We start from the raw sequence: 109,964 nt of genomic DNA on the forward strand, positions 1-109,964 counted from the left end.
AGATGTAAATGTCTTTGTTTTATTTGTTTGTTTTTAAATTTTATTTATTTATTTATTTTTGGCTGCATTGGGTCTTCGTTGCTGCGCGCGGGTTTTCTCTAGTTGCGGCGAGCGGAGGCTACTCTTCATTGCGGTGCGCGGTGTCTTCTCTTGTTGTGGAACACGGGCTCTAGGCACACGGGCTTCAGTAGCTGTGGCTCGCGGGCTCAGTAGTTGTGGAGCACGAGCTTAGTTGCTCCGCGGCATGTGAGATCTTCCCGGACCAGGGATCGAACACTTGTCCCCTGCATTGGCAGGCGGATTCTTAACCACCGGACCACTGGGGAAGTCCAAGATGCAAATGTTTGATAATAAACAAGCATATGGCAGATTTGTTTCAGTTCCCCTCCCCACTGTTTCCCCTGGATCTGTAATCCTTCCACTCCCATGAAAAAGAAAAACAAACAAACCAGGTTTCTCCTGAGAGGTTTGCACAGATTAGTTCTTACAGTGGGTTGAAGCCCACAGAAGTACAGCTTGTAGTTACTAAGAACTGTGATAACCAGAGCCATGTTCATGGTAATTGATCAGAAACATAGGAAATCTATGGCATAGGAATCCCTGATGAAACAGAGTAATCGGAAAAGATGATACTGACATAAATCTAGTTATGGAATTTTATGAGGAAAAGAATTATACCTGCAGAGAGAAGGAAGTGGTACACATATCAACATAACATCCATCTGCGTCAGAACAAATAACTAAACCTTGATTCCAAGGGAATTGTCCTTTTCTCTGAAAAAGTCCAGGGATCTGAGACTCAAAAGCTGTGTGTTGATTGGTACGGTGGGGTAGGGGAGCAGAGAACAAGGGAAAACTTGTGTATTTCTCTGGGGGGAGGGGAAAGATATAGCCACATTTTCCTGACTCATTCCATGGGCATTCAATAAATCTACTGCAGATTCACAGATTGACACTTCATATTAAAAGGCTACTTTAAGAAAGCATTAAGTCCAGGACTTCCCTGGCAGTCCAGTGGTTAAGACTCCATGCTTCCATTGCAGGGGGCATGAGTTCAATCCCTGGTCGGGGAACTAAGATCCCACATGCCATGCGGCGTGGCCAAAAAATTTAATTTAATTTAATTTAATTTAATTTAAAAAAGAAAAAAATAAAGCACTAAGTCCTATGGGTGGGAAATCTTCTGGCCAGGTCTCTGAAGCAAAAAGGTTCAAGGACCTTGTTGTTTAACCATTCTATACATACTAGTTTGCATCTGCTAATCCCAAGCTCCCAACAAGGTCCTACTGTATAGCAAAGGGAATTATATTCAATATCTTGTGATAAACCAGAATGGAAAAGAATAGGAAAAAGTATATATGTATAACTGAATCACTTTTCTGTACGGCAGAAATTAACACAACATTGTAAGTCAACTATACTTCAATAAAATTTTTTTTTAAAGCAAAAAAAAGAAAAAAAAGGTCGAAGGAAATTTGCTCTAAACTTTGGAGAAGGACCTTAGCTTAATGCTCAGAGAGAAATAATTATAGACCATCCCTTCCCTGCCTCATTGGGACCTCACTAACATACAAGATGTGCCATTAACTTCTGAAAGAAATAGCACTGGATAAATCATAAAGACTGAAATTTAATTTTTATATTACAACAGAGAAAAGCAAGCCTAAGAAGAGGGCCCTAAGGTCAGCTGAAGGGAACAGAAATTGATTTCTTCATGAAGTCATCATGCCACAAACCCCTGGCCAGATGTGACCTGGCCAGTGTCCACATCTGTATCAGAGAATCCAAACTGCCCTCCTTTCGTACTTAGAAAATAGATTAATAACACTGCAAGCCGTGATTGCATTAACGGTGTCACAGCTGCCTGTCTGATGAATTGCAACGGGCAGTAGTATATACGGAAGTTACATTTTCGGAGTCAATGAGTTTTGATAATTGAGTTTATCCCTCTCAATGAGTACAGTTCTAGGAAATCTAGATAAAAGCGTTACAGGCTTTGTTCGCTTAAGTATGTCCTGAGCAAGGACCACTAGCTTCCTATGACTTTTTTGGACATTTTGTTGTCATTACATCCTGAATAGGATTTTCAGCAGAGCTCTCCAGCATCGTTTCCACCCCACAGAACGGTTTTTGAATAATATATGGAAAAACAAACAAATCACACAGGAAGAAGTCAGCCAGCTCTGTTCAGTGGATGCCAAGGAGGGCCTGGCCTTTATCCCTTTGTCATCCCCCCTGACACACAGAGTAGCCCCTGAGAGAGGGTCCTGGGGGGCACAATTTGAAAACCACTGCACGATCCACGATAAACCTCCATGTCTCTTTCTTAGTTAATAGAACGTCACTGAAGCTTCGGGGAAGGGTTGGACTTGGGTTGGCCTTGGCTTGGGTCTTCATAGCTGGAGGAGGTGAGCACTGCCCAGGAAGAGAATGCGCTTAGGCAAGGGGCAGGGATGGGAGGGAATCTGGGATGGGAGGAGCCTGGGAGTCGACCAGATGGGGGGACAGGAGGCTAGGGACAGGACAGGAAGAAGACAGACTGGGAAATGGGATGGGACAAGGACACAGAGGGTCTCAAATATCAAGAAATTTGGCCTTTGTCTTGTGACTAGTCGACTGTATTGCTTTGCTTGGGCCGCCATAACAAAGACCACAGACTGGGTGGCTTAAACCACAGAAATTTATTTTGCCACATTTCTGGAAGCTGGAAGTCCAAGATCAAGATGTTGGCAGGTTGATTTCTTCTGAGGCTTCTCTCCTTGGCTTATAGATGGCCGTCTTCTCCCTATGTCTCCACATGGTCTTCCCTGTGTGTGTGTGTGAGACTCTGTGTGTGTGTGTGTGTGTGTGTGTGTGTGTGTGCGTGTGTGTGTCCTAATCTCCTCTTCTTAAGGACACCAATCATATTGGATTAGGGCCCACCCCACTGACCTCTTTTTAGATGAATTACCTCTTTAAAGACCCCATCTTAAATACAGTCACATTCTTAGGTACAAGGGGTTACGACTTCAACATACGAATTTGGAAGGGACACATTTCAGCCCATAACAATGAGATTTATATTTGTATTATGTATGTATAAATACATATTTGGGGGGCTTTTAAAAAAATCATCTGGCAATAGGGCACAATAAATTGGTTGGCTCCAGGTATAGTGCAGAAGTGGAGAGAGTGAGACAGACCTCTGCAGAGCTGCAAAATAGTGCACATGCAATAAGTAGGGAATAAAAGGCAGTTGTAATTAAATGCTGCCTGGGATGGTGCAGTCCAATCCATAAGTACCACAGGAGTTCAGGGGAGGGCAGAAAGTGTGGCAGGGGGCTTATGGAGGGCTCACACCTCTAGCGGTGGGTGGGTTTCGGAGAGAACTGAGGGAGGGTCTGCCTTAAAAAGGAGGTGAAGGCAGAACCACAAGTACGGCCTTTGCAGCTGGAACCAGCTTGTAGACCTCCATCTGTAAGGTCTGGACAAGACTGCATTGCTGGGGGCTTCTCAGCCAAATTTATTACATTAGGAAGCTGCTGCTCAGAGCATGGTATTTAAATACGAAGGACTTTGCGCTTGCATCTTAACTGATCCCGAAGAGATGCCCGGAGTTAATGCTGAAAGAGAACTTGCTTCCTTCAGTGATTTGGGTTTTTGCCTTTTTTTTTTTCCTGTTGGAATATAGTTGGCGACCTCTCAGGGCCTCCAAATCCCAGCTAGGCACGAACAGCAACCCCCAACGGAGGATGGGGGAGAGGCACCTCCCATCTGAGCAAGTCACACAGAACCTAACATCCCCCATCATGGGTGTGTTTCAATGGGACTGATTTTTATAAAAGAATTTTTAGACAAGCTCAAATAACAATCTCAAAAATCCAGACTCTAGAGAACAATGAGAAAATGTAGAGAAGCCAAATATAAAAACACCGGCACACGTAGAAGAAAAGAAAAGAAAAATCAATTCACTTCCACAGATTACAACTGGTAATTCCCAGAGGGACAGGTAGATTTTTTTGGAAGGGAAAAAGAGATTACATTTTATGGGAAGAGATACAATAACCATTCTCTTCCCATAAAGCAAATGATGGAAGATTGTCTCTGCTGTATAGATACACAGTGCACATTTTCGGGATAATACTAACAGGAAATCAATAGGATCTTTTATATGTGAAAAGACATTATCTCTCTGGAATCCCAGCCTGGTTAATCGGGCTACAGAAGATCTTCACAAAAGCTTGCCATTCACCATTAATCTCGGTCCTGGGATAGTAAGTAGCCTTTAAATCCAGACCTTTGTTTATTTAAAAATTATCCCCATTTTTTTTTTTTTTTTAGAAATAATCATATCCAAAGCCTTACCCTTCCTTAGAGCCAAAGAGCCTTTAGGTCACGCTCCATAAGTGTCTCCACGGTGCGCCAGATGCTCTCCAGAAAGCCCCCTCCCGCCCACGTCCATGCCAGGTGAAGAGCCGTAAAGTTAGCCACTAGAAGTTTTATCAGGGTGTAATGTGGCAGCTATGCCCCAAGCACAGTGGGATTTATGGGATCTCCTGGTTTTTACCTCCATGGATCTGAAAGAGAACCAAAGTTAATATTAACAAAAAACACTTTGTGCTGGGGTAATTTTCCCAGGAAAGGTTTTGGTGGCTGGTGGGTTTGAACACGTATTATACACGCCCTTGGTCAGGCGTCTCATAATACCCAAGAGACTGGACATCCTTGTCTCTCCTCCCTCAGGAGGATGTAACCCCCATCCTGGCAAAGACTCTCATTTTTCCAAAAACTAATTTGATTGTCACAGGGTATAGACCCCACTCACGTCAAGTTTGGATTTAGCATTGGGTCTGCCCTTGTAGTAGTTTCCTAGGGCTGCCCTAACAAAGTGCCAAAAACTGGATATTTTATTTTATTTTTTTTTAAAATTTATTTATTTATTTATTTATTTTTGGCTGTGTTGGGTCTTCGTTTCTGTGCGAGGGCCTTCTCCAGCTGCGGCGAGCAGGGGCCACTCTTCATTGCGGTGCCCGGGCCTCTCACTGTCGCGGCCTCTCTTGTTGCGGAGCACAGGCTCCAGACGCGCAGGCTCAGTAGTTGTGGCTCACGGGCTTAGTTGCTCCGTGGCATGTGGGATCTTCCCAGACCAGGGCTCGAACCCGTGTCCCCTGCATTGGCAGGCAGATTCTCAACCACTGCGCCAGCAGGGAAGCCCATAACTGGATATTTTAAAACAACAGAAATTTGGGTGGAGGCTAGGACTCCAAAATCAAGGTGTCAGCAGGGCCATGACCTCCCTGTGGGAGGATCCTTCCTGGCCTCTTCCACCTTGGGAGGCTGCGACAATCCCTGGCATTCCTTGACTTGTAGCTGCATCACATTTCCAAAGAAGGTCACCTTGTGAGATACTAGGGTTTAGGACTTTAACATATCTTTTTTGGAGCACACGATTCAAGCTGTAACAGCTCTCAAGGAACTTACCTCTTAATAAATGCAGACTAGATAACTCCTAACATGGTTAGGTTAAATCAGGGTTTCTCAACCTTGGCGTAAATGACATTTTGTCAGGATAAGTCTTCACTGTGGGGAGGACGTTTAGCAAGCTCTCTGGCCTCTACTAACTAGGGATGCCAGAACACCCCTCCTCCCCCTTGTGTCTCTAGATATTGCCAAAAGTCCCCTGATTGGGCAAAATTGCCCCTGGTTGAGAATCACTGGCTTAAATGAAATGAAAGCCAAACTCATAAAGGCGCTTCAAGTAGACGGAACACGTGTAAAGAGGTTGGGTTGGTTATGCATCAATCAAAGAAGGTTTCCTAAAAGAGATGGACCCTGAGTTACTCCCTTAACGTCTGGATTCTTTCATTAAGTTAACAAATATTTATTGGGTGCCAACTATATATTGGGTGCTGATCTGAGCACTGTGAGAAAAGCAGAGAACCACATTGATTTGAAACCTCTGCCTTAAACATCATGTATTTCAGGGAATTCCCTGGCGGTCCAGTGGTTAGGACTCTGTGCTTCCACTGCAGGGGGCACGGGTTTGATTCCTGGTAGGAGAACTAAGATCTCACAAGCTATCGGTCTATTTCCGTGGGGAAGACCAAAAATAAACAAGGTAAATAAAATATACACAGTTGACCCTCGAGCAACACAGGTTTGAACTGCATCCAACTACATGCAGATTTTTTCAATAGTAAATACTACAGTACTACATGAGTCCCAGTCGGTTGAATCTGTGGATGCCCAAGCGGGGATACAGAGGGACCGTGTGTACCAGAGGGCCAACCATAAGTTACATGTGGAATTTGCGAGGAGGGTTGGCACCCCCCAACCCCTACACTTTTCAAGGGTCAAATGTAGTATCATAGATAGTGATTCATGTGAGTGCAAAAAAAACTAAAACTGGCGAGGAAAATAGGAAGTGTTGGGAGGATGCTGAAATTTCCAGAGTGGCCTGGGAAGGGCTCACTGAGACATGGATGCAAGCCTTAGAAATGGGGGACCAGCCATGCAGATCTGCGTGAGGATCATTGCAGGCAGAGGGAACAGCAGGGGCAAAGGCCCTGAGGCAGGGACATTCCTGAGGTGTCTGGACAACAGGAGGTCTGTGGACAACAGAGAGAACAGTGGGAGATAACTTCAGGTAGGTAACGGCGGGGGGACAGATGATGCAGTGTTTGCGGTTCATAGTAAAGACATGCTGTCACTCCGAGTGATGTGAAAAGTCAATGGAGGGCTTCCCTGGTGGCGCAGAGGTTGAGAGTTTGCCTGCCAATGCAGGGGACACAGGTTCGAGCCCTGGTCCAGGAAGATCCCACAGGCCACGGAGCAACCAAGCCCATGTACCACAACTACTGAGCCTGTGCTCTAGAGCCCGCGAGCCACAACTACCGAGCCCGTGCACCACAACTACTGAAGCCCACGCACCTAGAGCCCATGCTCTGCAACAAGAGAAGCCACCGCAATGAGAAGCCCGCGCACCGCAGTGAAGAGTAGCCCCCACTCACTGCAACTAGAGAAAGCCCACTCGCAGCAACGAAGACCCAATGCAGCCAAAAATAAATAAATAAATAATTAAATAAATTCATTAAAAAAAAAAAAAAAGTCAGTGGCGATGTGTGTGGAGGGATGATCCACGGACCAGCATGTTGGGTGATGTGAGATGTGGTGAGATTCCAAATGCATGTGTTTGAAGGTAGAGCCGAGTAGACTTACCGATGTGGTGAACAGGGGCTGAGATAGAATCTGTCTTTGGCTTCAACAAATGGAAAAACAGAGTTGGTATTAATTGAGATGGGAAGAAGTCTGCAGAAGGAGAAGGTTAGGAGGGAGTATCAGAGGATTAGGGTCTTTTAATGTGGTAAATATACGTAACAAAATTTACCATTTTAACCATTTTAAAGTATACAGTTTGGTAGCCTTTCATTCATTCATTGTTGTACAACCATCACCACCATCCATTTCTGGAACTTTTATATCTTCCCCAACTGATACTTTCTACCCAATAACCCCCCTTCTCCCCAGCCCCTAGCAATCACCATTCTACTTTGTCTCTATGAATTTGACTAGTCTAGGAATCTCACATAAGAGGAATCATACAGTATTTGTCCTTTTGTGACCAGCTTATTTCACTTAGCACAATGTCTTCAAGGTTCAGCCACGTTGTAGCATGTCAACATTTCCTTCTGTTTCAAGGTTGAATGATGCTCCACTGTGGGTAAGTACCGCATTTTGTTTATGCGCTCATTCATCTGTGGACACTTGGGTTGCTTCCACCTTTTGGATATTGTGAATCACGCTGCTATGAACTTGGGCGTACAAACATGTTTGATTCCCTGTTTTCAGGTCTTTTGGATATACATCTCGGAGTAGAATTACTGAATCATATGGTAATTCTTTTTAAGTTTTCAAAGAACGGTCCTGCTATTTACCACGGCAGCTGCACCATTTTACATTCCTCTAAGCAATGCACAAGGGTTCCAATTTCTCCGCATCCTCAGTCTGGATTTTAGCAGAGTGGTTGGGCCCGCTAGACCAATTTGGGAATCAGGGCCTACAGATGGTTGTAAAGCTATGACACTGGAACTTCCCTGGTGGCCCAGTGGGTAAGACTCTGCACTCCCAATGCAGGGGGCCAGGGTTCGATCCCTGGTCGGGGAACTAGATCCCACACGCCGCAACGAAGGGTCCGCATGTCACAACAAAGAGCTCATATGCCGCAACGAAGACCTCTTGTGCCACAACTAAGACTCAACACAGCCACCATAAATAAGTATTAAAATGTTTTTAAAAAGAATAAAGAGGGAAAACTTAAAAAAACAAAACAAAACTGTGACACTGGGTGAAATCATCTAGTCCGTGTCATGCAGTACAGGAGCCTCTAGCCACATATGGTCATTTACCTTTCTACTAGTTAAAATTAAATAAAATTTTAATTTTAATTCCTTAGCCACACTAGCCACATTTCAAGTACTCAGTAGCCACATGTGAGTAGTGGCTATTGTATTGAACAGCACAGATACAGAACATTTCCATCATCGCAGAAAATTCCACTGGACAGCACTGGTGCAGGAATATGGAAGATATAAAAAAGAAACATCCAAGCCCGGAGTCCCAAGGGTACTTCAACACTGAGATCTGTAGTGGAGCTGAATACACGTCAGCCTAAAGCTGGTCACCCTCTTCCCCAGGGACAGTCTAAGCTGTGCTCATGGTCCTAGTATAATTAATAGCGGCTCCTTTCACTGTGAAAAGTGCTCCAGTGTGGGTGAGAATATGGTCACCCCACCTACTCTGAAGTAAGAATTACCAGGAAGTGTCTCCTGTACAGGAAGGATGCAGAGCTGCAGTGACTCAGAATACCCACCTGGGCTGCCCCACCAGGTGCTCATCTCATTACTGGGAGCTATTTAGAGGATTGGTTAAGGTCTGCTTCTCCCTATGACTAAACCATCTTGGAGAAATCGGTGCACGTCAAAGGCTGTGCCTTGGACTTCCCTGCTGGTGCAGTGGTTAAGAATCCGCCTGCCAATGCAGGGGACACAGGTTCGAGCCCTGGTCTGGGAAGATCTCACATGCCGCAGAGCAACTAAGTCTGTGCGCAACAACTACTGAGCCTGCGCTCTAGAGCCCGCGAGCCACAACTACTGAAGCCCGCACGCCTAGAGCCTGTGCTCCACAACAAAAAAAGCCAGCACAGTGAGAAGCCCGTGCACCACAACAAAGAGTAGCCCCCCACTCGCCGCAACTAGAGAAAGCCCGTGCGCAGCAACGAAGACCCAATGCGGCCAAAAGTAAATAAATAAAATAAATTTATAAAAAGAAAAAAAGGCTGTGCCTTTGGTGCTGCAAGAAGCAGGTGTGAACTCTGGGCCCCTGTCCTCAGGGTTACGAGGGCAAGCGCATAGCCTTGGGTCCACTCCTCTTCTGCTCACTGGTTCTGATGCACTGACACAGGATGAGTTTAGACTGGTAAAGGCTTTGCCTCTGATATCTCCTGCTAGAATTTTCATCTCACCCACAGCCTATCCTGGGGGACCATCTGCTTATTCACAGCAAATCTCACCTCACCTGTTGACATTTACACGCACATGCCGAAACTAAAAGAAAGCCTGAAGAATGAGGGCCATGAAGATCTGGGGTGTTTCCATGCCACTCCATGCTTCCTTAGCTAGATGGGCTGGAATATGGTAGAAAAGCAGGAAGTTAGGGGTATGCATTCCAAAACCCCCTATGACATCTTCAGAATGAATGAAACTCCATGGTAGGCAAAAACAATAGCCCTTGTTTAATTCTGAAGTTTACATGCACATTGGCACCATTCTATCTCAACCTTTCATTTCCATGGAAACCATTTATGATGCTACAAAAAGAGGATTCTGACCAGAGTGAGAAAGGAGCAGTAGCAATGAAACTAGCTTTCAGATCAGCTTCTGGTAAAGGGAAGGACAGGAAAAAACCAAGGAGCTGTACCTAAAGCTATTGTTAGGGAGAATGATGGTCTCAAGACACCCAGGATGAGAAGTTGTAGCCCAAGCAGAGCCCGCGGACCCCAGAATTGATTCTGATGATCTAGGTGGTTTGGTGGTTCATCCAAAACTGCTTTATATTTTTGTTTTCTTTTCTTAAGAAAAAAGTATGTTTTTCAGTCAATGGCAAGGAGCTCTCTGCTATAACTCAAGCATGGAAAGTCATAGGATAGAAGAACAGAAGTCACCCACGGTATTAGTTTCCTGTGACTGACGTACAGAGTGTCACAAACTGGGTGGCTTAAAAAGCAGACATTTATTCTCTCACAGTTCTGGAAGCCAGAAGTCTGAAATCTGAGTGTCAGCAGAACCACACTCCCTCTGAAGGTCTAGGGAAGGATCCTCCCTGGCCTCTGCCAACTTCTGGTGTCTCCTGGCATCCATTGGCTTATGGCAGCATCACTCCAACCTCTGCCTCTGTGTTCACATGGACGCCTTCCCTCTGTGTCTGTGTCTCGAATCTCAAATCTCAAATCTCCCTCTGCCGTCTTCTCATTAGAGTTAGGCCCCAACCAAAATCCAGGATAATATCATCTTGAGATCCTTAATTATATATGCAAAGACCCTTTTCCCAGATAAGGTCACATTCACATGTTCCAGAGATTAGGACTTGAACATATCTTTTTGGGGGACCACTATTCTACCCACTACACCCACATCCCAGGAAACTTTGCCCGGGGTGCTGCAAAAATTCATTCTCTGCACCAGCTGGGTGACTCTGTGAGTCTTGAGGCTTCGGCCAGGTTCAAAGGAATGGCAAGACCAGTTCCTATCATTCTGAGACCGGGGCACGGCAGGGAATCTGAAGTGTTGCCATGGTGATTCCAAACCTTGAAACTTTGGTCCTTTTGTATTGTTTGCAAGGAACTAATTGCTCTAACATCACACGGCACTCATGAATCAAATAAGTGGGCTGTTTCTGGAGGAAAATCGTTGCTCAGAGTGGGAAATTTCGTCTTCATCGAACAAACAGAATCAGTGACATTCTTCGGATTTTTTCCCAAAGGACCATTGTCCTAGACTTAGCAACAACCTTAAACTCAAAACGTAATCAGACACATTTGGTAGAAGGGGAAAGAAGTGTTTCCAATACTCACCTCCCTCCACCACTCCAATTCAGAAGAGATTTTGAAAATGCTGGTCCCTACAGAAATGCTGGTGGTAACACAGACAGGAAAGGAAAAGCCTCTGTATAAATAGCTTATCATGATGGATATGGCTCTGCCAGGCACACAACTCATTACAAGGAGCTGGCAGAGGGGCCAGGCAGCAGGTGAAAGCCTAGTTCTCCAGGATACTTAACAAACTTGGAGAAACCCTGGCTTTCGTTCACCTTCCTGGGATTTTCATGCAGATAAGCATGTAAAAGGGAAGATTTTAGTAAATGCATCAGAGTTTCAGCCTGGACAGAATTTTGGCTAAAGGTTCTGTGGGTGATTTCCTGCTCCATGAATAAAGACAGCTGTGACTGCTCTCTTTCGATACATCCATCACCTTGTGGATTCAGCACCCTGCCTTGGTAGCGTGCTGGGGCCTGAACACATGGCCTTACATGGCAGTCATGGCACAGAGCCCCCGAGAACCCACCCAAAAGGAAGATGAAGAGGAAACCCCCTCCTTCTTAATAGCATTTCACAGCAGAAACAGTTTTTGCTCCTATCACCTTACAGACTGAGATCAGCTTTAAAATGAAACGTCAGGAATAGGAAAACAAAGCTAAGGTGGTCTTCAAACTTCAGGTTCTCTTTATGGAAGGAGGTTGTGCATTTTTAAAAGAATAGGACAATTAAATATATTATCTACAAAAATATAAAAAAGACCCCACCTCTGGACAAGGAAGTGATGCAGGTACCATTTTCCTGAAGCCTTTCCCCCTCTCTGTTCCAAACCTTCAAGAACAATTTGCTTTGCCCACTTCTGTCGATTGGGACCACAGGTCTGCCCTCTGCTGGCTAAGGGACATTTGAGCATTATTACAACCGGGAAGGGGATGGATGTTGGGTCCCTTCACCAGCTGCCTTGCCACAGATGCAGAAATGTACTTAATGTCCTAATTCATAGAGACTTTTTAAAATATAATTTTTATTGCAGAATAGTTGATTTACAGTGTTGTGTTAGTTTCAGGTGTACAGCAAAGTGAATCAGTTATATATACACATATATCCACTCTTTTTTAGATTCTTTTCCCATATAGGCCATTATAGAGTATTGAGTGGAGTCCCCTGTGCTTTACGGCAGGTTCTTAATAGTTATTTATTTTATATATAGTAGTGTGTTTATGTCAATCCCAATCTCCCAATTTACCCCTCCCCCTCTAATTCGTCCAGACTTTATCTCGGAGTCAGAGCTATTGAGCGGGCAATAGAATATTCCCTGCCTTTGTGGGTGACTGATAACATCTTTACACACCACATATCTGAAACATCATTACATAAATTAATCTGAAAGAGAAACAAACAAACAAACATAAAGGCAGTCATAAAAGGAGTCAGACCTTCGTTGGAACCCTGGTTTCGCTATTTACTTGCTCCATGAGTTGGGAAAAAGCACCTAACTTCTCTAGACCCAGTTTCCTTATCTGTAAAGTGAGGTTACTAATACTTACATCAGAGAGTTTTCCGAAAGATTCAATGAGGTAATGAATTGGTTGCCATAGCGTCTGGAACACAGTCAATATTCCATAAATGGTAACGTAAATATTTTTCTTTTCTCTGCAGTAGAAGCCAATGTCGGAGAAGAAAAGTGGGCATTGAGATCCTTGTGGTTTGTGAATAACATCGTCACCTCCAGCCTAACAGTCCTCGACCTGGGCGATCGTGTTCCCCAGGGGATTGTCGGCAATGCCTGGAGATGTTTTTGGTTGTCCCAACTGGGGAATGGTACCACTGGCATCTGGTGGGTGGAGGCCAGGATGCTGCTAAGCCTCCCACAGTGCACAGGACAGACCCACAGCAAACACTCAGCCAGAACCAAGTGTTATTAGCACTGAGGCTGGAAGCTGCTCCAGCCTTTCTAGAAGTGTCTTTAGCTTTAACACTGAAGAACTAAGGCCTCAGCCAGCCACTGTCTACAACGGAAGCTCAAGTTGAAAACTCATTCACAGATGTAAGCTACAAGCCCTCACTATGTGTCAGGTGTGGCCTCAAGCAGAGGTGACTCTCTGCTGAGTTCTGAAACTTTCAATACCTAACGGATGGGTAGCATTTCTGCTTACCGCTCAGCTTCCTACATGACACTGAGATCAGGAGCAAGGCCTCTGGATTCAAAAGCCACCCAAAGTCAAGAGGTCAAGACTCCCAATATGTATATATTCTTTTACCTTTAAAAATTGTGATAAATATACACAACATACAATTACCACCTTAACCACGTTTAAGTGTATTGTTCTGTAGTGTTAAGTACATTCACATTGTGTGCGACCCATCTTGAGAACCCTATCCGTCTAGTGACCCTGAAACTCTCTCTTCAACAAACAACAATTCCTCATTCCCCTCCCTCCAAGGACTTCCAGTATTTTTGTAAGATAAAATACTCATTTTTTTAAACTGACCTTTGGCAGCCATCTGGGTACCATAAGAGCATCCAGTCTAAGCAGACACGATTCCCAAGACCGGAAAGAGGCAACGTGGAAAGAACCTCCCTCCTTGATGACGTAGTGGAGTGGCTAACCCAACTACTTCCTGAACTGCCTGGCTTTGGGCTGCCTGCCATGTAGGATAATAAACTTCTTACCACTTGGAGGGGGGGAACTGTAAAAACAAATTAAAACAAAACAAAAAACCCCAGAGGTTTTTCCTTGAAGTTGGCACTTCATTTAAAAGGAGCCATTTCTTCAATCCTGGCCTGACTCTGTGGTCAAGGCCGGTGCCCACTCAACCACCCTTGGTGACAAAGCCCCCCTGGCCTGCCTCTTCTTAGGATTCCCACTGGATGGGAAGGGAGATGGATAGCGACCGAATTGCAGAGCCATGCACTTCCTGAGATCAGGGATGCTGGGGAGAGAGCTGGTCTACCCCAATTCGGAGGGACTGAGGGCTTTCCTTGGCATTGTTCAGCTCCCGGGGGTCCTTGACACTCCCACCTGAACTCTGTTCCTCTGCCTCTCAGTGGATGAAAACATCGCTCTGCTTCTCCATCTCCATCACCTTTTGCTTCCAGCTCCTCCACTCCTCCTAGTTTTAGCAAAGCTTAAATACATGCGTGTGCCTGAAGCACTTCTTATATGCCAAGTACACAATACTGTTGGAGATGTCGACACAAAATACACTTGCCTCGAGGAGCTTAGAGTCTGTAGAGGAAATAAATGTGTAAATGATGGAAATTTGTCAGTGGAATATAAGTGGTACACATGGGGAAGTACCATAACATTTTTTCGTACAAGGGGACTTAGATGAAAACTGAGAGAACACATATAGAAGTCTGTCTTTGTTCCCTCCAGAAATCCCAGTAAAATGATAATAAATGAATTAAACAGGTCCAAATGCATATGGACAAAATGAATGGGAGAGGAGGTGACATCAGACAAAAGGTGTCAACAAAATTTTGGAAAATGGAACCTGGAGGGACCCTTGGAAATGACTTAGGCTACAGCTGTCTCCACTCTGCTAAATGCCCATGGGGTACGCGAAGACAACTGGAAAGTGGGCTGGTTTGTGCTGGAAAGGATCCAGAAGTGGTTCATGAATTGGAGACTGGACAGGGCTGTTGATAGTGTATATAAAGAATAGTTAATAACCCCAGATCCCACTCCCCAATCTACCCAGCCAGGCAACAATAGCACCCCTACCCCTACTGGAGGTTTATCATCTGGTAAGAAAAGGCTTTGGGGTCTAGATACCGGAGCACAAGTAGACACCAGATGTTGTACTAAAAAAATGGAAATTTTGTGAATGTCTAGGTACTGAAATGCTATTCCTGGCCCCTTCCTCTGCAGGGCTTTTACCTATCCCAGGCAGGAGAAAGGAGGACTCCTCTCTGGGAAAACCAATCCACCTAAGAGAGGAAGCCTACAGATCTGACATCTGGGGGACCTTACCTGCCAACTCTCCAATAGGCCCACCAGAAGATTAGCCTTGAACATGTAAATGGAGCTCCCATCAACAGACAGGCAAGGATCATCAGAGTTATGAGGGAAGCACCCCTTCTCCGCCCCCCCCCAAAAAAACAGGAAAAAAATAACTGGGAGGAGATAGAAACAGTGAGGGAATTGAATAAAACTAGGTACATCCTCAGAGATATGAGGAGACAACTATTGCATCCATGAAACTATTATAAAGAAAAAAATCAGAGAACAAGAAAGAACTCTAGAAAATCAAAAAATGTTATTACAGACATTTAAAAAAATCAATGAAAGTAATGGTATTATTGAGATCTCCAATAAAGACTAGAAAGGGAAAGAATGGAGATTAAAAAAAGAAAAATACATTAGGAAATCAGTCCAAGAGGTTCAACATCACAATAAACTGAGTTCCAGTAAGAACAAACCAAGAAAATCAATGGAATTACGTTATCAAACAATCAAATAAAAATTTCCAGAAGTGATGGATAGAAGTTTCCTGGTTAAGAGAGCCCACTGAGTGTGTGGCACAATAATTTTTTTTTTTTTTAATTCTTGGTTTTTTTCGGCATGTACTTCAAATTTATTTATTTATTTATTTATTTTTGGCTGTGTTGGATTTTCGTTTCTGTGCGAGGGCTTTCTCTAGTTGCGGCAAGCAGGGGCCACTCTTCATCGTGGTGCACGGGCCTCTCATTATCGTGGCCTCTCTTGTTGCGGACCACAGGCTCCAGACACACAGGCTCAGTAGTTGTGGCTCATGGGCCTAGTTGCTCCGCGGCATGTGGGATCTTCCCAGACCAGGGCTCGAACCCGTGTCCCCTGCACTGGCAGGCAGATTCTCAACCACTGCGCCACCAGGGAAGCCCCACAATAATTTTTTAAAGACCCAGACAAGGTATATCATCATGGAATTTCAGAACACCAGGAATAAAAACAATATATCCAAAGGAAAAAAAAGAGAGTTACAAAGCCTCAGGAATGAAAAAGAATCAGTCCCATTGCTAGCGATACTGGGAACTGAAGATGGTAAAACAATGCCTTCAAAATTCTGAGGAAACATTTTTACAACATAGACTTTTATACCCAGCCAGACTATCTACCTATCAAACTAGCCATCAAATATAAAGGTAGGATAAGGACATCCACGTTCTCAAAAAAAAAAAACTGTGGGAGCAAGATTTGCTGCATCAAACCAATGGAATAAAACAAAAACAGGAAACAGGGCATTGGGAAACAGGGGTACCAACACTGAAGAGAGGAAAAGGGTCTTCCTGCAGTGATAGTATAGGGAAGATACAGGATGATAGCTTCGGAGCAGATTGTATGATTCCACATATAAAATTCTAGAAAATGCAAACTAATCTATAATGATAGATAGTGGATTTGTGTTTGCCGGGAGATAGGAGTAAAGAGAGGAATAGATTATAACAGGGTATGAGGAAACTTTTGGAGGTGATGAAAATATTCAGTATTTTAATTATAGTAATGGATTTATCTATGTATATATGTGTCAAAACTCATTAAATTGTTCACTTTAAATATATGCATTACATTTGCAACAACATGGATGAACCTAGAGATTATCATACTAAGTGAAGTAAGCCAGACAAAGAAAGACAAATATCATATGATATTGCTTATATGTGGAATCTAAAAACAAAAAACAAAAAGTGATACAAATGAACTTATATACGAAACAGAAGTAGACCCAGAGACATAGAAAACAAACTTATGGTTACCAAAGGGGAAAGGAGGGGAAGGGATAAATTAGGAGTTTTGGATTAACAGATACACACTATTATACATAAAATACATAACCAACAAGGACCTACTGTATAGCACAAGGAACTGTACTCAATATTTTGTAATAACCTATAAGGGAAAAGAATCTGAAAAAGAATAGATATATAACTGAATCACTTTGCTGAACACCTGAAACTAACACAACATTGTAAATCAACTATACTTTAATTAAAAAAGAAAAAGTATATACATTATACTGGACCTAAACTATACTCAATAAAGTAGTTTTAAAAATTTAGGGAAAAAAATTTAAGAAAATGAGAGAATTAGTGAAGTGGAAGATTGGTCAGAGGGAGCAATCCACAAAGAAGCCATAGTGATAAAAAGAAGGAAGACAGAAAAGAGAGAATACACTGAGACGGTGTGATTGGAGTCCCCAAAAGAGAAAAGAGAAACACTTCACAACAGCAATAGCAAAAGCCTAAAGGAAGTGAAATGATATTGCCAAAGTGCTGGAAATCAAAATAACTGCCAAACTAAGCTTCTCTACCCTGAGAAAACATCCTTCAATATTAATGACTTCAGATAGAGAGATTTTCAGAAGAACAAACGCCAAGAGAGTTCTCAACAACAAACCCACACTCAAAGCAATTCCACAGGGACTTCCCTGGTGGCGCAGTGGTTAAGCATCCACCTGCCAATGCAGGAGACACAGGTTCGAGCCCTGGTCTGGGAAGATCCCACATGCCGCGGAGCAACTAAGCCTGTGTGCCACAACTACTGAGCCTGTGCTCTAGAGCCCATGAGCCACAACTACTGAGCCCATGTGCCACAACTACTGAAGCCCGCACGCCTAGAGCCCATGCTCCACAACAAGAGAAGCCACCGCAATGAGAAGCCAGCGCACCGCAGCAAAGAGTAAACTCCGCTCACCGCAACTAGAGAATGCCCGCACGCAGCAACGAAGACCCAACACAGCCAAAAATAAATTTAAAATAAATAAATAAATTTTAAAATTTAAAAAAAGAAAGCAATTCCACAGGGTGTTTTTTAGACTGAGGTTCATTGACCCTACATGGAAGCTCAGAGATGCAGCAAAGGCAAAGAGCAAAGAAGTTCAATATTTTTTTTTCTGGCTAGAACCAAGGATCCATGAAGGAAAGTCAGGAGGTGGAAGGCTGAAAGATCCATGAACCCAGAACACAAAGGTCCTGAATCCCAGGCGAGAGGAAGAAGAAAGGGAGATCAACACAGAAATATGGAAGTTAAGCGAGAGGAAAAGTCAAGCCTTCAAGGACGGACGGAAAAGTTACAACGAAGAAGGTGAGTAACATTGAAATACTGGCTAGAGTCCAGACAGACGGTGATTCAACGAAAGCCATTGGGTTTGGGGTTCAAGAAGCCATAGGAATCTCTGAGAAGAGAATTTTAAGGAAATGATGGGGATGAGAGCCTGATTGCATAAATGAAAGAGTGAGCAGTAAAGGAAGCAGAAACAGCAGGTGCCATTTCCACGGGGAGACCTAACAAAGACCTACTTCCCCAAAATAGAACTCTTGGTTACTCCCCTTCCAAGCCTGCCTCTTCCATAGTCTTCCATACATGGCCTTACTACCCAGTAGCTCAAGCCAAAATGCAGGCATAACCATTTATTCCTCTCTTTCCCCCATACCCCAGCCCCAACCAATCAGCAATTCCTGCTGACTGAGGTCCAACTTGCATTCTACACCTGACCATCCCATTGCTTAGTCCAAGTCCGAGTCTACCATCTTCTCTTCCCGGAATAACCTTGAACAGGATAGGGGTGAGGGGATGCTTTCATTCCTACCCCCTCTAACCCAGTCTCCCTAAAGTGATCCTTTGGGGGGGAAAATCAGACCATGTCTCTTCCCTGCTTAAAATCCTTCAATGCTCCCCATTGTGGTCAGAATAAAGCTTAAATTCCTGACCACCCCCCTCCCCTCCATGAGCCCCCCCCAACCCCGCCCAACTGAGCCTCTCCATCTCTTCCGACTGTCCTCCCCCACCTGCACCAGCTTCGTGCTCGCTGGCTCTCTCTCCCCATCCCTGGAGCACACCAAACTTGTTCTTGTCTCCAAGCCTTTGCACTGGAAGTTTCTTCCTCTGGATCTTGCAAAGCCAGATCCTCCTCGTCATTTGGTTCAAAATTACCTCCCCAGATAAATCTTCCATAACCAGCCCACTTCACATGACCTACCTCCACCTGAGACGTTCCAGTATCACATCACTGTGTTTTATTTTACTCATAGTACTTATCTGTAGTCATCTTGCTGATCAACTAACTTGTTTATTGTCTGCGCCCCTCCCCCACACATTGGAGTGTTAATTCCACTAGAACAGAAATCGCTTCCCTCTTGCAAATTGCAGAAAGGCCAATGCCCATTCCTGCATATTGTCTCAAAATTAAAGATAAGCTGAATAGACACTGTGGGGGAAGGTACAGGGTATTATAAGAGATGAGCATAATAGGACTGCCAAGTAACACTGGGGGCCAGTTAAAGTCAGATAATGAAACCGAGCAGGACCCCGTGGGGCTCCTGGGCACGGGAGCCTTTCTGTTCAGCCTCGATGACCTTCCCTGAGTTCCAAAAGGCAGATTCAAACAATTGCTCATCAGGAAAGGGAGGGGATGCAGAGACAAGGGAGGAGCAGCCTTGGGGCAGGGTCCTGGGTCCCCCTCAAGGGATGCACAAGACAATATCTTTGAACCCTTTATAGAACTAAAACCCCCAACAAATGGAAGATGTCTGCAATTCTTCGTTCCAGAGAAGACCACCTGAGGCCAGATTAAAGAAACCAGAGAAGTTTATCAAGAGATTACCTGAAAAATAAATAAATAAAATAAAAGAGATTACCTGAGACCAGATTAAAGGAGTACAGGTCCTGCACACACCCTAACCCTTATCAGTAACCCCACCCTTGAACCGTTGCTATAAAACTCCACACCAAGAATGCTTTGAGGTCGTTTAGATTGTTTTTAAAACTGCTTGGTCCTTACATGAAAAAAAAAAACGTGTTATGACTTTGTGGTGCTAAGGATTGATGTTGAAGGTTTATTCAGTCTACAGTCAGGTGATACTAAATTTTATTTTGGGATGTTGGCATTTTAGGAAGATTTAAAGTTGAGGTAAAAATCTTTAGCAGACAAGATAGCAAACCCTCCTTATTCATGTAAAATTTTGAATACTTGTATCCTCTACTATTTTCTTTAATTATTGGTCAGAGTTAGGCCAGATTATTCCATTCTAAATGAAAGTTAAGCACTTTGGCCATTTGTTTTCTTAACAAATGCTAATCAAGTGAAAGAATAAGTATGACTAATACTAGTGTATCTATCGAATGTTTATGCTGTTTTATACATTTTGTGAGAAATTTTTGTTAATACCACAATTAGGGAAATAAAGATTTAGTAAATTCTTAAAAAAAAAAAACTCCTCAACAAATCCTGCCAGGTTGGGACACACAGTTTTGAGAGGCACGAGCCCGCCGTGTCCCCCTTTGCTTGGCAAGTCAATAAAGCTGTTCTTTGCTACTTCACCCAAAACTCTGTCTCCAAGATTTGATTCGACACCGTTGCACAAAGGTCGAGCTTTCAGCATCAATAAGCATCAACTTTGCATCTTCCAAGACTTTCCTCAGCTACTCTCGACAGCCTGGGAGGAATGTGGAAAGGTAGATAAGAGAGACAAACTAAACTGGGAATGGATGTGATGGACAGAGCCAAAGGCCAAAGGATTATGACATCACTGAACAGCCGAGAAAGCAGATTGGAATGGGACCCCAGCTGGGAGCTGACGGATTAGGATAGGTGAACACATAGGGACCACGGACGTGAAGTTGCAAACAGCCGGGAAAACCAGTAAGTACCACGGGCACAACAAATGGATGACATCGTAGGTGGAATGTTGAGTTGCAAAGGCAGAAGGTCTGAATTGGAGATTTTGGAGACGCATACTTTGACAGGAATGGCAAGGTCTAAAACGGGTGAGTCCCGAGGCCTCCAGTCTATCCCTGAACTGCTGCCTGCGCCTCCTGCCACGCTGCCGAGGCTGCCCTATCTCACTCAAGCAGGTGTGGATCTTCCTCTGGGTGACTCGACCCTCCTGCAATTATCATCTTGGCTAAAGAGGAAGATGACGAGTCACTGAAATGCTGAGGGAAGAGATAACATCAAGAAAATTTAATTCTTCAGTGCCTGCAGCCTTCTTTTCTTTAGCTAAGGTTTTTTTCTTTTCTTCTTAACTCCTCTTAACAGGGTTATCAGAGCTCACGAGGGGAGAGGGAGAGCAAGGCTATGAATGGCTGGCAAGGAAGCATGACAGTCCAATCCGGGCTCAGTGACAAGAGAGTAAGCAACAGATTATAGGTGACTTTTCCTCCTGAATTACAGAGACGGGGGTGCAGATTCAGGCTGCTTCACCTCATCTCTCCGTAGCATCACTCAAGAAAAGGGGAAGGATTGTAGGGTTTCTAGTTGAGGCTGCCAGATGCAGGACATATAAAAATACAGGACACTCAGTTAAACTTGAACTTCAGATAAACAATGAATTTTTTTTAGTATATGTGTATGCCCCATGCAATATTACTAGCAATTACTCATTGTTTATCTGGAATTCAAATTTAATGGGCATCCTGTATTTACTCTGGGAACTCTAACCCTACATGCTAGATGGGAGGGCCCAGGGTCGAGCCCTTAAACAGAGGAAACTTCCTGAGTGGCTGTGCTGAGAGGCCAAATGTTCTGGGGTCGTTCTGAACATGATGATGGTAGAGGTGAACGTCCTTATATTTACTGTTTAACAATGAGAGAATTCAATAACAATTATGAAACCGCACAACTCAGGTTGGGACTTGAACCCAGGCAAAACTCGGATCTGGGACTTGAACCCACTGACTTTTAAGTAAGATCACACACCTGGTGTCAGGACTTAATGAAGTTCAGGTTCTTTATGTCTCAGCAGAAGGAATTCAGTGCAAGGCAAAGTGGTAGGTAAGAAGTGGATTTATTTAGAGACATACACATTCCAGAAACAGAATGCAGTCCATCTCAAAAGGCAAGAGCGGCCCTGGGAGAAACACGCTCTACAGAGTTTGAGCCATCTCAGAAGTCGAGAGGCCCCCAAATATGGGGTAGTTAGTTTTTATGAGCTGGGTAATTTCAGAGGCTAATGAATGGAAGGATTATTCCAACTCTTTTGGGGAAGGGGTGGGGATTTCCAGGAATTGGGCATCGCCCACTCTTGGCCTTTTATGGTTGGCCTCAGAACTGTCATGGCACCTGTGGGTGTGTCATTTAGCATATGCTAAGGTATTATAATGAGCAGATAATGAGGATCAAGGTCCACTGGAAGTTGGATCTTCCGCCATCTTGGACCTAATCAGTTCCAAGCAATTTTTGTGATATCCTCAACGACTATGTTATTCTTTTAAAGGTTGTGCCCTGCCCCCTTCCCTCCTGTTTCAATTATATATACATGTATAATACATACACACATACATATACTTATATGAATGTATTACATATTAGGCTTTGCAGCTAAGTGACAAATTGCTTTGCGGCTTTACCCAATAAAAAGAAAACAAAAGTGCAAGGAAGTGAGTTAACGTGGCTGAGTTTTGTCACTTGCTCTGGTGTGAGTAGTTTGTTGGACGTGTGTGTTAACTTAGAAATTTGTACTGCTCCTGGTTTTCATTATCTTGCCCACCATAGATTAGGGTTTTGGAGGGGAGAAACAAGAGAGCCAACCTCCAAAGTAAATATATTCTCAAGCCTGTGAGGTATCTAAGTTTATTTCCCATTTTTCACAACCACTTTCCAAGTAACCATAATACAAAATACTGTGGGCCCAAGAGAGGACAAAAACGCAGAGCATCCCTGAGTCACTATTTATTTTGTTAGAGTGGTGATAAAAACCAGGTCATTCTCAATCATAGCAACACAGACCTGGGCGTTCTGAGACATATGTTACGTTACCTTACGTTCACGTAATTCCTAGAGGCAGTGTTTTCCAAAGCAGAGGGAAGATGGCAAAGGACTTCTCTACCCAGCTGAGCATTATGGCCCAATTAATGTCTACAAACCGGAGGAAAAAAGGAATACCATAACGTTGTAGTTTTCCCCCCAGCCTCTCGGTAAGAAATTCTTAAAAACCAGCAAATGTCAGCGTGCAGTTTAGCCTTCATCACTGCTCTGCAACGGAGAAAAAAGGAAAAACCATAAAAAAAAAATTGCTGGAATAGCTGATGGAATATGAGTGTCTGTGAAAGAAAGCTGTTGTGAGGAAACCTCACGCAGATAAAGAAAAAGCTCTTAATTTACAACCTGGGCTGACAGTCTGTTCCACACTGACTCAACACTCTTGAATAACCAGTCTCAGCACACCTAAGTGTCTCATGTCAGAAGATCCTTAAGAGGGCTGGGCAACTTGGAAGGGACCATACACAGGCCCAGGTGGTGCACATCTGGTCAAAAATTAGCAAGAGAAAGAAATCAACTTCTCAAATCCACAGACAGGTGTTTGGGGCTTCCCAGGAGACCTGCTTAGGAAGGGCAGCAGGGATGGTTCTAAATCGATGGTTTACAAACCTTACTGAGAATTAATGAAGAATTGGTACAGGGCAGCAGGAACCAAACCGGTGACAAGACCATGGGAGCTCTCCTGTCCACCTCCTCTTGATAACTGCATCATGTAACCGAGACATCTTTAACAACCCACCAAGCAGCAGGCACCAGAGTGAAATCAATCAGGCTCCAACGCTAAATTATAAGATAGAAATTTACAAGAGAACAGCTCTGTGATAGGGTCTGTAGGTATATAAGCCGGCCAGAGACAATTATAGTGGGAACCCAATGGCTACTGCCTCCTCATTTAAGCAGCAGAAAAATGGCCAGGTGCCCCTAAATACAGTGCAATAATAAAAAGTTAAAATGAGGAGGCCCGTCCTCTGGGCAGGGTTCCGGGTGGTCAAGAGAAAAGGCGAAGACCACTGAGGCAGGAACACATGACATTCTGGAAGCTTCCTGTGACAAGTCAGCAAGTGGGGCCTGGAGTAGCCTCCCGCGGGGGTTTGGGGGGCGGTGCTGGCGAAGCGGCCCAGGTGGGGCTATATTTGGGATCCGGATGCGCCCCGCCCTGGGGGCCGGCGGGGGAGACAGGGGGTGTAGCAGGGGCCTATCTCCCCGGCGCCCAGACGGTGACGACCCCCGGGTGTGACCGCAAAGTCGTCCTCTCTAGCCCGGGCACAGCCCCAGGGCACCCTGGCTGGGCTTTAGATCCGCGCGTAGCACATGGAAGGGCCCGAAGCGCCGCGTCCCGCCCCCGGCCGCGCGGGGGCGCAGGGCGCAGGCGCGCTTCTTCCGGGCTGGGCGGTGGCGGCGCGACTCCGGGCCGCCAGGGGCCGCTGTGGAGCGGCCTCACGGGCCCACGCTGTCTGGACAGCGAACGGCCGGTCCCTCTTGAGCACGGCCTTGCCGGTTTGGCGGGGTGAAAGGTTGCGAAGATGGCGACGGCCTTGAGCGAGGAGGAGCTGGACAATGAAGACTATTACTCGTTGCTGAACGTGCGCAGGGAGGTGAGAACTGCGGTGGGCCGCCGTCGGCGCTGAGGCTGGGCCGGGTTGCTCAGGGGGGGCCGGGCTGGCGGCGACCGCCCCGTTCCCGCCTCGGGCGGCCGGAGCCTGGCGGGGAGGCCGCGTGACCCCGGCTGACGTCCGCGATCGCCGGCCGGCTGGACTGTCCCCACCGCCCTGATCCTTGCGCCGGGGTTGCTCTGGCCGGCCTCTGCCCCAGCTCTCCGCGGCCGGTGCGCCGCGTGCGCTGTGTCAGGGCAAGGCCAGAGGCCCCCGCGCCCCCAGGAGGGAACAGGGTTCCCGAGGTGGAGGTGGAGTGGGGGTCCAGGTTCTCCGGGACCCGGTGCCACGCTCGGCTCACACACCCGCCCAGGCCCAGGGGCTGTGTCATCGCCCCCAGCCCGCAGGGTGGGAAACCGAGTCTCAGGCACCAAGGTCAAGGCTACCCGGGAACCTCCCCAGGACTCTGTCCGGTCCCTGAGTCTTCCATGGGGACATCCCGCCTCTGAAGTGAGTCCAGGTTCAGAGGCAGGTGTCTTGTGTCCTCCTTTTGTGCAGCTGTCCAGAAATTCAAGGAAGAGGCTCCCGGACAAATAGTCTCATTTCGGAGGCCCAGGTTAGGAATAAACTCAGGAATAAGCTAGGAAACAAGTGATGCCCCAAGCACGTCCTCGGCATGTGCGCCCGTTTCCTCACCGGATAAAAGATAACACGAGAGAGTCTCACACTGTGTCTGGCACTTAGTAGGGGCCCAGTAAGTTTCCTTTCTTGTTGATTCTACATTTGAGGTCAGCGTGAAGGGCAGGGAGGCTTCCAAGGTCAGGTCATGAGGTGGATTATTTCTCTCTAAACTGCTGGGTTGGGTCTTCCCAGCCCTGCCAGAGAACCTCTAATTTGGGCTTAGGTTTTCCAGTGATCCGAAGTAGCCAAGTCTGGTCTATTCAAGCTTGCGTTGACTGGACTAGAGCTGGTCAAGTCTGTGTTGTCAGTATGACTGCGTGATGTTAATAATAGCTAACATTTTGTGAGGGCTTACTTTGTGCAGGGGCAGGGTGCTGAATGGACACTTGATGTTTTTGCACTTAATTCTCACATCAGACCTTAAAGTAGGCATTCAGATAATTCTTGATTTAAAGCTGAGGAAATGAAGCATAGAGGGATTAAGTAACTTGCCCAAAGCCACACCACTAGAAATCAAGAGAGTCTGGATTCAGCCCTGGGCAGTCTGACTCTGGAATCCCAGTTCTTGACTTCTATGCTGTACTGTCACCCTAGCTTACCAGTCCTCAGACTACAGAGCTGCCGGACTCCTTGGGCACCCCTCATAAGAATCCCTTAAGTGTGTTAGTCACTACTTACTATGGAAACGCCCAAAGAAATATTTTTGGGAATTGTAGATCTTGTTAGGCTGCCATAGGGCCATCTGGAGATTCTTGTAACTAATCAACGGTAAGCCTTTGGCCGTCATTTTTTTCCCTTTGAATGGAGCTATCGGGCTGGTTATTCTTTTTGTTTTGTGTTTTGTTTTGTTTGGCCATGCTGCGCGGCTTGTGGGATCTTAGTTCCCGGACCAGGGATCAAACTCTTGCCCCCTGCAGTGGAAGCACAGAGTCCCGACCACTGGACTGCCAGGGAATTCCCTGGGCTAGTTATTCTTTTTCTCCAGTTCTTAGAAGCAAAGCGGTAAATGAAACCGGCTTTTCTGAAATCAGCCTTTTTTTCCACTCATTTATAGTTAGTCTGGTTATCAGTAATTGAGCAGCCATTTACCTGTTTACCAGGCTTACTGAATCTTAGGCCGCTGCACATGATCAAAAAGATCTAAAATAATAGGCTTGGCCAGAGTCCTAGGTAAACATTTGTCAGAGCTATAAAACTACCAGAGTGTTAGGACCCGTCATTGTTATTGGACTGATGGGTGGAAGCCAAAGAAATATTTCTTAAAAAAAAAAAATTTTTTACCTCTCGGGATGAGTGAAGGCACCTCCACATTTATGGCTGTAGGTGAAATCCCTATGAAACATGTACTCTTGCTTAATCATCTTGTGTTGCCGTTGTCAACAAACGCAGTGTAAAACACCATCCCCTCTGGTGTGGAGATTTTTCTCTCTCAGGGTTCCACTAGAAGAGAAGCTCTGAAGGTGATCTCTGGACTTGATATTTACTAGGATTTTTTGTGAAATTAGAAATCAGCCTGAAGTTGAAATACCATGATTTAGCTGAAGAATGAGAGAAGAAATAGAAGTAATCTTTATTCTTACCTGTGTGGTCAAAAGAAGGTAATAACCCCTGTTGATGTGTTCGCATTCGGGTCTACGGCTTGATGACACTGAAGTGTAACTAGGAGGCGAGGTCCCCTTCCCACCAGCGCTCCAGAGCACCTTCAGAACTCTCGTGTTCAGGAAGTTCAGAGACTTTCCGCCAGGAATCTCAGATGGAAGCAAGCTGACACAAAACCAGGGAACTCTGTTTAAAAGTTTCAGTTTTACAGGCATAATACATGATAATAACAAATGGAGTAATATAGAAATGTCAAAAATCAGCTTAAGAATCTCCCATGCCCATGTTTTAAACTTTAAAATATCCCCTTAAATTGTATCCCTGAGAGTGAAGCAGGCAGCTAGACAGGACTTCCATGACCTTTAATAATTCCCTTTCTCTTAAAAAAGAAAAGAAAACACTCCCTTTCTCTAGTGTTCTGGATTTCCTCTTTGCGGAGTGGAGCCGTTGTCTGCCTGCCACACATTGAGGGGAAGGAGTAGTTTATCATTAACTGGGCACATTGAAACCAGATTGGCATCTCTGGTTTAGGTAGTCAGATGCATCGTCAGCGGCCTGAAATCTAACTGATTTGAGATTTCTGAGATGATTTGCCAAAATTTATTTGGAGAAAGGATTCCTGAAGAGTAAGAGTGAAATTTTCTTGATCTCTATGCTTTTTATAGACATTATAATTGACACATTTTAAACCTGATTTATTCTTAAGCACTTGAGTTTAATTCCTACTTAACCAATGTTGTAGTTGAAAGAGTTTCATTTTTATGCATGTCTGCAACGTTTATAACCTGTTTTAAGATCTCCAGTCCCAGTGGATTGAGCCTTAAAGGAGCCAATCTCCTTTTCAACTTTTAAACACTTTTGAAAAAAAACACAGTCGTTAAATAAAAAATGAACTTAAGTAAAAATGTATTTTCTTGTAGTCCACATATGGAGGTCAGTCTTCTGGGATCTTTATCCTTCCATGACAGCCGTGAAACTAGAAGCATAAAATCAAAACCTAAATAAAAAATGCACTTTCATTCCTTCCCTGGTATAGGGTCTATTGTTCTTTCCACAGTTTTTGGTTGTCTGGGTTTCTCTGGCTGCAGGTTACAGTCACAGAGTGGGGCTAAAACTTCGAGTTTGGACTGCAGATGGGAGGAAAAGGCTAGAGCACTAGAGGAAGGTCTGCTGGTCACAGCCAGGATTGACCTGGGGGACAGAGTCACCCAGCCCCCCAACCAGGATGGCAGGGCCATCCGCAGAAACTGAATGTAAAAGCGTTGGCTAAGCCAGGTGCACACTTCGGTGCCTAAAGCAGTGAGGTGCTGTGTGTTTGTTCTTTCCTTGCTTATCTAACCTGATGGGCAGATAATTTAGTCTTAATGAGGGATGCAAAGGTGGGTCTAAGAAGGTCATTCCTTCAATGAGTTTCCCATCTGCTGCATTAGGTTGGATGTTCACAACAGTGACCCTGCTTAAAGCGAGTGTGCTGGGCAAGTAGCGTGAGCCTTGGGTGTCCAAAAACCTACCTTCCCCGGATGGTAAGGCGTCCTGTCAGTGAGCATGGTCCTGAGGAGCCGGACTCGCAGGCCGCCCTGCCGCCCAGGTAGGCTTGAGCGCGTCATTCAGCCTCGGCGTCTCCTGTCCTGGCCTGCAGCGCACCTCATGGAGGCGGCTCACCGTGGGGCTCTGCGGCCAGACGGCCCGTATTCAAAGCCCAGTTTTACCCCTGGGAGGTTTGTGCCTCTAGGCTAGGAGTTGAACCTTGTTGCTCCCTGTTTTCCTGCATGTTGAAATGTAGGTAATGGGTGAAAATGTATTAAGCACTCACTCTGAGCCAGGCTGTTGTGTATTGGAGCATGAGGGTATGTATAAAGTACCTGGCGAAAGTAGGTATTCAGTTAATAATATTTATTGTTGCTACTTCTTGGATTTTGATAAACGTGAGGTTTCACTAATTTTAAAAAGACATACATGTACATAGAAGGCTTTGGTATGCCTCATCCTGGCTAAATCTGCTACTGTAATAATAAAAAAAATAGTGCCAGAATTTATGAATTAGGTTATGAATTCCCAAAGCTTTCTTCATTCTTTCTGTTCAAAATACTGAGTTTATTCTCTTCAAAAGACGGTTTTCTCTCTGAACTCTTCCTGCAAGGTCATGAGTGTGACTTGGGTGGCGGGCGCAGTGGTTCCCGGAAGCTGGGGTTAAGCATGGGAGTGGAGAGCAGAGCCAAGGGATGATCCCGAAAGACGGTGTCTGGAGTAGAGGCAGAGTGGGACCCACAGATAAACTTGTTGTGAGCTATCAGCTTCGAAGAGGCCAGGCAGAGAGGGGAGGACCTGGCAGAGGCAGGGGTTCTGCTATAGTGACAGCAAGACAACACTGGCGGCCAGGAGGGTTCCCAGGTGGAGCTCAGAGAGGCTTCTGGGGGTCTCCCTGGGGGTGGGGAGGGGACCGTCAGGGTGTCCCGCTAGTTCCAGTGTCATCTCATAATGGGATTAGCAAACACCAGGAGGTTGAATTTTCAAGTTGTTTTCTTCAGTAAACCATAAGCTAGTTACTACCTTTCTGCTTTGGACATTTCAAACAATTGCATCTTGAAATTTTAATACTCCAGTTCTGCATTATCTACCAAAATACCTTTCTTCTTTTTTTTCTTTTTTTCTTAAAGATAATTCAATTGAAAGCTTTTATATTTGCTGTGAGTTCAGTAATAAAACCATGGAGAAGAGAATATGGGACACGCAAGCCGCACGTTTTGCTTGGCTATGGAATTTTAGTATTTACTTCTATTAAACTTACATTTTAATTTTACTTATGTGTTTTATTTATACCCTACTTTGTTCAAGAGAGGATTTAAGACAGCTAACAGAGATGAAAAAATAAAATAGCATAAATGTTTAAAAGGGGGCACCAAAAACAAACAAACGAAAAGGCCATTGGGAATATTGCTGCTTTATTGCCACCGTCATGGCCCATGGGTTATACAGGTCGCACTCCCTTGGAGAAGCTCGTGGCCTGATGGCTGCATCCTGCTTGGCTCTTGGACATTTGGAACCAATTCTGCTTGCAGTGAGTGCACAGTGTTCCCTCCCGGGTTTGCTGGAGCCAGAACATTCTTCAGTAGTAAAATGCCAACAGACATCAAACCACACGAATCCTGCACGAGTGGGCAGGATGTAACAGATGCACTCGGACGAGAAGGAAAAAATAAGCCAAACTCTGGATGTAAAGAGAGGATCCGAACCATCATTTTTGACCCAGAAAGGAACTTGAGTTCGTTTCACTCAGATGCTGGCCTTTTTATTTACTGTCATGTCTCAAAGGCCCCAAATAAACATGGACATGACTAGGAAGAGAAATGAAAACAAAGTTGTACAATGGTAGGAAAGTCTTTTCTAAGCCCTTGGAATGACCTCTAATCAGGAATCAGGATTTCTGCTCCTTTGGCCCATTTGTTCTCGTGTGCTGTTGTCAGCAAGGGGTGTGCCCTGGAGGACGGGACTCCCCATCGGCCCCGCAAACCTTAAAGGTGATGTGGGCCCTGCCTTTTTTCTTTTTTTAGTATTTATAGAGTTCTGTCCTTACCGATTGCCTAGTCCTTTTTTTTTTTTTTTTTTTTTTTTTTTTTTTTTTTTTTTAGTATTTATTTATTTATTTGGCTGTGCCTGGTCTTAGCTGTGGCGTGCGGTATCTTTAGTTGCGGCGTGCAGGATCCAGCACCCTGACCAGGGATGGAACCCAGGCCCCCTGCATGGGGAGCGCAGAGTCTTAACCACTGGACCACCAAGGAAGTCCCACCTAGTCCTTTCTTGAACTTATAATGCCATCTTGGGGATAATGTGTTCTATAAATTTTGTAAGTTTTTTTCCTTCTATGTTAAGTAGAACTTAAGTTTTCTAAGGTTATTCCTAGCTGTAGAAACTTGGAATTGTTTGATCAATCTCCTGTTTAGCTTTTCTGACATATTCACAATTTGATTGTTTCTCTCTTAAGCCCACCTTTTCAAAATGAAGAGTCCTAAAGTGGTGGTAGAAGGCCGACCTCCAAAATCATGAGAAATATAGTGTGTACGTCTGACCCCTATACTCAACACAGGCGGGTTTTAGGGAAGGACAGCTGAGATCACTTAGCCCAGTACCTGGCATTTTGGGCACCTGTGAGCGTGTTGATGATGGTGTGAAAAGGCCAAAGCTGGAGGTGGAGCTACGGAAGAGGTCAGTGGCTTAAAGAGCACAGCCTTTGAAGTCAAGTCCAAGTTTGACTCTCTAGCCCCCTGATATGGGGCAAGTTACTTAACCTCTCTGAGCCTGTTTCTTCATCCATAAAATCCAGACAATAATTTTACTGTCATAGGGCTGTTGGGAGAATGAAGCGAGAATGCACGTTAAGTGCTTAGCATAGTAATGGGCATATTATTATGTAAAGTAAATGCCAGTATATTTTTATTAGTATCATGAGCATAAAAGTTAATAAATGCTCTTACTGATTTGTAGGAATTCTTTATAGAATTTGAGTGAGTCCTTTGTCTGATAGATTAGTATAAATATCTGTCCCCTCTCTGTAGTTTGCCTTTCACTCTCGTAAATGTTCATGAACCGAAGATCGGTTTGAGCCAGGCCACACAAGTTATAATTTCTAGCCAGCTTTTGGGTCAGGGGTACATAATCAGATAAACTTCTCCAACTCAGACAAGTCATTTAGTTAACCTTTTTGATCTTCACTGTTTTTATCTCTAAAATGGGGGTTCCAATACCAATCTCAAGACATTTTATGAGTCTTCAAGTGTTAAATGAGGAAATATCGGTGAAAGTACTTTATTAGCTTTAAGTCTGTGCAAATGCGTTTGTGACACCACTGACAGCCTCGAAATCCCCTTCAGCTTTTGCGATGCTCTCCTTGCCCTCCTTTCTCACGTTGCCAGTTGCTCATTTCCTGTCTTCCTTAGAATTTCCCCAGGTTCAGTCCTCACCAGCTCGGCTGGTTTAAAGTGCTCTGCTTGGGCCCCGCATCTCTGCCTTCTGGCCATTATTGCTTACGTGTTAGAGTCACCTGCCTTTCAAGCCTGGCTGCCTCCCAGGTTCTCCCTAACCCATGCATCCCAGTCAAAACCCCGGATGCTCTTTGGCTTTTCTTCTCCATATAGTATTGAGCCCCTTCTCGACTGTCCTGTAAGCCACTCGGTCTGTGAACCCCCTCGACTCCAGCCGACTTTGACGCCTTCATTTCTGTTTCAACTTCTAGGCTGCCAGCCAGCCCTCATAACCTCAGCCCTGCACTTCTGCTGTAGTTTTCTTCAGGTCTCTCTGGTTTGCCTTCTGTCAGCTTTAGTCAAGCTGTACAAGTTAATATTAACGCACAGTATTGATCACATTTCTCTAGCCAGGAAGCTTTTGTGGCTTCCTGTTGTTTATTGGGTAAGGGTCAAACTCTTGGCTCCATTTTTAAAGCCCCTTACAAATTAGATGTTTTCTATATTTTCTGCCTACTCTGTAGTGATGTTCTGCTTTCTTCCACTGCAAAGCAGGCTCCGTGTGGTCAGGGACCATAGTGGTCTGGTTCGCCATCAGGTCCCTAACAGTGTGCGCACATGACACGTACTTACCAGATGTTTGCCTCATGAATGAGCAGGTGGGTGGATGTCCACATTAATTTGTTACCTACTTCCTGCCTTCTTCTGCGCCTCTACTCTGACCAGTTTGTCAGTGTTCTGTCTCTCCTGGTTCCTCGGGGCATTCTCTTCCTCTGAAATGCCCCAGCCTGTTGTTGGTACCAAAGCAAATTGAATCCACCTTTTGCATTCCCATTCAGACCCCACTGCCTCCACGAAGTTTTCTCTGCATTCTGACAGCACTGAACTTACGTCTTTATCGTTAATATTAGCATTTTTGTTATATATTGTTTAGTTAAATCCATGTGTCTGGGGTTTTAGGGAACACGCACACACACACCTCCCGCTAGTTTATAATCTCCTTGAGGGCAGGGATGACATATTTCTTTTGTACCTCCTGTGGTACTTAGAGTAGGGTTGACATTCAGTAAATATGCTGGCTTGAAATGATGAATATTTGCTAACACCATACTCACCTTGTCCGGGTGCATTTTACTTTGTGGAAAACCTGTATTGAGGAACACATTGCACTTTTGGCAATAAATCATTCTAGAGGAATTTACTGGAAGGAGTTTATCAACTATCAGTTTGGTAAATCTAAACTGTCACTTATGAAAATTGTTTAAAGTCAGGTACCAGAGGATGAGAGCAAATTCAAACACATGCCTTTATGCTCGGGCCCCAGTGTAAGCCAAGGACCGTGCAGACTAAGTTCGAGGTTGAATACCATGTGAGAAGAGGAAAGAACGCCTTTCCCTTGTCCTTTCTCGTCTGGCAGATATTATCTTCCTCTTATGTTTTTTTTTTGCAGTGAGAAAAGGTTACTTGTTTATCATGTTTTGTACTAGCACCAATAATATTTGTAAAAGTAAATAGCTTCAGATGGATTAGATTTATTTTTGTACAGTTCTTCTTCCTTTTGTCAGTTAAGTGGAGCTGAGTTTTTACAGTCGGCACAGGTTAGTTTCTGTTGAAATTCTGTTCTATTTGTGATGCTCCTTACAAAGATGAGTCAGGCAGAATGACTTGGTACCGTCTGCGTCATACTTGACGTTGAGGGTGAGTCCGCATACATTGTTGGGGTCTGTTATGTTTGTGCATGAACCCCATGTGCAGGAACTTATTTCCACATCCTCCAAAGATGTTTCCACATGTAAATGAAAAGGGTAGAAGACTGTGTTGAGCAGGGAAAATGGCATCAGAAGAGGGTAGGGCTGTGTATGAGAGCAGCTCTATTGTCTGAAGCTTCAGACTGTGTAGCGGGAACCTTTACAAAAACTGGTCTCTTAGTATAATCAGTATCTGCTCAGTGACACCAAATAATCTGTGACACCCTTTCTCTTCATGAAGCAGCTCTTGCTCAGCAGAAAATACCCATGCTGTCTTGGTGTTAATTAGCTCTGAAATCTGCTTTTTCCTTTAAATCATATGAGCACCAAGTATCATAAAAAATTACAGCCTTTTATTAGCTGATGCAGTTTATTTCAGTCAGATTGTCTTGGAACATATGGACAGTCATGAATCTTCAATTGTGGTAATTAGGCAAACCCCCCAAAATCCAGTAGAATATAGTTTGTTGAGACTTTGTTGCTGAGATGCACTAATATAGATACAGCCTGGAAGTTTGAACTTGAAACTTTTAGGCTTCAGCAACAAAAAGCCTGGTGGCTTTACTTTTCTTAAAGTGAAGGTATGAGGTATAATTTAGTTGTCACTTGCATACCCTTATTAGGTCTTCAAAGTATTGAATTAAATATCATTGTAGGGACTTCCCTGGTGGTCCAGTGGCTAAGACTCTGTGCTCCCAATGCAGGGGACCCAGGTTCGATCCCTGGTCAGGGAACTAGATCTCGCATGCCACAACTAAGACCCGGTGCAGCCAAATAAATAAATAAATAAATTTTAAATAAATAAATAAATAAATATCATTGTAGTAGTTAGATGTTCTCTACACCAAACATTATTGGCTCTTAACTAGCGAGGGGGCTGCACTTCCTAGTCCCCTAGCGGTTGGGTGGGGTCACGTGACCCTTTCTAACCAGTGGTGTGAGTGGAAATAATGTGTGTCCTGCTCAGGTTGAGGTACTTCAAGGCCAGGCCAGCCGGAGAGTCTCATGCTCTTCCCTCTGCCTCCATGACTGGCAGGGTTCCAAAGGGTGTCTGTCTTGTCTACCTGGGACCTGAGGACATTGCCAAGCAGAGAACTAGCTGACCTGAGATGGACATGTAATGTGAGGGAGAAATAAACCTTTGGAATTTTTGGATGGTTTGTTAACCATGGTATCACCAACCCAGCAGTTCTCAAACTTTTTGCTGTCAGGGCCTCTTTACATTCTTAAATTATTGAGGTTCCCAAAGAGCTTTTGTTTATATGGGTTATAACTATCAATATTTAATAATAAGACACAGAGTGTACTTACTTCTTGTATTTCAGTACAGGCACAAGGAAGACTTGAGGATTTCAAAATAACTACGTATTCCACAACAATGAGGTTACAGATACACAGATAGCATAGCAGATATAAGGAAAGATAGCAAGTATGCAGCAAAAGAACTTAGAATCAGTTGAGTTAATCTCTGAAAACTCACGTGTTTATACCATAAAGTTACCACCTTAGAAATTTCTAGAAAACAGGAAACTATACAAGTACACAATTCATTAACCATCAGAACAATGATATCATACATCATGTAGCCTCAAGAAAATCCCACTATACTCTCATGAGAGAATGAGAAAAAGGCAAATAAAATCTTAGTATTATTATGAAAATAGTTTTGACCTGTGGACCCCCTGAAAGGGTCTCAGGGACTCCCAGGGGACCCCACACCACACTTAAGAACCATTGACCCAGCCCATCCTGATGGATACAGTCATGGTTCAGACATACTGATGTTCCTCACGTGCTGTAGCTTACTTAGCTAAATGAAGGTAGAAAATAAAAGCAGAGTGGCCGTATACTCTGAATATGTGCACATTGATTGCAGAGATGGTCTCCATCAACTAGAAATTAAATAAGTGAAAATGTAGCAGTGTCTTCAATTGCCTAATTATCTAAGGGAAGCAAATACAATGAAATTGTCGTCAGGAGACTTTTCTAAGCGTGATACCACAGCAGAAATCAGAAAAGAGAGAATTGATAGGTTTGATTTTGTAAAAATGAGAAATATCTGTGTTTATTAAAGGAAAATAACTAAAGCCTAAAAAAAAAATTATAAACACAGTTAACAGACTCAAAAGGAATCTAATATATTTGATAAAAATTCATATTTTTAATATATATAAGGAACTCTTGGAATCAAAAAGAAAAAGATGAATACCATAATAGGAAAACAGTACAAAGGAAACAAATAGAAGAAATCTAAAATGCAAATAAGGGACTTCCCTGGCCGTCCTGTGGTTAAGACTTCGCCTCAGGGAGCTAAGATCCCACATGCCTCGCGGCCAAAAAACCAAAGCAGAAGCAATATTGTAACAAATTCAATAAAGACTTTAAAAATGGTGCACATCAAAAAAAAAATCTAAAAAAATGAAATAAAATGCAAATACGTGTATGGAAAAAATGTCACCCTCACTAGTAAAAAAAGAAATGCAAGTTAAAACAAGGCTTTTTTTTGTTAGTTTTGTTTTTTCTCTACCAGATTGACAAAGATTTTTTTTTTCTTTTTAATGATAGTATTGAGCTCTGATAAGATGGAAATCCGTTAGCCCACCCAGCCAGGAGGCAGGAGGATTCTCCTTTGGAGGAGTTGAGCCAGAGAGACTCTGGAGCCTGGACATAGACAGTAAAGGGTGAGAGTGGCCCCCTAACAAAGGCAGGGGGGTGCATTAGTGTTTGCATGGTGAGACTTCTGGCTTTTCTTCCTATATTCTCTCGTCTCTCCCCTGAAGGAACTAGCCCATCAAAAAGAAAAGACTGCCAAATGAAACTTCTAGGTTCCCTCCCAGGCATTTCACAGAGAAGCTCATCACATGACAAGACCTGTTCACACATACAGAGCTTCCAGATAGCTTCTTAGTATCTTACTATGAAGTGTAAGTCAATTGCCAAAGAATGTCAAATGTTTGAGGGAAGGCTCCAGCGTGAAATTCTGAGATCATGCAGACAGCAAGGAGAAACTAGAAGGAAGCAGACAATGCAGGGAGTTTGGAAACTAGATCATCTTCAGATAGATAAGATACTACACGTAAGAAATAAGAACAAGGTGATATATCAAAGAGCAATACTGTATAAAAAGAGAGGGAGCTCTTGGAAATTAAAAATAAGATAACAAAAAATTCTATGGAAGGGTTGGAAGATAAAGATGAGGAAATATGCACAAAAGTAAAACTTAAAAACTAGAAGATCAGTTCTTAGCCATGAAGTAAAGTAAAATGAGGGGGAAGACATTATGAAACAATTAATATGAGAATATTTCTCAAAAGATAGGAGACTATAGGTTAAAAAAGGCCATTCAGATAACTAGCATAGTGGATGGGGGAGAAAAGGACCCCCATACTAAAGGAAATCATAGGTTAAAGAGAGAGTCCTAAAAGTTTCCAAACAGGTCGCAAACAAAGGACTGGAATTGGAAAGACATTAGGTATCTCACCAGTAGTACTGTAAACTAGAAGACAGTGGAGCAATGTAATAAAAATCCTGAGGGAAAGTTATTTCCAAGCTAGAGTTCTATACCCAGCCAACTATTCGTTAAGTATAAAGACAGATTATAGGAACATTCTGAGATATACAAAGCCTAAAAAATTTTTCCTCCCAACCAATCTTTTATTTCTGTTATCTAATTTTTAATTTCCAAGAGCTCCTTCTTCTTTTGAGAATATCTGTAAAGGAAACTACTGGAGATTGAGCTCCACCAAAATGAAGAAGAAAACTAAGAAAGAGAAAGGCACAGGATACAGAAAAGAGATACCAACACAGGAAAGATACCCAGGAAGATGGTGACAGGAAGTCCTAAGATGAAGTTTGTTTAGCAAGCCTAACAACCAGAACAGGGCAGAGAGCTCTTGGAGGAATGCCTCTTAGAGGGAAAAAAAAAAAATCAAAGTGATGTGCTATTTGATATTTTCATATTGAGAGGAATATTAGAAGTCTTTAAGAAGTATACTGTGAAGAGTTGGAGAAGAATCGTAACAGAGCCATAGAAAGCTAAAGCAAATGAAAAAGATGAGGCAATTGTTAACTCCAGGAAAAATAAAAAGTAGTTCAAGAAAAGAAATGTAATCATAGTATACTGTTTGATTCAGCTTTGAACTATATTTACAGTCATAATTAAAACTAAACTAATTAAAAAGAAAAACTGTGCATTGATTTGATCCAAAGTTGTGATAATTACATAGAAGGGAGGGGAAAGATAAGCACAAGGAAGTGGAAGAGAACTAAATTCTCTTAAATTAAGTCTAAAATTTTAAAATTAAGGATATGAGTATATTTAGAAATAAAATGAGAAAAATGCTAAAAGATTTAAAAGTGCTTGCATCTGAGGAGTGGGAGTGAATGCTGTTTTGGGTTATAAGTCTAGTAGTTTTATTTATAAACTGTTTACATAGTCCTTGGATAAAATTAAATTTTTTAATTTAAAATAATTAAATGGTAAATACTTTCTGGAGATCAGTTCAGAAGACTAAAATGGAAGTCTTATACCCTTTTATCCAACAATTTTAGAAACTTATTTTCAAAAAGATAATCATGCATACACACAAAGTTTTAGCTATAGGGATGTCCACTGCAGCCTTTTTAAAACAAATGAAAATTGTTAATAGAAGATTGTTATATAAGCTGTAATAACGGCATTTAAAATGGTGTAGAAAACATTTAATGACCAATAAAACCCGAAAAACCAAAACTCCACAAGACCTTTAACTGAAAAAACAGGTTATACAATTATATTGTAGAAGAAATACAATTTTATTTTTAAATATATTTTTCTTACCTGTATTTTCAATTTTATCTATGATGAATATATTTTTCTAATAAGAAAAAAATATTTTTAAGGTAATTCAGTTAGGAAAAAACTAGCATTTGACTCATTTCTTTAACCTCTTTAACCAAAGGAATTGATGCCATTTTTATAATCTATGCTTCTGACAAAGTTGCTCTTCATATTTTTGAAAATGAAGTTTATTTTTGCTCCACATCCTCACCAACACTTAATATTCTCAGTCTTTTTCATTTTAGTCATTCTAGTGGTTGTTAATAGTATCTCGTGTTTTTAATTTGCATTTCCCTAATGACTAACAGTGTTGAATGTCTTTTCATGTACTTGTTCACCATTCCTATATCATCTTTTGTTGACGTTTCTGTTTACATCTTTTACTCATTATCGTATCAGGTTGTTTATCTTCTTCAGTTGTGAGAGATCATTGTATATTCCAAATACAAATCTATGAGACAGATATTTTACAAATATTTTTCTTTTATTATCCTATATAGGAAATCTTTAACTCGAAGTTACAAAGATTATCTCCTATGTTGTCTTTTAGAAGCTTTACGGTTTTAGCTTTCACATTTGTGTCCTTTTTTCAATTCTCAGGTTTTGTTGGGTTTTTGGTTTTTTCAATTTTTTAACTTGTAAGATACATATAACATAAAATTTACCATCTTAGCCATTTTTAAGTATACAGTTCAGTGATATTAAATGCTTACATATTGTTGTGCATCTGCCACCACCATTTATATCTCCTGAACTCGTTTCATCTTGTAAAACTCAAACTCTATACCTGTTAAACAGTATATACCTGTTAAACAGTAAGTAAAATTATACAGTATTTCTCTTTTTGTGACTGGCTTATTTCACTTAATATAATGTTCTCAAGGTTCATCCATGTTGCAGCACATGTCAGAATTCCCTGCCTTTTTAAGGCTGAATAATATTCAATTGTATTTATATACCATATTTTGCTTATCCATTCATCTGTTGATGGGTACTTGGGCTGCTTCCACATTTTAGCTGTTGTGAATAATGCTGCTCTGAATATGAGTGTACAAATATCTGTTCAAAACCCTGCTTTCAGTTCTTTCGGGTATTTACCCAGAAGTGGAATTGCTGGATTGTATGGTAAATCTGTTTTTAATTTTTTTAAGGAACTGCCATACTATTTCCCATAAAAGCTCTACCATTTTACATTCCTACCAACAATGCACATGAGTTCCAATTTCTCCACATCTTTGCCAACACTTGTTTGTTTTTTTGTTTATAGTAGCCAGCCTAATGGGTGTGGAGTGGTATCTCACTGTGGCTTTGACTTGTATTTCCCTAATGTTAGTGATGTGGAGCATCTTTCCATGCGCTTTTGGCCATTCATATATGTTCTTTGATATATGAATGTCTGTCTAAGTCCTTTGCCATATTTGAATCAGATTGTTTTTGTTGAGTTTTAGGAATTCTTTATATATTCTAGATATTAATCTCTTATCAGATATACTATTTGCAAATATTTTCTCCCATTCTGTAGGTTGTTTTTTCACTTTCTTGATGGTATCCTTTGATTCATAAAAGTTCTTGATTTTGGTGAAGTCCAATTTGTCCATTTTTTCTTTTGTTGTATGTGCCTTTGGTGTTGTATCCAAGAAATCATTGCCAAATCCGATGTCATGAAGCTTTTGCTCTATATTTTCTTCTAAGAGTTTTATAGTTTCAGCTCTTATGTTTAGGTCTTTGATCCATTTTGGGTGGATAAACTAATAAACGGATTCAGCAAAAGTTGCAGGATACAAAGTCAACACACAAAAATCAGTCACATTAGTTTTTGTACATGGTGTTAGGTAAGGGTCTTCATTCTTTTCATGGGGATATTCAGTTATCCCAGTACCATTTGTTGAAAAGACTATCCTTTCCCTATTGAATAGTCTTGGCATGCTTGTCAAAAATAATTTGACAGTTTGTGTGAGGGTTTAGTTCTGGGCTCTCTATTCTATTCCATTGGTCTATATGTCTGTCTTTATGCCGATATCAATCTGTTTTGATTACTGTAGCTTTGTTGTAAATTTTAAAATACAGAAGTGTGAGTCCCCCATCTTTGTCCTTTTTCAAGATTGTTTTGGCTTTTGGGATCCCTTGAGATTCCATGTGAATTTTAGAAGGGACTTTTCTATTTCTGTGAAAAATGTCATTGGGATTTTAATAGGGATTGAATTGATTCTGTTAGTTGCTTTGCATAGTAGTGACATTTTAATAATATTAAGTCTTCCAATCCATTAATATAAAGTATCTTTCTGTTTATTTATATCATCTTAATTTCTTTATATAAGTCTTTTAAGTTTAAGTTAATTCTTAAGTTTTTTGTTTCTTTGTTTTTGATGCTATTGGAAATGGAACTGTTTTCTTCATTTCCTTTTCAGATTGTTTATTGTTCATGTATAGAAATGCAGCTAATTTTTGTGTGTTGACTTTGTATCTTGCAACTTTGCTGAACTCATTTGTTAGTCCTAACAAGGTTTTGTGTATGTGTGGAATTTTTATAGAGTTTTCTACATATAAGATAATATCATCTGCAAAAAGAGATAATTTTATTTCTTTTCCAATTTGGATACCTTTTATTTCTTTTTTTACCTAATTGCTCTGGCTAGGACTTCCAGTGCAGTGTTGAATAGAAGTGGTGAGAACAGACATTCATACCTTGTTCCTGATCTTAGAGGAGAAGCTTTCAGTCTTTCACCACTGAGTATGATGTTTGCTTTGAATTTGTCTTCTTCAGCTGTAAGAGCTCTTCATGGCTTTTAGTTTCTTTTAGTCTCCTTCTGTTGCTAGTTTGCTGAGTGTTTTTATGATGAAGATGTGTTGAACTTTGTCAGTGCTTTTTCTGCAACAGTTGAGATGATCATGGTTTCTATGAATATGGTATATTATATTGATCAATTTTCATACATGGAACTATCGTTGCATTCCAAGAATAAATCCCACTTGGTCGTAATGTATATCCTTTTAATATGCTGCTGAACTCTGCTGATATTTTGTTGAGGATTTCTGCATCTATGTTCATAAGGGATATTGGTCTATAGTTTTCTTTTTTGTGTGGTGTCTTTGTCTGGCTTGGGCATCAGGGTAATAGTGGCCTCATAGGATGAGTTTGAAAGTGTTCCCTCTTCAATATTTTGGAAAAGTTTGAGAATTGATATTAGTTCTTCTTTAAATGTCTGGAAGAATTCACCAGTGAATCCATCAGGTCCAAGGCATTTCTTTGTCAAGAGGTTTTTGATTACTAATTCAATCTCTTTACTAGTTATAGGTCTATTCAGATTTCCTATTAGATCATGATTCAGTCTTGGTAGATTTTGTATTTCTAGTCATTTGTCCATTTCATCTAAGTTTTCCAATTTTTCTATTTCTGTAGAATCAGTAGTAATATCTCCACTTTGATTTCTGATTTTAGTAATTTGAGTCTTCTTTCTTTTTTTCCTTAGTCTAGCCAAAGGTTTGTCGATTGTGTTGTCTTTTTGAAGAACCAACGTTTTTTCACTAATTCTTTCTATTGTTTATCTGTTCTCTATTTATCTCTGCTCTAATCTTTATGATTTCCTTCTCCTGCCAGCTTCAAGTTTAGTTTTTCTTCTTTTTCTAGTTTCTTTTTTTTTTCTTTTATTTATTTTTTAATTAATTTTTATTAGAGTATAGTTGATTTACAAAGTTGGATTAGTTTCTGCTGTACAGCAAAGTGAATCAGTCATATATATACAGATATCCACACTTTTGTAGATTCTATTCCCATATAAGTCATTACAGAATATTGAATAGAGTTCCCTGTGATACACAGTAGGTTCTTATTGGCTATCTATTTTATATATAGTAGTGTGTATATGTCAATCCCAATCTCCCAATTTATCCCTCCCCCTCACCCCTTTGCCTCTTGGTAATCATAATTTTGTTCTCTACCTCCGTGGCTCTATTTCTGTTTTGTAAGTAGGTTCATTTGTACCATTTTTTTTAGATTCCACATATAAGCAAAATATATTTGTCTTTCTCTGTCTGACTTACTTCACTCGGTATGACAGTCTCTAGGTCCGTCCATGTCGCTGCAAATGACATTATTTCGTTCTTTTCTAGTTTCTTAAAAGTTGTAAAGTTAGGGACTTCCCTGGTGGTGCAGTGGTTAAGAATCCACCTGCCAGTTCAGGGGATACGGGTTCGAGCCCTGGTGCAGGAAGATCCCACATGCCGCGGAGCAGCTAAGCCCGTGCACCACAACTACTGAGCCTGTGCTCTAGAGCCCGCGAGCCACAACTGCTGAGCCCACGTGCCACAACTACTGAAGCCCGTGCACCTAGAGCCCATGCTTCGCAACAAGAAAAGCCACCACAATGAAGAGTAGCCCCCGCTCGCCACAACTAGCGAAAGCCCACACGCAGCAACAAAGACCCAACGCAGCCAAAAAAAAAAAAAAGTTGGAAAGTTAGTTGTTGATTTGATATTTCCTTTTTCCATGCTGCGCAGCTTGAGTGATTTTAGTTCCCTGACCAGGGATTGAAACCGGGCCCTTGGCAGTGAGCGTGTAGAGTCCTAACCACTGGACTGCCAGGGAATTGAGATTTCTTGTTTTTTAATGTAAACGTTTATAGCTATAAACTTCCCCCTTAGCACTGCATCCCATATGTTTTGGTATGTTGTGTTTCGTTTTCATTCATCGCTAAGTATTTTCTAATTTCCCTTGTGATTTTTTTTCTTTGATCTATTGGTCGTTTAAGAGTGTATTGTTTGTTACAAATTTGTGTCTTTTCCAGTTTTCCTTATGTAATTGATTTCTAATTTCATCCCATTGTGGTTGGAGAGGATACTTTGTATGATATCTTTTTTTTTTAATAAATTTATTTATTTTATTTATTTATTTTTGGCTGCGTTGGGTCTTCGTTGCTGCACGCGGGCTTTCTCTAGTTGCGGTAAGCGGGGGCTACTCTTCGTTGCGGTGCACGGGCTTCTCATTGCGGTGGCTTCTCTTTGTTGAGGAGCACGGGCTCTTCGCATGTGGGCTTCAGTAGTTGTGGCACGCGGGCTCAGTAGTTGTGGCTCGTGGGCTCCAGAGTGCAGGCTCAGTAGTTGTGGTGCACGGGCTTAGTTGCTCTGCAGCATGTGGGATCTTCCTGGACCAGGGCTCAAACCCATGTCCCTTGCATTGGCAGGCAGATTCTTAACCACTGCGCCACCAGGGAAGTCCCTTATAACCTTTTTTGATTTAATGTCTGTTCTGTCTGATATTAGTATAGCCACCCGTGCTCTATTTTGGTTACTATTTGCAAGGCATGTCTCTTTCCATCCTTTCACTTTCAACCTGTTTGTGTCTTTAAATCTCAATTGAGTCTTTTGTTGATAACGTATAGTGTGGTCATGTGTTTTCATCCATTCTGCCAGTCTCTGTCATTTGATTAAGGAATTTAATCTATTGACATTTAAAGTAATTACTGATAAGAGGGACTATTTCTGTCACTTTGCTATTTGTTTCCTTTTTTTTTAATTTATTTATTTATTTATTTTTGGCTGTGTTGGGTCTTCGTTTCTGTGTGAGGGCTTTCTCTAGCTGTGGCAAGCAGGGGCCACTCTTAATCGCGGTGCTCGGGCCTCTCACTGTCGCAGCCTCTCTTGTTGCGGAGCACAGGCTCCAGACGCGCAGGCTCAGTAATTGTGGCTCACGGGCCCAGCTGCTCCGCGGCGTGTGGGATCTTCCCAGACCAGGGCTCGAACCCGTGTCCCCTGCATTGGCAGGCGGATTCTCAACCACTGCACCACCAGGGAAGCCCTGCTGCTATTTGTTTTCTGTGGGCCGTTTTGTTTGTCCCTCATGTCCCACATAACTGTCTTTTGTGTTTAGCTGATTTTTTGTAGTGAAATGTTTTAATTCACCTCTCGTTTCCTTTTATGTATATTCTATAACTATTTCCTTTGTGGTTGCATTTAACACCTCAAATTGCATTTAACATCCTAAAGTTATAACAGTCTAATCTGAATTTATACCAGCTTAACTTCAATAATGTACCAAAACTCTGTTCTTTTACAGCTCTGTCCCACCTCTTTCAGTTATTGATGTCATAAAATTGCATTTTTATATATTGTATGTCTAAAAAATAAGCTAATGATCTTTTTTTTTTTAATTTATTTATTTATTTATTTATTTTTGGCTGTGTTGGGTCTTCGTTTCTGTGCGAGGGCTTTCTCTAGCTGTGGCAAGCGGGGGCCACTCTTCATCGCGGTGTGCGGGCCTCTCACTGTTGCGGCCTCTCCCGTTGCGGAGCACAGGCTCCAGACACGCAGGCTCAGTGGTTGTGGCTCATGGACTTAGTTGCTCCGTGGCATGTGGGATCTTCCCAGACCAGGGCTCGAACCCGTGTCCCCTGCATTGGCAGGCAGATTCTTAACCACTGCGCCACCAGGGAAGCCCAATCATTTTTTATAATACGTTAGTCTCTTAAATTATGTAGAAACAAAATGTGAAATTACAAGCCAGAGTTATAAGACGAGCTCTTAGATTAATCTTTTTTTTTTAAATGTGTTAGTCTCTTAAATCATTGAGAAAACAAGATGTGGAGTTATAAACCATTTTTATAATAACTCTAGCTTTTATAATTGCCCATGTATTTGCCTTTACTGAGATCTTTATTTCTTCATGTGGCTTTGAGTTACTGTCTGGTGTCCTTTCATTTCACCTGGCAGGACTCCCTTGAGCATTTCTTGCAGGCAGGTCTAGTATCTCACAGTAAGGGTCAAGGTTCACATTTTTGCGTATGAATATTCCCTTCTTCTAGCATCATTCATTGAAGAACTATCTTTTCCCCATTGCACTACCTTATATTGCACACCTTTGTCAAAAATCAACTGACTATATATATAGGGGTCTATTTGTAGACTCACTTCTGTTCCACTGATTTGTGTATCTGTTCTTTTACTGGTACCACCCTGTCTTGATTACCATAGCCATATAATAAATCTTTTCTCTTTTTATTTTTTATAAATTTATTTATTTTATTATTTATTTTTATTTTTGGCTGCGTTGGGTCTTCAGTGCTCTGTGTGGACTTTAGTTACGGCGAGCGGGGGCTACTCTTCATTGCGGTACGCGGGCTTCTCATTGCGGTTGCTTCTCTTGTTGGGAGCACAGGCTCTAGGCTTGCGGGCTTCAGTAGTTGTGGCATGTGGGCTCAGTAGTTGTGGCTTGTGGACTCTAGAGCGCAGGCTCAGTAGTTGTGGTGCACGGGCTTAGTTGCTCTGCAGCATGTGGGATCTTCCCGGGTCAGGGCTCGAACCCGTGTCCCTTGCATTGACAGGCGGATTCTTAACCACTGCGCCACCAGGGAGGCCCCCATATGATAAATCTTAAAGTCCAGTAATGTGAGTCCTCCAGTTCTTCTTCAAAGTTATTTTGGTTAGTAAAATAACTAGGAAAGTAAATTTCTTTTTGCTCCATATCATTTTTCCATATAAATTTTAGAATTGGCTTGTCAGTTTCTACCAAAAAAAGCTGGGATTTTCACTGGATTGCATTGAATCTATAGGTTGCTTTGGGGAAATCTGACATCTGAACAATACTGAATCTGCTGATGCATGAAGGCAGCTTATCTCTCCATTATTTTTGGTCTTCTTTAATTTCTTTCAGCAGTGCATTGTAGTTTTCAGTGTATGGGTCTTGCAGTTGTTAAATTTATCTCTAAGTAGTTCATGTTTGTTAATGATACTTTAAATGGTATTGTCCTTTTAAGTTTCAATTTTTAGTATATAGAAATAAATTGTATGGGAAGGGGGAGGGGTGAGATGTGACAGGGTGAGAGAGTGTCATGGACATATATACACTGCCAAATGTAAAATAGATAGCTAGTGGGAAGCAGCCGCATAGCACAGGGACGGTGCTTTGTGACCACCAAGAGGGGTGGGATAGGGAGGGAGATGCAAGAGGGAAGAGATATGGGAACATATGTATATGTATAACTGATTCACTTTGTTATAAAGCAGAAACTAACACACCATTGTAAAGCAATTATACTTCAGTAAAGATGTTTTAAAAAAAATTAAATTAAATTAAATTTTTTAAAAAAAGAAATAAATTGATGTTTGCCTGTTGATCCTGTATCCCATGACCTTGCTAAAATCACTTAGTAGGTTTTTTTTGTAGATTCTTTATGATTTTCTACATAGACAACATCTGCATATACAGATATTTTTATTTTTTAATATGTTTGCCTTGAATTTCTTTTTTGTGCTTTATTGCATTTTTGTATTGTATAGCATCTAATCCAACAGCTTTAACAGACCACTAAACTCTACAGGTCTCTAGGGACCTTTTCACTATGAATCTTATGGTACATAAAGGTTGAATTTATAATAGATTTACTTTCCATTGAAATTATAACCAGATGATTGAGATGATGAAACTTTTCACACTTAAAGCACAATACATCTCTTAATTTTATAATGAATTTTAGAAACAAGTACGTAACTTTAGGCATCGTTTTTAATGATATCACATATTTTGAAATGATATCAGTGTTTTTACGATAGTGAAAGAGTTTATCATTTACGAAATATCGAACCAGTGACCTTAGCTATTCAGTTATGATAAAAGGCCCAATCTAACCTTTCATTGAATGTGGTATTTATTAAAAATGAAACTTCTTGTTTCTGTTACTTAATCAGTAGCACGTTAAGCCATTTATTAATATGATTAAAGAAGGTATTGCGGACTAGACACTCTACTCCCTTATCATCTGATTTAGTTTTAACAACCAGGAAATAGCAGTCTAACCTAAAGTCAGTCAAGTCTATCTAATCCTGCACTTGTAATTTTTACGAGATGCTGGACAGAGCAATTAAAATTTGCAGAAAGAGAATAATTTGTAATGGCTACTCAGGAAGGAACAAGCCCCTTTTACATCGTTACATAAGTAAACCTATCTGGAGAAGACACATTTAATTTGCCATTAGTTAACTATTCTTTATTTGCTTAAAACAATGGGATTTGGCACGGGTGACATATTGGTAAGTGTGGCAGGGAATGCGTTGCATAATTGACGTGAGCGTGGAAAGAAGCCTACGGTAGGAGAAAGAAAAGGGAACCACAGAGATCCCAGAGATGGGAACGTTTAGTCTTGTGTTTTTATTGAAATAGAATACATGTATAGAAAAGTGCACGTCATAAGCATGCAGGTCAGTGAATTTTCACAAACGTGGGCCCCTTCATGAATGAATGTTCCTATCCTCACACCAGGGCTGTGCCTTCTCTCTGAATTGTCCCAGTTTCAGTATTCATGCTGCCAAAAGGATATCAAAGTTGAATTGTGACAGTAATGATAGCTACAGTGATTAAATTCCTCACGTGTGCAAGGCATTGTTAAGAGCTTGTATGCGTATTAGCTCATTTACTCCTCAAAGGAATTGTGAGGGGGTACTGTTGTCTTCAGTTTCAAGATGAGAAAACAAAGAAAAGGTTCTAGAAGAGCGACAGTGAGTAGGTGTCTGCTGTGTGCTGGGCGCTGTGGGGAGCGCTGTGTGGTCACCGTCTCATCTCACTTCCACGCCGCCCCCAGCACACTTGTCAGCCCCGTCAGCAGGTGAGAAAGCCGGTGAGAAAGCCGAGGGTCGGAACGCTCATTAGCCTGAAGCCTGCGTTCTTAACCACCACCGGAAGGCTGGCGTGTGACACCAGAGGAAATCCTACAGACGGCCAGATGCAGAGAAAGGGGGAGGACGGCCATCTACAAATTGTTCAGGAGTGTGATTCCCAAAGGCTACACCAAAGAGGAGATGGAGAAAGAGATTAGTGCTGGCACGGGGCAGACGTCTGCCTAATCCTTGGAGGCAAAAGGATGCTCAGTCAACAAGGTCCTTGACCATTTTCCAGTGAAGTAGTTAATGGAAACTGTCAAGAAGCTGCTGATTAAAAACACTGATGTGCGCCTGTGCCTATAGTCGAACCGCGAGGGTCCTGTCTGCGTTAAAGGACAGCTGAGTGGCCTGGGTCTAGCAGAGCTTTTCTCATGACAGAGCCACGTCCAGTTAGAGCTGGGAAGGCCCGCAGAGGTCATCCACCCAACCACCCACTCCTCGGACGGAGAAAAGTGGCCCGAGAGTGGCACCTGGGTCCTCACAGCCTCTCCTCCCGGGCACGTGGGACTGACACACGTAACGTTCCAGTAACGGTTATTGTCTTCCTGTTGGGAGTTCTGCAGAATTCCTTGTTTAAGATCTCTGGTAAACTTGCACAGATTTCCTGGCATCAGAATCACTTGGCCCTATAGAAAATATCTAAATTTCAGGCCAAAAATTATCACTGAAGTAAGGTTTTGCCTTTTTTCATTGGTAAAAAATCATTCATTACTCCTGGAATTGGAAGATATTGAAAAATTGTGGACATTAAAGAAAAATACAGTTTAACGTCTTCCCTCGTAACCTTGATGCCTTGAGTAATCGTGTCCCTGTGACCGCTCTCCTGTGTACCCGTGTTCCCGGACCTGATCCCAGAACACCGTTCATCCTCAGCTTCCTCAGTGGGGACCTGGTCCCATTCCTCTACCCAGGGAGCTGGCTTCTCAGGCCCCTCTGGCATGTTGTCAGTGACCCAGAATTTGCTTCTGTTGTCAAAACGGTGGGGTTGCCTCGCAGAATAAAATGTTATTTACTTGAGAAATCATCTGGACAGAGCTGTCCGTTTGGCATCACCTCTGACAGACCAGAATGGTCCCTGGGGTTGGTATAATATCAGACATAGTACTTCCCCAAAACACACCTGAGGGCCCTGCCAGAGAGATGGCACAGTGTTCCTAGAGCCTCTGACGAAGTCTGTTTCTGAGAACTTGGCGGCTGAGAGGCAGGCGAAGTAGAAAGTGGATTTGTCATCCCTCTTCCTTCCTCCCTTCTGTGAGTTAAAACACACCCAGAGCCCATTTCACCCTTTGTGTCATCTGTGCTCTTCTTATGGTGCATTTTCCCCTCAAATTGATTACTTACAAGAATTGGAGAGGTGTATGTTTTGGGTAGTGACCCTTTGGGTGCTGGGGGTGGGAAGGCTTTTTACTGTAGGATAGTAAAGCATTCTTGCCTGCTTTATGTGCTACCTTTTAGAATTAGAGGTTGAATAGAAATGTGTGTTGATTTGACAATTCTATGTCTTTGATTTTTTAAGGGTGAATATTCATTGAGTTTCCTTTGTCAGAAAACGGATTAAACGCATGGCATTTCTGTCTAATGGTATATAGCTTTTTTCCTTTCTGAACAAATTCTTTGTTGAGAGTACCTTGGCAGGATTGACTTTAAATAACTCAGGTTAAAGAGCAAGCAGGTCTCTGTGACGTTTCTCATTTCCGCTCAGAGCACAGAGAACCAGGGTAGGGACACAAGCTTTCATTTCATCTGATAGCAGCATTTCCCAGCAAAACACAGTTGCTATCGATGTACATAATTGATCACTTTATTAACTGTGGAAAAAAGGGGCCTTATTGAAGTAATAAAGCATAACTTCATTATGTCCTATATGTAGAGAGCAAACATGTTGGAAAGTGGTTGACAGCTTCCCATTTCAAGGCTGATTCTGACCATGATAATATTTAAGTAGCGTTGATTGTTCTCTAATTGGATTTTTCCTTCTGTAGGCCACTTCTGAAGAGCTGAAAGCGGCCTACCGCAGGCTGTGTATGCTTTACCATCCTGACAAACACAGAGACCCGGAGCTCAAATTGCAGGCGGAGCGACTGTTTAACCTTGTTCACCAGGCTTATGAAGGTCAGTGCGGGGCTTGGCTCTATAGAAACACCCTGGTAGCAGACACTCAATTTTTAAGAGGCTTGATTTGTAGAGGATAGAAAAAGAGAGTCCTTAGAGGTGTATAAAAGAGGTGGTTAGTTTAGTGCTTTTTACTGACAGGGACCTTTGAAAGAGTAGTATTTTGCTTTGGAAATCAATACGTGTCCAGTAAGTAGAAAATGAGGCTGCAGGTGAAGTAATAGTCCAGCGTCTGAATTGCAAGGGAATACTCCAGCTTTAAATCATTTACTAGTTTTCTTCTAAAGGGAACTCTTAGAGGTAAAAGGCTGATCACTACAGACAAGCTCTCTTTGTTCTCTTTTTTTTGTGAGAAGATACAAAGAACATTTTTTCCATCTGAAAGTGATTTTATTGGTTCTGTAGCATTCAGTTAAGGAAAGGTACTAACAAAAGGAAGAAAATGGTGTTAAGCCTAACAGGAAATGAAATCAAGTAATTCAGATTTTTATATTTATATCTTATGTATTTCAGAAAAAGTTTTGTAATATATTTGTTTATGAAATATTAAAATCACTAATAGGTACAGTTTCTGTTTGAGATGATGAAAAAGTTCTAGAAATAGATTGTGGTGATGGTTACACAACATTGCGAATTTATTTAACACCACTGAATTGTACACTTAAACATGGTTAAAATGATCAATTTTATGTTATGTGTATTATACCACTATTTTTAAAATTAAAATTAAAAAAATATGAAATCACTCTTAGGATCTATGCCAAGTAAAGTAAGTTATTCATTCCAGAGCCATTTGGTGATTTACTCCTTAATTAGGTAGACCGAAAATTAGATTTTCTTTACAAAATAAAGACTTCTCATTGTGGACATAAAGGCGTATTGCTGTATTCACTATAATTTTACCAGAAAGTTAGATTTCAATGAACAGTAAAACTGAGACTGTGACACATATGTGTGTACAGTCAGCCTGTGTCTTCACCAAATGTAACTTTTCAGGCTACTTATCTGGTCTGAATAAAGCTTGACCAAAAACTCGTTCCTTTTATTGTATTTGGTTGTCTGAATTACCCACATACTGGATTGTATTGTTTTGGAGATTTGGGGAAGAGTTAACAGAAAAACCCTACCAGTGCTTGTGAAAATTCTGCAGCAGCAGACCTGGCCCCAGCGTTTGGCCTAAAGGGAGACTGAGATGGTGAATAAATAATTCCCTATTAAATCCTAGAGATCAGCTCAAGAAGTTTGGCTCCCAAGTTTTCCGGTGGTCCGCATTTCTTTCTTCCTCATTAGATTTGAATATGGATAGAGTCATTTACATCATTTTTAATTAATTAATTTTATTTATTTATTTATGGCTGTGTTGGGTCTTCGTTTCTGTGCGAGGACTTTCTCTAGTTGTGGCAAGCGGGGGCCACTCTTCATCGCGGTGCACTGGCCTCTCACTATCGCGGCCTCTCTTGTTGCGGAGCACAGGCTCCAGACGCACAGGCTCAGTAATTATGGCTCATGGGCCCAGCTGCTCTGTGGCATGTGGGATCTTCACAGACCAGGGCTCGAACCCGTGTCCCCTGCGTTAGCAGGCAGATTCTCAACCACTGCGCCACCAGGGAAGCCCCCATCATTTTTAATTAGACCTAAAAATATATGGGAAATCTCAGGCGGGGTAAAGATTCAAAGGTCTTGAACAGAAGTTGGCCCAGCAGAGGAGGGAGGTAACGACTGTTTGCTGTACGGATGTTCAGGTTCGGTTTGGAGGTCCTTTGAACAGCTCTCGCCCTCACTGAACAGTCTTTTTCTGATGTACTTTAGGTGACATGGCCAACACCATAGTGAGAGGTGTTTGTGTCTTTTAAAAATGATTTACAAATAAAGAAGAGAGGCACCCCAAAACAAACAAACAAACCCCTACATAATAATGTCAGATTTTTCTGGTCAGAGCCTGTCCCTAGTTTTACATTAGGCTCTGTTAGAAACTGGGATTCACTCTCTTAAGCCAAGGTACTTTATAGACTGTGGCGGAAACTCACTAGGTGCTTTTAAAAACAACTGTCCTTTAGAGATGCAGGGTCAGTGCACCTCACAACGAAGAGTAGCTTGGACTCGAAAAATCCGATGTTTCTCAGTTGTAGCCACCTTTAAACATGTCCTCGCTTGGATCTGGGGAACAATTAGGAGGAAAGACACATCGGGAATGAGGGGGTCTCTGGGAAGATTGTGGCTGGAAAGAGAAGAACAAAAAGAGGTGGCCTTGCCTGGTGGTATTGTGGTCAGGACTGAAAGGTGAATTTTGTGCTCTGTAAACATGTTTGGTGTTTAACTTGCAGTGCTCAGTGACCCCCAAACCAGAGCCATCTACGATATCTATGGCAAGAGAGGACTGGAAATGGAAGGATGGGAGGTAAGAGAAACTTTGTGTCTCGTGTCCCAGGAACATCACTCAACAGCTACAGAACAACAGCCCCCAAATCCTGCAACCTGCGGTGATGCCTTTGAGAATATGTGAAGACATCAGAGTCCTCTTCTCGCCTTTATATTTTGGTTTAAGGAATTGGGTTCTACACTTGGCTTTGCCACTTTGTAACTCTGTGAACTTGGGACAGTTAGTCATCCAACTTGTCCTCCGTTTCCTAACCCATCAGGTGAATAGGAAGAGGGATGGACTAGACCAGTAATTTTTAACCCAGGGGAGGGAGCAGGCCGGTCAGGGGGTGATGGTAGATGGTTTCTGCAAGGGCACAGTTCCTACACGTACCCTCCTTCCACACATATACTTCCTTCCCCCCTCCACGGCCCTGAGCCCCTCTTTCCACCCGAGGTTACAACTGAATCTAGGAAGTGTTTGTTGGCGCTGTGTTGTGCGTGTGAACAAAACGGAAGCATGGAAAAGTTGAGAACTACTGGATTAAATTGTCTATAATGACCCTTCCAACTCTAATGGGCTGTGCTATTAGAATGTTATAAATATAGTGGGTAAAACAAAATAAATAGCATGTATCTATGAAATAGGTTACCTGGACAGCCATACCATGTGGGACCTATCACTAAAATTCAGAAGGTTCTGTTTTCTTTCACTCTGCCACTGAGTAGTCTTAGAGCCTTGGGCAAGTCGTTTGACTGCTTTGTACTTCCGTGTTATGACCTAAAAAATAATGATATGCGGATCAAGTAGAAGAATTAATATGAAAATTTCTTGTAAAACTCTGTATTGCTGTAAGTACATATAGGTGTTATTACTTAATTTCATTACAGAAACTTGGTTCTGATGCCCAAGAAATTCTGGTAGACTGTTAACGTTAAATTAACTATCATTGAGTTATTTTTTCATCATCATGTAAGCTTTCCCTTAAAGTTCTTTTGGTATTTGCTCTCGCGCGTGCATGACTGTCTATTCTAATTTTAGGATGAAAACCTTCTAAAGGCCTTTGGATACGGACTGGAACAGAAGTGAAATGGGGTTCTGTTGCCGTTTCCACCACTGCTTGATATTGGTGGCTTATGGGCCATTTCCAACCTATAGCCATGTTTTGGTTACCCACAGAGTGAATTGTAGTTGCTGACATTTGAAACTTAGGAGGCTTTGCCGGAAAATCCAGTCTCTTATCTTCTCTGGAAAAATCAGAAGACCTGGTAACGCTGTGTCTAAATTCCCCTCTGAGGCAACAGTCACCCAGGTCTGAGGAGCCCCTGCCGTTGGACTGGACCGTGCTGCCCTGTTTGCCCCAGCCCCTGCCACTCCCTCCACCCGTCCGCACGCCCCGCCTGGCTCCCAGCGGGCATTTGGCTTCTGGCCTTTGGCTCAGTGGAAATAGAAGTGCATCACGTCACATTAGTTCATGGTAGCAAAGTGTTGGGTCTAGTGGCTTAGAATTTTTTTCATCAAAAAAGGAAAATAGGGCTTCCCTGGTGGCGCAGTGGTTGAGAATCTGCCTGCCAATGCAGGGGACACGGGTTCAAGCCCTGGTCTGGGAGGATCCCACATGCCGCGGAGCAGCTGGGCCCGTGAGCCACAACTACTGAGCCTGCGCGTCTGGAGCCTGTGCTCCACAACAAGAGAGGCCGCGACAGTGAGAGGCCCGCGACCGCGATGAAGAGTGGCCCCCGCTTGCCACAACCAAAGAAAGCCCTCGCACAGAAACGAAGACCCAACACAGCCAAAAATAAATTAATTAATTAATTAATTTTAAAAAAAAAAAGGAAAATAGAATCCTGTTGAATTTACTAAGTTTCTCCTCATGCCCCAGGTTAAAGCTCCCTTGTGTTTTGAAGCCGTGGGTTGGTTACAGTTTTTCACGGCAGCAGTCAGGGCCACTGAAATGCTGTAGGCCTCTCTTATGTATCCCCTCTTCAGAGTCTAGGTTTTTCATTCCCAGCAGCATTCTTCCCACTCAGTGGAGCAGCGGGGTAACGTCTTCCTGGCAGAATATCGCATGGTTTCCTATCAGCAAACCAAATTATCTCCCCATTAGAAACAGAGAAAAACCATACACACTGTCATGATTATAAAAGTATGCAGGCAGTCATAGGCGGTGACTGGATAAGCTTTTATATTCATATTTTTTAGTAGACGACTTTAAGGGAATCAAGTTCTCATCGATCAGAATTGGCTTTTTTTTTTTTTTTTTTTTGCATCAATACTAAGCCTTCACTGATGATAAAACTGCCTTGAGGCTTCCCTGGTGGCGCAGTGGTTGAGAATCTGCCTGCCAGTGCAGGGGACACGGGTTCGAGCCCTGGTCTGGGAAGATCCCACATGCCGCGGAGCAACTGGGCCCATGAGCCACAACTACTGAGCCTGCGCGTCTGGAGCCTGTGCTCCACAACAAGAGAGGCCGCGACAGTGAGAGGCCCGCACACCGTGATGAAGAGTGGCCCCCGCTCGCTGCAACTAGAGAAAGCCCTCGCACAGAAACGAAGACCCAACACAGCCAAAAATAAATTAATTTAAAAAAAAAAAATGTCTTTGAAGGAAAAGTACAGGAAGGTACCTCCTCAGATACTTACTGAGAAGAGATGTATGGGTGCCTAACGTGTAATAGGAGAACTGAGCCCACTGTGAAGGAAAAGTCTCGCTGAACTCGAGCACTTTGTGGAGGTGGCATCGCTGTTCCCTTGAGGAATTCTGCAGCTGGTGGCTTTTTCAGTATGAGGGTTCTCTCGTTTCAGTCACAACCTCCACCCCAAGGAGGAAGCTGTGTTCCCTTCACGCTATTGCTAGTATTTTTAGACTATTAAACTTTTCCACTTGCTGACTGGTGTCCATCTGCCACGTGTCCATCAGTCTAAACCCACGGGTAGTCAGGGAGGGATGGAGGACACGGGTGAAGCCCGTAGTGTTTGGGATGCCTTCAATCCAAAAATGCCAAAGCAGCCACAGACGTGGCGGTCACTCCTGTCCCAGCTCTGGCATCATCCCCTTCTGCTGGTGGAAGCTGGGGATGAAACTGAGCGTTTATAGGTTGCATCAAATGTTGACCCTGTTTTCAGGCACTAGGTAGGTTTTTAGTCTTTGTCTATTCTCTTTTTTTTAACCTTCAAGAGACTTCGTCATGCTCTGGCAGGATTCCAAAGGAATGAGATGCAACCATTCCCAGCTCGTAACACCAGCCTTTTGATTTCTTAAAGTCGCAAGTCGCAGTGTTTGTGCGGATACCCATGTTTCAAATGAAGTTGGCCTCTTCAGAATGGCAAAAATCCAGCTTTGAGCGGTGAATGTTCAGACAGTATTGAGTCTGGTAACAGCTGGCAAGTGGAGTGGAAACCATACAAGTCGGAGGGGGCTTGCAGACGTCAGATTATATTTAGAGGAGCAGCCTTTGGCCCGGCTCATCCACACTTTAGTTTTTGTCTGCAGTCCTTTACCTTTATCCATATCTCACTTTTCCCTGCCTCTTTGACATCATTCTTTTTTTTTTTCCAGGAAAGCTCAATTGGTACAAACGATAAGCCCATTTTAAATGCTGAACAGCAAGAATCCTTTGCTAAGTGTCCAAGTAGGTTGATCATAATCCAAACATAGAGGTTGCAATTCTGCCAGCTTTGTGGCCTGGTAAAACTGCTTTTCAACACTCCTATGGAAGCTTCATCAGACTTTACCAAGCCAACGTGCTGGCTAACATGTACGACAAATTCCGTCCTGTCTAGGTTCCACTTCCAAGCAATGGCATCAGGCACCCCCGTTTTACTGAATGCGACAGTTGTTTCTATGACCATTGGAGTCTTTAAAGTGCAGCCGCATTTTAGGACAATACTTCTCCAAATACAAAAGCTTGCTGTTAAAAGCTCCACGCTGCTTTTGTCTTAAGAACTGTACAGCATCTTCATATTTCATTTCACCTTCAATTAGCGCTAGGGCGACAAGCACTGGAGCTCTCCCAAGGCCTGCAACACAATGAACAGCAATTGCAACAACCAGCATCTTCACAAGACTTAACCAATCATCAACAATCTGGTTAGCTGGTGGTACGCCATCATCAGAAGGCCAATCAAGAACATGGATGCGTTCTTCCTCCACAAGAGTAGTGTCATAAGTTGCTTCACATACTCTTAACTATTGTGGTAACTCCGTACTTCTTAAGTCCCTCTATAAATTTGTTTAAGGTCGCATTAGTTGGATTGTGTGTAATAAGAAATCTCATGTTCGCGTAAGTGATTTCCACAGAAGCTGGGTGGTTCATTCGATCCATGTTAATTTAGTTAAAAAATACTCAATAGGGTTATGAAAGAATTTTAAAAATTGAATACAGAAATGGTGCAAAGACACTGAGTCTACTTCAATACACTCCACTTGAAATTCTCAGTGGTTTTGAATATGAAGTTGGGAGTAATGGGAAATGAAATGACCCTCCTGACAAGAAGCAGCAATTCTTCAATCCAGTAATACTGAGGCAAGAGAAAGGAAGTGCACTGAGGTTTGCCCTGTCCAGGTCAGAACTCTTGTGAAAAATGCTCTGTGGATTTCAATTCAACACCTCTGTGTCCAGGTTCACCACTCTTATGGGGGCTTCTTGGTGGAGTAGTAATGAAGTTATACAGTTCACTTGTCTGCATAGAGGTTGTGCTGTGCCTGGCAGTAATCTCCACTGCCCTTCAGAAACTCCATAAATGTGTGACCAAGAACACCACAGAACTGAGGAATATATCTACTCATCGAAGATTGTGGCCTAATCATACAGCCGATCCCGAGGCGGCAGTGACACGGGCAGCGGTGGCAGGGCAGGGGCGGCGGCTTCACCGGCCGCAGCAGGGGAACCGGACTCTATCTACCTGACATCGTTCTTAGAGTGTCTAGGAAAGTCAGCCTGCATTAAGAGCTGTAATATGGTCAAGGTCATGAAAACGAAGACAGAAACTCCCACAGATGGGAGGAGACTAACAAGACATGTGACTAAATACAATCCTGGGTCCTGGATCAGATTCTAGGGCATAACAGCGACGTTCGCGGAAAGACTCGTGAAATCCCAGAAGTCTGGGTTTAGTTAGTAGTAATGTACTAATCTTGGTTTCCTAGATTTGACAGATGTTTGTTCCATGGTTCTCTTAGACGTTAACATTTGGGGGAGGCTCGGTGAAGGGTAGACGAGAACTTTCTGTACTATCTTTGTAACTTCTCTAAAGTTCTAAATAATTTTCTAAAATTATTCCAAAATAAAAAGTTGACTCACTAGAATCATAGAATTTTCAAACCAGACAGCACCTCAGGAATCATGTAGTTTTAATCCCCCTCATTTATAGGAGGAAACTGAAGCTTAGAGAGTGAAGTGACTCACCTGAGGTCTCCCAGGAGGTTCAGGTGGTGTTGGAGAGCCTAGGTCTCTGTCCTCTTCCCACTGTGCCACCTGCTTTTACAGGTCTCTCTACAGAGACCTCATCTACAGAGTAAGTCATCCTAACTAGCACAGGGTAGACCTAGTTGGTAAATGATCAAGGTGCACAGTACAGGTATATGGATACATGGGCGGCATATGATACACTCTGTTGACGAAAAACATTGAAATTGTCTATGGTCAACTAATCTATGACAAAGGAGGCAAGGATATACAATGGAGAAAAGATGGTCTCTTCAATAAGTGGTGCTGGGAAAACTGGACAGCTACATGTAAAAGAATGAAATTAAAACACTCCCTAACACCATACACAAAAATAAACTCAAAGTGGATTAGAGACCTAAATGTAAGACGGGGCACTATAAAACTCTTAGAGGAAAACATAGGAAGAACACTCTTTGACATAAATCACAGCAAGATATTTTTTGATCCATCTCCTAGAGTAATGGAAATAAAAACAAGAATAAACAAATGGGACCTAATGAAACTTAAAAGGTTTTGCACAGCAAAGGAAACCATAAACAAGACGAAAAGACAACCTTCAGAATGGGAGAAAATATTTGCAAACGAATCAACGGGCAAAGGATTAATGTCCAAAATATATAAACAGCTCATGCAGCTCAATATTAAAAAAACAAACAACCCAATCCAAAAATGGGCAGAAGACCTAAATAGACATTTCTCCAAAGAAGACATACAGATGGCCAAGAGGCACATGAAAAGCTGCTCAACATCACTAATTGTTAGAGAAACGCAAATCAAAACTACAATGAGGTATCACCTCACACCAGTTAGAATGGGCATCATCAGAAAATCTACAAACAACAAATGCTGGAGAGGGTGTGGAGAAAAGGGAACCCTCTTGCACTGTTGGTGGGAATGTAAATTGATACAGCCACTATGGAGAACAGTATGGAGGTTCCTTAAAAAACTAAAAATAGAATTACCATATGACCCAGCAATCCCACTACTGGGCATATACCCAGAGAAAACCATAATTCAAAAAGACACATGCACCCCAGTGTTCATTGCAGCACTATTTACAATAGCCAGGTCATGGAAGCAAACTAAATGGCCATCGACAGACGAATGGATAAAGAAGTTGTGGTACATATATACCATGGAATATTACTCAGCCATAAAAAGGAACGAAATTGGGTCATTTGTAGAGACATGGATGAATCTAGAGACTGTCATACAGAGTGAAGTAAGTCAGAAAGAGAAAAACAAATATCGTATATTAACACATATATGTGGAACCTAGAAAATGGTCCAGATGAACCAGTTTGCAGAGCAGAAATTGAGACACAGAAGTAGAGAAAAAACATATGGACACCAAGGGGGGAAAGCGGCAGGGGGGTGGGGGGGGTGTGATGAATTGGGAGATTGGGATTGACATACATACACTGATGTGTATAAAATGGATAACTAATAAGAACCTTCTGTATAAAAAAATAAATTAAATTTTTAAAAAAAGAAAATGTCTAGTACTTTCCAACCGTAATGCAGTTTTGGGGTGCAGATGTCTTAGGGTTACCGAAGGGGGAAAAAGTGACTTGCAGCTGGCTTAGCTTTCTTCCATTCTCCACCATTCTTACACGTACCCTGTGTAAAGAAAGTATAAATAGTAAAGGCCGTCAGGGCCTGTGGGAGCTAGAATGAGATGCCTGGCCAAGTTCTTCATGGCTTCAGAGGGGCCAGCCATTTTGACTTTGCAGTTAGCTCTGATTATGTACCAGCTGTTTGCAGAACTTCTGTAGAATACGACTGGAAATGGGATGACTTAACACCTTTGGAATATTTGCCTCTTCATCTGTCACAGAGCGTGGCAGAGAGAAAGTCATTTGCAAAGGTCCAACAGCTAGAATTCCTGAAAGCAAATCTTGTTCTGCTCTGGGCCCCATGGAGGAAGCACCCCATCAGTCCAAGATGGGGTAACTTTGGGGAAGCGAAAGCACCATAAATAGGTGCACATGGGGACTTCCCTGGTGGTCCAGTGGTTAGGACTCTGCGCCTCCACTGTCGGGGGCCCGGGTTCGATCCCTGGTGTGGGAACTAAGATCCTGCAAGCTGCGCGGAGCAGCCAAAAAAAAAAAAAAAAGATGCACACAGCTCAGTATTTTTAAGAACTAGCAGAGTGAGCGTGCCACATCGGTTAAATATAACTGAGAATGTTTTTGTGAGGTCACAGAGCAATCATTGTGCCATTTGGACTTTCAGTTTGTTCTTGGATTATTTTAACAGTGTTTTTATTTTAAAACTTCCTTTAAAAGAAACACCTCCCCCTTTTTGGTAATTAACAATTTATATGGGAGAGGAGAAAATGTTTTTGTTATTTTTTTCTGCGTACTTGCTGAAAGTGATAGTGAACAGATTTCTCAGTTTTTTTGGATAGGCCAGTTCTTGTATTTATTTTTCTGTAATGCTGAATAATAAAATCAAGTTGCACAAAACCCCATTTACTGTAATATATATACATACATACATATGCATAGGTTTTTAGGAAGACACATAAAAAATTAAATGTTAGCCTGTGAGGAGGAGGAGTGTGGGTGAGGGGGAATTGTACTTTTTGCTTCATATCTTTCTGTACTATTTTGATTTTTTGCTATAAGCATGCATTTTTTTGAATAAATTTTAAAACTTCTGATTTCCAAGATAGCTTTTTCTCACCTCACCTACCTTTGTAGGTGTTCTCTGAGCAGCCTCTTAGGACTCCCCGGTATTTCTCCCACTAATACGGGGTCAGTGCTGTTTGGCCTTTCCCCCGTCATGCATCCAGTGACTTCGGTCATGTTTGTCCTGCTCCCACTCTCTGTGTTTCTCACAGGCCGTAGCGTTCGGGGCCCTTGGAAATGACGTGGTCTACTTTCCTCTCTCATGGGCGTGGTACCCGAGGCCCCCGTGGCCCTTCCCTGCCTGTTTGAAATCTCAACTGGGCTGTCTTGCTTTTGTGATGAGCTCAGAAAGGCTGATGTGGGATGCCTTACCTCCTCACAGATCTGACATCCCTGTGCATCCCCGAGGGCTAGCGTGGTCTGCCGATTGGTACCTGAGTATTGGAAGAGTCCCCTGATTCTAAAACACCCAGACCTCATGGCTTAAGGTCCCTTGGTCCAGGATGCTCAAGGGGCACCTCTGGTGGTGGCCCCAGCACACGAGGGAGATGTGCCAGTGCCATTGTGGATGACCTTGCCTCCATCTTGACACTTTTCAGCATGTGTTACCTGGGGCTCATTAGGAAATCTAAACTCTGACACTTAAGGTGATGTTTTCTTTGTAAGGTTCCTGCAGCCTTGGAGATAAGTGACTAAAATGAAGACAATAATGCTTCAGTCTCTGGAGAGCTGAGGGAAAGCACAACCTTGGGACTGAGCGGGTGTGACGGTGAACCTGGCTTCACCAGGGACCGGGCCGTCGGAAGGGAAAATCCCCACGGTCTCACTGGCGACTCTTAACCATCCTGGGGGAAGGGAACGGCGGGACACGGTTAATGACACCGGCTCTTGTGTGTTTTCCTCGCTTTCTGGGTCCTTTGCTGACTGTCCTCCCGATTCTGCCTGCAGGTTGTGGAAAGGAGGAGGACACCAGCCGAAATCAGAGAAGAGTTTGAGCGGCTGCAGAGAGAAAGGGAAGAGAGGCGGCTGCAGCAGCGAACCAACCCCAAGGTGAGCCGGGCCAGTTCTGGAGGGAAGGGTTGTGAGGCGCAATTCCCAGACGGCAGATCTAAAATAATTAATGCTGGTGGCCTTTTATCGTAATAACGTACAGAATCGGGTGGAACAGCATTTTGCTTACTGCGTCTCAAGAGTAGGATCTGCCTGGAAAGCTATCAGCAGAGCTGCTGGTGATGAGCCGGAGTGAAGGCAACACCAATCCCCTGGTTTTCCCGGAAGCCAGGAGACTTCCTGGGCAGAAACGCAGGCTAGCTGTCTGAGACCTTTCCCTGTAATCCTGCTGCCCAAGCCCTTGACACGTGAAAATCAGGCAGAGGTCCGTGTCAGGAAAGGACAGCCACCTACCCACGCATTGAGGCAACAGGATTCCTTGCAGACCAGTTATGAGACAGAGAGCCAGAGAACGCAGAGGGCTGGGGGTGTTTCGAGACGCCATGAAGTGAGGGGCGTGCTTCCATCACCCCAGGACGACGGTGCCGTGAATAGCAGTCACCCGGCTGTTTCCGCAGCCACAGGGTGACCACCTTTAACCAGTCAAGTCCCCAATGAAGTCGGAGTCGTGTACCCCAGGGACACACCTGCATCTGAAAGTTACTTTTCAGTCCTGTATGATCTCCTTTTCCTTGGATGTGTTGGGGAGGCAAATTGTTCTGTGTGCGTGCCACAGTCCTGTGGCAAAAGGAGAGCTCGGTCGGTTTGAGGTGCCGGTCACGCTGAAGGGCTAACTGAACGTGGCTCGGTGTTCCTGCCCAGCCGTGTTTTATGAGGGGCTCAGCAGCCAGACTCTGTCATTGTGGCCGGGGTAGCCCGGCAGGCAGCCTGAAAATCTTCTAAAGAAAAAGAACAAATGCTAGCTTACAACTGGGAAGCATGATGTTAGGAGCTTCTGATCAAATACGTTCTAGAAAATGGATTTTTCTAAGACCCCTACAGCATTTAAAGGTCCAGATACTCAGAAGACTCCCATCTCTTTGAATCCTGCATTTCAAAGTATACTTGTAAGCACCAACGCCTCTCCTTCCCTCCTGCCGTCCTCTTTAGCGGAGGACAGCTTCAGGAATGTAGTTAACTTTGGGTCAGTGGAGGTAGAGACTTGAAACACCCGTTGAACCAAGTCAGGGGGTGTGAGATGCTGAGAGAGATGAAAATCTCCGAGGTGCCCTGAACTGTGCTAACGGGTTCCCTTCTCGGGTATCCCAGCCAGCGCACTGGAGGAGGTCTGCGTAAAGGTCAGCCTTGGCATGTGGAGCTCAGGGTCGGGGAGCTGGGGTGGAGCTGGGGTGGCAGGGGCAGGCTGATGCTGTGCTGTCTATGATTTGCTGGCTGAAGTCTTGCTGCATTCAGAACAGTGAGGGGGAAAGACAACATCACAGTAGCCTGAGCCTCTGTGTCCCGTGATAAAATTGGCCATCTGGGTGTGTGCGGTGATTGCTTACTGGGATTGTATGGAAATGTGTCTCCAGGCCATGTTTCTGTGAAATGAGGGAGCACAGCTGTGACCATTTCACACATGCCTGCAAGGTATTGTACGATTCCCAATACTTTGCTACTTCCAGAAAGTGCTGCCAAAGAAATAAGACATTTTCTAACCAGAAATACTGAGTGAAAACCAGATGCCGGCTCTGTGGCATTTTGAGGAGAGGTTTTGAGCTGGATCTTTTATTCCATTTCTGACTGTCTTTGCTTTGCAAGATGAGCAGAAAGATTTAGAATGTTCTCATCCTAAGACGAAAGGGGTGATCTCTTTTAAGAAGACCACAGGGAGGACTTCCCTGGTGGCGCAGTGGTTAAGAATCCACCTGCCAATGCAGCAGACACGGGTTCAAGCCCTGGTCCGGGAAGATCCCACATGCCGCGGAGCAACAAAGCCCGTGCGCCACAACTACTGAGCCTGTGCTCTAGAGCCCACAAGCCACAACTACTGAGCCCGCGTGCCTAGAGCCCATGCTGTGCAACAAGAGAAGGCGCCGCAATCAGAAGCCCGCGCACCGCAACGAAGAGTAGCCCCCGCTCGCCGCAACTAGAGAAAGCCCGCGTGCAACAACAAAGACCCAGTGCAGCCAAAAATAAATAAATAAATAACTTAATTAATTAATTTTAAAAAAGAAGAAGAAGAAGAAGACCACAGGGAGAAGGACACCTTTGATGACCTTGGGGCTTGGTATGGCCTGTCACCCAGACCTGCACTGAGGATCACAGCTTGTAGGGGATGGACAGACTGGGACAGTACCATTCATGGTACTGCCGTCTGAAACTTGCACGGGTACTTTTCCATTTTCACCAATAAGAGTTCATTGGGCAGGAGTTTTCCAGGGGAGCAGGTACCAAGAACAGACAAAAGGGTCAAGTGGGGAAACCTGTAGGTTGGAAATACTGGCTCTGACACAGCGATACAGGACGCAGAGCTCACCCTTTGACCTGTGTGCAGTTTTTTCATTTGGAAAATGAGGATACGTCCCCTGACCACCACGCCAAGTTGTTAAATGATTGAAAAAATCTGAAATAGATGTTAATTTATTAGAGAAAGACAAGCCTGCTATGTAAGTGCAAAGTGGTACGTGTACCAAGGTGAGGTTAAGAACTAAATTTTGCTTCAGCGTCTCATTTGGCACCGTGTGGGAAACACTTGGCTTGGTCGGGTAGTTCATTGCCCCCTGGTGGCTGGCTGGGTTTGGGTGGGGTCTGTCAGTTGGGTTCTGGAAATGGCCCTCTGCTGATACCCTCCACCTGCTCCGGTGGCCGAGGCCCAGTGGCTTCAGCGTGGCCAGTCACGTGTGAGCCTCGGCTTGCGTGAAGGTGCCCTGGACGGCACTGCGGGGCCGGAAGGAGCGAGTGCCGTGCCCAGCTCCGGCGTGCATCCCCTTTCCCTCCCCACCCTCCGGCCAACAGGGCACACGGGCTCCACGTATGCTGGGGGCAGCGTGGGAGAACCTTGCAGTTGGCGTCAAGAGCTCTGGCTTCGGATTCCACCCCCAGCCCCAGTTCTGCACCCCGGGTCCAGCCACTTCTCCAGTCTTAGCTCAGTTTCTCCCTGTGTGAAATGAGAGGTTTGCCACGAGGCCCAGTGCTTGGGGTCAAATCCTCAGACCCCAGAGTCCTTAGCTTAATTGCTTCTGTTTTCTGTCTTTAGGGCCATGTGGGAATAAATTCCCCTGTCTGTATTTCCTGCTGGAAAACACCAAGCTCAGGTTGCTGGGGTCCTGGGGCTTCCAGGGCCCTGCACATTGATTGAGCCAGCATGGGGGTGAGGGGAGTTTATGACCAGACAGACGATGAGGTTTGTCTGCATCTCGAGGGCTGTGTGTGACTGGAGTCTTGACTGGACCCCCCTGGCCTTCCTCCCTCCGTCTTGAAGATCCCTATTTTACTTGCATACTCCACCTCCATTTCTTGCCTTTTAGAGACTTAAGATCATACGATAGGCTTGTTCTGTGCCATGTTCACATCATATTGATTATTGTCATTCCTTTCTTTTGTTAATACCCATAAATCTCTCTCTGTGGACAGCGGCCAGTTTGGGAGTCAGACTTTTCACTGCCTTCCTAATGAGCTTGTCCAGACCCCATAGGAAGCAGGGCATTAAGTCAAGGATTGTTTAGGGGGCTTCATTGTCTGACTCTGAGAGTATCAACTCCTTTCTTTTGGACGCTGTTACATAAGAGTTTCGTGGAGATTGTTACTGTATTCCCTGGACCATTCATTTTCCTTTCTCCTTCTGCTATTACAGAGGTTGACATAAACTCCCTGGTAAGACCTTCTTTCTGGTTTTAGAAAGGCCATCTTATCAGTCGTTCCTATAATAGCTGAAAAACAAAATTTAGTTTTATCAGGAAAAAAAATGTTAAATGATGTATCAAGGAAGACATGTAACCATAATCCCAAAAAGATGTAAAGATGTATGAGTACAGGGTTTCCCTGGTGGTACAGTGGTTAAGAATCCACCTGCCAATGCAGGAGACACGGGTTCGAGCCCTGGTCCGGGAAGATCCCACATGCCGCCGAGCACCTACGCCCGTGCGCCACAACTACTGAACCTGCGCTCTAGAGCCTGAGAGCCACAACTACTGAAGCCCACGTGCCTAGAGCCCGTGCTCTGCAACAAGATAAGCCACCGCGATGAGAAGCCCGCGCACCGCAACGAAGAGTAGCCCCTACTCGCCGCAACTAGAGAACGCCCGCGCGCAGCAACGAAGACCCAACGCAGCCATAAATAAATAGAAAGATAGATAGATAGGTAAATTTATTTTAAAAAAATAAAAGATGTATGAGTACATTACTCAATTATTTTTAAAGGATTTTTTACAAGGTTTGTTTTGGTTGCCATGGCTAATGATCATAGCTGTCGGAATGAACCCGTGGTTACGGCTTCAGTCTGTTCCGTGGAGGTGATTCTGATGTCATAAACTGAATCGGCCGGGCTGACAGGATAATCGTGCAGAAGAAAAGTTGTTTGAACCCATATGTTTGTCGTGCTCAGTGGCAGAAAGGGGCTGCTGTTGAAATTGAAGAAGTTGGACGTCGTCCCTTAAGGAGGAGGGACCAAGTCTGGGAAAGCGCTGAGCTAGAAAGCAGGTCTTTGGAGGAGAGGAGGGAGGTGGCCGACTGTGACGAGGCGTAGAGGAAGCTACTTGAGTGGGTCGCAGCTGCACCCGCATCCTGCCAGCGTAACCACTTACATAAGCAGGGTGTCAGGGTAAAGTCCGTGGGGCAGAGGTCTGGGGCAGGGGGAGTGGCTGGGACCGAATCGTTCTTAGAAGCCCTGGTAAATTTGAGTTTGCTTCTCCATGACAGTGGAGAGTACAGGCTCCAACTTCCATCTCAGACAAAATGGTCCCGTGGAGACAGTCTCACAAGAGCCACCACGGGTTCATCGGCTATAAAACGGGCAAATTTCACATCGCCTCTTACCGTGATAGCCTCTTCCGGTGGAATTTTCAATTAGTAAATAGTTACTATCGAGACTGCATTTGACAGAAATTTCTCACATTATCCTTGTGGCCAGATAAAGACATATAAACACAAAAATATTCAGAATGAACTACCATATGACCCAGCAATCCCACTCCTGGGCATATACCCAGAGAAAACCATAATTCCAAAAGATAGATGCACCCCAGTGTTCATTGCAGCACTATTTACAATAGCCAGGACATGGAAACAACCTGAATGTCCATCAACAGAGGAATGGATAAAGAAGATGTGGTACATATATACAATGGAATATTACTCAGCCATAAGAAGGAATGAAATTGTGCCATTTGCAGAGATGTGGATGGACCTAGAGACTGTCATACAGAATGAAGCAAGTCAGTTAAACCAACTGAAAGCAGCACTTGACAAAAAGCATCCGGAATTAGTCAACAGAAAATGCATAATCTTCCATCAGGATAATGCAAGACTGCATGTTTCTTTGATGACCAGGCAGAAAAGCTTGGCTGGGAAGTTCCGATTTCTCTGTCATATTCACCAGACATTGCACCTTCGGATTTCCATTTATTTTCGGATTTCCATTTATTTTGGTCTTTATAAAATTCTCTTAGTGGAAAAAATTTTCAATTCCCTAGAAGACTGTAAAAGGCACCTGGAACACTTCTTTCCTCAAAAAGATAAAAAGTTTTGGGAAGATGGATTATGAAGTTGCCTGAAAAATGGCAGAATGTAGTGGAACAGAACGGTGAATACGTTGTTCACTAAAGTTCTTGGTGAAAATGAAAAATGTGTCTTATTTTTACTTAAAAACCGAAGGAACTTTTTGGTCAACCCAGTAAGTTATCCAGGCTGTTCACAGAGCCGGTGTGGGAGTGGATCCCCGGCCGGCAGGTAGTGCTCCGGTCTTGGCGTGAGTTCCTTTGGGTCAGGAGTGGCTGAGCCTTTGATGCTGATGCCGTCTGATGGCCTCTGGGAAAGGGCTGGGCCCCATCTCTCCCAACTCCAGGCCCAGCCTGTGGGCGATGGTGTCATTTGGTTATGTTGGGCCCTCCTGATCAAGGAACATCTGAGACTTATGGGCACAAGAGGTCTTATTAGGTTTTTGGGGGCTTTTTTTAATAATTTCTTAAATTTTTTTAAAACTTTTTTTTTTTTTTTTTTTTTTTGCTGCGTTGGGTCTTCGTTGATGCACGCGGGCTTTCTCCAGTTGCGGCAGTTGGGGGCTACTCTTCGTTGAGATGTGCGGGCTTCTCATTGCGGTGGCTTCTCTTGTTGCAGAGCACAGGCTCTAGGCGCTCAGGCTTCAGTAGTTGTGGCACGCGAGCTTAGTTGCTCCGCGGCATGTAGGATCTTCCCGGACCAGGGGTCAAACCCGTGTCCCCTGCATTGGCAGGCGGATTCTTAACCACTGCACCACTAGGGAAGTCCTTTACTAGTTTTTAAATATGCATATCAGACCTTTTTGAGATATTCATCATTTTTAAGTAGCCCCTAGTTTCGAAGTCTAAAGTGTGGCAGTTTTTTTTTCGTGTGTGTGTGTGTGTATCTAAATAATATGTGTAAGTAGTTTAGAAAGTCAGATAGTTACTAGGCTTTTTTTTTTTTAAATGTTGCCCCCCCACCTTGTGGAATCCTGACTCCTTTTCCCCACTCCTCCCTTCTGAGCTCTTTTCTCTGACATTTCCTACTACTTCTAAGTTGCATATTTACTCTGTTCTCTGTTTTTTTCAGTTTTAGTAATTATCTATTGACCTCCTGCCAGAAAAGATAAGGATATAGTTCCCCCAGACAACACATCTTTTTCAGTTCATCCAATGTAATTATAATACCCTTTAGGGTTAAATGAATATTCACTGTACGAATACTCAGTTGAACCTGATAGTATACTATGATTACCTGACTTCTCTTAATACGCTTTTTACTCCGTGGTGTTAGTAGTTGTCCAATTTGGTTCCTTTGATTAGTTTCCTATAAATCTGTCAGACACCTTGTGTGTTCTGTCTCTCTCCTTTTGGTCCTGGTAGCATCCCTCTGGAGCTCTCCTCCATCATCCCCCATCCCAGTCCAGACTAGAGTCTGCTTTCTAGGCCTGCTGTCCGGCTGTGACCTCAGGACTTTCCTCGCCAACTTCCTAGGACTGCCTTTGTGTTCATTCATTCAACAAATTGGCCTTGAGTGCCGGCCGAGAGAGGCACTGTTAGACACTCGGCAAAGCAACCCCTTCCCTCGTGGAGTTTGGATTCCCTCCAACCCTTTCCTTGGTTGGCTCCCACACCTTCCCCTTTTTGGTTTATCTCTTTGTGGAGGAAACACATTCTCCAGTTGCTCCTTTACACAAGATGCCTAAAAGTCAAATTTCTTTTCCGTTTCATTCCCATTCAAGTGTCTTTTAAAAGAAAAGATAATTTATATATAATCGTATGTATGTATGTAATAATATATACACACATACATAGAAGAGATATGTGTAATATTATGAACTGTAACATAGTAATAAACACCTAGTACCCACTGCCTGACCCAAAAACAAGAATATTGCCCATAACTTGCATTCATTTCCACATTTCTCTCCTTTTCCATCTCCCTGCCAGAAGGAAACACGATCCGAAAGGATCCAATATGTGAATAAAAGGAATGTATCAATAGAAAGAAAGAAAGGGAGAATGAATATAAAAGAAATAATATGAGAAATTTCCCAGAACTGAACGACTCCACTTTCCAGGTGGGAAGGGTCCACTCCACTCCCAGCACAAGCAAGAAACTCACACGGTCCCCATTCTGCTGCTTTTTAAATTTTGTTACAAATTGGATGTATGCTTAAGCAATATAGTGTTTCATGTTTATTGTTTTTGAGCTTTGTAAAAATGGTACCATGCTATAGGTATTCTTTTGGGACTTGCTTTCTCCCCACCACTCATACTCTTCCAAAATTCTGTATGTTTCATGAAGCTGTGTCTCACTCATTTTCATTGCTGGGTACCATGGCTTATCTGTTCTCCTGCTGGTGGATATTTCGATTGTTCCCAGGTTTTTGCCGTTAGGAGCGTTGCTGCTGTGAACATTCCTGTGCATGTTTCCTGGTGCACATGTGCAAGGCTGTCTCTTGAGTGTGTGTGTGTGTGTGTGTGTGTATGTGTTTGCACATACGCATGTACACCCATATACCGCACAACCTAGATATGAAATGTATGGGTCATAATATACGCAGATGTTGCCATATTATTTCCCAGAGGTAAAACATTGACTTTGCATAACTCAAAATCAACTTTATACTTGATGCTAAGTACTATAAAGCATATATCTTTATACTCTGTGATATATATGTGTGTGTAGATAGATACACTTGTAAAGTGTATGTATCTGTAACTTAATACTTGGTTATTCCTCTATATTTAATAATAGGTATTGCTTATTTTTGTCTATTTAGGCCTAAAAATTGGCAGTTTTATATAATTTGACTGGATATTAAATTCCGGTTTGGAAATCATTTTTCCTCCGAGGCCTCAGAAGACCTTGTTCCAAGGCTTCTAGCTTACAGGGTTGCTGTTGAGAAGACTAGTTCTAATCCCTGATTCTTGTGTTCTTTTCCCCCTTTGATAACCCTTAGGGTCTTTCTCTCTGGGTTTTCACAATGGAGAATCTTGGGGTGACTTTCTCCCACCTGGAAAATTGAGTGGTCTTCAGTTCAGAGACGTTTTCTAGTATTTTTTTTCCCCTCCTTTCTCTCTTTACAGATTCCTTTTATTCACATATTGGACCCTTTGGACTAATAATTTCATCTTCTTTTTTCTCCCTCTCCATTTTACATATTTCTCATTTAGTTCTACTTTTTTGGAGATTTTTTTTCCTAGATTATTTTCCAACCTTTCTATTTAAAGAATATAGAAAATTTTAAAATTTTTCTATAATGTTTTTAATTTCTTAGACTTTCTTATTCTCAGATTCGTTGTTTTTTTCATGGGAAGTAACGGGGTAGGAATTTGGCATTTGAAGATCCCCCAGGTTCAAATCCTGTCCCTGACACTCATCACCTGTGACCTTGCGCAAGAGACTGCACCTCTGTGCTCCTCAGTTTCTTCATCTGAAATGGAGAAAATAGTGCCTCCTCACTGTTGATAAGAAGATTAAATGGAAGAGTTCCTGGCACATAGTAAGCATTCATAACTTTTTTATTATCAATGCAATATCTCTTATTTTTCTAAGGATATTACCTACAGATTTCTTGCCATTTTCTTTGGCATTTGTATTCTGTGCTTCTTTCTGGTTCTTTCTGATCTTTACTTGGTTTCAGACTTTTGTGTTGGAGGTTTTCCTCAAATGTCTGGTAATCCTTGGCTGTCTGCCATGAAGAGCGAGGCGGTGAGGCTGAGCAGACACTGCATGTACTTGGCCGGGCTCGTCCCCGATGGGCTTAACTCTGGGGTGTTCGGGTGGAGCACCGCACACACACACACCCCACCCAACCCCGCCAGAGGTTCGTGTCCAAAGGCTTCCTCTCGTTAGCAGATGGTTTTCCTCTTGAGAAGAAGCCTCCAGTCTCCTGCCTGGCGGCCAGCAGTCTCATAGCTGAGTGGGGTAGGAGGTTGAGGAGGGGGCTATTCAGCGTTTAGTCCATCTCAGCCTATTTCCAGTGCGGGCCCCACTCCCCCACTGCTGTGCCTGGAATGCCTTCGTGTGACTTCTCCAAAGAACAAGCCTCTGGCACTTGGCTCCTTGGGCGAGTGGGCAGGGGTCCACATTTCTACGACTCGTGAGGTGCGTGGTCCCTCCAGCTCCTGACCAGCAACACTTAGGTTTCAGTTTTCTCTGCAGAATCAGTTACCATCTCTTCATCCTTTTCCAGTTTCTAAAAATTGGTTAACACCTCTTATCTGTCACCTTTAGTTATCCTGTTCTTTTTGTCTTTGGCTTTGTCATTCCTTTATTGTTATTTTGGGAGGGAAGAGGGTTTCAGGAGGACACTGAGATAAAAGTGTATGTGTTTTTGGTTTTTTTTTTTCACACACACACACACACACACACACACACACACACTGTATTTTATTTTTACAAGAGATAAATAGACTGACATCAAGCATTGTACATGGATGACCACAACAAAAGCAACAATGATTGCAATTACCAAACATGAAACACACTCATACTATGTCATAATATTGACATTCAGTCCAGTAATCCTCCACTGTAGCAGCTCCAAAAAGTGTATGTGTTTTTTTTTTTTTTTTTTGTATGTGTTTTTAATCCCATTGGTTTAACCCATCCAAATGTATTTATTGGCGATAATTGCGTTAGAAAAGACTGTTATTTTTCCATAATCATGAATGAGATAGAGGAACAAAAACTCTGTCAGCTGCAGCTTCTCCATTTAAAAAAATGATCTGGTAGCCAGAGGTTGGGGAAAGGGGGAGGAGGGGAGGGAGGAGGAGGTGGGTGCAGTTACAAAAGGGCAACCAGAGGGATCCTTGTGGCAATGGAAGTGTTCTGTATCTTGACTGTAGTGCTGGATACATGAACCCACATAGGTGATTAAGTGGTATAGAATTAAATATACAACCACAAATGAAAAAATAAAAATAAATAAAACTGAGGCGCTCCGAATAAGGTTGGTGGGCTGTATCAATGTGACTATCCAATTTGTGATAGTTTGCTGTAGTTTTGCAAGTTTTACCACTGTGGAAGGCAGTACTCGGTGTCTCTTATTACTATTTCTTACAACTGCATGTGAATCTACAATGATCTAAATAAAATATTCAGTTATAAAAAAAAGACCCCAAAGCTAGTAAGTTAACTCAGCTACATCACAATATGTTCACCTGCTAAAAATTCAGATTCTCAGGCTCTGCCTCAGAGCAAATAAATAGGAGTCTATCAGTCTGCCACCTGGGAATCTGTATTTATACAAGTCCCCACCCCAGAATTTCAGATGTGTGGCTGAATTTGAGAAGTATTGCAGTAGTCTGCAGATGAGAGAAAAAACAGGTATCTTTTTTACAGTGTTTTGTTAACAGTTAAAGAAAAAAAGGGTTGACTTATGAATGGAGTATTTGGTAGTCCAGGAAGATGGTGATCCAGTGGGGTTGTAGTTTACAGGTTAGAATGGGTGCTTACAAGTAGCATTCAGCTACTTCCCCTTGTGTTTAGCTCCTTAAACCTTTGAATCTTATCAGTTTGTGATTTTCATTGAGTAGCTCAAAACTTGAGGAACTAAGTAAATAGATTCTTGTGACAACCTGTGTTATACTCGAATGACTGTGACCTGATTGAAGATAGTAGGAAACTGTGGGGAAACTGTGGGGTGTGCTCCCTGTGGAGTCTGTTAGCTCTGCTGATTGGTGGGAGGGGTGACTGTCCCATGCTGTAGATTGAATCTTTGAGCTCCAAAAAAAGTCTCAAAGGTCTCAGTTGAAAATCTGCAGCTGCTGGCTATGCCACTGACAGTTTTTCATCCTTGTATGGAAAGGGCTGTATGGAGCTAAATGATATGAAACTCAAATTTCAGTGTCCATAAATAAAGTTTTATCGGAACACAGCAAAGCTTATTCATTTACAGATTACCTGTGGCTGTTTTGCACTACAGCAGCAGAGTTGAGCAGTTTCCACAGCAGTTGCCCACAAAGCCTTAAGTACTGCCTGGCTCTTTACAGAAAAAGTTCGACTACCCTGCTCTAGAAAAATAAGGTGAAATGTGCTTGTAGCAGGGGAAAAAAATAAACAAAATGCTTTAAAAGTTTTGTGGCTTGCACTTAATAGCAAAGACTACCTAAAAGTATTTTCCTTTATAAACTTTTTATTTGAAAAAATGTGATTTAGTAACGATTTAATAATAAAAGGATATAAACTTGCATATATTGAGCTAGAAGCTGTTAGAAAAAATCTAACCCATTAATTTATCCAGAGTTAATCTTTTCTCCTTTTTCGTTTTCTCGATCCTTTTTGATCCTCTGTTAAAATTCAGATCCAACTCTCATTCCTGTCTAAGTCATGACATCTCATTGTATGAAAAGCATATTATGTTGAAAGTGAAAATGAATTGTAAGTTGCAGCCAAACCCCTGTTTGGCTCATAGAGAAGAAGTCTATCTAGTTCTGGTGCTGTGACCAGTCCATTTTCAAAAGGTCGTTTCCTGGAAGTGGAAGAAGAGCAGATGGCAGGCATCTGAACCACTCTCTGAAATAGTAAAAGGTGACCAGTCCCTCTCTGGGGTGGCTCTTCAGGTGTGGCTGGCGCTTGAGCCTTACATTCTCTGGGTCATTTTCTTTCTTTATTTGGGGGGGGGGGAGGTGTCATTTTCCATAGACTTGGATCAACACCAAAGGCCACTGAGTCACAAAAGTCACTGGCTCATTGAAGTTTTCCACTCTTTTGGCCTTGTTTAAAGAAACAACAAAATAGTTGAGAAAGTGATGCCTTCAGCACTATTTTTAAACTTCAGAAGTCTACTCTACCCTCTGGTGAATCCATTGATTGTCAGTATGGAGTTAACACAAATGTTTATCATTTCAAAGGTTTTCTTTGGAAAAGGGAAGAAAACCATATTTAACGTTATTCTGGAAGTTTTAGCCAATACAATTAGACAAATAACAAGAGAGATAAAAATATTGAAAGGGTTTTCATTGTTTGCATATGGTATCATTGCCTGTCTTTAAAGAACCAACTGAAAACTGTCGGGGCTTGTGAGTTGAATGAGGTGGCTGATGACGAAACCCACATACGTAAGTCAGTGGCTCGTGATACTGCTGCCATCGTGACCCTGCCTCCCTCCTCACCCCAGCACAGAGCCAGGGGGAGCCTGCAGGTCAGACCCGGTGGCTCTGCTCTGCTCTCTGGGGGCTTACGTCATTCATGGTCAGCCAGCACCCTGACGGTGACCTGTAGGCGGGGTGACCATGTCATTCAACATCCAAATCAGGACATTTTTGAGAGTGAAAAGGGGTGTTCAGAAGAAAGTAGCAGAAGCGGAATCATTATTTTTGGCATACACTTACATACTTTAATCGGTTTATATCCTTCTCTGATATTTTGTGTTCTGGTTACGTGCTGCTGAATGACGAACCTCTCCAAAGCTTAGCGGCTTGCGAGAACGATTTTTCTCCTCGCTCCTGTGGAGTGACTGGATTCGGCAGATGGTTCTTGCCTGGGGTCTCCCCATGCAGCCCAGTGGTAGCTGGGTCATGTTGAAGATGGCATCTACACGCCTGTGCCTCTCCTACACTGCAGCTGTGGTGGCCAAGGGTGGCCTGCCGTCTCTCCCAGGCGGCCTCTACCCCGGCTACCTTGACTCCCAGCCTGGCAGTCTCACGGTAGTTGGGTGGTTTCACGGTAGCTAGCTTCCCCCGGGGCCTAGACGAAGCTGCAAGGTTCCTTGTGACCTAGCCTTGGAGTCTGCGCCATCCCAACCCCTGCATCCTCTTGGGCAAAAGCAAGTCCTGGGTCACTGCAAATCGAGGAGGGGGCTCTGTGCAGGACTGCAATCCCAGCAGGCATGCCTTTGTGGGAGACCTTCCTGGGATTCTCGAGTCCACGCTGTGTCACCGCTGTTTTTCTTTTTTTTTTTTAATAAATTTATTTATTTTATTTATTTATTTTTGGCTATGTTGGGTCTTTGCTGCTGCACACAGGCTTTCTCTAGTTACGGCGAGCAGGGGCTACTCTTCATTGCAGCGCGCGGGCTTCTCATTGCGGAGCACAGGCTCTAGGCGCGCGGGCTTCAGTAGTTGTGGCACGCGGGCTCAGTAGTTGTGGCTCGTGGGCTCTAGAGCGCAGGCTCGGTAGTTGTGGCGCACGGGCTTAGTTGCTCCGCGGCATGTGGGATCTTCCCGGCGCAGGGCTCGAACCCATGTCCCCTGCGTTGGCAGGCAGATTCTTAACCACTGTGCCACCAGGGAAGTCCCCCACCGCTGTTTTTCTGAAGAATGTCCTTTCAGTGTCTCTGTTTTTTATTCCTTCATAACATTGCCTACCATATTCATACAAGGAGCAAATTTATTTAGTAAATTTGAAATTTTGGCATATTTGATTCTTCTCTGTATACTGTAGTATTCTTTTTTTTTGTCTTTGACTTATTTCACTTAGCATCTTTTTTTTAATTGAGGCATAATTAATTTACAATATTATATGAGGTTCAGGTGTACAACTTAATGATTCAAAATTTTTATAGACTCTGCTCTATTTATAGTTAGTATAACTTCCCATGCTTCACGCATGTCACAGGCCCAGGCACTGGCCACCTGCCTAATGTGCCAAACGGACAGCAGCCTCTGATAGTTCTCCCGCCGCCATGCGCGGCTGGGAGGAGTGGGCTGCGTCCGGCCACCGTCTCAGCGAGCACCTGCGCGCAGTCCCGGAGCGGGAGGTGCTGCTCACGCCACCCGGAAGGAGACGGAGCAGAGTGATGGGTTAGCCTCGTCACCGCCTGAAGTCTCCCTGCACCCCACGCACCTAGCTGAGACGGTGGCCGATGCTAGAGGCACAGAGTGAAGGCTGCCACCAAACCCACTCTGGCTGCTTAGATTCGGACAGCTGTTGACGACGATAATGCTGTTGGTGATGAAAATACTATCGGTGGTGATGCCACTTTGTTTAAAAATGAACATCTGGGATAAATGCTGAATCAACCAAAACATCAGGGTTAAACTGGTGTTATCCCGGGTGAACCCCGCCCGTAACGTTCTGCTACGTGAATAGTCACACCCAGCACCCCCAGTCCCGCCTCCCTCCCTCCGCTCCAGCCCCAGCGGCCTCCCTGCTCATCCCTGGTTTCCCTCTCATACCCAGCTCACGAGTCCCCTTCTCGGGGAGAGAACACGTCCTCCCAAGCTACTTTTGGGGTGATAAAAGTGTCCTGTATCGTGATTTTGGAGGTGGTTTCACAAGTGTACACACCTGTCAAAACTCATTAAATTGTACACTTCAAATGGGAGTGGTTTATATTGTTACATGTAAATTAAACCTCAATGAAGTTTGTTGTTTTTTTTAACGGGCTGCAGAGAATTTAATAAAAATGTGTGTGGGGTCATGTCTTTATATGTTGGATTAAGGTATCTGCCCATTTGTAAGGTCTTATGACGGTAAAAGAAAATAATAAACATTGATTTTCTGAGTAAAGAGCATTTTTATCAGCAAAATTTTAGCTTATTATTTCTTGAGAGAATGGGGTTCTGTTTCTCATAATTTAAGTCTCAAATTAATTTCAGGAGGCGGAACAATTTTTAAATCTGCTGTTCTTAATTTATTTGGTTTGCACTTCTTTGTCTTTGAAGGCATTTCTATATTTTAAAGACTCTTAAGGTACTTTCGTGACATAAGAGTGTTTAGAATTGAATGTTAAAAGTGTTTAATCCATGTAGCTAGTTTCTAGGTTGTTTTCTGCGTTTGTGGGTTACATCCGGAGATGAGCAATTCAGAGCCATGAAAGAGGTCAGTCTTCTTTTCCTACCACTTGTCCTTGGTGAGTCATCTGCCTGCGGACATGCCTGGCTTTCTGACTCTACGAGTCGGTGGTGCTCGACCACTGTTCGGGTTTGAACCGTGGCATTTGTGCTCCGTGGGCTCGTGGAGTCCCGCGCACCCAGTGACCCACGTGGCTGCTGAAGTATGGAGTATTGTCTTTCATCCCACAAATCCCAAGCCTGGTGCTGACTGCTTGTTTTTCTGCCCCAGGGGACCATCAGCGTTGGCATCGACGCCACTGACCTTTTTGATCGCTACGAGGAGGAGTACGAAGATGTGTCCGGAAGTGGCTTTCCGCAGATTGAAATTAACAAGATGCACATATCCCAGTCCATTGAGGTAAAGCGCACAGATGCCTCCCCCAGCGCAGGGGGGCTCAGCGAGGGCACTCAGGTTAACGAGGTGCTGCGAGGTGTGCAGCTGGGATGAGAGAGTCAGCTCAGGGTTTTCTCATCTTTATTTATGAAAGGATGCAGTTAGCCACTTAAAAGAAGAAGAGCTCCAGTCACGACCTTGTTCATACTGCTTTGCCAGCATGTCAGCAGCAAGAGTGCCAGGGGTGCATAGCTTCAGAGTCTCAGGGCTCTCCAGCAGGAAACTTTCGCTCATGCTCTAGAAGGGAGAGCCAAGGTTGTGACGATTTTAGGAGAGAAAGCAGCCCTCTGTGGGAAATTCCAAGAACCGGCCTTAGTTTTAAGGCACACTCTCCTGTGTGCTGAGCCCTGGGGTCGCTAAATGTCATCTTTCTGCCCGCTGTTTGGGTGTGGCAGTGTGAGGCCATCCCGCTGACAGTTAGGGTGGGTCTCTGCCCCCCAGACTCATTCACTTATTCTCCGGTACATCAGCCTAGAGCGTGAAGTCCTAACTCAGGGAAACCTGCCCCCGTCTTGGGGCTTCCAGAGTCAGTCACTGCAGCCATGGGGAGGACTGGGAAGTCCCAGACGTCCTGCGTGGGGAGGCACGGGGTGAAGTTACCGTGCAGTCTGATGGCACTGGGACACCGAGAACCAGCATCTAGCCCTGCGTCTCCCCTGGTTTTTTGAAATTCGCCCATTAAAGCTTTTCCAAAACCTGACCTTGGTGGCCACGTGCAGTTCGGATGCCAGGGTGAGAGAGAAGTGAGGCAGGTGAGGCAGTTCTGCATCCCTGCACGCTTGAACCATGGACTCACCTGTACTTGTGGCCTTGCACTTAGGGTGTATTCGTCAGGCTCTGTCCTTGGCGCTTCCTGTTGCTTTGATTAATTTATTACCAGCAGGTATCATTTCTTAGGCACCCTTGACAGCTTCAGACACAGCCATCCTCTCTGGAAGCCTCTCAACCCAGAATGGGAACGGAGGGGGTTCCATTAACTTCGCGCTCAGACGAGTCACTTCGGCGAAGGGCTGGGGAGAGGTAAGAATGCCAACGGGGGGGATCGTGTTGTCCACTGCACAGCCTACCCTCAGAATGACCTCAGTTGGCCACATCACTGTGTAAGAGTGCCAGCTGTCACACTTGCATAAGTTCGCTGTCCCCAAGAGAAAACTGGGTCTCATATCTGAGGACTGCTGTCAGTCTGCTGGGCAGCTCAAAGTTAGGATAGAACAACAAGATTTCCCCCTGATGCCAACCTCCGGAAATCCCACGTCTAGAAACTCAGCATCTCTGTTCCCTGAAGCAAAAGCCTGTAGGCTGTTCCCTTCTCCTGCACAGTGCGGAAGGCCGGTGCCTCCGTCTCAGCGCTCTGGTCCACTGCTTGGCCGTCATTAAGCAGCCAGTTCTGCCGAGCAAATTGAGCTGCATCAAATTAACATCGAGGAGTTGCCTTGAAAGTCACCCAGACTAGTAATGAGGCAGCCAAACCGGCTGGACTTCACGACTGCAAGTGCAGAACTGCTGGTGTGTTTAACATCAGCCCCCTGAGAGCTGTCTCCGCTCACCTGTGAGACCTGCAGGCGGTGCAGCGGAGCAGATGGAAGTGCTCCTGTGCGGCACGAGGCGGCCACCCCTGACTGCAGCGGGCACCGTGCAGATGGCCTGAGCTAGGGAGACAGGGACCCGGGGCCAGCAGCGCTCTCGTCGGAGGGGCTCAGGCCTCCTTGGGTCTGTGGAGACAGTAATCTCCCTTTGGCAAAGGTTAAGATGAGATATTAAGACTCTTCCACCCCTACTTTTAGAGCCCTGGCGAGGGCCGATGGCATTGAATTAAATGAGGGAATTATAACCAGAGGCGCTTACCTGAGACTGGGGTTACTGCTGTGAGATAAAACACCATTAATTCTTTTTCTTCTTTTAACAGTTAGAATTTGGAGCTGGGGACCTGCAGGGGCCTTTATTTGGCCTTAAGTTGTTCCGTAATCTCACACCAAGATGGTAAATATAAAGAGATAAATGCCCTTTGGTGGTCCTTGTGGATTTAGGAGACCAGAACCATCTGCAGTTGCCTCGTCTGTCCTGCAGGGTCACTGAGGGCAGACCCTGCAGCTGGCATGGCGCCTCGGCACTGCGCTCGTTGCGGAGGGCGCTGGATCGGCGGTGAGGGAGGGCTGCTTCCTGCCCGGCCGGGCCCGGCTCCCGCTCCTCTGAGCATGCGGCTCCCGCCCTGCCTGGTCACCGTGGGCTGTGAGGACCGTGATACACCGGAGGGAAAGCACTTCACAGGGGACTGGGTCAGGGTCTGAAAGAAGTATGGGCTTGCGGGTCATTTCTTTGTCACAGAGATTGCGTTTTAGGTTCAGAGAGGGGCTTTAGTGAGCAGTGAGGCAGCCTGATTATTAGGCACATTCGTGTTATGCCAGAGCCGTAAACCCCGCCACCTCTGCTCTCCTTTGTCTTTGCTTTGGCAGTGATGAAGGACTGTCCCTTCTAGAAAACAGAGGTGTCCTTATTCCCCATTGAGCTCAGATTAAAGAATTGGGTGGAAGGTAAACAACTCTTTGGGGGATAAGATACAGCTAAAGGAGTTCTGGAACGGAGCACATGTTTGCAAAGAAAGGTGTTTCGCCTCCAGCTGGATGTGCGTCTGCAGGCCTGCAGGGCAAGGCTGGTAGCGGCCAGTGCGCAGGCCCGTCCCCCGCAGAGTAAGAAGGGTCGCGAGAGAGAGAAGCTGTGGCTTCCCGACGGCTGCAGATGAGCAGAGCCCCAGCAGAGCTCCGAGAGCGGGGCTGCCAGGCAGAGAGCGAGGGGTAGACCAGACACCCCAGCACGGGGGTCACCCACGTGCTGGTTAGAACACGGCTTCTCGGGCCTCTGCTCTGGGACTCGGGCCCAGCAGGTCTGGGAGGGGGACAAGGGTGAGGCTTTTAACCAGAACTCGAGGTGGGCAGTATATGTACGTGTCAGCACTGTCCTAAGCTTGTCTGCTTGGGATCGTCCCCTCCGATGCTGCTGACGGAAAGCACAGGTTCCTGCCGCCACCGCCAGACCTCTCTCAGGTCCTCTGAGACGGGGGCCTGGGATCCATAGTTTTATCAAGCACCCCAGGTCATTCTGAAGACTAGACACGTTTAGGAGGCACTCACTGAGGAAAATCTGTGGGCTGTTTCGTTCTGGTTGAGCCTCAAAGTGTCTGTCCGTTAAGTGGTCACCCGAGTCTAGGTGTGGCTGGTCATCAGCTTTTGCAGGTCTGGAAATTGAATTTCATCTTAGTACCCGGTTTATCAGACTTGAGAATGCAGATTTATAAAAAGGATGCCAGCTTGTTAATGTACAGTGTCTCCTCCTCCGGGTGCCCTAGTCCCTGGGTCAAGTTACTTTCAAGTCCAAACTGGTGACGAGAAGGTTATTAGTTGGTGGGTGTGGGTGAGCCTGGAGAAAGGCAGGCGGCCAGTGGGGAGTTCTCCGTCTCCCAGGGCGGTGCCTGACTTGCTGCTCTGGCCCCAGAGTCTGTCTCTCTCTCTCTCTCTCTAGGACACGCTCTAGAAAAATACGAAATCGTATTACTTTGATTAAACAGAGATCTCATTGTTTATGTTTTGATTCTTTTAAAAGTCACAGGGTGACTTTTATCTCTCCTCTCCCTGCTTGCCTCCCCCGAATGACCCCAGTGTGGCTAGAGGGGAAGAACGTGGCTGCCGTCCCGTGTGGCTGGAGTGTCAGATAAAGCGGACAAGGTTGGGTTGGGGGCCTTTGCACAGCAAGGAGTTGATTCCTCATTCGTGTGACCTTGGGAAGAGGTCTGCGAGCACAGGAGCAAATGTCATCAGAGTTACCACGTGTATTATTATTTTAGGGGCACAAGCGAGGCCTCCAGAGCATAGGAAGGAAACAGGCATCTAGTGTATGACGGCTGTTCGCTGGAGGCAAGCTGTTTGCTCGTCTTTGAGCGGCTTGAGTGAAGTGCTGTGAGTTCCTTTGCTGTTGAAGTGACATACCCCTTTTTATCCAGAAGATGGGGCTGACTCCCTCGGAAATCAACTTCAGAGACCTTTCGGGGGATGGTTTGCTAGCTTCTCAAGTAGCTTTCGGTCAATACTTTGCAGCCCTGGGTACACATCAGGATGGCAGGGCAGCTTTGAAAACTGCACTGATGCCTGGGCCTCCACCCAAAAAGAATGACCTCATTGGTCTGGGGTGAGCCCTGGATAAGGGCTTCTCAAGACTGGCTGCACGTTTGCGTCACCTGGCTAGCTTTTCCCACACCAGGTCTATAAGTCAGCACACCTGGGGGCAGGAGCCGACCATCGGTGTTTTCAGATTCACCAGGTGAGTCCAGCGTGCAGCCAAGCTTGGGAACCTCCGCAGGTGGCTCTGACTTGCGACAGGATTGGATCTGCTGGTTTAGGAGCGCAGACATGCAGGTGCCTCTTTGGCTGTAGCTGAAGTTGGAATGGGATGGGGGTGGGGAGTGCCACTCGGCGGGTGGATAACGGGACAGATTCCCTGGATCGCGGGCGGGGAGCCGTGGGAGTGATGGCGAGCAGGGTGTGGGCTGGCGGAGAGGACGGGGCCAAGCACGGCTGCGGCCACTGTCATCCAGGACCCTTTCCCTCTGTGTGTCCCCCCCAGCTTTGTGACGACAAACTGTGCTCTGCAGTTTTCGTCCCGTGGCATCCGGCCTGGCCTCACCACTGTCCTGGCCCGGAACCTGGACAAGAACACGGTGGGCTACCTGCAGTGGCGCTGGGGCATCCAGTCGGCCATGAACACCAGCATCGTCCGGGACACCAAGACCAGCCACTTCACTGTGGCCCTGCAGGTGAGGACAGCTCTAGGGGGACCCTCCTCCAGCCCCTCTGTGGGCCCCTGACCGCCCTCCCCCTGCTCACCCCCAAATCCAGCGCCCACAGGGCCGAAGGGCGGGTTCTGTCCACCCACACTCAGGAGTTGAAACACTGTTGTTCTCAGGTCCCCGCGGGAGCTGTGTTCCAACTGCCCTAAAGCAAAAGGCCTTTTTCACCTTTCTGGTGAGAGAAGCCCACAGAATCGGGGTGGGAGCGAGCCGTGGTCAGTAAGTGGCCCCGCAGCAGAGTCGTGCGCTCAGGGGCCACGGTGGCCAGGCTGGAGCGCGGGGAGTGAGCAGCTGCCCCTTGGCGGGCAGCCGCTGCCCCGTGACAACGCAGGCTCGGTGTGTGTGCAGGAGTTTTTATTTTTCATGGGAAGTCAGAAAACGGTTTTTATTTGATATCTCCCAGTTTTTAAACATTGGCTCCTGGCAAATTTTCACACGCTTTGTGGGACAGGGCAACCCTGCTTACTTCAGTCTCAGCTGCCTTCTTTCTTCCCTCTGTGTCTCCCCAGCTTGGAATCCCTCACTCCTTCGCGCTGATCAGCTATCAGCACAAATTCCAGGATGACGATCAGACTCGCGTGAAAGGATCCCTTAAGTGAGTCCCGGCCGGGCTGACGCGGGCACACGCTTGATCCGTGTAGGGGTTTCTGGCAGTGGCGCTGGTTGCGGTAAGGTGCCTGCAGTCGTGCCCAGGGCCCGGTGTCCTGACTCTCTTCTGTTCACTGACCCAGGGGTCAGTGGTGAACGTCCTCCCTGTGGGTGGCTGGGAGGGCAAGAGAGAGTTGGGGGTAGGGGCCCCGGCCTCTGGCTGAGTGACGGTTGCCCGTGGTGACCGCGGGGGACCCGGGAGGGACCAGAAGCGGAGGGGCCCTCGCTCGCTCACTGCGATCTGCTCCTGCAGGGCAGGCTTCTTCGGGACAGTGGTGGAGTACGGAGCAGAGAGGAAGATCTCCAGGCACAGTGTTTTAGGTGCAGCTGTCAGCGTTGGAGTCCCACAGGGCGTTTCTCTCAAAGTCAAGTATGTTGAACTCAAGTCTTTCTGGCCAGGGATTATCTGTCACCTTGTAACTCACCTGGGCTTCACCTACATTAAGGAAGAAAGAGACTTTGCTTTGTAATTCTGGTCTTAGAGATGCGGTCACTTCTGTCTGGGGTGTGTAAGCAGATGTCGAGGAGTCCAGAAGCCTGACGTTCGCTCAGTGAGGTCCGAGTCTCTGCCTCAGAGAACCTCCCTGTGCCCCCCGGCCCGTCTTCCGCCCCGCCTGTCTCTTACTACCCTCTGCCTCCCCGATGGTCCGGTGCGGGCCCCGCACGCCCGCTCACCCACCCGGCTGCGGCCCTCACGGTGTGACGTGTACCGTGTGGTCACCGGCGCAGCAGCTTCGGGTTCTCTCTGCCAGATCCTTCCCACCTGCACACAGACCCTGTCTCCCCCTGCCTGCCTGCCTTGCTGAGCTGCCTCTGGCTTCACCTGTCTGGCTGGTTGCCTCTCAGCAGAGGCCCCGCTGTCGGGCCCTGGTCGGCCTAGACTCACCCGCCGGCGGTCTGATCCGGCGTCCTGGCTTCAGTAGCCTCGGGCTCCGGTGACGCTCACAGTTCTGGCTCCAGCTTGGCCCTCCCCACAGACCTCCAGCTCATAGATCCCTCATCCTTTCCCAGATCTCTCCTCAGATACCTCACAGCCTCCCCGTGTCACATCTCCAGTCCCGGTCCTCCCCCCCCTGCCCTCGGTCACACGTGCCCTTCAAAGCCTGCCGTGTCCGGAGTCTCCTCACCTCAGTGCTCAGTGCTCCATCTTTCCACTGGTTCTGTCCAGAACCCTGGAGCTCACCTCCACCACCCTTCCCCCACACTCCGAACTGAATGCATCGGAATCCTCTTGGCTCTCGTCTGAAAGCACATCCTCAGTCTGACCATTTCTCACAACCTCTGCGGCCCCCGTCTCGTGGAGTTACTAGCGTCCTCCTGACCGATCTCCTTCACCCTTGGGACACTGCTCTCCACACAGACAGTCTTTTAAACTCTAAGCCGTGTATGTCAGCCTTCTGCTTGAAGCCCTCAGCGACTCCCTCAACTCAGGGCAAAGCCGGCATCCTCAGGACCCTCCGCAGTCTGGCCTCTCACTCTCCTCTCTGCCCCCTGGTCGCCCCACCCCAGCCACACCGGCTGCCCTGGGGCCGCACCGAGCGTGCTCCTGCCTCTGGGCTCAGCACCTGCCGTTCCCCAGTCCCCGGCAACCACGTGGCTGGTTCCTTCCGTGCCCTCCGGGCTCTGCGCATGTCACCTAATTGCCCTCATCTCACCCCAGACGGTCCACTTCCCCTTTGTCCTGTTTGTTGTCCTCCGTTGCACCCATCTCCATCTGACAGGCCATCCATCCCCCGCTGCCCCTCATCAGAAGCACTTTAACTTAGTCTGTTCCGTCATTCTCTGTACTCCTGCCGCCTGGAACACAGCCTGGCACTGAAGAGGGACTTGGTGAGCGAGAGGAAGCAGACCACGTCTCAGCTGCGGAGCTGAGGCCAGAGCCGGCATCAGGCACCTCCCTCTCAGATGAGATTTGAGGACGCCCGGGATTTAAGAAAGGGCACAGGGAGCCGTCGGGTCCCCTGCATCCCAGCCCCTTCTCCTCCCTCACCCCCACGGTGGGGCCACCGATGAGGCACAGTTCTCTGGAGACCTGTGGCACATTTATACACAGAACCTGGGACTCCCCACCTGGGACTTTCCTTCTGGGGGACCCCCTCTTCCCAGCTGCAATGGTTGCCCCAAACTCTGAGGTCTGGTTCTTCAGTCCAATGGGACTGCAGATTTCTTTCCAGTTTTTTTTGTTTGTTTGTTTGTTTGTTTTTTATTAATTTATTTATGGCTGTGTTGGGTCTTCGTTTCTGTGCGAGGGCTTTCTCTAGTTGCGGCGAGCGGGGGCCACTCTTCATCGCGGTGCGCGGGCCTCTCACTATCGCGGCCTCTCTTGTTGCGGAGCACAGGCTCCGGACGCGCAGGCTCAGTAATTGTGGCTCACGGGCCCAGCTGCTCTGTGGCATGTGGGATCTTCCCAGACCAGGGCTCGAACCTGTGTCCCCTGCATTAGCAGGCAGATTCTCAACCACTGCGCCACCAGGGAAGCCCTTCTTTCCAGTTTTAATCATCCATATGGTACAGACTAAGAATTGCCCTCAGGCTAAAAGCTGTTTTTAAAAAAATATCAGGAAATTCACCAGTGCCATTCCATTCTTCTGCCCTTGGCTGCTATCCAGTCCCTGAAGGTGTTTGTTATGTGTGATCCAGAGTTTACAGTTGATGTCTGTGGGATGACTGGTCCAGTAGGAACTACTCAGCCATCGCTGAAAGCAGAAAGGACCCCTGGAGGAGCGGCCACTCCTGTCTCCTCAGGCCGCGGTTACTTTGGTCGGGCGTTAGTCTGTTGCTTGTGGTCAGCAAGTAGTGAGACCTTTCTTCCGTCACTCACATCAGATCCAGCGGCTAAACCCTGGGACAGGGGACCACCCGGGAGTGGACTTTGGAGCATCAGACCTCTCCTCCTCCTCCTGGAGTCCTGTGTATGGAGAGGTTCTCTTCCTGGGGCTGAGACCCCATTCCCTCCCCTGGGAACCTGACTCATGTGGGCGTTCGGCTTTGTTCTGTTTTCAGGTTAAACAGGGCCAGTCAGACCTACTTCTTCCCCATTCACCTGACGGACCAGCTGCTCCCCAGCGCCGTGTTCTACGCCACCGTGGGGCCCCTCGTGCTCTACTTCGCTCTGCACCGCCTGGTCATCAGACCCTACCTCAGGGCTCAGAAGGAGAAGTGAGTTCACAGCACATGGCGGGGACACCACTGACCGCGCTGTGCTCCGCTTCCTCATCTGTAACGTGGAGATGATAGAACCCACCCCACAGGGAGGGCTGTTAGGAAATGACATGCGTTAATCCGTGTACAGTGCTTATTACCATGGTGTCTGGTCCGTAACACGTCCTCAGTAAATGTTAACTAGTTCTTGTCGTTAGTTCATAGCAGTACTACTGTTAACCCACATTTCCTACTTTCAGAAAGAATTAGAGTTAGTTTACAAAACTGTTGGGACTATAAACCATGACCACAGAAATGGAAAGTTTTCCTTTTTCTCATTCTAACCATTTCTTTTCCTGGCACTGAATTCAAGAAGATTGGGTTCTGAGTTCTTACATACAAGGCATGCGTTAACTATAGTCTTAGAAGTCATCGAGATATAACTTACTTTGCAGTTTCTTATAGATAATCCATTAGCATAACATTAAATCTGAGAGGTGGTTTAGATTTGTTACTTTATAATGATCTAATTTAATAACTCGTTGAGCTTAGAGAATCTGGGAGAAAGGCATGACTCTCCTCTTGGGGCCCCTCTAGCCTTTGACTCATTAGAGCTCAGGGTCCTAATGCCCCGGGAGACTTCAGGCTTGGAGCAGAGAATGTGCTGGGTCAAGTCTGATGGGACAGGCGCGTGCTGCCCTGGCAAAGGACATGGATGTGTCTAAGGTAGTATGCAGTGTCCCCGTCAAAAGGGTCATGTGATGATGCCAGGTTGGTGGCATCTCCTGTGATTCTCCCCTTCTCCCCGACCCCTTTCCTGCGATTCTTGCCGTGTGGAGCCCCCCCCCCCTACAGTGCTGGGTTTCCCGTGTGCTCCGCGGAAGAGGGCGGGGAGAGCCGTCTGGGGACAACAGGGAAGCCGCACAGGCCTGGGATGAACACATTTACTTGAGCTCGTCTTGGAAATATTGTTTAAAGTTCTAGAACGGGGAGCGCAGTAAGATCACAGGCTGTTTGCAGGCGCAGGTCCAGCCAGGGGCCCTGTTGTCTCCCTGCCGCTAACGCCGCGCTCCTCGCGTGTGGCTTCTTTTTCTTGCATTAGGGAGCTGGAGAAGCAAAGGGAAAGCACAGCCACCAACATCCTGCAGAAGAAACAAGAGGCAGAAGCTGCTGTAAGTGCTGCATCACCATCACCCTGCAGGTCCTTTGCTCCATGGTGGCATCTGGGACTGTTCTGCCCGTCGTGCAGAGCACAGGCCACTCTTCTGTAGCCCACGCTTCTTAAGCCAGGGCTGTGGGGGGAAGTGCTTCACACCCTGTATGCTGGTCTCAGGGGCCTCAGGTCTCAGGCTTTTCTTCCCCAACAACTTCCTTGGTCATTTAGTCTTTTTTTTTTTTTTTTTGGCTGCGTTGGGTCTTCATTGCTGCGCGTGGGTTCTCTCTAGTTGCGGCGAGCGGGGGCTACTCTTCGTTGCGGTGCACGGGCTTCTCATTGCGGTGACTTCTCTTGTTGTGGTGCACGGGCTTAGTTGCTCCGCGGCATGTGGGATCTTCCGGGACCAGGGCTGGAACCCACGTCCCCTGCATTGGCAGGCGGGTTCTTAACCACTGCGCCACCAGGGAAGTCCCATAAGAGGGTTTTCTTAAGTGGTGGGGATTGTCCTCTTTCTTCCCTTTGAGTGAATTGTTTTTCCATGACCTATGATAGCAGCGATGTCCCGGAGAAGTGGACGGGGCAGGGCTGACAGGCACCGGGCACGCGGCCGTGGCTCTCAGAGGTGGAGCCCAGGGAGGCCCTGAGGGTGGCATCCTTGTTCTTTGCAGGTTCAGCTGATGCAGGAATCTGTCCGAAGAATAATCGAGGCCGAAGAGTCCAGAATGGGTGAGGAGGCCTGGCCTCTTTGGGGACGGGGTGGGCGCTGGGGTCTCACAGGAGCGTGTGGTCCCTGCAGCCCGGCTGCGCAGGGGGCCGCCCGCCATGGCCGCCCCACCCTGACCGAGCCCGTCCTCAGGGCTCATCATCGTCAACGCCTGGTACGGGAAATTTGTCAACGACAAGAGCAAGAAGAGCGAGAAGGTGAAGGTGATTGACGTGACTGTGCCCCTGCAGTGCCTGGTGAAGGACTCCAAGCTCATCCTCACGGAGGCCTCCAAGGTGGGCGCTCGGGGGCCCCGGGGTTCAGACAGGAAGGGCGTCTGGGGAAGAGGGACGGACGGCGGCCCCTCGCAGGGGCCGTGTCTCTGCAGCGGAACCTCGCGTGCTGCCGCGCTCACTGTGGGGCGCTGCCCAGCACCCAAGTTATAGCCACACTGGAGCCGTTGACTTCATTTGTTCATCTGTTCGTTGCCAGGTATCACTGAGCCCCTACCGTGCGCCAGGTACACCAGCAAGCAAAGCATACCTCCTGCCCCCGGGAGCACACACTCTGCTTATGCCTTGCCTCGTTTCAGAAGGAGCGTGAGGGCGCCCGTAGCATGTTTGAGGCTCACGGTGGGGCCCGGGGCGTGGGTGATGGAGGCGAGTTACAGCGCAGAGGAGCTCAGGCCAAAGCGCCCTCGTTCCCTGAACAGGCTGCTAGGCTCCCCACCTCGGCGGGGCTTCTGTGAAGACAGAGGTGCTGTTTAGTATGGCAGAAGGGGCCTACTGGGAGGGCGACGTCTAGGACTCAACAGGCAGCTTTTTGAAATTCTCGTTTCTTTTCCTCAAGCTCCCAAGTTTGCATCTTCCGTGGGCCGCTCCCGAGGGCAAGTCCAGGCCCTTCCACGCTGCTCCTCCAGGTGGCGGCAGACGGCAGTGCTGCTGGGCTTTAAACCACCGCCTCGAGTGAGACTCTGTCTGCTCGTTACAGGCCGGGCTGCCTGGGTTCTATGACCCATGTGTGGGCGAAGAGAAGAACCTGAAAGTGCTTTACCAGTTCCGAGGTGTCCTGCATCAGGTGATGGCGCTCGACAGCGAGACGCTCCGGATACCGAAGCAGTGTGAGTAGCTGCCCCTGGCCGTCACCCGCCCTGTGCCCGGGCCTCGGGAGGCCCTCGTGGAGCTCCGAGTGAGGGGCGACAGCCGCCTTCCCTGTGTCCTCTGCCGGGGGGGCAGCAGGCTTGGGCATCGCGACCTGCTCGGAGCCGGGAAGCGACGCCCTGAGGGAGGGGTCAGCCCTCTCCCAGGTGGAACTGGAGTGAGCTCTGTGCTTGGAAACTGCAGCTCGGGCGGCTGCGTAGGAAGCAGACGCAGCTGCTCGTTTGTGTGCCTGAACCAGGCGATTCTCAGCAGCTTGTACTCTGCTCGGCCGCAGGCCGGCAGCTTCTGGTCTGGTGATGGCCAAACCCCCAAAGTGGAAAGAAGGCATGGAAGCAGTTGCCCTCCGACGCCCTGAGCTTGTCTTTTCTTTCACAGCTCACAGAATTGATGCCGATGGATAAACCGCTTGAGAAACCAGATTTAAACGAGGCTACAAAAAAAACCTTTCCCTGGGAGTCTACAAATTTGGAAACAGGAAAAAACTCCAGACGTCAGATGTGTTTATTATGTATTTCTGTAGAAGGTGGCACTGTATCAATTATGTGAAGGGACCCGCAGGCACCCCGCTTTCCCGGTGCTGTAGGTAGGACTGAGGCAGCCCCACCCGGACCGGAACCACAGCACAGCCCGTGTCTGTTCCCAAGGATCGTGTCCTGCCAGGAAGGGCCCTGGGCCCCTGGAGCCTCCGGGTCCCTCCCCAGGTTCCTCAGCACGCGTGCCGGCTGTGACCCCCCCCCAGTAGCTCTTGGTCTGCCGTGAGGTACTTATGAACACCTTGCCCTCACGCATAGGACTGTGAACTACTTTTCCTGAAATCCACACTGAACGTGGAAAACGAAGTGGAAGGAAGGAGTCCCCACGAGCAGAATCTCCCAGTCAAGTGAGCATCTGTTCGGTCAGCTTCCTGAAAACCACCTTTTCCTGCTGAAATATCACTAAGTGAATCTGGAGAGGATTGTGTGGGTTTATAAATCTGCTTTTTATCTGAGAACAAATGGTTTTGGAAATTAGTCTCTTTTTTTCCCCTCCCAGAACTCAAGCCATTCCACTGGCACCTGGCTTGGGACAGAGGGTGGAACTCCGGGTCCCAGGAGCCACCCGTGTCCTCGCAGGAAAATGCGATGCTTCCCGCCCCGCCCCACACAGCTCAGCCCCACTAGAGCGCGGAGTTCAGGAGGAGAAGGGGACGCGGGGCTCCGGCAGGCGGCGCAGCTGCTCCCACGCCTGGCCAGTCCAGCTCTTCCTCACCGGGACCCCCTTTTGGGTGTCTGCTCCCAGGACCCCCCTCCTTCACTTGCCTCTTTTGTGGATGCAGAATATTTCAGGACCAGGAGCCTCCTGCACAGCCTGGCCTGTGAAGTTACCGGGGGAGCAGAGGCCTGGCTGCTGGTGGCTCTGACAGCCGCTCCGCAGCTACTGTCAAAATCAGGCTTCACTCCCGACGCTGGTACCGGAGAAATCACTCATAACCCCCTTCCTCCACTTTTAAAACTCAGTTCAGGTTGTCCAATTCTGTACTATTTATCTCCACTTCAAAAAGGTTTCCTGCGAGCTGCTGCTCTGAATGTACATCATGCAATAACCGTCGCGTTAGCGGAGTCCGACCTCGGCCGCAGCCTGTGTCCCTGCCCGGCGGGCAGGTCACTGTACAGGGGACACTCTCTTACCACAATAAACCTTTCCTGAGAGCCAGGGGCAGCGTTTCCGTGCGTCTGCGTTCACTTCAGGAGTGAGCGGAATGAGGGACGCGCCCCTCCTCACAGGCCTCGTTCCGCCCTTTATGCCTACGGTGCAAACCACATTTTGAACCACAAGGCTTAACTTGAAGCTGCAGATCAGTTTTCTGTGTCACACATTTGCCTGAGAAACGGAGTCCAAGTTAGGAGGTCACATAGGCTAGGATTCCTGTTTTCTTTAACTAAAGGCACCTTTTGTTGGTAGTCAAAGGTGGTCATGCCCTGCTGGCCCTGCAACAGGAAGCAGGCAGGCAGGCGGCGTCAGGAGCGGCCAGGCGCGGCAGGAGAGGGAACCTCCAGCCAGCGCGCCCTTGTTTTTCAATAAAGGAGGAAACGCGCAGCGCAGCGTAGGAAGACACTTTATTACGCTGCTCACTCACGCCTGGCCGGGCAGGGAGGCGCTCCTAGGACAGAAGCCAGCCTCAGCCACTTGGAGAGCCGGCCGCCCAGGCGACGGGGTCCACTCGCTGCCTTGGAGGGTGCCGGCGCCCCTGGGCCCAGCTGCCCCTCAAGGAGACGCGTTCCGTCCCCTCTGGGGAGGGTCAGCCACACTGGCCCAGGACGGCTCCTCAGGCTGTGGTTCCGAGGATGCTCGGCCAGCTTGTGCCGGAGGGAGGACCAGCTGTAGTGCTCACGGCCCCGCCCCGCCCCTCCCAGCCCGAGGCCACTACACTTCACACGAGGTGGCACGGGCCGCATGTCAGGGCAGGACCGAAAGGTCCGCCCACGGCCAGAGCCCCGAGACCACTGCCCCTCCTCCCGGTGGCTCGGCGGAGAAGGCCCAGCTGGCGGGCTCAGCTCTGCTGCCCCGGCCAGAGCCTGGCCTGGAGTCCCGGCTGCCCCACGCCGCGGGCACGCAGGCGACTGGACATCTTCCTCATCACCAGCCTCTGGGCCTTCAGGCGCCTGCGGAGCTTTTCATTTTCCTTTAGTGTCAGGAAGAGTTTTTTTTTCAGAGCGTCTAAGTCCAAAAGGGCGTAGCTGTGATCGGACGGCTGTGTGGGGCTGGCCGGCTGACCAGGGACCCCAGTGGCTTCCGGTCTGTGTGGCGGGACCTGAGGACAGAGGTCAGTGAGAGACAAGCAGCGGCCAGGGCGGCAGGACGCACTTCCCCAAGCCCTCCCGAAGCCCAGAGCTGCCCAGTCGCAGCTCAGTTCACGGGTGAGGTCTGAATCCAGGCTACACGTCCTGGTGCTCTGGTTCAGGCATGTTTTCTTCCTTCTGTTTGAAGCAAATCCCCTCGAGCTGAGACCAGCCACATGCTGCCTTCGCACCTGGCCCGGCCTCACCTGTGCTCCGGGGCCTCCAGCGTCCGGGGGCAGCTGCAGCGCTTCGAGCGTCGCGTCCACCTTCCTCCCTGGGCCACCCTCCCCGGCCCCCGTCTCAGGGAGGACCTGGGAACGACAGGGCAGAGGAGGCCACTGACTGGCACAGAAGCGGATCCTCCCCGGCTGTTACTTGTCTGTCCCGCCAGTGGTCCCCTCACACCACCCGGGGGCAGCCGGGGCGCCTGCAGAACAGCCAGCCTCCTCCACGGCCTGGGGTCAGACCCTTAGACACGGAGCAGGAGCCGGACGTGACCAGCTGCCACTGCTTGATATTGAACAGGAAGAAGGCAGCACGGGAGGCTTTGGCTGTCCCTTTTCTAGGAAACAAGAGAATCCAAACCCAGCAGGCCAGCCTGGCGGGCAGGTGCAGCGGCTCAGTCCGAGCGCTCGGTGACCAGCAGGGCAGACTCACCTTTCCCTTCTCGGAGGCAGCATCTCCACTCGGGCCGGCAGGGTCTGTGTTCTCCCTCACCAGCTGCAAGAGACACGGAGCTGCTGCAGACGGGCCCCGGGGTACGGGCAGGAGATCCGCGCCCGAGAGCCCGCACCAGGCCTCGTGTGTCTTTGTCCTCACGCTCCGCCGGATGAGGCTCAAGTAAACTGCGCCCTGAACCCAGCCCAGCTCTCCTCTCACCATCCCCGGCTCCCTTCCTTCTCCGAAGATGTTCCCAATCTCGGGTCAGAGGCCCAGTGAAGCCAGGGACCTGTCTGATTTGTACGTGTTGCCCCAGGGCCTGGCACTCTTCAAGGCGCACAGTAGGTGACTCAGAGTGGCAGCCGCGTAGTGGGAAACATCCAGCCCAGAGCCTGCAGCCCCCAGGGCCTCGTCAGAGCTGAGCTGGGGCCACGGGGGCCAGAACCAACTCTCCCCACCCCCAGGCACCGGAGGCGCTAAGGAGCAGGACCACAAACACCCCCCCAGTTGTTAACCTGTAATCGCTGACTTCAGGGCAAGCAATTTACCACAGAGGCGTGAAAGTAATCACACTGACTGAACGGGATGGGGTGCGGGGTTCCTAACCAGCGGACATAAGTTTCAGGTCAGCAAAATGAGTAAGTCCTAGAGCCCCGTGGTACGACATCTGTGCCTACAGTCAACGATACTGTAGTGCACTGTGTTGTGCACTTAAAAGTGTGTTGAGAGAACAGATCTCATGTTAAGTGTTCTTACCACAATGAAATGTGTATATAAAATGAAAGGCCGTCCATGTTTAAAAGAAAAAACCAAAAACTCCTGCATTAAGCACCTACTCGGTGCCAGGCAACGTTCTGGATGCTGGCAATAAAAGCAGCGGAGCAGAGCCCGGCCTGCACGGAGCCTCCACTGGGGCAGGTGCTCACAGGTGCCAGAGAAAGCGAGGGGCAGGACAGGAAGGACGGCAGCGGGGGCTCCTACAGGCACTGGGAGCCTGGACTTGGGGAGGGGGAGGCCGAGAGACCGGGCAAAGGGAAGATCGAGGGCAGGGCGCTCCGGGCGTGTCTGCTGGCAAGTGGCAAACGGCCGCCTGCCCCTCCCTGCGCCCTGGAACTCAGGGTTCCCATCAGCTCCCTCCCTCTCGTTCCCAATAAAAACAAACCAGCATGGGTACCTGCAGGCCCTGTGTGTGTCCTACTGCTACTCTGCCTCCCAGGCTCCAGTGGGTGCCCCGCTCGGGCCCTCCCTCTGAGACTGGGTGCACAGTAAGGATTTACTATGATTCACTATGATCGCCTCACGGCTTTGAGCTCCAACTGTCCTGCCGTGAGCCCTTCTGGGCCAAACCTGCACATCCTGCCCCACCAGACACGTCCGCCCCGGCGTCCCATCGGGACGTGCACAGGACCGTTTCCTCAGGGAATCTGGGACCCCCAGTCCCCAGGGGCCCAGAGCCCTGCTCTCCCGGACCACCTCCCTCTCAGCCCACCAGGTCTGCAAAGTCGGCCCGCTCCATCCCCCTCCCATCACAGCACCCACCTTTGGCTCAGGCCACTGTGACTGCCCTCACCTGCGATGCCACAGTGGCCTCCGAACCAGCTGCCAGCCAGAGGGACCTTCCAAAGCCATGTCCCTGCCCACGGGCCTCCCCGGAAAACCTACCACCTGTCCAAGCCCGTCACCAACTGGCCCCTGCGCCCTCCAACCAGCCTGAGCTGCTCCTGAGTGCGCCCAAATCCCCGCCACCGCCAAGCCTCTGCCCCGCTGTCCCTGTCCCCTCCAGCGCTCCGCCTGCCGCCACCATCGTCCTCCTGTGCCCTGCACGGGGCTCTGAGCCGGCGCGGAGCAGCCACAGGAGGACCTTAGCGGGGACCTGCCGGGTGGCAGTGGCCCAGCCTCCGGCTCCTCGGCCACAGGCCCCCGAGCCCGGGCTGGCAACGAGCAAGAGGCGGACGAGGTCTGAGTGCGGCGCGGCCGGGAAGGCCTTCGCCGCCCTTGAGCCCACGTGAGGCCAAAGTGAAACACAGGAAGGACCGAGCTCTCGGCACCCTCGCCCGTCAGCTGCTTCCACGGCATCTGTTGTGAAGCGCGACTTATTTTTAAAGCAGCTTTAAATTGCGAATTCCCTGAAGCGCAGGGCAGGGCCTGCTGGGCTCCGGACGCCGAGGCCTGCCAGCGCTGCCCTGGCTGCAGTCCTCGGCCTCCGCTGTCCCCGCAAACGACACCTGCGCCCTGCGCCCAACCCACCGCCGGGGCCCCGCGGCCGCGCGCACCTGTGGGGGGCCCTGGAAGGCGAACACCGTGGGCACCGCGTTGTGCTTCAGGTTCTTGCGGTTTCCAAAGGCGCTGAAGCACTCGGGCCGGAAGTGCTCGGAGCAGATGACTGTGTGCTGCTTGGGCTCGAAGTCGCCCCGGCCGATGTTCAGCACCCATTCCTTCAGCAGCTCCGGGCGGCTGAACGGGAACCTGAGGGCACAACCAGGAGGCGCGAGGGATTCGCGGGGCTGAACGCAGCCCTTCAGGGTCCCAGGGGCCTTTCACATCCCCACACGGCATTTTACTGGACAGCCTGGAAAATTCAGTAGCCTCGCCCTGTTAAACCACATCTACTTTGGGAAGCTTCCGTCGCGGCTGTCGGCGGCATCCTGAGACTGTGAACGTGGCCAAAGAGCCCAAGCAAGCTGCTCCCCGAGCCACATCTGCCAGGTAGGCCGCCAGGTGGGCCTCCATTCCGGCTCCGGTGCCGGGGAAGCAGGAGTGGAAGAAACAGCCCCGCCCTCACGGAGCCTATAATCTAGGGCAGGGAGACAGCCGGTACACCAGACAGACACGGACTGTGCAGGAATAAGCAGTAGGAAGTGGTCGGGGAAGGCCACCTGAGGGGTGACATCGGAGCAGAGGCTGCAGGGGGCGGGACAGAGGCCCGCGCGGTGTCGGGAGGAAGAGCAAGCGCCAAGGCCCGGCAGGTGTGAGGGGCGCCGCGGGCAGGTCTGGCTGGGACAGAACAAGAGGAGGTCGCGGGCCTCGGGCAGAAGGGGCTTTCCCAGAGGCTCTGGCAGAGGGTGACGGGTGAGTCCGCGCCCCAGGTGGCTGGGACCAGGGTGTCGGCAGGAGGGCGTGCGGAGCGGGCAGATCTGGGATGTACTGTGAAAACCAGGCAGTAAGGTTTGCCTGTGGGCCGCGAAGCAGAGGAGGAGGGAGTTTCACGTACTAAGACTGCGGGGGAGTGGGAGGGGCAGCTTTGGGGGGTCAGCAGTTTGGTTTTATATGTTAGATGTTAAATTTGAGGTGCCTTTTACATGTCTGAGTGCTGAACGAGTGGCAGGTGGACATGCGTGTCTGGAGATGTCACTGTGGGCCCGTGCCCAGGTAAGGGTGGCAGAGCCATGAGCCTGAGTGAGATGGGCACCCTGGGGAGCGAGTATGGACAGGGGCCAGACAGGGGCATGGCCCTAGCCCTGAAGTGCTCCAGCGTCTGTCTGGTGTTGGAAATGAGCAGGATCCAGCCAAGGGGACTCAGAAGGGACACTGTGACAAAGAAAGAGGCCGAGAGGTGTCCTCGAAGCCAGGTGGGAGGGGGTCTCAAGGCATCAGCCGTCAGCTGGGTCACAGGCTGCAGAGAGATCAATTCAGATGAGGAGGCACCACTGCACGTGGCATCATAAGGGCCACTGGGGACATGACAGAGCTCATTCGTGGGAGTGGTGGGGGTGAGAGTCTGACTGGAATGGGAGAAAACCAGAGGCAACGCCACCCCCAGGTACACACCCGACTAACACCTGTGGATACAGGTGCTGGAAGGCAAGACCCAGCAACAATGCCCAGAGCCATGTGCCCGTAATGGCCAAAGAAGAGAGGCACCCAAATGCCCTTCAACTGTAGAACAAGTCAATTCTGGTAAACACCTTCCTAAAACACTATACAGCAATGAAAAGGATACGCTGCTGCCGCCGGCAACATGGAGGGCTCACAGGCACAACGTGAGCAAAGCACAGGAAAAAGTGCAGCCTGTGATTCCATTCAGCGAGGTTCCAGACAGGCCAAAGCAGTCCGCCTTACCCTTGGGCACTGGGAGGATGAGGGGCTGGAAGGGGGAGCGGTCGGGGTCTCGTGGGGGCTGTGATGTTCTAAATTCACGGCAGTCACACGGGCTGTTCACTTTGTTAAACTGGTTGGGCTGTGTGCTCATGATTTGTGCACTTCTCCGTCTGTGTGTTACATCTCAAGAGACACATTCACTTCGAAAAAGAAAACGCTAATAGGAGGAGAGCAAGTGGAGACAGGACAGCGGCAGCCCTTTGGAGTCCCGCTCTGAACAGGACAGAGGAAGGCGCCGTGGCTGGAACCTAAAAGAAAGCGTGCGACGCTCGACCGATGGGCAGGCGGCCGTTCACTCGGCCGGTCCGGCATGCGGGGCGCGCCGGGCGCGCAGGGACTGACTCCAAAAGCTCCGCCGTCCTCCCGGGGCTCCCGCAGAGCCCGAGGTCCCAGCCCCGCGCGCCCACCCGCTGGAACGTTCTCATTCCTCCTCCCCACCCTTCCTTCCCGGCATGAGGCCGGGAGATGCGAGCACCGCACACCTGAGAGACGTCAGCATCGCTCATCACGCAGCAAATACTGAACACCTACTACGTTCCGGGCAGCATCTGAGAACGAGATACAGTCCCCGGGCCGCGGAGGGGACGCACGCCAAGTAACCGCAGGGGCGCAGCGCTGAGCGCGCCCCAGGCCCGCCGCGGCCTCACCCGCGCGCGGCTCCCCGGACCAGCGGGAGGCTGTGCGCCGGCGGGCAGGTTACTCAGCCTCTCCGACCGTCTCCCCGCGCGCCCAGGCGGCCGAGGTGGCGCCGGGCTTCCCGGGCTGGGACCTCGCCGGTCCCCGGGCCGCCGCCCCTCCGCGAAGGGCTTGGCCGCACGCCCTCGGGCCTGCCAGGGGCCGGGCAGCGGCCCCGGCATCCCCACCCCCCGCGCGCCAGGCCTGGGGCTCCGGCGGGGGCCGCGGCCGCCGGCCCGGGCGAGGCGGGCCCCCGCGCCTCACCGGTGGAAGGTGAGCTGCTTCCTGCGATTGCTGTAGCGGTTGCAGCACTGCCGGGCTGCGCACGACTTCGGCATCTCCAAACACCAGGCCCGGCTGCCCCTAACAAAGATGGCGGCGGCGGGGCCTGCGGGAGGGGCAGGGACACCAGGAGGGGAGGGGTCATGAGACGGGGCGGGACTGGCCAGTGGAGGTGGAGCGAGCGGTTGGGGCGGGGCCTGCCGGGCGCGGCAGCGCCTCGAACGGGGCACAGCCAGTAGGAGAGGAGGGGCCTGCGGGAGGGGTGGGGAGGGGTGGGGCGGGGCGGGGAGGGGTGGGGCGGGGCGGGGAGGGGTGGGGCGGGGCGGGGAGGGGTGGGGCGGGGCGGGGCGGGGTGGGGCGGGGCGGGGCGGGGTGGGGCCCACAAGGAGGCTGGCGAGTGAAGGCGAGCCGGGCTCTGCTCCGCGGCTAGCGTCTCGCGCAGTGCCCGCGACCCGCGGTCAAGGGGTGCTTCTGGGCCCAACTCAGTCCCAACACCCCCAACTGGGCTGGCCGGTGCAGGTTTCACCCCAGTTCGCTGATGCCCGTCACCCTCACCTCCTTCCTTTGGAGCCTCACACCCACCCACAGCCTTGGACAAGGCTCACCACCCACTTAGGCCAGTATGTTCAAGATTTTAAGAGGTGTTGATTCACACATTTTGGCAGCTCCGACGTCACAGGAGGAGGTACTCGCTGACCACTAGCTGGTACCAGATTCTTAAGGCAGACGCAGCTGACTGACTGAACTGGCTCAGCCACTTGGGACCCCCAAATGTAAAGGGCAGAAGGAGCACCCGGGGCGGGGGGCGGGGGATACGCTAATCCCGCTTGCAGAACCTGAGGAGGCTGCAGCTTTTACAATGCAGGGTAACCACTCACTGGGATTTAAGCTAATGCACAATGGGATGAAGAAACTGTGAAAGCTATTCCTGTCATTCCTACTGCGGTTTGTTTCTGGAGAATTTACTAGAAAAGTATATTAAGGGCTGTGAGCATTTTCCATCCTGCTAAACCAAACTTAGACTCTGACTTCCCAAGTCTTCACTTCACTAATCATGGTTTGGGGGTGGTGATGAACAGTCTTTCAACAGAAACACCTGAAGCTAGACATGAACCTCAAAGTAGCAATATATTTATTTACAAAATATACAGTTTCACAGAAACAGCTTCGCTTTATACACATAAGCTTTATAATTACGCAGAACCATGTAAACGATGTTAAGTGTCTGGCCTGGCCAAAGTCAACGGGAGGGGCCTACTTTTGGGGTGACAACTTTCCCTCCCCCTACTCCATTAGCCTCCAACCAGGAGCCCCTAGATGGGCCGTATCTAATTTGCATAAAGCTGATTGCAGCTGCCCAGCTCAATCTAACAGAAAAACCAAGGTGTCTTGACTTCTTAGACACCAGCCACAGGGGTAAACCTGTCAAAAGAACAAAAAGGAAATGAAGGAAACAGAAATGGAGATGAATATCAAATGCCTTCCAGAGGCGTCACCAGGAATTGACTCTTCTAAGAGCAATATGGCAATTGCCAGGGTTGGCAGTTCCACTCTAAAATCACACCTATTCTTAAACACACTTTAAAAAACTTTGCGGAGTTTTGTTTTTTTCTTTAAAGAGAGAAACACTTTGAAACTTTGGCTACTCTCATGGTGAAGACACGGGACAGGCAATGTCATGGGGCAGATCTTTGGCAAATTCCTCTCCAGCTTTTCCTGGACGTTTGCCCTAGTCAGAGCCAGACAGTTGTCTGAGGAGAAGGTTGTTTCTAAGCCAGCTTCTTACTATTTTTCTCTACAGCAGAACTTCTCCCTTGGGGATCTTCACAATAAAATGGGTTTCAGAAACTCTCTCTATTTTTGTGTTAATAGAAGCAACAGAATTAAAAATACAACAAAAAGGCAGTTGGCTGGTCAACCATGAAAGATACTAGGACAAAATATAGGCTCTGATTAGCCAGTTACAGTTCAACCCCCCTGGTGCTTCAGTGAGAGAATGTGGACCAAGTTCACCTGGTGGCCCTGCACAAGGGGACCATGTGGAGAAGCCCCCAGCAGAGAGGCTGAGGGTCCATCTTTTTTTTTTTTTTTTTTTTCTACTTCCTTTTTTTGAGAGTCCATCTAGATGTAAATAAATATGACTGACTTGGGCATCCTTCCCTTTTCACGCTTTATAAGAAACAATGTTTATGAAAACATACCCATCGATTTACAAAAAAAACATTTTTGAGAACGAGTATTTGAACTGCTAAAGAGCAATGTCAATTTCAGAGACAGCTGAAGCCCTCCCTCTCCCTCGAGCCCCAGAACCACCAGTGTCCCGGGCCACACTGCCCTCAAGCAAAGGCCTGCAGGGGCTCCAAACTCCCAGGCTTCTCCAGAGCTGGCCTGCACAGGGGTCTCCCCAGTCCAGGGTCCTAGTTTAGATCTAAGGAACTCTGCACAGTTCAGTGTGGTACATTCCTGGAGACCGATGTTACCATATCACTCACTCACCACTTCAAACCAAAAAAAAGGCTTCAGAAGTCCTAACCTTGCCCCATGGAACCAGCAGGCCAGCCTGTATGAGGGGCATACTAAGAATAACCCATCGGAGAGGCCTTCCTCCCCATTTTCCCTTACCCCACTACGTAGAGGAACACGGTTCCCCAGTGACTGCCTAACCTTTAATGCTGCTACTAGAAAAAAGTGAGGGAGAGAGACAAGGAGAGAATCCGAGTGCCCCCTCGCTTGAAAACAGCTTGCTGGGCACCCCCAAGGCCCTCAGAAGCCAACTGGAGAGAAGGGGAACCCAGGCAGAAGTATACCAATACTTTTGGCTATTTCGTGCAAAAAGACAGGTTTTTTTTTACATCGTGCAAAACAGGAAACTGAGTTATGAACACGGGCCACCTTGACCACCCCCCCGAACTGACCCCCCTTTCCACAGAGAAGCAGCTGCATACTGTCCCTTTTAACAAACAGAAGGAAACCTGGGGGTCACTAGCTAGCCCACCCCCAGGCTCCTCTCAGGGTGAGACCAGAGGACTCCAGCGGGCAGCCCCCAAGGCAGGGGAGAGGGCAGACCACTAAGGGAGGGGCAGCTTTGATGGTTGCTGTACAGACACCTATGGCAAAAGACTTACACTCGAGAAGAAGCTTACATGTATGGCTGTTCATAAACAGGCCGGGGAAACTGAACATCTCCGCTCGCCAACACAGCGGAAGCAGGAGTAACAGCTAGCACTTGCTCCAGTCGGCGGGAGTTTGTTAACAATGAGAGTAAGAATTCACAACTACCACGTACCCTCATCTCCAGCTGGACCAAACCCACTGCGCTTGGGTGTGCAGTCCACCTCCACTACAGAGAACACAGCTCTAGCAGCAGCTTTGGCCCACGAGGATTTTATTCAGTCACTGGCTATGTACAGTTTATACCTTGGACAGCTGGTCCTTTCGCTTAGGCACCTGAATGGCAGGGGTCTGCCCGCACCAGAGCTGAGAGTTCTGTGCTCAACTAAGACCAGGGCCAGCAGGCCCATCGTCCCTTCCGATTCCTCGCCCACAGTCTCCTCGCTCTCCAGGAGTCAGTCCAGAAACAGCTTCCGGGAGCCCATTCGGGACCGGTTGGAACGGCGGATGTCAAACTTGGAGTCCCGGCACTTTTGGCAGACAAACACTTCCGGAACGTTGGACTTCCGGATTTTCGCACAGGACAGGTGAATCCAGGTATGGCACTCATTACACTCTATCATGGGGCGGCCAGCAAATGGCTTCATGCAGAAGCAGGTGACGAGGTCCCAGGAGTCGTCATCTGAAAGGAGAGAACCACGTAAGAGGAGGGAGAAAACTTCTCACAACCCCTCTCCATCAGGAAAGCCGCTCTCCAACAGGACAGAGCAGCTGAGCTGCGGTGAAACAGATTTCAAGCTTCACTTAAGGGCGATACTCCCCTCTCTGAAAATGCAGCAAATGCACAAAAAGGGCACTGAAACGTGTGGCACCAGGAATTACCTGCGAGGTGTTTACTTACGAGCTGCGTTATTTTTACATTTCGAGGTCTGTTCTGGAATCTCAGCTGTCCTCAGCTGTGATCACCCCTTCCTAAACATCTTGGCATCCACTATCTTGCACCTTTTCCCCTGAAGGTGGTAGGGCACGCTCCACTGTCACACTCCAAGGAAGGGACCGCGCTGAGACCCCTCTTACCATCCCCTCGTCTGACCACCCGCCCGTGGCACGCCGTCCTTCAGGGGCCGCTCACCTGAATCCACCATGATGTCCTCATCGTTGCCGGTGCTGTCCTCGTCCCGGAATACCACCTGCTTGCCCTGCCGGACGATAGTCCGTTTGCCTTCAGTTTTTATCTCTTTGACCTGATCCGGTGACACCGTGGCACAAGATCCACTGGAAGGAGTGTCAGAGTCCCAGCCCGAGCAGGGGTCGCCAGGGGCCTGGGGGATATCCTGCAGGGTAGGGCTCGTGGGGGTCTCTGCATATGGGTCAGCGGCTTCCAGCTGCAGCAAGCCCCCCATGTAGCCCTCCTTCCCGGGCACGTCACTGTCCCTTCGCTTCCTCTTCTTCTTCTTCTTCAGCTTGTCAGTCTTCTTTCTGTCCAGCAGGAAATTACTGGGCTTGGCTCGCTGCAGGAGGGTGGGCTGCAGGTGGCCAAAGCAGCGGTCAGACACTGGCAAGGGCACGGTGGACGAGATGTCGCTGAAACCAGCATCCCAGCCATCGCTGTCAATGGTACCAGCGGTGCTATTGGCAGGGCTGGGGCTGCTCCTCAAAGGGAGTTCCTGAAAGGACAGAGACAAAGGTGGCGGGTTCCGATTATCCCAACCAGCCCCCAGCACCAAGAGCTGGCCCAGAGCAGAGCTCCCCAGGGCCCCCAGCCAGGTCAGGCCTGCAAACGTGGGAAATGCACTGGAGCTTCCCAGCTCTCACCAGCATTATTCTTTAGGAACAGTGTCATTAGTTCTTTAGTGTGACCTTCCAGCTAGAACATGAACCCACAAGGGGGACCCTCTAGCCCTTGCTAAACCTTCCCCCTGCCCGAGTCAGGAACTTAGTTAATAATACACATCTGTGAAAGGAGTGCTGAAGACGCCCACACTCTTATCTTTCCGGATTGTACAATCTCCCCTCAATCTGTCCTCCCAAAGGATGTACTTTTTTAATTAAGTGAATGTAAAATAACTGTGAGGATTTTCTGACGTCTCAAAATATTGCAAAATCAAAGTAGGTAATTACTGCCCCAAAGCAGTGAGTTCAACTCTATGGTTCCTTCAGATCAGTCAAGCACTTTTATTTGCAAATAGTGGCAACGTTCTGCATGGCACGATGCAAGCATTATCCACCTAGCTGGTGACAGAAACAATAAGCCAGTGCTGGGTTTGGCCTCCTAGAAACACTGGATTCCTTTCTCTTTAGCCTTACATAATATGAACGAAGCCCCTGAAGTTTGAGCACCATGGCAGTGCTGGTCCACAGTCCTCCCATTTCTCAGCAAGAAAAGAAAAATGTCTTCATTTACATGGGATTTTGGCCACGAGTCCCTGAAGATTCTGCAATGTGGTGTGCACAGCAACCGGGAGGCCACCCGCCAGGCAGGGCAGGGTGGACTGGGCCTGACCATCTGATCAGCTTGAACCCCAGGCTCCACCACCGGTTAGCCTGTGACCCAGGATAAGGAGTTCCCTCTCTGTGCCCCAGTGTCCTCATCTTTAAAATGGAGATAAATAGGTTATTCCCTGGCAGTCCAGTGGTTAGGACTTGGCACTTTCATTGCCGGGGCCCAGGTTCGATCCCGGGTCGGGGGAACTATGATCCCGCAAGCCACACAGCGCAGTGCAGCCAAAATAAACAAACAACAAATAAAATAAAATGGACATAAATAATAGCTCCTACCGCGTATCATTACAACGGCCCAAAACGAGCACCTGGCCATAGTAAGCCCCTGATAAGTATTGGCCACCAAGAATGGGCAGACATCAAATACATTATTTGTAAGCAAACTTTGAAAGTTTATCAAACTATTTCGAGACAAGCCTGCACCACTTCCCAGGCTGGTCCAACTTTGTAAGATAGATTTCTGCCCGACTATTGACTCAAGTCGTCCCAGGGAACCCCTTCCAGAGCCACCACCTTGTCACTCTGGTTTTGCTGCTGGCAAGAAGTCAAAAGTGCTGAAAATTACCTCCTTCGGATAAGGGATGTAGCCTGCATAGGCCAAGACAAAGGTGCAGAACTTGTTGAAATCCTCCACGGTCCTGCGCCTCTTGGAACTGGGGGAGTACTCCTGTTAACAAGCGAGGAAAGAGAGAGCGTTTGAAAGCAGACACGTACAGGTGGGGTAGCAGAAACAAAACTAGGCAAGCTGGGGCTTTTATGAGCTGCCACTCACAAACACACTCTAGATTTACAGACACTCTAGAACAAGATAATGGAAGTTTGGGTCAAGAAAGAACACTGTTTTCAGAAGTTGAAAGAGAGGGTATTATGATGTTATGCCAAGAATACTGGGAAACTGGCTAGGAGATAAAAGCTTGCACAAAAGTCTATTTCTTAGCACTCATGTGGCTTTTTTTTGACATTATCTGTTAGTTTCTACAGGCCTATCAAGAGCCTTTTTTGCCACAAATTTTCCACTTTGAAAATAAGTTCCTGCTGCAGCTGTAACTAAAGTCTTTTAAGTGACTTCAAAAGTCAACTACTCCTTAACATTCAGAGTTCAGACTTGGGACCCTGGACCTGAATCTCACCTGACCCCTCCCCAGCCAGGGCTGCGTGAAGAGCCCCTCCTCCTACCCAGCTCTCTCCTCCAGAGGAGACACTTCCCCGGCTGGTCCCTCCATTGCTCCAACATCCGGGGGCCAGGCACCCAAATATTCCCCAACTCAGAGAATAAACCAGAAACAATCCTGCTACTACCATTTGCACGCTAAAGATGAAATACTAGAAGTTTTGGCTTGTGTGTCCCATCCCCATTCAAGCAAGAAACGCCCTCGACAAGAACAGATTTCCTCCAGAGGAAGAGAGGAGCTCCAGGAGAAAAAGCTCTTATTTGCTCCTAAGCAAAGCAACTGTGTTTCACTTCGGTTCATTCAACTAGCGCACTCAGATTTTCTGCAAGCATTTCATCACCCACCCCAAGCCCATCCTTAGGAGCTCGGCTAACACCTCCAGAGCCTAAGGGCCCGCTCCACGGTAGAGTGAAAGGGGGGGGGAGGAAATGAGGCGGTGGGCTCCCGGGCCCGTCCCAGCCCAGCGCGCCCGGAAAACTGCGCGGCCCAGGCCTGCTGGCCGCAGGTCTCCTTCCAAGGGCTACACTTCTTTTGATTTTCTCAACTCGGTACTAGCAAACCACCTCTGACCCCACCCCTCGGCCGCCCGGACCCCGAGGGCCGCGCAGGTCAGCGGAGCGCCGGAGTCCGCGCGGTGCCCAGCCCTTCCTGCGCGGGGGAGAGCCTGCCCCCTCCCCGGGAAGAACTGACCGCCCTCCCTCCGGCCGGGTGGGAGGGCCGCGGCCCTCAAACTCTCGGGGAGAAGTTTTATTTCGGCGGGGAACATGCAGAAGTGGGTCAGCAGCCGGGACGGACGCAGAATGGAAGGCGGCGGGGGCCTCGGGTCCGGGGCGGGGAAGCCGCGCCGCCCCTACCGCGCCCGCCGCCCTGGCTCCGCCGCCTGTAGGAAAAGCAGATGGCGGTGCGGCCCCCTCCCCGCCCTCCCGCGGAAACCGCCCCCCGCCGACACTCGGCCCCGGAAGGTGCGGGGCCCATCCCGCGGGGGAGGGGGCGCGAGTAGCCGGGCACGATTCGGGCTCCGGTACTGGCAGGCCCCGCGAGCCCCCGAGGCGGCAGCGCGGCGGACGAGCCCGATCAGCGCCGCCTCCCCTCCCCCACCCGCCCGCGGCCAGACCCGCACCCCGGACTCGGCGGGCCTGGGGAGGGGGAGGGGACCGCGGCGGGGCGGGGGTCGGCCGGGAGAACCGAGGGCCGATCCCCGGAAGGAGGGGGAGCCGGGGCGGGGCGAGTCGAGCTCGGGGGAGGGGGCCCCGGAGGGGGACTCGAGCGCACGCGGGGTGGGAGCAAGGCTCGGGCCCCCGCGGGGGTGGGGACCCCGAAGGACGAGCCTCCCCCACCCCAGCCGGAGGGGGCGGGGGCCGAGCGGGAGTTAGGGGGCGGGGCGCGGGCCACCGGGCCCGGGGGATTAGGGGAGAAGGCGGGGGCGCGCGGAACGGAGTCCCCGTCCGAGGGGGCCGCGAGCCCCTCCGGGAGGGGGTGGGGGATTCCTCCGATAAGCGGAAGCGCGGGGCGGAGGCGGCTCGGACAGAGTCCCCGGGGGCGGGGAAAGGGTAAGCCAGGCCGGCGGGGAGGGGCCGGGGGCGCAGACAGGTCCCCGGGCTACGCAAGGCCGGGGAGGGGTGGTCGCGGCAACCTGAGGGAAGCGGCGCCGGGAGAACGCGGACACCCGCGAAAGGGACACCGAGAAGAGGGCGGGCGGGGAAGACCGGGAGCGGACCCGAGTGGGGGGCGGGGTTGGGCACCCGGGGGGCGACGAAGGATAGCTGGGGGAGGGGAGGGCGGCGCTCGGCCGGCGGGGGTCCGGCTCCGGGAGCGCAGGATCGGGGTGGGGGCGGTTAGGGGCTATCGGGGAGCAGCTCTCACTCACCTCCGGGTGGAAAGCGGCGGCGCAGGAGTCGGAATCCATGTTCAGGGTGGGGGGCGGCGACAGCGGGAGTGCAGGGGCCGAGCTGCGGGCGCTGGGCCGCGGGGCCGCTCGGGGCCGGGGGCTCCGGCGGCCGCGTAGGGCGAGGGCGGACCCGGGAGGGGTCGCCCCGACTGGAGATGATGAGGGGCTCGGTGTGTCGCGTCCCGGGCACTGTACTCTCAGGCCGGCGGCTCCACAGCCGAGCAGAGTTGTCGATGCAGCTCCCGCGACCAGCGCGACTGGAGAGGCGGGAGAGTCGCTGCGGGGGGGGCGGCGGCGACGGCGAGCGGGAACCCGACCGGCTCCCCGACCTGACGCCCAGTTCGGCTCGAGTCTCCGGAGGGAGGGCGGGAGAGCCGCGAGGGCTGTCGGGAAATGTAGTCTGGGGGCGACGTGAAGCCGACGGTGAAGGGGCGTGGCGCTGGAGCGGGCGCGGGGCATTGTGGGAGTCGTAGTCCCCCGTTCCGCGGCTGAGGCGCACAAAGGTCCCCTCGAGGACTCCAACCCCCAGAGAGCTCCGCGGCGGGTGCCCGGTCTACGGAGGCGGTGGCTCCGGGACCTGAGACCTCCGGAGCGGGGGAGGTGCGGGGGCTCGGGCCGGCTCGGCGGTGGGGGAGGGGCGGCGCGAGCGGTAGCGCCTCGGTCTCCGCGGGGGCGGGGGAGGTCAGGGGTCGCCCCGGCGGATGGGGGAGGGGCTGACGGCCTTGGTAGCGATGGGCGGCGGCGGCTGGCGCCTCCTCTTTCGCCTTTGGGATTTGGGGTCTGTGCCCCTTTGTGGGGCTGGGGTCCCCACGGCCCAGGCGGGGGCGCTGACGTCGCAGCCGTCCCACGGCTGAATCCCCGCGCCCTGGACCGGGCGGAGCGAACTTGTTTTCGCGGCTGTGGCTTTTCTGGCCGGCTCCTCCTTGCCCTGGGGGTCCGGGACGGCGGACCGAGACCAAGCGGGGTGGGACCGCCCTAGTCTCCTCAGTAGGAAACACTGCGAGGTGTCGGGTTACCACCGCATTTTTAAAAACTACACCAGTGTTGCTGGTGTTTGAGAAGATGTTTGCTTTAAATACGCTTTTTTTTCCCCTCTTCGCCTGACCTTGAGACCACTCCTGTTTTCTCACTTTGCCTTGAATTATTTCCTGAATATATTCCTCACAGGATTACAACAGTGGGTGAGGCGAAAACCTGATAGAGATATTTGGTGTTGACATTGACTTTGTTTACTGATATTTAATTTGAAGAGTTGGCAGTGTTTACATGCTGCGCCGCAGAGTATTTTACAACTTTATATGTTGAAGGTTGATTGACTCCGAACACTTAGTTGAAAATTAACTGCTCTGATAAACTTACCATGAGGAGGCCTCATGTACTTAAATTATTTTTAATAACCATTTGAAAGGGAAAAAAATTCTGTATACGAAATGCAAATGATTCAATCACATATTTGGTAGCTTCGAAGACAAAGAAACTGTTAAAGAGGAGTGACATAAAATTTTAAATTCAAATCAGAAAAGTGACTCATCTGCATATACTACATCAGAGCGATGATCGGAAGAACCCCTAAAAGATGAGATTCTTTCCGAGGTAGTGAGTGCTACATTGGTTGGCTCTTGCTATTTCGGTGGTTAAGATAATTCTGATGGAAACACTTAGTGGTTAGGAGACTGACTTATCTTAGAAATACTTCTCTAAGCCTCAATTACCTTAGCTATAAAATGTGTAACTTGCCTCAATAAGTAGTAGTTTACTTTTATGATTGTTGCCACTTTTTAAAATATTAGTTTAGCAAGATCTTCAAAGATTGTAGGGCTCCCCAGAGGTGACAGCAAATTGAGGTGCTTTACAAAGCTAGTAAGCTAAAAACAGACATTGGATTTAGCCTGTGGAAACATCATTAACATCTTCTTGCAGACTTGTCACATTGATGCTTTAGCCAGATTTGGAATGTTATCTGATCCGCGGGGCCAGAGCAAATGTCCTGAGGTTAGCCAGTGCTGCCCAGGGTCACCCAGGGCAACTTGTTTTGCCTGAATATGAAAGGGCCAAGAAGGACATTATCCTATTGGTAGTTTAAAGGTGTAAATACCAAAAAAAAAGAACAATTATTGGAGGTGAAGTCCAAATGAATAAAGAGAAATTTTTTAAAAACTGATCATTATTCCCTATGGTATAATTTTGCACGTAGTAAACATTAAATTCCCCCACCCACCCACCCAATTAAGAAACTGAAATAAAGAACTTGTTCATAGTCATAATGGGCTTGATGACAAAAGAGCCTAGAATTCAGGGACCTATATTGGACCACTCAGTCACACTAAGAAAATCCCAAACTTGGATTCTGTCATGTGACAGTGATAACTCTTGCTCAGAATAGGTATCCAATAGTTATTTCTTTAATAAGTTCTTAGTACACAGAGGCGACCAGTACATCCGGTGTACTCTGCTTGTCTCCCTGCCTGCCACTCAGGTGAAATAGAAAACTTCAGAGGAAGACCTTTGTCTCTCCTTCCTTTGATTTCCCTTAGAATTTAGCCCTTTGGTTTAGATGTTAATATCTATCATCCCTTCCCTAGCCTGAGAAAGGACTGTAACACCAATAATTGACCCAAATTCAATAGCATAATATGTAGCTGTGGGGATAATAAAGCTAGTTTTCTCTGTATGACAGGCTTAGGTTTCTTCAACATGTTTAGTTTATTTCTCAGGTATACTGTACTACTCCTGGCCTCCAGGGGGCAAATCTAGAATTCCAAGATCAATGCAAGAGCATTAGCCACAGTAGCCAGATCCTTGTTTTCTGCTTTAAAAAAAAAAAAAAAAGACAAACACCTGCTGCTGAATGCTAACTGTCAGATGATTATAGTTACTCAGGAAAGGGGAAGAAAAAAGCCAACATTAGCACAGGTTATGACAAGTTTCAAAATACTAAGAATGGTTTCCCAGTAAGTAGCTTGAGAATGTAGTTCTTTTAATTGGGTTACCAGATATAGCTTCACCTTCCTAAATCTCACTAGCTACACTGCAGTCACTTGGGGAAAATTCAGGAATGCTTTCTGCCTCCGTTTTAACTCTCTGTGCTTGAGTGTAGTTATAAACATAACCAAAGGTTTATTTTTCCTGGAATTATTTTTAGGTGCTTCAGCTTTTTGCTCGGCTTAATAGGATATTCTTATGGATTTTTCCTATCTTCAGTTTTCTGCCTTTCTCACTCCCATTTCCAGGAGAGGAAAATAAGTGAAAATTCCTCAAAACTGTATTGTTTTCAACTTTTAGTACCTTGACTGCTGTATGAATATACATATGTGTGAATAAAAAAATTTTTTTAATAAAACATAACCAGAAAAAGAATATGTGTGAATAACTTTAAATCATTAATAAATTTCTAAACTAGGTATTGTCAACGTTTCATATAGTGAGGGAAATTACCTGTGCATAGAAGAGTCAAATGAATTTCTCATGTTATGGTTTATACAGGTAAAATATAAAGATTAATAGCTAACCCTATGCACCAAACTAAATGTTTTTACTTGCAGTATATCATTTATATATAATAATGCACTTAATAGAGAACTCTGTAACATTCCTTAAAGGAAGAAGTTTATATGTAGTAAGCGCATCACAAACCACACCTTAGGCAGCCCAGAATCAGAAAATATCAGTGTGTAATATGAAAAAGATGCAATCTCTTTTTGACTCTATAAATGCTATGGTATGTGTTCCTATATGCTCTCAAAGAAAGGAAAAAGGATGTAACAGCAGCTTTTAAAATTATCTCAGTTACCTCTTGTCCTGTCTGCCTAAAATCAGAATTCAAATATCAAAATTAAGTAGTTTTCATTTTTTTAATGAAACAGTACCATTATTTGTTAATTCACATTGTATT

General features: G+C 47.2%; 4 protein-coding genes and 1 pseudogene across 8 annotated transcripts; 1 reads left to right on the forward strand and 4 right to left on the reverse strand.

Annotated features, from left to right (window-relative positions):
* The first annotated feature begins 24,228 nt into the window (after positions 1-24,228).
* DNAJC11 (DnaJ heat shock protein family (Hsp40) member C11) lies at positions 24,229-90,557 on the forward strand. Of its 2 annotated transcripts, XM_082390684.1 has the most exons (16): positions 24,229-24,405; positions 49,838-49,967; positions 52,292-52,365; positions 61,357-61,458; positions 77,056-77,184; positions 78,118-78,240; positions 79,127-79,200; positions 81,835-82,024; positions 82,567-82,652; positions 82,959-83,075; positions 85,709-85,864; positions 86,949-87,018; positions 87,671-87,728; positions 87,859-88,001; positions 88,696-88,825; positions 89,241-90,557. In XM_082390684.1, the coding sequence occupies exons 1-16, from the start codon at positions 24,334-24,336 to the stop codon at positions 89,264-89,266; spliced, it is 1,680 nt and encodes a 559-aa protein (XP_082246810.1). In that variant the 5' UTR covers positions 24,229-24,333; the 3' UTR covers positions 89,267-90,557. The 2 variants fall into 2 exon arrangements, with proteins under 2 accessions (XP_082246810.1, XP_082246811.1); XM_082390685.1 differs by lacking the exons at positions 88,696-88,825; positions 89,241-90,557 and adding an exon at positions 88,555-88,689 and having other exon boundaries at positions 24,260-24,405.
* LOC309628155 (protein tyrosine phosphatase type IVA 1 pseudogene) lies at positions 56,048-56,650 on the reverse strand (annotated as a pseudogene). The gene has a single exon. The product of its transcript is annotated as a protein tyrosine phosphatase type IVA 1 pseudogene (transcript).
* LOC309628174 (uncharacterized protein) lies at positions 56,712-58,473 on the reverse strand. The gene has a single exon (XM_082390901.1). It carries the CDS (start codon positions 57,133-57,135, stop codon positions 57,001-57,003), a length of 135 nt encoding a protein of 44 aa, XP_082247027.1. The 5' UTR covers positions 57,136-58,473; the 3' UTR covers positions 56,712-57,000.
* Positions 90,558-90,944: 387 nt separating the features above from the next.
* Positions 90,945-97,531, reverse strand: THAP3 (THAP domain containing 3). 3 transcript variants are annotated; one of them, XM_082390826.1, is made up of 6 exons: positions 97,382-97,508; positions 96,925-96,990; positions 94,618-94,810; positions 92,342-92,404; positions 91,891-91,995; positions 90,945-91,656 (listed from the first exon to the last, which is right to left on the reverse strand). In XM_082390826.1, exons 2-6 carry the CDS (start codon positions 96,939-96,941, stop codon positions 91,396-91,398), a joined length of 639 nt encoding a protein of 212 aa, XP_082246952.1. In that variant the 5' UTR covers positions 96,942-96,990; positions 97,382-97,508; the 3' UTR covers positions 90,945-91,395. The 3 variants fall into 3 exon arrangements, with proteins under 3 accessions (XP_082246952.1, XP_082246951.1, XP_082246953.1); XM_082390825.1 differs by lacking the exon at positions 96,925-96,990 and having other exon boundaries at positions 97,382-97,531; XM_082390827.1 differs by lacking the exons at positions 91,891-91,995; positions 96,925-96,990 and having other exon boundaries at positions 97,382-97,531.
* Positions 97,532-98,508: 977 nt separating this feature from the next.
* On the reverse strand, positions 98,509-106,541 carry PHF13 (PHD finger protein 13). Its single transcript, XM_082390737.1, has 4 exons — positions 106,052-106,541; positions 103,578-103,679; positions 101,643-102,177; positions 98,509-101,192 (listed from the first exon to the last, which is right to left on the reverse strand). The coding sequence occupies exons 1-4, from the start codon at positions 106,529-106,531 to the stop codon at positions 100,966-100,968; spliced, it is 1,344 nt and encodes a 447-aa protein (XP_082246863.1). The 5' UTR covers positions 106,532-106,541; the 3' UTR covers positions 98,509-100,965.
* Between the last annotated feature and the right edge of the window lie 3,423 nt (positions 106,542-109,964).

Source organism: Balaenoptera borealis (genome assembly GCF_965194805.1).
Source record: "Balaenoptera borealis genome assembly, chromosome: 1".
Lineage (NCBI taxonomy): Eukaryota > Metazoa > Chordata > Mammalia > Artiodactyla > Balaenopteridae > Balaenoptera > Balaenoptera borealis.

Excerpts from the sequence above, each read along its gene's own strand:
- DNAJC11 (XM_082390684.1), top strand. The coding sequence starts at position 24,334 with ATGGCGACGGCCTTGAGCGAGGAGGAGCTGGACAATGAAGACTATTAC. Across the intron at positions 77,185-78,117 it reads ACATATCCCAGTCCATTGAG|GCACCCTTGACAGCTTCAGA; the intron begins GTAAAGCGCACA and ends ATCATTTCTTAG. Across the intron at positions 83,076-85,708 it reads GGCGTTTCTCTCAAAGTCAA|GTTAAACAGGGCCAGTCAGA; the intron begins GTATGTTGAACT and ends TTCTGTTTTCAG.
- THAP3 (XM_082390825.1), bottom strand. The coding sequence starts at position 97,455 with ATGCCGAAGTCGTGCGCAGCCCGGCAGTGCTGCAACCGCTACAGCAAT. Across the intron at positions 94,811-97,381 it reads AAGCAGCTCACCTTCCACCG|GTTCCCGTTCAGCCGCCCGG; the intron begins GTGAGGCGCGGG and ends TTGTGCCCTCAG. Across the intron at positions 91,996-92,341 it reads CTGCCTCCGAGAAGGGAAAG|GTCCTCCCTGAGACGGGGGC; the intron begins GTGAGTCTGCCC and ends TGTCGTTCCCAG.
- LOC309628174 (XM_082390901.1), bottom strand. The coding sequence starts at position 57,135 with ATGATTAGGCCACAATCTTCGATGAGTAGATATATTCCTCAGTTCTGT.
- PHF13 (XM_082390737.1), bottom strand. The coding sequence starts at position 106,531 with ATGCCCCGCGCCCGCTCCAGCGCCACGCCCCTTCACCGTCGGCTTCAC. Across the intron at positions 103,680-106,051 it reads CCGCCGCTTTCCACCCGGAG|GAGTACTCCCCCAGTTCCAA; the intron begins GTGAGTGAGAGC and ends GCTTGTTAACAG. Across the intron at positions 101,193-101,642 it reads GGACATCATGGTGGATTCAG|ATGACGACTCCTGGGACCTC; the intron begins GTGAGCGGCCCC and ends CTCTCCTTTCAG.